The sequence below is a fragment of the Lepeophtheirus salmonis genome, chromosome 2 (genome assembly GCF_016086655.4).
Source record: "Lepeophtheirus salmonis chromosome 2, UVic_Lsal_1.4, whole genome shotgun sequence".
Taxonomy (NCBI): Eukaryota; Metazoa; Arthropoda; class Copepoda; order Siphonostomatoida; family Caligidae; genus Lepeophtheirus; species Lepeophtheirus salmonis.
In genome coordinates, this window is record NC_052132.2 from 6,778,561 (window position 1) to 6,922,739 (window position 144,179).

General features: G+C 30.1%; 1 protein-coding gene across 1 annotated transcript; it reads right to left on the reverse strand.

Annotated features, from left to right (window-relative positions):
• Nucleotides 1-951: 951 nt before the first annotated feature.
• On the reverse strand, nucleotides 952-103,345 carry LOC121132537 (FMRFamide receptor). The gene is made up of 3 exons (XM_040727959.2): nucleotides 103,079-103,345; nucleotides 16,937-17,574; nucleotides 952-2,476 (listed from the first exon to the last, which is right to left on the reverse strand). The coding sequence occupies exons 2-3, from the start codon at nucleotides 17,564-17,566 to the stop codon at nucleotides 1,676-1,678; spliced, it is 1,431 nt and encodes a 476-aa protein (XP_040583893.1). The 5' UTR covers nucleotides 17,567-17,574; nucleotides 103,079-103,345; the 3' UTR covers nucleotides 952-1,675.
• Between the last annotated feature and the right edge of the window lie 40,834 nt (nucleotides 103,346-144,179).

The following is a 144,179-nucleotide window of genomic DNA, read 5'->3' on the forward strand; positions in this document are numbered from 1 at the left end:
AAAAAATAAGGAGTTAATTTAAAAATTATATGATTGAATTAGTTATAAAAAATGAATAATTTTGGAATGATTTATTCCATTTTTATATGTTAAAATCTTGGGTAAGAAGTAAACGCTGTTCTTTTTTTTTTTTGTAAAGTTTTTTAAAATATAAAGCTCTCTTGTTACGAGTTTTTTCACGAGTCTTGTAATCGGAACCTGATGGCATTTAGCACATTAAATTCTTCCGTCAATTTTGCTTAGAATCACTTCCACTTTGAAAGCATTTGGAGAATGACAATTATGGCACTAACTGATTTTTGTGATGTTTTTTTTTTTGTGAGATCTTGTTGGTTGAACTGATAATTTACAACCTCAATCGTTGATTTTTTATCTTTTACTACTATATTTCTCCAAATTAATTTGTTATTTATGTCTTGCAATGCAATGTAAAACATGGGTGGATTTCCTGTCGTTACTTTCCAGTTTTTAATTTATGCATTATGGAACCAACGTTATTTGACATGTCTTATAAAACAAGTTTTTAGTTCTAAAACTGAGGTCGCAATTCAAACTGTTGTGTTTACTCATATGTTTGAGTATTGAAGGGTAGGTTTTCCCAACATTTTTTCATCCTTCCAGTACACTCTAATAGCGTCTTCTTTAAGAATTAGTTCTGAAGGAACTTTAAAAATAGATTCATATAATCTAATTCTGAATTTACCTTGATATTCTGCTTTGATGTTCATTGACCATAAATCCTTATTGTATCTTGTCCTTCTTCACAAACACAGACTTAAGGTTAATCAAAATGGCTCAATATTTGACGAACTATTAATAGTGAAACCTTTAATTTATAAATACACTGTAACTTTGTACTAGGGAATTTTGCGATGAAATTGAAGGATACAAATATAAAAATGTGTAAATAAGTTATTTCTGTGTCATTGGCCTAGTAACGAATTATTCTTATTTTTTGTTGATAAAATTATTTATTGAACATAAAATTTAGAATCAATACATATAATTTTTTTTCGGAATATAATATTCTATTTAAAAGATATAGTTTCTATTTAAAGTTAAATAAATATACATATTTTATCCTGAACAAATAAATATACAATCTGATACACCAACATATACATGCATCTACAAAATGGGTGGCTGGGGAATTAGTGGATGTAGGCCGTAATTTCTGGGACAATCTATCGTCCAAAATAGAGAAAGAACAGATTTAATCATCTTAAGTGGAGAATAACATGGTATTTTTTTTAACTGTAAGATTGAAGCCGCATTGCATCTTTCAAAAAAAAAAATTCTGAAAGGTCTTGAGTTATAATTTTTTTTTGTAAATTTTCTACAATGACAAAATGTTTTATTAGTTTAAATATTACTTTTTTGTGACAACGTCAAGCCTTCTAATTGCTTTTTTTATAAATAGTCTTATTGTTTCATTTAATGACTTTTTTAAATTGAAAAACATATTTTTTAATATTGAAGATGGAAATGTTGTCTAAAATATTTCTTAGTATACCAACAACGGCTCTCAAATATAAAATAACATCACTTTTTTAGGACAGACTTTACATAAATAATAATAAACAACTTTGTAACTGACATCCAACTTTTTCCTAGTCCACAAATCCTCTCCCTCTGTAGCGACAGCCCTTTATGTTTGCCTCTCTAGATTCTTCTCCTACAGCATGGTTTCTAAAACTTTTCTTTTATATTCAGTATTCGCATTCTGTATTTGAGAATCCTCGAAGGAGAGCTCATTAATTTTCAATACAGCAGAACCTATGGAAGAATTAGGCGAAGTGCTTCCATCCAGATTCAAACTCTGATCCTCCTCCTCTTCACAACAATTCATTAGTTCCCCTTTGGATCCTTGATGATTGATATGAAGTTCATCAACCAAAACCTCGATGTGATCATTTTCATCCTTCGGAGTTTGAGATTCCAGATGTGTTGATGAGGAATAACACTTAGGTAAGGATATTCGGTCTAAGCAGCATTTAATGTTAGCAAATAAAATGTCACGAAAGGGCTTGCACATGAAGCAGTAAATGATGAAGTTAGAGCTGGAATTGACGGTCATAAGGAATCTTGATATGGAAGCACATATGAGAGCCCAGTAAGGAAACCCATAGCAATGATTTTTGAGACTCTCTTTAATGATTCTTAGTGTAGAGAGCTCTTGAATGTTGAGGATGATTCTTGGGGTATGACAAACGAGAAAAAGAATAACAATTATAAATAAAACAATGGCTTGTCTCGTTTCTTCTGCTTTTTGTGCTGCTGAGGAAGCTCCTTGTGGTCGGTTTGTTAGTCTGCGACGGCGTTTGATGACAGTATATATTCGGGCATTCAAATATGTTAATGCCGCAAAAGGAATGATTCCTGTAACAATGAGACGAGCTACGTTAGAGTACCAAAGGACGTAGTCATCATTCATACGTATATCAGAAGGGGTTAACTTGATCACTGTGCGATTTACCTACAAATATAAATATTTCTTTATAATCATGAATTCTAGCATTTCATAAAAACAAAAAAGATATATTATCAAAAGTTATGCAATAATAATCAAAGTATTTCTGTAACATAAGCGGTTTTACTTTTTTATGTATTCAAAAATGAAAAGTTTCACACTTTTATGAGCCTTTTTAAAAAAAAAAATATATATATTTCGTTCCCACTTGTGTCATATGGATTATGATTAAATTATTTCATCCGATCAATTTATATAACACGAAATAAAATGTATAATAAGATTTATAATATAGCATATAACCATAGGTGTAACAGAGCAAACGTACAAAATATATGTAGCGGTACTAAAGTTTAAAATTGTAGATAATCTAGGCATTGCAATATGTCAATACAAAAGCAAGATAAGAGATTTTTTATCAAAAATGATTGTGTATACATTTGTACTCTTGGACAAATTATCATATATTTATCTTAAAAAAATATTTTTATATCCCAGATGGGTGTGTTGCTAATTCCACCTAAAGTAGGAAAAATTGATCTTTACAGTAGAAGAATAAGAAATTCATCGAATTATTTTGAAAGATCCCATACCTGGGACAATATAAGTCTAATAAATTAAATTACGGCTCTAAACTAAAACTCAAATTCTTGAATGTCTTAACTCATCCAACAAAATTAAATACAAAGGCTATAATTGACTCAAATATGTATTTGAACTATTGGGGTGTAAGTACATATGAAGTAATATAAAATAAAATGGGGTTTTCTTCACGATTGTTCTTATGTTGACACATAGCATACACAATAAACATCATGTGCATTAAAATGGTAAATGACTCCATCATCAATCTATCTCAGCTACTTAGGAGTTTGTCACATCCAATCTTTACTAAAATGACTTTAATTAAGTCGAATTAACATTAAGAGTGAACTATTATTATCCTGCGTAAAGACACTCTAGGTTATCGTAAGGAAATTGTAAGTTAGGTGAACAGAGATATGTATTTTAAATTAATATTTGCTAGAATAGGCATTGTCAAGGACAAAAAGAAAAGAAAATTCTGAGCTCTTCGTATTTATAAAAAAGAAAAAAAAATACATAAAGTTTTAAAAATTATTCTTTTTGGTATTCATCTTTGCAGACTTTTTTAAAGGTAATTATAAGGCTAAGAGAAGAAAAAAATATTCTAGTTGAATTGTCGTTGAATAGATCTTGCATATTGTTGTCAAAAATCCTTTCTCCTATTCTCTCTTCTTTTTTTCTTTCCGTTACCTTATAATCTTCTTCTTCTTTTTTTTTCATTATGCAAAGATACATACCAAGATGCAGTGGAAAAAAAAATCATAGAACTTTAAGGTTTTCTTTTTATTAAATAGTTGTTTGTTTGTCAAGGCAATCGTTTTTAGAAAAATGCGAATTTAAGGCCACCACTATTTTGAAGGCCAAAAAAACTATAATCCGTTCTTGCTATTATTTTATTTTTTTTTTTAATCCGAGCCAGAATTGAATAAAATAAATAGACAGTTGGCACTGTAGGACTAAAGAACTGATTAGATACAATATTTCTAAATATACATTATAAGTTAATTAAAAGTTATATGAATAAAAAAATACAACACCATCAAACTGGTTTTTTTTTAAATTGCAGTCAAATACTTGAAGTATTCTCTTCAAAGTTTAAATCCCTAACCAAAATTAAATGCACTAGCGATGCATAAATAGATATAAAATTATTTTTTATCAATGGTAGTACAAGGGATGTTCAAAAGTGGGGGAAAGCAAGGCTAATGGACGCTTACTAAAGTTTTTAGTGATGCGATTTATGGAGCAACGTAGCTCTGTGAACAATACTCTAGGAGAAAATTGTTCCTAGGTCAGATGTAGTAATTGTAATACAATAATGTTTATTTATCATAGGTTAAGTAAAAAATTCTGAGTGTCTTTACTTAGATGACTTAGGTGAGCTATCTCTCACGATTAATACATTGAATAAAAAAAACTTGCTGAATACTTAAGAAAATCTCATTTACAGTTTTGTGTTACAGCGTTTCAAAATGGAAGTAAGAAGAGAAAATTCGAAACATTTCTCAGTTTCACTACGGCCAAGGTAAAAAGGTAAAATAAGTGGACCCAAAAAATTGTTCTGTCTATAGACACTTTATAGTATCGAATGTAATCAAAAGCAGCGGTTCAAACTATTCAATTCAGATAATATTTAAAAAAAAATTGTAAAAAAATTTAAAATTGCATTCTAAATTTTTTTTTTTTAAATCTAAACTGTTCTCAAAAATTAAATTTTTTGAAGAAAAATTGCCAAAATCCACAAAAAAAAAAAACTTTGGATTTTGGAAAACAAATTAGAATATCTTCAGCTGTTTTCAAAATGAATAAAGAATTATTGGAAAAAAAATTGAAAAATTATTTAAAAAAAAAAAAATTCTAAAATTAAATATTTTGGAATTTTTTTTCAAAAATCTACAGCTATTCACAAAAAATTCAAAAATACACTGGTGTTTACAAAAAAATAAAAATTTTAGAATAAAATATTAAAAATTAAATACAAAATCTCACATTATTTTATAAATTTTTTTTGCAGATCGATATTAGAGTAATTCCATGCTCAATATGCAGTGGGATTTGTGACAGTTTTCTTCCTCTCATAGCTGTTAGCAGATAATAAAATAAAAACCCATGAGAGTTAAGTTGCTCTTTTCCCAAAACATTTTTTAAATTATCAGTGTGGTAACCGTGTTCATATCCGTTGTGTAATTTTTAGGGTTCTGTATAAGTTTTCTACCAAAAACTTTGCATATACAAACACTCACTGTGTTAATTCAAATTAATATGTTTATGTTCTTTCTTCCTTCTTTCTCTCACCAAAAGTACTCCCATAAAAATCGGATTTAATTCATAATAAAACGAAACTGCATCAATCTAATAGGAATAGTACGCATCCAAATTGAATTAAAATGCCCTTACTTCAAGTGAAGGAAATCCTATTTGAAGCCCAAAAAACTAGGACAAAGATACATTTATGATGTAGTATAAAAATATATGCGTACAAATGTACCCTTAACAAATCTTCTGGTTACATTTTGTACGCCTTTAGCGAGAAGTATAGATTCAGAACCACTCATACGGTTGTGCATCCTTGGTTCTCTTCAAGCAGCTTCAATTTAATTTAAAAAAAATATTTTCATATTTTTCCTTGACTTTGTTATCTACGTAATAAAAAAGGTGTAAAAGTTTACAAAAATGTTATATAAACACACATATGTACGAATTTTTAACAAAAGTTATACAATATATACATTTATACATACAGGGTTGGTACATCAACATAGAAACAATCTTGCGGAAAAATTAAATATTACTTTTTTTTTCATTGGTGAAATTTTTGTCTATTACAATACCAGTTATAGACAAAATAAAATACGAATATTTGCTACCATCTAATATACCCTAATTGTTTTTCGACAAAGGCCCTTAATTTGAAAGTATTCATATTTGTTACGTCATCATAAAAATAAATATAAAAGAAAATACAATTTTTTTTTACTTCATAACCAGAAGATTCGCTCCAAGAATTTTCCCCATAGCAATTTTTTGCACTGGGAAGTTTTGCCTCATTTATATATATTATAGCATTATGTATCTTTGTGCATATTTTTTTTGGGTGTAAAAAGGGCCTTACTTCACTTTAAGTCCTTTGTAATCCATTTTTTCAACTCCTACTATAGTAAAGGGGCATGGCAAACATCAACTATGAAAGTATAAAATTTGTGGGAGATAGTCAAAGTTAAAACTTCATGCTTCTGACTCAGAGATTTATGCGAGATCACGGATCTCGTAAGTGGCTATAATTTTGGATGAAACCACTTCAGCTTTACTCCAAGCACTTCGAGCTTATTGAGTAATATACAATATTGCTGACAAAGATAAATGCACAAGTACCTACCTATTCCTACTGGACGGAGTTCTTATATAATTCCTGTCGAATACACCTAGTTTGTCAATAAAGAAAACTTCTTCTTTTTTGGGCAGAAAGTGAGATTCTCAACTTCATTCATTACAACCATTGTTCTTGCAACTAAAATTACAAATGCTGCCCAATCAATATCAGCCTTTTTTTTTCATAGTTAATCCCCCCACCCATCCTCATTACAAATTGTTAAAGGAATAATTTGGAGCAGTCCTTATTTTTACGAATTTCTTATGTTAGTCGCGATAGTTCTAATCTTTTTTAGGTGAGACTTGTTGAACTGTATGGAAAAAAAATATTTTCGCATAATATATACTGTATGAGTCATAGGTCCTTGAAAACTTTTTAATTTATTGGAAAGAAAGATAAATTTAAGCTTAATATTAAGAATACCAAAAACAATTAAAAAAAGGAAGTGAAGGATATTGTAATTTGTATTATTTTTCAAAAATTCAACCTTTGCCACAATAGAAAGCTCCAAGCGGGATCGAAACTTACGACAAACTTAGTCGAAGGTGTCTGCCGAAATTTTGGGCCATTCCTCCTCCACCTTGGCATTCATGACCTCCAAGTTGCTGTGGTAGTGGGCGTTGTGATTTCTATCTACAGTGCGCTACGCGTAGTTGTCAAGTTGGGTCAGGTTGCAGGATTGGGCAGCCATATCTCGTTGGACCAAAAACCATTCGCACCTATTTGTTTTCAAAAGTTTTGCGTCACTTTGGATGTGTGGCATGGTGCTCTATCCTGTCTCCCTACTCAATTTCCTATGATGTAGGTTACGTTGAGGGCAGGAAACGCAGTCTTGACCATCATAATTTTATATTAATTGGCCTTCAAGGTCTCTTTTTATTCGAACCGGTGGAAACACCCTACCATCTGAACCAATTACACCAAGCATCATTGCATCGTCTGGGTGTTTCGAACCCCCGGCGAGTTTTACCTGGGGAGGGGCGTCTCTACTGGTTTTGGCTATGTACTGAAGGCTGCGGGAGCTGCTCACTGTGAATTTTTTTTCATCTGAAAAATAAGGACTTTTCCATTGGGTTTCTTCAATTTATTAAGAAGAATCTTTGATTCCACCCTTTTTTTGTCTGCGTAAGCCGCCAAATCCTGAACTTTTATGACAGCACTAGACTTGAGGCCCAAATTCTCCTTAATGATCCATTGGACAACCGATTCGTGAACCCTGAGGTACCTGGCCATTTTGCAAATGTTGTCACAAAGGTTCGCGTCTATATTTGCCTTCACACTACTTATGAGGCATTCTGTGCAGACCATTTTGGTCTTCCCGACCTATGTCCATCGACAAAGGATTCGATATTGTTGTAGAGCTTCTTGGCAATTCATACAGTGGTCCTACTAATCCCAAAGTTACGTGAAATCACGGAAGGATTGTCTCCGGCTTTTTTGAGCGCAACGATTTTTTCACAAAAATATTCTATTTGTGTATTTTAGAACACCTAAAAGACCTACAACTGATTTTATTTCTTCAATAAACACCTTAAAAGAAACAGGTTTTTTGAAATTTCTTTCTCTTTATGAAATTTTCGCGAAATTGAAGCTTTATTATCTGGATAAAAAGTGTCCAAGGAATTATGACGCACACGGTATATGATGGTGAAATTTCCTAGGGAAAAAGTTCCTGGCAGAAACATCCTAGAACCATATATAAATACTCCCAATATTTCACAGACATATTTGAGTCAATTATAGGCTAATTATTCATGTTTGTTGGATACGCTATGATATGCAATAATGTTAGCTATAGCTTAGAAACTTTACTTGGATTAAGAAACTTATATTTTCCCCTATATCAACCCTTTCATATAAAGTCAATCGATTTCTTATTATTCAATTGTCACGATCAATTGATGCTACTTTTTTTGCCCTTAGCGACACATCCAAAGGATTAAAAGAATAATTTGTGATAGAAATTACGATAATGTAATCTAAACACAATTTTAAGAAAAATCATGACAGCCTGTTTTTGTGTTGACGAGTCACATATGTATGTTTAGTTATATACAATATACTTATATTTGTAATATATACAACTTTTGCTTTTAGTAAATTTGAATACGTTCTTCTCACTGAATTTCAAAATGTTCATACATAAAAAAAAAAAACAAAAAAAAAAAAAACGACTATTACATAAATACAAAATTGGTGCAAAAGTTGTCAAAATATCCAACTCTTTTGAAATATTTGATATATGAATATTAAGAAATATATATATCAGCTATAAGAAGATTCTTCAACGTAGTTTGAGTTAAAGAATGAGAATGAAATGACGTAAGATACAAAAAAAATAAAACGTGAAGAATACAACAAAAAATTGTTATCGATGGTAATACTTTGTTATATTTACATAGATAGTTTGTCTTTCTCAGGAGCACACATTTTTAATACGGAGTATGTTTTTTTATAGCTCAGCGCGTCATATTAAAAAAAAGAAAAAAAGACGGGTTCAAATCAATGTGAATTGTTCCGTATTGGTTGCAGTGATCCCAGTATTAGAGTTCCTACTTTTGATTAGGCGAGTTAATATTCCCACCTATGGCTTTCTCCCTCCTCTTTTTATTATATAGGATACTTCCTGTTGACTATAAATAATAAACACTACTGATAGAACGAATCAAAATCACTCCTACTAACTGCTTTTTCCCTTCTTTGCATGTTTCAACAATTTCTCACCATTTGTTGCACCTAAAAGCTCTTTTAAAATCGTAATAAAAAAGTTTTTCTGAGGATCACTCATTTATAACAGTGAACCTCTGTATCAATAGCTCAGTACGCCATATTAAAAAAGAAAAGAAAAACAGAATACAGCAGAAAGGGTTGCAAGTCTTAATAATTTTTGAGCGCGGGAATTTTGTTTGTTGTTGTTTACCTCAACCATGTAATTATTCTCATGCTTGAAGGAGACAATCTCCTTATTCAGTCACTACAACTCATCATGGTCATAGAAAACAGTGAGTAACGCTGATGATTTCTGGCGGAGTTATCTTTTATATTAATAAAACATAGTCAGTCTTTTTGTCTTCACATTGTAAGACTGAGCAATGCCAGGTACAAACATTAGTAGATTATAAGACTTATATATTTTTTTAAGAGGAAGTGTTGTATGATGTATTAAAGGATACGACGTTCTTTAGACCAGTCTGTCAAAAAAATTACTTTGAGTAGGATCAAAACTGAAATATGATGAATGCACTCATTTATATCCGTCTCTTTTAGATAATTTTAAGACCATTTGATTATCCAAAATATAGTGTACAGCAAAGACATAATTGGATACTTCTATTTAATATTTTTAATATAAATATAGCAAATTATATCTTGTTAAAACCCTACACTTCCGTTCAGATTATTTAAAAAAATTTATCAATGCCTTACATTTAAATAGATATTTTAAACTATTTTATAGATATTTAGGAGTAAGAAATGAATGAAAAATCAGACAAAATTTAAATGCTGTAATTATTATATTATCATAGTTTAACTGTTTTTTTCTTGTATAAATTAAATATGTTTAGGGTTTCTTATTACCCCAATTCACTAACTACAATCCAAAAAGAAAGTTCATTATAAAAAAAAATACACAAAAAATAATTATCATTCAGAAAAATATGTTGATACCTCAACGATGTATTAAAAAATTGATTTTTCTAATCAAAATAATGTTGTGTTGTTTATTTACGTTCTGAAAATCTATACAAATAGGTGATTATTTCACAAAAGTACTACGACACAACTTCTGGAATTTTTTTAGTAAATGGATGAATCTGAACTGACAATTTTTTGTCTGAGGACACTTTGTCATAAAACCATTTTGTCTCGACTATGGGTTGCCTAAATAAATTAGGTTTAATCGTCGTAATTATTTTTTTTTGTTTAAATCAATGCTTTCTTTGATTTTTTTAAAATTAATATATAAAATGATTATTAGACATGATTAAATGAAAGTGTTAAAAAAATGATGGAATTATGTTCTTGCCTCATATTATGGTTGTTAGACAATCGATTTTCTAACATGAATAATCTATCAGATCTGTTAATAGTAATCAATAACGGAGATGTGATGAGCACTTTTTCCGTTTGAATCGCTGTCTTGTTTCCTTATTTAATTCAATACACATGGGCTGGAAAGTCCCAAGCTTCACACATAGCTGGTGCTATTTTTTTTAATAAACTAGTCTGAACTCACCTCTAAAATACATTTGTCAAAATTTCATGACATCTGATATTTACTTAGTGAGTTATTGTGCTAAGTGGTACGCTCCTTTGGTATTAACAAAACAATGGATCAAAAACAATTTTGGTTTTTAATTCTACACTCCTACTTGATCGGGAAAAATACGCTCAAGCAAGGCAACAGTTTGAAAAAAAGTGTTATGGGGAGTTCACTTCATAAAGGGAATAAAGAAAATAAGATAAACTATTTTTGAAAGAATTTTTTTTTGTTTTTTTTTTCTTAAGGTCGGGACTCTGGTTCGAACTCATTTGGATAGTATGTCTGTATTCAAATTTTAAGGCAAAATATTCTTGAAGCAAAATGGTTTTAAGGATATATGTCCTTTTGGCAAAATAGTTTAAAGCAAAAGTATGTAGACCACTCCATCTATTATCATTAATACTTGTTTAAATGACCTTGACTATTTATTAGAAGTGTAAAGTTTGGTCGTGACATTGTTATTTTTTCCAATAAGTATTTAGCAATGTCGAAAATATGTACTTGTTCTCTTTTATGTTCTTAGTTTTTTATGTATATATTTCCTGTTTACTTTTTCTATCTTATAAAGGAAACTTAATTAGTTTTACCTATTTTTATGTCTATAATTATATAAACTTTCATTCATGTTGTTATATACATTTTCTTAATGGAAAAAAAAAGTGTCCCCATACAGTTCAACAGGCATTTGCCCAGAGTAATTAAATAAGCTATAACCCTTACACTACAATACACATTGGGACTTTCAATCTAGGGTTAGTTTCTATAAAACTTATTTCAGTTGTTGTATATTATTACAAATGAAACAACAATGGCCACTCCGAAAGCGTAAAATCTCAGTCAAAAATCAAAATGAGTTATCTAATTCGATATGTTCAAAAGATATGGTCAAACATTCGAATTTTACGTTTAGTGTTGCCTTGACTTTTCAAAATTTAATGGCTTCTTATCAGTACCATATACTTATACGCATGATAGCATGACAGACTAAATTTTACAAAAACTTTATAGTATCTTATCCAGAATGAAACAATCGTCAATAAGTAGTAGCTCATTGTTCCATTCAAAAGGCAATATTCTGAGGTTTGCAGTGTTTTAAAAGGTAATTTGAAGAAAAAAAATTTACTTTCATTACTTAGCAGTTGCCAGTATTATTTAATTTCTGAGTAGTTAACTCCCCTTCCTGAATGGATTCAATTATATTCGAAACCTAATTGAACATTTGTGTGTGCTTATAAAAAACGTGGAGTAACGTTAAGGATTTGTTGCTAAATTATAATTGTAAGTCCTTGTTGGACTCAGAGTAAAATTGTGGATGGACATTGGAGTAATTATTTCCAATGTCCTTGCTTATTTGTTTGTCTCCCTCATCCCTTGTCATAGCTGATTGATGCTGATATTCTTCAAAGTATTATTCAAATTGTCAGGGTTGCCATGTTACTATTATTTTTTTTTTGCCTGCCCTTATAACCACAATTTTCATAACTATTTAAAAGGAGTTTCTCATCAAGAACTGTGTCAGGTTGGATGCTGTTTCTTTGAGTGAATGTCTTCACTGTCGATACCGTCATGTAAGAGAAAAAAAAAGTGAGTTGATGGGTTACTTTGGGAACATAATTAGAATAGACATTATCTATAAGTTTTCCGGATTTAAAATCCCCACCCTCTATAGAGTATTTACTAAGCAGGTAGTAAAATTGTATTAAATATGCACAAGAACAGATAAATATAAGGAAAACTACATTAACAAATAATAATTGACATATTAATAATAAAATAACTATCGTTATATCTAAAATTGAAGGAAAAAACAAAATTTATTCCCTCAATCGATTCTTTATCCAACTATTTAAAAAAATTGTTAAACAACAACAACACAAAAAAAACTACTATAAACTCTTTTGTTTTTCTTCCTAAGAATATTTCCATTATTTCTATGAAAAATATTTTTACATGAAAGTATTATTGCGGCGGCTTTCCAATTGTTTCTTTTTCTTGTAACTATGTATACATTATATATTTTTTTCTAATATATTTTTTAAAATATAATAGATTAATTTACTAATTGGAACATTTTCCATGCTATAATATACCTTTAATTGCTTAGATGGAGTAGCAATTATTACAAAATAAGTAATTTTATTATTTATATTACTAGATTTGACCTAGGAATTGTCTTAAAAGTCAATCTAACTTATGAAGAAAAAATTATTTTCTTGCAAATTAAAAAAAAAAAAATATTGTCTATAATGTGCATAGCAATTTAGCCTAGATAAAATAGCAATTAAAAAAATTGTCAGTGTCTAAAATTGCCGTTGGAAAATTTCCAATGTCTATGAAATAGATAAAAAACCACATCCACCACTTTATTAAGCATTTAACCCCCTCTATGATAATTTTAAATAAAAATTGAGCTCATGGGTTCAAAAATTCATCGTACAATAACTACACAGTTAACAAAGAAAAACAATTATTTATGTAGTACGGTATTTTTATATGGAACAGTTATGGTAAAACTGGTACGCCGGGTCAATCTACTAAAAATTAATAAAAAGTAACATATGTGTACAAATTACAGAGGCTCAGAATTTACTTATTTATTATTTGAAGGGGGCTTACATACATTGTGAAGTGTTAGTGGGAGTTCTTAACCTGCTTGGTGGCCCTTGTGTTGCCTTAATCAACCTATGTACCGGAGATTTATTTTGGAAGGGGCTTATATACTTTTTGAAGTAGCGGCATTAGTTTTTAATGTACCTGCTGTATTTGCCGTAACCTAAATCAACCCATTGGCCAAGAGTTCCTTTTGAAGTATTTAAAGGAAATTTAATTGCATTGTAAAGTGGCGGCCGGTGTTTTAACCTGTATGGTGTACCTGAAATGGTATTAAACGACCCGTGAACTCGGGCATCTTTTGAATTATTCAGAGGGAGGCCTAAAGGCTTTGTCAAGTCTTGCCAGTGGTTTTTAATCTGCTTGGTAGCCCTGGCATTTATAAAACAAGTTCTGGGCTAAGGTATTTTCATTGCTATTAAAAGACGGAAAATTTTACCAACAGCTAATCTCCATATTAGCAATTTTCCCAAATGCGAACTATCTTAAAAACAATTTTCTCAATGGCAACTATTCTAAAACTGTTTCTAGCAGTAATATGCATGATTTATTATATAACTAGGAAAAAAAAAACTAATTCATTCACTTTCTGTTGAAATTGAACATGACATGTCATTGACATTGAATATGTGCCAATTTGCGAATAATAAAAACATTGTTTCCAAATGACACAAAAATGTACTAGTTAGTAGCTCATGCTGAAACAGTTAAATCCTATTACTTTTTTTTTGTCTAAGCTTTTCTAGAAGTGGAGTATATAGGCAAACTAATTGATTAAGATGCATCTGAGCTTTTTTCTCAATTTCTTGTTAAGAAAACATTGATGCAAGCCACTATGTAGGCTGCTTTTTTTTTAAATGATTGAGTTGATAATACGCTAACACTCCAGTTTAATAACTTATGTTAAACTAGTGATTTCTCCTTATATCCACATTTGTTTGAAATGGAATATACATGTTAGGCTGATCCTTTAATGGTTTATAGTATCGAACCAACGCACATTGAATTTAAGAGAATGATTTCTACAATATACGTTATCCATTTGGCTACGTCATGCCACGCAGAGACAATACGCTTGGGACACTGGAAGATCATATGTTAAAATTTCCTTTCTTTTTCTGTTTAGTTATCCATTGATTATGGATATACCTGTTTTTTCCCCTAGTTATTTTTTTACTATATTACCTAAGATTCTCAAAAGTTTAAATTTTGTATAACTTTTTATTGATTGGAAATGTTTTGTGTGTGTGTGTTGGGCATTCACAGTCAAACCAATGAATAGATTATGCTAAAATTTGTCATATAGCTCCTTATCGACGGTTTTGTTCCAGTTTTTGGCCTTCAAGGCATCATAGCAGTTGTATAAAAACACATTTTCATATAAAACAAAAATGATTAACGTAAATTCCTTGAATTATTTTTACTGCATGTTGATATGAGCCTTTGCATACTTTTTTTTTTAGATGAGACTATAATCTTAGGAGAAGAAAAATAGAAAGAGAGAATAAAATAATGGATTTTTAACTATAAGATGACATTTAACTGTTACATGGTTGGTGGTTGAGTATTTTTTATTCTCTAAGCCTTAAAATCCCCTTTAAAAAAAGTCTGCAAAGATACATTCCAACATGCAACCAAAAAACATTCTTAGAATTTTACGATCTTTATTTTTGTTTATATGACGCAAAATAATTCAAAATTACTTTTGACTTTTTAATGTCCTGGGCCATGACGTATTAAATTGTTATCTTCCGGCCAAAATTAAATTTAAAAAATAATAAATATTTTTGAATTACAGATGAGTATCAATGAAAAAAAGTATTTGCAGTAGCTGGAGAAACTTGTGGTAAATTTGTTGAAGATGTTGTAAAACCCAAAATTGAGGATCTTCTTGCCAAAAAATCAACTTCTAAAGAGGCTTGTAAATAATTTGAAGTCTACTAAATTTACGTATCATTATTTCATTTAATGTTCAATAAAAAATTGATCGATAAATTGTAAGCTAAAAATTTTGTCAAATTACTGAAACTGAAGATTCCTAAACTCATTTATCAAATTTTTCAGGCATATAGTTATATGGATTATTTAATGCAAAACGATATATATATATATATATATATTTTATAATAAGAATTTGTTATTTCTCGATATCTTATATTCATAAAATTATTTTTAGCATTTAAATTAATATTAACTAGATCAAAATTAAATTAAATTACAAATAATCTTTAGATATCAACTATTGATATCTGTTAAACTCTTATTGGTAATAGTGAGTTAAATATCATAGAAATTTTAACTTATAGCATATGGAGTGAACATCTTGGATTAGTGTCCCTGTATTTCTCGTTCAAAATTGTTTTTTTTTTAAATTAGTATTATTTATTTGCTTTATAGAAAGAAGTATCCATACCACTCTTCAAGGAATTACTTAGTTTAAACAGTATTTATTCCAATCAAAGAGAAGTATATAATTAAAACAAGACATTGTTTTTCATTTATAAAAAAATTATATAAATCATTAGTACCAATTACATTTTTTAGACCCTCAGTTTGTTAAAATATGTCACATGTTCCAATTGGATGTGAAAGCAAAAAGTTTAAAGACAACAGATAGTTGATTTGATCATGGCTCAAGGAACAAATTGATAATATCATAAAAGTAAATATCCAGACAGTTAAGCTTTTCAAAACACATTAAATATGAGGATGAAAAGGTTGTCAACCATTTGAAGGGGGCTGCTAAACCGTGTACGTAAGCCATCAAAGAGGATCTTAGTTTGAGCTCCTATATACGGGTCCCAATGGAAGGTTAAAGAAAATATTATGCATAAACGTGCTACACGATGCAAGTCAATCTTTTATAAAAACCTTTTTTTAAATAACACATGGGCTAAAAAGCCCTGTGCTTAAATATATAAATATGTTTTTATTTTCATTAAAAGTTGGCTTGTTTTATTTATTCGCTTTATGGATCAAAGAATCCAAAGACTTATCGAGTCATTCCTTGGCTGCAACGTTTTATTTACCATTCAAGAACGTATGTAGAATTAAAAAGTTAAAAATTAAAGTGTTTTTGATTCATTGTTTTTGAAATAACAAAAGCAGAGTCACACTTTGCAAAATAACTCACAAACTACAGAACAGATTGTCTTGAAACTATGATAGCTATAAAATATTAAGGTTGTTACTAAATGAATATGAAATACATTTTTCAAAAAATAACCATCTTTATATGGAACCTGGGAATTTTCACGCCATATGTTGTATATTTATAATGTCCACTGAGCTACGTGATTTTTTATGTATACAAAAAAATGACCGTAAGTAAACTTTTTTTATAACACGGTTTGCGAACTGAGTAGAGCAAAAAACCAAAAAATTAGAAGTATCTAACTACCTAATAAGCAACTAAATGATTGTAATAATTATGTCTTTTAAAATTTGAAATTTTTTTTAACAACTACATTCATTTTGACATCGAAAAAAAATCCTTGTTTTGAAATAATTTTGGCAACATCAGTTTGGGGTTTCCGCAAAATATAAATTTTAGTTTTTATAGTTAGTATAAACATTAAATTGATCTCTTATTTATGATATTCCAATAGTTGTCATGAACATATATATCGTTACTTACTAAAAAAGTGTGATTGAGTGTAACATTATGGACTTCTACAGTTTCTCTGACTTCACGGAATTCTGGTTCAAGAAATTTGGACAGATTGAATATAACGGAGAAAATGATGACGGGAACTAGGTAGTGCGCCACTCTTCTCCATGGGTTAACTGAATTAATACTATTATGATATTCTATTGGTCGCCAAACGGCTCTATATCTCTCAACTGCTAGTACAACAGTTACATATATTGTGACACATAGTGTCATATTGTGAAATTGATATAAGAAATAGGCGTATATGTAATCGTAATAGATCCTTGTTTGTATGTTATTCCGAATCCCTTCTGAGAGATTACATAAGATGAAGACATTATCGATGACTGCAAGTGAGATGAGGAGTCGATTGAATATGCTTCGCATTTCTTTGGAGTATAAAATTGGAATGGCAATAAGATTTGCAATGAATCCAAAACATCCCACTATGATTTGAATAAATCCCTCCAACCACCATGCCATGGAAACATAGAATGTCATTTCTTCTAAAGTAGGACCCTCACAAATATAAGAAGGGTTTAACTCTTTAGAAGTAATTGAGTCATGTGTGGATGAAACTGTTGATGACTGGTTATAAATATCTCCTTGCATCATGGAGTTATCTAAAAAATAAAGAGGAATATTATAAGTTAATATTATATTTTTGGAGTAAATAAAAAAAAATTGTAAAGAATCAATACGAAACTAAAAAACAATAATTTGTAGAAAAGAATTTGCAAACGACTTCGAACACTATAAGTATTAAATTATATTTGTTGATTATTGTAAACAATGCCAGATTTAGTGTGAGCAGGGTCTGTTGCTGAAAAATAATACCTTTTCCATTGTTACTTTTTTTACAATTTTTATTTTTGAGGACCATTTTATATATAGAAGATCAAAATATTTTTGACCAATATTCCTATTAATAAAATAATTTTATTCTTATTTTCGAATAACTTTATGGTCGTTAATAATAATTTGTGCCTAAATTTTATTTTATGACATTAAATCATTCATTCTATTTTGGAAAGGATCTTTTATTTTTAAAGGGCAATACTTTTTCTAATATAATGGTTTTTCATTCAAAAGTAGTTGTATTTATGTTCATTGTTTATTTGGTCCCCCAAATTAGAGCCCCCTAAAACCATTTATGATTGTGGATTCTTTTATGATAAAAGTTATTTTAAATTAATTTATATTGCAGTTATTGTGTTAAAAAACTTTTTACAAAAGTATCTTTTCATCAATATCACAAAATAAAATACTTTCTTTAACAAATAAATATACATCAAAAAAATATGTGTTTTTTTTATAGAAAAATATTATTCACATATTACATTTTTTTAAACAAAATATTTGGTTCTTTAAATGGAAAATATTATATCCAATTTTGATTTTTTTTAAATGTAAAAATATTACCCTATAAGTAATTTTTATGTCAATATATTTTTTAAAATAATATGTGACCGATATCTTAATTTCAAAGAGTCTCAAATATAGACAACTGATAAAAATTATTATATGATGAACATTTTTATGTTGGTTGGAAAAATGTTCAGTGAGGAAATGATTTATTTATTTATTGTTCTTCATCACAAAAATTAATCTTGAATAAAAATCGAGTAAAGTAAAAAGTCCCCATGTATATTTTCACTGAGTAAGCCAACATTTCTGAGACATATTTGAGTCAGTTACTGATTTTGTATTCAAATTGGTTAAATAATAATTGAGTTCTGAGTGTTTTCTATAAGTTTCAATAAGAAAAATGTGAAATTTAGTTTTAATGTATATTAGCTATCAATTTTAAGTTTGATGAAAAAGAATGCCCATATATATCAGTTACAGATAATTTTTCTAATTTTTAATTAATTTGAGTGGTTTGTGTCAATATAACTATATAAAAAAAGATTTTATTTCCCAAAATATTTTAAAATTGATTATCTAATTTAAGGAGTATTTTTAATCAGCTTGATTTAATAAATTTAGACAAAGATAGACTATTATCAATTTTTTTTCTTATGGTACTTTTATGTTTTAGGTAACTTTTGAATACCAAATGCCCACAAATGTATATCCTAGAAAATATATTTTTACAATTTTGATTCGTTCTGGCCATAAGAGCATCAGGCATCGTCAAGCAGCTCGAGACAACCGTAGCACCATTTACCTCGTTTACAAGCGACAAAAACAAAAAAATTTCAAAAAAATATTTAACTGTTTTCAATCTTTTCTTATTTCATCATACTTCTGTCGAAATTGTAAACATATTGGAAAATATATATATTTTCTATAAAAATATATTTTTAAAGACATGTTTTTGTTATCTTTAAAGAAATATCAACAACAATTTCCTTGAAAATATTGGTATCAAGATAAAACTATTATGTACGTAATAGTGATCACTATTTTTGAAATGAAACAGTATGATTGTACACATTTAAATTAGAAATGTGGTACTGAGAGTATATTGATTGTAAATCTATCCAAAACAAATTTGAAAATACAAAAAAAAAAAAAACAGGGAGAGAACAATACCAATTGATCATTCACACATTACACATATCCAATCAATAACTTTCAAAATGTCTCAAAAAAGAAATATTTTGCGTTGTTCAAATAAAATTGAAAAAGAATAGCAATAAAAAAATTAATTAATTAATAGTTGTTTGGTTTATATATGATAATTTGAAAATGAATAATTGACCTTCTCACATCAACTTCGAACAATATTTTTTGGGGGTATTGGAAATCTGTAAGTTATTACAAAATTATGTTAAAGTTAGCCAATATTTTTTAAATGACACTAGCGAGTTTAACAAAACTATTTTTGAAATCTAGAAAAAAGTTACATATCTATAAATAAGTAAAATTTGTCCGTCTCTCTATAATCCGTACAGACATTATTGAAATGAGAAATAATGAACTATTTATCATATACAGGGTTCAAAAGCAATCTGTGCCACGAAAAGGATTTTGTAGGCGGCACAATTATCGCTTTAACCAATTTTAAGAATAAAAAAATAAACTTATGCAGACTCTGGAAGCTTCATGAATTTTGATTTATTTAACTTCATAGAATCACCTTCACCCTCAAAAACAGTCTCTATTCGAGGTCAAAAGTCCAAAAAAACCTTAAATTTCTTCTAGATCCAACTAATAAGTTCATCTTTGTTGTTGCAAGGACTCGGTTGCTTTGCTGTTCGATCACCCCACACAAAAATAATCTATATAATTTAGTTCCAGTGAGTTTAGAAGCCAAAAGTCTGGCAAAATTAAGTTGTTTAAATTGTCTTTGAGTCATTTAAAACTTTTTTTTAAGTTGTGTTTAAGAGCTGAGTCCTTTAGTGGCCTCAAATTCCCTCCTAACCTTGAAAACGAACGTCTCAAAGGCATTTTGAATGGTCTATAGCCCTCTCCTCGAAATAAATTTTTCTATCGTCATCAAAATGAGGATGGTATGATATTTTTTCTGAATTTTATTTATCACATTTCAACTTAGTCTCATATTAACTCTATATACTTCTCCAAGCGATGCTCCCATCTATGTAGCCCCTACAAGTTGTTCTCTGCGTTTTTCTGAGCAAAATAATGGTTTACAGAATTTGGGGTTGGTCTTAATTTGAAAAAAATCTTTGTAGTTCAATGTTTGGACTTAATTCTTATTTGGGGAGTAAGGTAGTATTTTCACTTTTATATACAGTAATTAATTGGTGCAAAAACTCAACTGCGCCAACAGAGCAATACTCGAGTGTGTCCCTTTTTACAGAAACACTCACATCAACACTCTCAAACGACTTTTACATAACAACTGCGCGTCCAAAATGGCTGAAATTTTGTTGATTATCAACCAACAGATCCTAGATAGATGTGACTACCTTTTTCTTTTTTTTAAATTTTTGCAAGCTTCACATTAGTTCGTATTTGTTTTCAGATAACTATCGTATAGGTAAGTATATTTTTAATTCAAAAAGATAAAAATTGTCAAAATTTATGAGAAAAGTAACTCTCAAATTCTTTTGTCTAAAAAAAATTTATTTGGTCAAAAAACAATTACCTCTGAAAAAGTTTTCAGAACAATATTTTGTATCTTTCAAATAAAATAATCTACAAAAAAAGCACCTGAGTGGTGAAAATAAGTATTTTACTCCTTGCAAACTTTGCAAGTTTGTCCACTGCTATTATATTTAAAGGGTCTATAATTGTAATATAGGTTTTTTGTAGCAATACGATATATTATATGGGAAGAAAGTGTTTGATGGAACAAAATGGTGAGTGTAATCCAGGAGAAGCTAGCTTAGCATCAAAAATTAGGAATAACTTTACAAAATTACCAATTAAAATAGGGGTATTGAAAATGAATACTAGTGGAAGGAGGGTGCCCACGTTTCAGGGAGGAATAGAAAGAAATATTGAGGATAGATGAAAACAGACCAAGAGACGAACCTTTAATGATACAGAGGGTGAATATAAAGAAACAGAGCGAAGGAGAGAAATATAGAAAGGGAGATGTAAAACGGGATTCTATTTCGGTCAAAAACAGGTTCTTAATGTGCTCCGAGGACCAAAAAATTATCATAGGGACTTGCTTAGTTATTTTATAGGTATATTTCCTAAATTTCAGACCAAGAATTTCGTTTAGGATTCAAAAACCTAGTGCAACCCCATGAACGTCATTCTACTATCAGAGATGCAGCTAGAAACTATATGTTTTGGCGATTGAGAAAGGACGAAATTACTGCATCGAAGAGAGGATATACAGGTCCATGTAACCAGAAATATTTGGAAAATTCTTCCTTCCCTCATGACAGGAACATAAAAATGAACCATCTAAAGGGCTTTCCAGCACAACAAAAACTAAAAACCTACAGTTTTGGAAAAAATTAGTTATTTCGTCACTTCAATGCCGTATAAAATCTTTATTAAGGGACAAAATAACGAAATAGTCAAAGGATGAAATACTTATATCTTTCACTGTATATGAAATCACCATAATATTTTTAATGGCCTTTTTATCATTATATGTAGGTACGCTTTAATTATAAGTATTTATATATATGAAAGCCTGGTTATACTTAGATAATAAATATGGTAAAAAGTTTCAAAATCACAATAAAAAAGTGATATAATATAACTTGTTAATAAGATATAACAACATGCATATTTCAATTTTTATATATACTAGGTATGCGGCTATGAAAGCAGACTTAGGTGCCTAGGTGTCACAATTTAGACATTAAAAACCAGTTCAAAAATCTAAATGCTTATTTCGACATATGTCAACAATATTTAATTGATTGTTCGTATAGTTTCATTCAACAACGCACTTTTTTCTCTCGTAAAAATGTCTAACTTTGTTCCTACAAACTAGGGTGTGCGGACATCTTTGATTTTCTCTTACCAATTGAAGAAAAATGCTTCTCAAGCCCATCAAATGCTTGTTGAAGCTTAGAATGGAATCATAATTGGAAGCTTTGAACCATGTTATACTTCAAAACGCCCAAAATATGAAGCCAGACAACATAAGGTAATTTTGTTTGATGACAACACCACAGTATCGCTTTATATCCTCTCACCAGATTGTTGAATCGTTCAACTGGGAACTTCTTGTTCATGCAGCTTACTCATCAGACCCTGCGCCTTCCGATTATTACTTGTTTGCATCGATGGGACACGCACTCCATGATTTACGCTTCCATTCTCACGCTTAACCCAAAAATGGATTGATGGCTGGTTTCCAGCCAAAGACGAAAAATTTTTTTGTGGAAAGGGATTCATAAATTCCCTGAAAGATGGGGAAATGTGTGGCTAACAAAGGTACATACTTTGAGAATTATATTTGTAAACATTTTTTTCACAATAAACGTTTAAAATTTTAAAAAAATGTCTTATTTCATATGCGCATACCTTATACATACATACATATGTATGTATGTATAAGGTATACTTAGTTCTTAGAATATAATCATAAATATGTTATCAATAAGTTTTTAAAAAATTGACAAGGTTTGAGAAAGCCTTCCAAAATCATTAAGTATTCATAACTTGAAAAGTGCAAAACGTTGTAAAAAAAAGTGATATATATACTAAAGAATAAATGTTGTTGACGTTGTCAAAAAAAATAAATTTATCATCTCTTTTTCCTTCTGTATCAATATTTTATTACTATTAATACTACTACCAAGAATAATAATTAAAAGAAAATGAATTAAAAAGGGGAGGAATAAGAGGCATGTTGGTGGACCGGTAAGTTGAATTGCTGTTCTTAAATACCAATAACGTTTTTTGAGTTTTGATGATTCAGTTCTTTCGTCGTTTTTTTTCTTTTTAAAAAAAAATTGTGATAAATAACACAAAAAACACATTTTGGCGCTTACAACAGACAAAAATCATGCATTGTTTAATGTAATATGACAAGGACAAACTCAATCTATTCCGCCATTGTGGAGCTTATACTTCAAAGGCAGACATAACTCTACAAATCCAGGGTCGTTCTGATAAATCAGGACCATGTTGGACTACATCCTGAACTATAAGCAAAAACATTTAACTAAGTTTTTCAATTTTAAAGTGATAGGCTTAAGTTACTTTAGCAACTTTTAATTCAAAGGAAGTACTTACGATATAAGAGACCCCAAGGAACCCCATCATAGAATTTCCTTGGACGGAACATAGTACAGCGTACAAGCAAAATATGATCAGATATCCTAATAGCAAAGTTGACGGCGTCTAAAACCACTGGAAGGAAGAAGGGGAATATAAGGGAAAAGACTACAAGTCACACAGTGATAAAAACGCACTTTTATATTCCTCGTACTCCTAAAACGTTCTTTAAAGTCATCTCCTGGTCTCTGATTAACGCTCTTGCCAAAAAAAGCACCAAGTAAGCCGCACATCCCTCTCTAGGACTATAAACAATGGACCTATATATGAAGTCATACCACCTTTTCAAAAGACATATTCTTACAGAGAAAATCAAAACAATCAAAATAAAAAAATGCAGAACGATTTGAAATCCTACGGTAAGTGAGTCTTCTTTTCTTCAGATGAGAAAAAATTGACTAACGACAAATCCCACATCATCCAGAACTTAATATCTTTGGTCACAGAGAGATTTTATGTTTCTAATCTCTTTAAAACTAAATTTGGCGGACTGCGCCATGCCCCTATGGGTAATAGGGAGCAACGACAGTAGCATGCCTCCAACTTATCTAAGCCAAAGGAAAGAACGGGTGCCGACAAGGACTGTACACTCCAGTCTAACCAGCTGATAACTAGGATTAAAGCTATTTTATCCATGTGTCCATGGGATATTTCTTTTAGGGGAGGGGTGGGGAGTTAAAGAAGAAGGTCTCTGCCAATTAACACAGCAGCATTAACTCCTTAAAGGCCTCCATCATTAAGCACTCGAACAAAGTCTCCCCTGTAGACATGGTTAAGGGTTGCAAATTCTATATGCCTCGTATCAACCGCATGATGGGCGAAGATAGCGGACAAATTGAATAAATAGTTGCTTAATCAAACATTGCTTGTCAAAATTGTCTTCCATAAAACCCCCTCACTTTTATGTTTATTTTTTGAGAGTTGATATTGCCTAGCATTACTAAACTGGGATTAAATTGATGAATCTGTACTTTATAACCTAAATATTTTCATTTCGAATCAATTTATCTCTTGCCATTCAGATTGAGATAACTTGCCAGTGAAAAGTTACTGGTTTTTATTTTTTTAAATATTGTTTCTAATTCATGCATATTTTAAACAAACAACCCCTTAGTGAAAAAAACAACAAATGCTATCAGGGCTATGGAAACATCTAATCATCAACAAAATATATGATCGGAAAATATGTGGGTTTTTTTTCTAATATCATCGTGTTAGAAAATATTTTGATGTCAGCCCATATCCAGTTAGTACATCTAAAAACTCATTTTTTGAATTTACAATAGTGGGACTTTTTTGTTTCCATTGACTTTCTTATAAAACTTAAGTATTATAATGGATTTTTTAACGTCATTGGGAGAACAATTTGTTTTTGATGTAATTGTGCAGTAAGAACCGGTTCAAATATTAATTAAGTATAAGTTGTCATATCACTATAAAATGAGAACTACCCCGGCACAACTACAGTACCGGAGTACCAAACAATAATAATAATGTATTTACAAAGTATCTACTTTGATACATGAAGACAGATTAGGAATCTGTTCCAATGAAAACAACTCAAAATATAAACAATCGTATGTTTTTATTTATAGTAATGCACTTATATGTAAATAATAGCAAATGAAAGAGCGGGCGAATCACATTGACAATGGTTCATGTCATTTTTTATTTTTTTTATTTCCACTGATTAGTTATAAGTAAATATTATAGTATTACATTTACTCCATCTGACCCGGGGAACTTCTTTGAAGTCCAATTACAAGAAGTGCATTTCCTTTTTTAGGAACGACTGGGGCACAAACCTACTCACATAAAGTTCAAAAGAAAAAGTTCTCTCAAGCGCGTAGTCCATTGAGCTACGAACAATAAAATGCAAATACATATAAATGAAAAGAAATATCGAAATGAGAAGTCAATCTTTATTTGATGTCGAAAAATTGTCAAATTCAATTTCCAGTAAAAAATGGAAAATAAATGTGAATATCATTTATTGACATTGTAAAGAGAAATATGAACCTTCTAAGATTTTGTTTGCTGTAAATACAAAAAAGTTATACTTAAGAATGTTGTTGAAAAAATAAACCATCAATAATTGGTTCATTTTTGTAAATATTACAAAAATTATGAATTGAAATCTTCCATCAATTGAAAATACAATATTTAACAGTGGAATTTTAAAATTTTATGTCCTTAGTGCATCGTTTTTTGGTATTTCTTTTTAAAAATTGAAAATTCACTTTAAAAAAAAGAGAAAAAATCGAACAATTATACAGAAAATGACAGATATTTCAAATGCATATGTATAGGGTAAATGGATCTCGAGACAAATTTCTACAAACTTTTTTATTGCAATGGATTCAATATTTCATAAAAATCCACTTTTTGGCACCTGAAAAAAACAAAATTGCAATTTTCAAGGATTTTTGTTTTAGGCCATTATTTCCTGATTTCAAATAAATTAAACTTTTTTTTGTTGCCATGTGAATATTGTTTACTTTTGGAACATCACTCAGTTTTTGATTTGTAACTCAAGCCCTACTTAGTCTCTTTGAGCTCCGAAAAACATTTTTGTGTTTTGGCTATAGAATAAACACCCCTTTTATTATCAACCTCCAGAAAAAAAATCAAAAAAATCTGCACCACATCTTAGCCTAACCAAGTTCAAAATAGATGTCCATGCAAAATTTCAGACTCCTAATTCAAGAGTGTGAGCTCTAATAAAGTCACACACAGAGCCACATTTTTTTACAAAAGTTGTTCAACCATCGATGGAAAAAAGGATTATTTGATGGGTACGCCATTGGCGCCCATGATCTTGTCGAGGCGGGTCCGGAAGTAGGAGCAAGCCGGGAGGAAATTGTTTGGGATTTACGTTGGACTAGTTCTTCACGATCAATTTCTTGAGATTAGCCAAGTCGGGAGCTGAGTCCTACTGGAAGGTGAACCTGTGGCCCTCATCGTTGGCTTTCATCCACGTAATGACTTTGTCCTTCCGCACCTCGCACTTCTTTTCACCGCCGACTATCTCTACTTGGTTGAAGAACATTGCCAGGATCAACGTGCCATTGAACCGGATGACCCTCAACGTCATGAGTGAAACCAGGAACTTGGTTCTGTAGACCATAGGGACCTTTTTATTTAGTCAGGTAGGAAGGAATTGTTTTGGCTGTTGTTTACGGTATGGATCATTCCAGGTCAAATCAAAAGAAAAAAAATAATAATAATGTCATCCGACCCTCTTAGATTTGGATGATTTTTGATACACAAGCTCAAATGCATGAGTTGACTCAGTGAGCCAAATTTTAGCACATAATTCTAAGATATTCATGAGATATGGATACTCGTCCAAGTCCATTTTTGGCCCAAAATTTTGAACGTCGCATTCATGTCTTTTTATTTGGTATTTGACTATTTTAAAGTGTGAGGATTCCAAAAATGAAGTCAAAAACATACTATTTAAATGTCCGATGATCTTAATTTTGATTTTAATAAAAAAAAATGAAAAATTGAAATATACCGGCAAGTATTGATCAAGAATAAAAAAATTGCCCAAGTCTTACGATAATGAATTTTTGGCAATGTGTTTTACATATGTAGGGGTATCATTGTGCTCAAAATCAGAGTGGTGTTATTATGAGAGCTTTCAGGGTCGGATTTAAAAGTTGTGATACTTTTTAAGGAAATTTGGTTAATTTTATGTACGTGTTTATATCTTAAACTTATTTTATAATTTAAATAGACTTACAAATGAAAACCGAACTAGAGTAATTCATAATATTGATTAAAAGTAAGCAACTTAAAAGAAAATTTGAATAGTTTATAGTATTTATTATTACATGTTTCTAAAGCTTGATATAATTTAAAATTATTTTGTTTGTCATTTTTTGAGATTTTTGTAGTGTCGTCCTGTTGCTCGTATTGGTGCTCTTATCGCACATATAACATGGGTATTGGGAACCCAAAACACATCAATTCTAGGAGACTAATGATAAGAAGGAATAAAAGAATGGAGAAACTTGATTTTTACGTCTTTATTTTCATAGTCTTCATCCGTAACCACACCAATCCAAATTCTATTGTCATAAGTGCAAGCAGCAAATTGGGATATTTTGACTGACACAACTGGAGGGGGACAAGTGAAATCAAACTCAATACACTACTCAGATTCTTTTGAAACTCTCTTGTACCTGGAATGGTCTTTGCATTCTTATACCTCTTCTTCATTTTTTCTTGCACTTGATCAACATCCCTCTAATCCAGATAAACAGACGTGATGCCTGTTATCTCCTCTCTGCAGAAGTTGAAGAAACTAATTGGGCCAAGTATTTGATCTTGTAATGGTCGCTTCCGACTAGCTCTTGCTGCCAGTCTTTTCATAGGTCCATCAACTCTATCACAAGGTGACTTACTGTGAATTGTGGCAAAGAATGACCAGGAACATCTAACACCAAAGTCATCAAAATGGTGGCAAAGGTTCAAAAAATGTTTACAGTTCTTATACTGACCTGCACACCCATCAGAATAGTAATGGACATACTGAAGGGTTTTAAGTAGAAAAATACTTTGTAAAATTTACAATCCCTCTCATTACTTTGTGGACCATATCTACATCATGGTCTTTGTCATCAGAAATTATACACATTGAAGCACTTTTGAGTTCTCTTTCTTTCATGTAGTAAACTACAATCGGATGTAAAGTACATTGTGACTTGTTCCAAGCATTCCCTGAATTTCGTCCTGTACAAGGAATGTGTAATTCTCTGCAAAATCACCTAAAACAATGACCTCATCAATGTTAAGGTTTTCTTTCAAATTTCTGAGGTGACCTGCTTCACACCGTGCGACATACAAGTGTATTTCAATAAATTCTTTTACAGTTTCTATTCTGGTAATTAAATCAGCCCTATCAGTTGAGGTCCAAAGTTTGAAATTTATGTTGATCTCCTCCTCTTCATCATGACCAATTAGTTTGGTTTATGAAAAATTTCGCAATGGATCGACACCTGGGTAGTTTTGACATCGATGCATCATACATTCGTGAGACTCTCTACTGCAAACTATCATTTCTGTAAACTCACATACACTTTGCTCTATCTTTGCAGTATTAACTAATAAATTCGTGTTTTGATGGTACGTACACATACAAACAGAATGCGACCCAGATGAACCAACCAAGATGCACCATTTTGGACAGAGACTACAAAATTTGGAGAAATCAATAAATATATCAGGATGCTTAGTGCAGAATTCAGCATAAAGACAAAAAGAGTATACATACTTCTTTTTGTCGCAGAATAAAGTTACAGGACAACGTTTATCCTGTATATATAGATTTCAAATACATTTGTCAAAATCTTTGGATATATTTTCAATTAAACTTTGAAAAATATTATTTGAGAATGCTTTTGACATATTTTATTTTTCATTTATATACAATTTATATCAATTATACATAGATTCTGATAATGGCACTTGGTACATTTATAGAGAAAAGGATAAAAAATGGATATATGTGTATGCTATATCTATGGTATATAACAAAAAAATTCAGTGAAACTAAATTCTGTATGTTTCCATGTTTAACAACAAGAAATTATGCAATGTTTTTAAATTTTAAAATATATAAAACGTCTAAAGTTTGAAACCAAATCACTGTCATTGAGTCAAATACTGAAGATTTCAAGCCTATTACATTTGCAAAGTCAGAATGCAAGTTTGAAATTGTAAATATTTTAGTGAAAAACGATCTAGATATTAGCAATATTGAGGTCTCAAAGATGACAAGGATCCACTGAAGAAGACCCTGATAAAGACCAAAATATCCATGGGAGTTATTACAAGGAAGTAGATGTCCAAACACAGTAAGATATTTGATCTCCTAGATCAATGGACCGATTCCAATGGTTTATTTTGTCTGTAGCTACCTTCACTCGAAGGTCCACAGATGCCATTATACCAGCAAGAAGTCCATATTTGACTCGTTAGCCTTGAAATATGATAATTTAGATTGGGTTTAGTTTCCAGGGCCTGTGCACAGTTCAGGAATTGAATAGCATAAATGTGTCCATATAAATTATGAATGTGGTATGTCTAAGTATTATAAAAATTGTTTTACTTTCACTCAAAGTCTTTCCAGAACTCACTACAGTAATTTTGGGTGATAGGTTTTTTGGTTTTTTTATAAATACCGAATTTGAAACATAACTTTTTAAAAAGATAAAACAACCTTTTTTTTAGAATTAAGATTTTTTCATTCCAATGTAAAAATATTTTCCTACAAATTTATGATAATATAAATTTTTTAAATTTGCTATAACTATAATAATTCTGTTAAAAGGGTGGGGGGCAATGGCTCCCTTGTTCCCTTGGTTTTGGGGCTACAAACGAAAATCTACATATTTTTCCAGGCTCATACTAAAATTAGCCAAAATCGTGCTAATGGTCTTGGTAGTGTTTTGTTGTTCATTAACTGTTCGGTCTAGTCGAGACATAGGATCTGTCCCATAGACGGTTAGTTCTTGGGACTGTTCCTTGTCTGTCCCACGAATGGTCAACTTTACCTTCTTTAAGGAACAACAAATGGACTGAACTTGTATGCAGTTTTTGTTTTCAAATAAGGACTGACTCAATATAAGGCCTTGGTGAGTTTTGGACAAACTGGCCACAAAAACTCACATTCATCATGGGTTTTTCTTTTTAATCCAACAAAAGTTTAATCCTAAATAGGTTTTTAACTGTGATTATAATATATTTTAAACTTTTTAAAGAATTCTATTCTTCATTGTGTAGCCTACATTGTAATGTAATTTTTTTTCAGTTTCATTTACGTTAATTCATTCGATTTGACTTTGTCACTTTTAGGGTTGATTTTTGTTCACTTCCGAACAACTTGACGTTTTTTATCAAAATCTATTTATGTCATAATAATTCCTAGTTTATGTTACTTAAAAAGAAGATGTAAAAAATATTAATATTTCTCGTTACACCTTTTACTACATGAAGGAATTCTCTGGGCCTTTAATAAGGTATTTTTTCTACTTTAGGATTATAAAATTTATTTGCAAATAGAATAAGAGTTTTGATTTCAGTGGTTTTTTTTGGAGGTTATTTTTTCTCAACTAGGTCTTTTTTTATTGACATAAGTGTAGACTCACTAAAAAAAATTAAAATGTGTACACATTTGTAAAATGAATAAAAGAAAATTTGTTTTTAGAATAAAACATAAATAAACATTATAATTTAAAATTAATATTCTCTTTAGACCTCTGAAATCTTACAGATACAACAACTATACAAAAACGTCTCAACAGAAAATAGAAAACATAGTACATAACACAAGCAAATATATAATTATAGTTAAAAGGCCTCATAGTCAGACAAAATATTAAAACAAAAAATCCCAACTTTCAGCCTGTGTTGACCTCACAGAGTCTGTTGTACCCATTGATGATGTTTGTTAAAGTATATCTTATTGAAGAAAATGGGTAATATTTTATATGATCCGAAGCTTAATTCCTAGAAGTACCATGGAACTGGGGAATCTTCAAAGAAAAAGTTGCATATCTAGTAGCAGCATAAACTAAAATGGCTGTCAGATCTATCCCTCCAATCACTTTATCCTCTGTAATAGGTTGAGGTATGAAAGCTTTGCAATTACCAAAAGCAGCACTGATGGCTTTTTCTTCTTCCAAACGAGGGGACTAGTGAGTAGGAATACCAAACAGAAAAGAGCATTTGCAAAATTTGGTTCAAAATCTCTTAGTGAGCTATGGTTTAGTAATATAAAATCCCAAATTCCAGTCAATGTAAGGAAATCAAAAAAGGCATATATACCATAACTATCTTTTCGACCACATAGGCAGTTCCTCATAGCCTATTATATTATAAGTTATACTCTTTGATGGGACTATTAATTATATGGCCTAAAATACCTTCGTTTGACTGTAATAGTACTGTAGATATTATTTGCCAATACTCTGACACGAAACTTTTTTTTAAGAATTTGGGTGATCCAGTAGATTTGGAAAATATTGTAATTCGGGATAACTTTATAACACTCCATGATTTAAATAGTAATTCTGTCTCCTATACAGAAAGATTTATCTTCCCCCTGCATAGATTGTCGATCTTACAGCTTCCTCTGGTGCCATGGTGTCCAAAATTTGACTTTAGAATTAGTAAATCCCTGGTTGCAATACAGACCTTCAGGCGGTATAGTAAAGCTTTGGACCTTACAGTTCGTGGGTGTTTTTATATTGTTACTGATGGTTATATGTATTTTTCAACAGATGGCTCCCACGAAGGGTTATAGGATTGGTCAGCAATGCGTTGAGGTTGCGAGGATTATAAACATTGTAAGTGCTCCAGGAGTCTTATTTTCAAGGTGGTCATGATAAAGGATGATAGAGAAGACCTCTTTGTATGAGCAAAACGTGAAGGGTACCATTTAAAAATGGATTCGGTGTTCCGTTTCGGCTTGGAGAAGAAGATCAAGGAGGAACACCTCGCCAACGACTTCTTTGTGGCTGCTAGGACCAACAATAGGACTGTGAAAGGGAACTTAGGATTCCCCACATAAACATGGTCCCCACACCATCTTCTGACTGATGTCATAAAATAAGGAGGCTCTACAGGTAAGGAGACATGTAGAGGCTGTAATTGATGCTGAAGATGGCCATGTTTAGTGACCAAGTTGGCAAAGGCCATATTTACAAGTTTTAATAACATAAGATTTTATTTATTTTTAATAAAAATTATTGAAACATTTCTAAAAGTAACTTTTCGAGTACACGTTTTAGTTTTTCTGTCTTTGTATTTTCAAAGATGTCTACGGAAGGCTTTCAGCGAGAGGTAGTTTTATCTAGTGTATCCGATTTGTTTTGTTTTTTTCAAAGGTTTTTCTAGTGAAGGTTGAAACGTAGAGTTCAAATTGTGAATAGGCAAATTACCTCTTTTAGGGATTTAAGGTTAAGATCTTAAGAAATCACTTTATAAAATACTATTTTATTAACCCTAGAAAAATAAAAAATATATTACCCTAAAAACATATTACATAAAACACAAAATTAAATATAAGGCTTATAAAGTTTACTTTGTGGACTAAAAAAAGTGTCACAGCTTAGTGTTTATCCAATAAACACAGGTCAGTATGGTATCAAAAACATATTATAATGAGGATATTTACATCGTTAAAACATAAAACCAGCTTTTTATTTAGATTTTTCTAATTAATATAATATACCTAATCCTTTATATCAAGAGCTATCCAAATTCCTGGAAGTTCAAGTTTACGAACAAGGCAATTACATATTTAATTTATTTCTTTATTGTATAATTATTTAAATGCTATGTACAGCTTACATAAATTTTGTTAAGCAGTAATAAATCTTGTAATACCCCAATTTCATTATGAAGAGAAAAAAATGTATTAGTCAATAGGTGATATGGTATCATCGATATATATTTTTGGGAAGATTCATCAAAAACTTTTTACAATTTTTTATTCTTTAAAGTTTATCAATTTGTAAAAATCAACAATTTAAAATAAATAATTAATCTTTCAAAGGTTTTAAGAGAACTTTTCCCTAAACTGTTTTTTTTTTTTTTTTTTTCGTCATATATAAATTTGCATAGCACACCAAATAACATAAATCTGTTAAAAAGTAACTAACATTCCAAAATGTTGTGGACATGTGCACCAACTTGATTGAACATTAATTGGAGAATCAAATAAGAACTGATTTTTTTTTTAAATAAAATTATATCTAGCGCTAAGCCACTCTCAAAAGAGGGACTTGGGGTTTGACTACACACCTTAAACCCCCTCGGAATACACTACAAGTCTTGATTTCTTTTAAAAAAATGTCATACATAAATAATTTTTCAGGTTTCTATTTTCAATGTACGATCATATAGACTCTACAATTCTAGTTCTATTTTTCTGCACTGCCTGATAGGATTGAAGAAAAATAGGAAAACTGAAATGAAGGTAGAGGCAAGGTTAATATAAATAAAAAGTTATCTATCATGTAATCGGGCTTACTGGACTGTTCAATTTGATGTACCGCACCAATTGCGTGGCAAGATGACAGATATGACGTCATAGAGTATAACAGCAGTACTCTAACAGTAATAGTAAAGGAAGGCGGTATATAGCTACTTTTGGTAAAAGTTATACTCTTTAATGGGACTATTAAAAAGCAGGGTGGAAGACAAACATTTGTAGGAAAAGTGTTATGGTACAGCCTTGTATTTCTATTAACTTTGCGTAGAAGGTAAAGTACTTGAATAATTTACGTTTTAGCTACATATCTCCTACTTTAAACTTCAAATATCTTGTATCTTTGAAATTTATTTTAATAAAATCTAACAGCTGAATAGACGTAGTTAGTATCTATGTCACTTTACCTGTTGTAATTACCAGAAAGGATAGAATAGACCCGGGCCTAATACTAACAAAATTATTTATGACTGGACTGATATGATTAAATTGTATTTAGTTTTTTAGACTAATCCAACGCTAGCCATCACTACTGATAATTACATGAATTATTTATGAATTACTTTTGTGTTCCAAAACTAGTCTGTAATTTTTTATTAGAGTACAAACTAGAAAGGATTATCATTGTCTGACCATCTTTTTAATCTATTGAGATATCATACTCCATTATTGTAAATTAGGCGTACATAAATTATGATATCTAAAACCCTTTGTCATATATGCAATGTTTTTAAAAAATGATATCATATTTCCTTAAATTATTATAACCCTAATTTTAAACTATTATTATTATTTTTATTTTTTTAATTTTATCAACTATAAAGTACCAAAGTATAATCGTCTAGACAGCTATTTTTTTATGGATATTTGCATCATTTGTGGTGTCTCAGCTTCAAACAATTTTTAACTCACTTTTTGGAATTATATATCTAAATTAATATTTCCTTCTCTTTTTCTATTACATATACATAAGTAAGTACAATCTAAATAAAGAATTGAGTCAAATTATGAAACATTGATCTGGAAAATCTAAAAATTATTATAAACCAATGGTAGTACCTGAAATTACCCATGAGAATTAGGCGTCGTCTAAAATTTTAATATATATTCAATATTATAGAAGATAACTTTTCAGCAAACCCTCAGTGTCATCTCCACTTTTCATTAGCACACTCACATATAACTACTCAATGAATATTTCAATTCATATGTGTTATATCCTCCAAAAAAGCTTGAGAACAAAAAACAAATATGAAGTGATGACCCATGGAGTACTTTAGTTTTTAGAGCGCTCACTTGCTTTACTTTAAAACCTACGCAAGATTCCTCCTAAAGCTCATTATATTTCATCTTCAGTATTTTTTATGCAAGATCACAGATAAAAATAGTGCACCCAGTATATACATTCGACGCTACATGTAAAACAACTACATTGTTAGTTTTTGGATCGAAAATGTGCATATGATATACATCAGGGAGCCCCATACAAAATGCACTCTGTACACACACTGAATAATACATGCAAAATTCCTGCAATATTTCATGAATAGGACAATTTTTTTATTTTTCAAATAAAAAAGATGAACATTAAGGATCACTATATACAGTGTGTCCTGTATACAAGCTCAATAGTATATGGGAAACAACTGTTATACTCCATGAAAATGACTAAATTGTTTTTTCTTCAATCAAAACTGCCTTATTTTGATTCAAACTGCGTAGAGTAATCTTTGCACTATTAATATACATAGAGGATGTTGTAAACTTTACATCAACATATCAAAAGAAATGTTGGTTATTCTACTCATGTATGGTATATACATATTTAATTTACCACGTAAAATCTTTGAACTATATAAAGAAATGTAATATAATACTTTGTACATTAAATATGATTATAAGTATGGAATTAATCCATTTAATGTGTAAAAAGATGAAATACTTTATATTAAAAAAAACCTCTTAAATAAAAATTACATATCTGGGATTTACGTTTGAAGAATCTTATTTAAAATCTTTCAGGTTTATACGAATAAAATGCATATCTATATTTTCATAGATAGAAAAAATAGGGTTAGTTTCCCTTGATTATATTTCTATAGGCGGATTATTACATCTATCGTGTGTGTTCACTGTTCACGTCTAAGTATATGTATGTATTTATAAATGATTTCGAGGGAAGAGTTGCTCTTACAAAAACTTCATTTAATGATGAATAATAGATTTGGGAAAAAGTAATTTCGTATTTTTTTTCTTTATTTCAATGCTTTATAAGAATTTTTTAAATTATCCGATTTAAGCCAAGTATGGTCAGATCTATTGAATACATTTTTCCAACGAGAATGCAACTTCATAACACCCTTTTTGTAGAAGCCTTTGTCTCTATTGGTAAAAAACTCGGAAAACAAATTTTTATAGGCCTCTATGGAGGCCAATTTTATATACCCAAGCACGTTGGGCATAGACAGAAACAGTTTTTTCACATGGGGGCAGATCTGGACTGTATAGTGTACGCATAATAAATTCACATCCGAGCATCCAGAGCTTATGCTGCGTCATCAAAGATGTGTGCGCCCTGGTACTGTCTTAATGATGTCTTATTGACTCCTATTTACCAATGTTGTCCTCTTCTGTTCGATCACCATCTTCAAACGGTCGAGATATTCACGGGGATATTTCTCGAATAACTGTTGTGCAGCTTGAGCTGAAAGAATATCGGCTCCGTATACATCACAAATTTTCGTGGTCGCATTTGACGCGTTTTTCCCTTTCTGTAGTAAAATTGTAAATTATGGCGAATTTCTTCGTTTGATACCTCCATAATCGACGCACGATAATTCACAACTGAATCAGACATCTATAATCGAGGCACAATACTATTAGAAAGGCGTTTGTAGTATACATTCCCAACACCTTATCGTATGATCCAATGTGATCCATAAAAAATAAGATATACTTAGTTAAAAAAAAGGGAGTTACTTTCTCCTTAACCTAATATATAGATTTTTATGTCGGGAATTTGGTATCCCTGGATATTCCTTATTTTTCCATTTTATTCCACTAAGCAAGAAAATAAGCATTCAACGTTCAAAAATGTTCCTTTGATTTGAAGATCTGTAAAATGTCGAAAAAAATGAAATTTTGATGTTGTTTCACTAAAATAATCGATGTGAATCAAGTTAAAGGATTTTTATTTTAATAAGTTAATATTGTGCAACAATAATTTGACAATCTATCTTTAATTTGTCTCATGGTATGAATATTTTAGTTCTATAAATAAATGTTATGTTTTGGTATTGCGTATTACACGAATTCATTTTGATGATTCTCTTACTTTTTATTACAAAAATCTCATTTTTTGATGACAAATGTCACATATATTATTATTAATTATATTCTTTTCATTCATTCATGGCAAATAAGACAACCTATTTTACCAATTTATAATTTTAGACTACAAAAACTGTCTATTTCTAGTATTAAAATACGAAGATATTTTTCCCTTGTTTAGAAGAATAAAATTCAAAATAAATAAACTTTTGTCATTACAGTCTAATATATTTATATACATATGTTTACACTTCACAATTACACGCATAATAGATGTGGTCATCTATGGAATTCTAATTTTTTATCCACTTGAGTCATATATTCTTTTTGCTAAATATACTCTATTAACTTTCAGTTCTTCGTGCATAACCTATATATATTTTGATACATTTTTTGTAGGTAATTTATTTTGAAAGAAACATATTATTCGATGTTAAAACACCTCTAATCGGAAAACCTTTTTTATTATAAATATATAAAAATATATTTATTCTGTAATAAATTTCAAATAATATACCATCATATATGCATCAGAAAAATAGCCTAGAAGATAAGTCTATTTTTTATTTACTTCAAAAATTCCCTAATTGAAATTCGCGAGAAAAAAAAAAATGCAAAAAACTTGTTTAGACTAATTTTGCAAAAAAAAGTTGTAAATAGCATTTATTGGAATTGTGAAGAGGAACATAAACACCTCTATATTTTTTTTACTTGCAAAAAAAAGTTACAAAGAATAATGTTGTCCAAAAAATAACCCTCATTAATTTGTTCATTTTTGCAAATATCCCAAAAATAATGACATGAAATGTTCGGGAGATTATTAATACAGTATTGTTAAATTTTATGTCCAAAATGTATAGTTTTATGGCATTTCTTTTTAAAAAAAAAAAAAATCAAAATTGACATTTTTTAAAAATTTACTAGCTCTGGTTTGTGTTGACCAGGCCCTATGCTAGGAATTTAAAATATTTTTTTTTTCTTTTTCGTCTATAATTATGAAGTGACTTTTAACCAAAATACGATATGGACGATAATGACGATTTTTTTTAAGGAGTTATATTTCTATCTATTTCTAAAAAGTTATTATTATAGAAAAATATAATTAGTTACTTTTTTCAAATCACTGCATACTAATTCCGATTTTCCGAATGACATTACATTTAAAAAAAAAAAGTTGCTGTAAACATTAATTTATTTTAGTTGCCAATCTAACGACCGAAATCTGTAATGTTTACAATGGTTGGCTTACCCTTTTCAAATTACAATGGATTCAAGGCACAACTTTGTAATCAATATGCCCGGAACAATCATGAAGGTCAAAGAAATCAACTCCATAATGGATGAGTTGTATAGGGATGAGTGTGTCTCTATAAGCCAGATGAGGAGGATCATGGCCAAGGCCAGGGCAGGAACGGGCAATAAATTTAACTGTGGTAGATCCATTAATTGAAATAATAATTTACTTGTTAAATGTTGTATAAACAACGTCAGGTTGTTAACAAAAAGGCAGTTTGCTTTGAACTTTAACTAGTCCATTGAGACCGTTAAACAAGAGTCCTATCAAGGGCTAAATTTCTCAAAGAAATGGTATCGTTGTGTACTTTTTCTGAGAAAAGTGTGCGACATTGTTCATGGCAGAGTTGAAAACATGAGTCCCTCACGTAACAAAACAAAAAAGAACCACTCACAAGACTTGGATATTCTTTATAACATAAGTGACCGAAGAACAGTTTACTAATAGGTCAATAAGGGCCCCAAGACACCCAAAAATTATCTGTTCCCAAGATTAGATTGCAGTTATCCCCTTGGTTGACTCCAAGAGCCTGGTCAACATAATTCAATAGCACAATTGTTAAGACTAGCAATTAAATTCGAGTCTGGGTAAAGTTTTTATGGGCTGCAGGCCCGTCAAATAAAGCGATGAGTAGGTCCTCCATTTGGATAATATAGGACTCCACACCATACTCAACATCCAGCACCTATACTTGCCTTAGCTAGCTATTATGGACCAAGCTATTTTTCGACTTCCAATTAATTAATATAATCTCCCGTCATTTGATATGGCTTATAAATATATTCATTATTTTAAGATTTGATTGAATCATTCTGATGAATATATATAAGTTGTACTGATATACCTACATTAAAAATCCAATCAATATAATCTATTGATACTTTGACTATATAGTCTAATTAACAAGACAATCTTCTTAACCAGTTTCAATTTATTCTGGTGCTCAAATAAATTATCCAAAAAGAATAAAACGACACACAAAAAAAAAATATAGTTAATTAAAATTTTTAAAATAATTCCTTGCAATTTTAAAAATATATGGATCCATTTCCATTTTATTTGCATTGATTGCATACTCAAAGTACTGTTACTTACGATTACTACATGCAAGTTAACCTCACTTTTTTATATTAGTACAAAAAAATCATTTCGAGTTCTTCTGCCAATGTATCTATCATATATTGGCTGCAGTGTTTTACATTCATATAGAATGAATGTGAGAGTGTTGTGCCTTGTTTTTCCCTACATAAGCAGTCATTCTTCAAAACAGCTGACATTTCCAGGGTTTCAAATAAAATTAATTTTTTTACTTGGGGCCCAATATTTCATAGACCTATTAGAGTCAATTATAGACTTCTTATTCAAATTTAAGGGATGATTTAGTATAATTGAAATTTTTAGCTATACAGGCTACGCAAGGTTTTTCATGCCGCCAGAAGGATTTTTTCCAAACGCAATTTTCTCTCCAAACAGTTATCAAATTAAAAAAAAGAAAACAAGATTCTTAAAGCTTGATAGTTTCAGACTAACTGAATTTAATAAAATCACATCCAGCCTCCATTAGTGTCTCTATACGAGGCCATAAGCGCATACAGGCATTTGCTACTTTGTCTTTTAACTAATTCTCGAGGTCCTTCTTGATCCCAACGATAAGATTGTATTTGGTGTTGTAAGAGTTTTCGGATGTTTTATCATTCTATTGCATCCCACACAAACCATCGAATTTAGATCTGGCGTGTTTGGAGGCCGAAAAAGCGACGAGATAAAGTTGTCAAAATGTATTGGAGCACATTTGAGAATAAAATTAATCAGTTGCTTTGCTGCTGCCTAAAAATCACATTAAGAGGCATATATTCCCTCCTAATCGTGGAAACGAACGTCTTACTGAGTCCTAGAGTTCGAGTAATTATTACTCCCGGTTGCGATTCCAAGGAAGTCTCCGTACCTTTTCCAAATATTTGGGACAACGTATGCGTCAATTCATTCCATTTTTTCCAACTGGTACAAGTTTGTACAAGCTATCTATATGAAAAAAATCAGATGTCTAAAGGGCCTGTGATTGGCCAAGAGAGTGTGCTAAAGTGGAGGAATAGATAGCTTGTACGCCCAGTAGTGTAGAATTTTTCTTTGATTTAAAATACTTACATTGGCCCTGATACGGCCCCTTTCAAATCAAATTAATTTCCTCCTTTGTTTTATTGGAAAGATAAATGTTAACTATTTTAAGTGTAAATAGCGTTGCTTTTAAAAGAATAATATGAATAATTTGCTCACAGAAATAGATTATATTCGTCAAGAAATGCAAATGTAATTCACACTCAATTTTGAAGAAAAAATAATTCTAAATTACTTTTGTTTTGTTGTTGTTGTTGGAGGTGGTGTCTAGTGTAATATGCAATAGGTAGAAAGTACAAAGAAAATAATAAGTTGATTTTCTGTGTTCTTTTGAAATTTACTTATAAAATTATGTGTTTGTAATTTAATTTCCAAAAAGAATCTATATCTTCATATCAAAGTATTTAGTCTCATTATTTGTCAAAATAAAAGATGGACCACCGATCATAACAATTTTTTTCATTTTTCATGTTTTGATTTGTTGTTTGAAGATAACCACACTTTTTTTTTTTAAATTGATAAATACACTTTATGTAATAAACAGGGCTATATTAAAATTCTCTAACACTTGCCCGACCAATAACAGTTAGTCCTTTGATTGTTACCTTCTACTTAAATGTTTGGTCTTCAAAAATTAAATAATAATGATCACAGCGTTGAAAAATTAAAAGATATGTTTAGACTACCAGATAAGAAAAGCCGTTCAGATTTGTCAAAAAGCCAAGCACCCACTCTCTCCTAAAAGGAAAATCCTAAAAAGAAACGCCCCTGTCTATACATTCACAACACGGGGAAAAACTACAAAATAATAAAAAAATTAATATATTTTAAAAGATAAAGATGAAACTAAATATTTTAATTCTTACTATCCCAAAAAATAATAATCTTACGTTTCAAAAAAAATTCTTAAAGTTTTAATGTAATGAAATGAAATTTAATCAAGCATAAAAATACTTATTCGTTTTAGAAATATTCTTATATTATTTTATAGTGCTTTTTTTGTAAATGTATTTTTTAGAAGATAGTCACAAGATATATAGAATAAATTTAATTAATTTAAATTTAAATATTTGTAAATTGTATACATTGGAATTTTTTTGAACGCAACAACAATTTTCTTTTTGTACATTTGAAAAAATCTTGTTGTTTAAGAGCTCTCAAATCATTATTGACTATTTGAATTAGACGACCCAAATTTTGACATCCGGTATCTAAATAGTATGTTTGTTCATATGTGAAGCTTTTTAAGGGATTGAGCATTTGCTTGTGCTCGTTAAAGAGGGAGAATTGACCTGAGGATTTGTAGTAGAAGTATATGTAAATCTTTAGCTAAGCTGCTCTTTTTCAAAATATTTGGGCACATTGTATAAGTTTGCTCTCCCGTCAAACTTTTTTTTTCTTTCTCGAAATTTGAGACAGTGATAGCGGAAAATTGAAATTTAGTTGTCCAAACCTTTTAAAAATGAGAAATCGATTATTTGAGTAAAAATAATGGCAATTCAACTTTTTCAAAATATTGGGACAATGATCATTTTAAAAGAATCATAAATATAAATGGAATGTGTCATTATGTGGAAAACATTGTGTGTTTTTCTCAGATGAAGTACAGTCATTTTTAAAGTTTAAGACCACCTGGGATGGTTTCTTACTTTTAGCCAAAAAGAAATGTATTTCAGATATAAAACATAATAATATCAACGTTTAGCAAAACAACATGAAATAGTACTTACACTTACTCTTCCCCTTTGACTCACTAATATACCAGTATTCTTGGATTGAATAAAATTAATAACTTCAATTATTTTTTAGCAAAAATACATATTGCTATTTTTAATTAATATACTAATATTTTTGTTTTAGAATTATATTTATAGCCTTTCTCATTACACTCCTTAGCCAATTTGAAGTCAAATCATAAGATATGTCTTTATTTTGAGACAGATTTGTTGGAGTTGATTTTTTAGTCACCATCTCGAATGCTAGAAATTCAAAATTGGATTAATTACTTGGAAAAGACTACCAATCAGCCAATACAAAACTTTTATAATAATAATATATCAGATAATTTACGCAGAACAGCACAAATTTAAATCAAAATAACTACCAAAGGAGATTCAATCCTAGAATAAGCTTTTTACTTACAATTATAACGTTAACAAGTTTAAAAGAATATTTAATTTTTTTGTGTGTGTCTCTTTAAGGCTTTTGGCCCTAAAAACACGTATATTTGTGTGCAAGTCCAAAAATTCAAGATTATGACACTATGTAGGTAGCACAAAATTAAAGGACAACTTGTAAAGTAATATAAGTCTAACAGTAAGTGTATGTACATATTTAAACATTGGTTAAAATTACTTTTATTATTTATTGAGAAGGAATTTTTATCCTCAACAAAGATTTTATAAATCTCCTAATAAAATATTAATTGATTTCAGAAGACACCGTTTTTGGATTTGAAATTGTATACAAAAATGGTATAAATATTTTTGTTAAAAAACTTTCATACTCAAAAAATGCAAATAATATTTTTAATTTTTTTAACCGTTTAAATGTTAAAGAGACTCTTGCAATGCCCTATATTAACGCAGACTATAATTTACAATGTTTAAAACTTTTGTCTCACGAATCCAACAAAGTAACTACAAAAGTCGTAAAAATAAAGCATTCAATTTCAAAGGATGAATAATTTCGAATAAATTGAGGGGTGTGATTAACATAACAAGGGTATGAGATACAATGTTAAATAATGGAAATTGGATCATTAAAAAATATTCAATCCAGTTTTAGTACCGTTCCTATCGGTCTTTATGACTGTCAATCCTCGGAACCAGTCTTTTTTAATGGTCATATCCCTAAAAATATCAATGGTTTATTAAGCTAAATATGATATATGATATAGTTATAAAGATTATTTATACTATATATTGATATTTTCAATATAATGTAATATATAATATTTTTATTTAATTATTTAAGGGTACTATTTTTTTTATTTAAAAGAAAAAAAAACACATTAATTACCCAACAAGAAATCAATTTTCCCTTACTTAAGGACTTCCAATTAGGACTGGACTGAATGGGAATGAACTGAAATGAACAGTGGTCCTTTGTTCTAAATTAGGACCTACACAACAGTACATGTACCCAGATTATATAAAGAAGTATACTTAATATTTTTGAAAGCAAAATTTAAGGTTTAATAAGATATATATATATATCTTCAAAATGAAACCATCAAATTCGGGAAATCTTAGAAGATGCCTCGACTCAACCAACTTGCCTTAGAATCATTGAGCTTGAATTCTTTGGAAAGCTAAAAATCAAGTTTGCAGGTTTAATAAAATATAAATTTATTTTGCATAAATTATTCAGCATATTGTTAACAGATAAAATAATGAAGGTGTTACATTTTTTGGATTATGTGACAATATAGTCAGTTTATTGGGAGATACTACATGCTGCATAATTTATGCAAAATAAATATATATATTTTATTAAACCTGCAAACTTGATTTTTAGCTTTCTAAAGAATTCAAGCTCAATTATTCTAAGACAAGTTGGTTGAGTCGAGGCATCTTCTAAGATTTCCCGAATTTGATGGCTTCATTTACAAGATGATGATCTTGTTACAGGAAGTTGAGATAAGCTCTGGAAGATCAGAAAAAAACAGTTGAAAACGCTGAATATCAATTAAAGAATTGATATTTGAAACCATCTTGCAATCCGATTTTTTCTCTTCAAATCTTCGTATATACTTGTCCTATCACGAACAAGAAAGAACAACTAAAAAGAGTCACATCATAAGCTAGGATTGCACCTGTAAATCTCAGTATTCCCTAAGCTGAATAATTTTTTTGGAAAATGGACTATGTGGTCGACTTTGATGATTTATAGTAATAGTTACTACTGTAATACTTCCGTTTATATTCCAGTATAGAAAAATAGCTAATTGTATACAATTTAATTGCTTGGAAGGTTCCCACCAAAGCTTCCTTGAAATAATATTCACTTTTTCAATTCAAATTGATATGACATTCTTTCACATGAAATAATTAAATTACTTTTTACAATAGGTAAAATAGTTGATCATTTTTAAATTTGAATAAAAGGCTTAGAAGAACTAAGTTTCTCTAAGGAAAATTTTAAAGTTCATTTTCGGGTTTTTTCGCTTTAATAAGATTAATAAATGTGGATTTTAGCCGGCTGTCGTTCCAAGACCTGAATTTTGTTACATTGTGTTATAATATATTAAATATGTGTGTGTATCCGGGAATCACAGCCAAACCAATAAATGGATTTTGCTGAAATTTTGCAAGTAGTTTTTTAAGGCTTCAAAAACGGGTTTGATAACATTTTTTTGATCTTTAAGGACATAATGGTATAAAATAGAGTCATTTTAAAAATATTTTGCTTAACAAACAAAATACTACTTCATGTAAAGAAAAAAGAAAGGCCATGCCATCCTAGGAATTATCATTATCACTGCATGTTGGTATGTATCTTTCTACACTTTTTTAAAAGGAGAATAAATTATATGATTTTTGACCATAATATGAAAGTTGAGCAAAAGACAGATTTTCATGAATATTTTTTCCCAATATTTTTCTTCATAAAATAATAAGAAATAGACAGATTTATAATGAGTAAAATTAAGTTCCATTAATCAAAAAAAAAAAAGTTTTAACCTATTTGATATCAACATACACTCATCCCAACAATTTGCCTAAAAAACGTATAATTGACTCAAAAAAGTGTATAAAATATTAGGGTGTATATTTAAAATATAACTAAAATAATAATATGGGACTCTCTCCTTTTCTTGACTTTTTTCATGATTGTACATAAATCTATAAAATGATATTTATGTTTCATTGGTGCTAAGGACAGCAAATCAAGTTCCAATTAGCTTCTCTCTACTCCAAATTATGTTTCAACACAGGTTTCTAAAATATAAAATGAACGCTCTACATACATTTCATCTTCTCAACTAAAGGCAATTTAATAATTTATTTATTTTAGTTCATAATTTAAATAATTGTTAGCATTTTCACTACAACATATTATTGATAAAGCTATCATTTGTTATCTTAGTAATAAATCAAAGATTATGGTATGTTAGAAAAACATTCACTGGATGGACTGTATAAAGTCCTCACTGATGTATATCATAAACATATTTTGATCTAAAAAATAATAATATAATTGTATTAATGAACTATTGAAAGGGTGTGCATATGAGATTGGACGTGTATACATGGAGCACTGTATATAGTACTCAATTATGTATATCATATGCATATTTTTGATATAAGAAATAACAATGTAGTCGTATTAATGAAATACCGGAGGCGTGTGCATGTAGCATCAAATAAATAGCACGGTTTCTGTTTCTTTTTGTTATTAATATTCAATATATTTGTATATTATTATTCCTATGCATTCTAAGATTTGAAAATAATATAAACGCTTATAATGTAAGAATAAATTAACACTTGAAGGCGTTTTGAATTTAGCATACACTTGTATGTTTGTTTTTCTTAGTGAGCGCTCGTGGTTCGGGAGATTAAAGTACTCATATGTCAACCCATCTATTTTTTTCCCCTCGTCATTCTTGTGGACGGAACACATCTGAATTAATATAAATTTTAAGCATGTGCTCATAAAAAACAAAAAGTAAAATTGAGGATTTTTCGGAAGTTATTTTCTATATAATTATGAAAAATTTGTATTTTAACCAATGCTTAATTACTCCGTGCAAAGCTGGTTACTACCGCTAGTTGTACAGTTATTGTTAATATTCTATGAGGCTCATAATTTGTGCAGTCAAAGAAATTGAAAAAAAAAACTAATAATGTGAAGAAGATATAACACTTGATAAAGAAATGAAATACGCTATATCTAAAACATTTTTTACTACAATTTGACTTTAGGGGGAAGGAAATTATTATTAGGGTATCATTAGGAAATTCAACTTTAGTCTTAACTGTAGGATTCAAGACCATAATTTAATCACTGAAGAAAAATAATTTTTTATGTCCGACAAAAAAAAAATAAAAAAAACTAACCTCGAAAATGACTTTTTCTTATAAATACACATTGTGTAAAACATTGAAGAACTCATTTATGTTTTTTAGACATATTTATACTGTCGATGATAAATGTTAATTATTCCATGAATCAAGAAGTAATAAGTACTACAGGGTTATTTTCAATTTATATAGTAAATTAAATATTTCTAGAAATAACTGATTGTAATATAAATTATATATTGATTTTATACATTGACGGAAAAAACCGTTTTCTTGACAACACTCATGAGCCATTCAACACAATAATATTTTTGCTCACAAGTCTTTCCAATCTAAATCGTTCTTAGTGTCAATACAAAAAAAAAATGATTTTCTTTTTCTTAGTTTGGGAAAAGCAAAAAATGCCGTCCTTATTCTATGTATCCAGAATTCCATGGTACACTATTAATAAAAATTGTTTAATAAAAGACGTTTTTACAAATATAAAGTAGGATATGTCCTGGGAAAAAGGGAAATCCCTCCAACATCTTATTATGAAATAAGATTATTGGATATAAAATTCATAACCAAACTTTTTCATTAGACAGGTAAAGTGTTTTTGAAGATTTTTAACCAACTTTTTATATACCAAGCATAATCATAAGCTTTTTTATAATTCAAGATAAAACCATCACCCATACAAAAAATTGTAAATTTGTATTATAACGTAAAAGATTTAATACACAATATTAAATTTCTTTAATAATTGCAGAAATTTGTATTTTGAAAAATAAGAAATATGAAGGATAATATATTACACCTTTATTTTACTTTTTTGTTTTTTGTAATCATTAAATATTAGTTGTTTCATATGGAAAAAGCAAAATCCTGTCTTAATTCTAGATATCTAGAGTTCTGCTTTGTATATCAAAACCACTAAACTTTGCATTCAAGAAATTTTTGAATGCTTCAATATGTATATATACATTTTTTTATACGAATAGAGGAACATATTTCATGTTTTTCCTGAAAAACTATAGTAATTACTATTAAACGACACTGTAACTATACATTAAGATGATGAAGCTGTAGTTTTCCTATTTAATATAAATTCTAAAATAGGGCGCATGTTTTGCAGGCTAAATAAAGGAGCAGAAACAAAGAATGAAGGTAGATGAAAAGAGACAGATGTAGAAAGAGACTGAGGGAGATGAGAAGAAGATATATCAATAGAGAGATATACATAGAAGGAGAGAAGGGAAACAAGGCTTTATTTAGGTCAAACACAACCATTTAATTACTTTGGAGGCATAAATAATATCATAGGAACATGCTTTGTTATTTGATACGTCTTCTTCCTAAATTCCGGACAGACTTGTTCTATCGTTTTATATTCTATGTGTGATAACATAAAAAAAAGAATTATAAATATTTATAAAATGTACAAGAATAAACATATTTAAACTAGTAATGGGCAGTTTTCCTTGTCGAGTAAATTTAGGTCAGAATATTAAACTTAACAAAGGACATAAATTAATAGCAATAAATTTAAGTATTTTACTTGAAAGGATTAGTGATGGATTGTTGAAGTGCAAGTTCAATAAATTTAATTGCTCTATCAATGATAGTTGATGATATTTATAAAAATTTCCTTCATCCTAAACTCAAATTTTAATTAAAAACATGTTATAATTGAAAGGTTGGCTGACTGGGAAATATCTATATATTTCCAGGCTTAATTGTTCACTAATTGAGATGAAGTTGTTGGTTGATTCTATCGTCATATTTGGATGTTGTTAATAGTAGGAAAAATTATGATAAAAAAGGTCCAACAGTACGTATCACTATTAAATAAATTTAGAGGAAATCAACTTTCTCATATAACAGTCCAAGCAAAACTTTTTTTTTCATGTCAATATATTGAGTAAATTGGTCAAATATAATTTACGAGATATGGTCAAACTCTCATACCAAATTTACTTCAAATTTATAGGAATTAATTTTATTGATGTACTATAGTTCAAATCAGAACTGAAATATTTGGGATAGAATAAATAATGCTCCTCTGCTCCAAAAATCTTTTGAATGAATTTTTTGAGTTCTTAGGAACTCTTTTTTCACAATTTTGGCCACCACATCCCTAATACCAACTAATATGATACAGCATTTGGGTGCATATATAGGGGAAGACATGCAGTCTCCGTCATCTAAATCACAGAGGCCTTCAAAGTCACTGTAAGCTGTGGATACCAGGATAGAGGACTATATCTGCAGCGGCTGCCAGGCCTTTCGCTTCCGCCTGGAAGCCAATTTTGCCGTGGTAGACAAGTAGCTTTTTATTCCGAGTGGAATAATTTGTTCCTATGCTTTGCCGCATAGAGCATCTCCTGGACCTCTACCCAAGCCACTTTTGATAAAAATCTCTGAACAGGGGTTTCAAAATCACTAATGGGTCTACGTTTTTCATATCTTTTCCAGGTCCAGTCTTTTATTCTTCTCTGCACTAGAGTGGAAGAGTGTTCCACAGTATGGCCGCTGGAAAAGGCTTATCTTATTAATTTACAAGATACACTATCTAGGGCAATATATAACAAATTTGGAGGGTCTGAACACATCTTATATTTTTCTTAGCTTTTAAAATACTCACCACGACTTCTCAGACGAGTGTGAAAATTCATGGGCTCATAGGGCCCAAAAAGTGCCAGCACGATGTCTATAATTGTCTAATCTCCATGGTAAAAACATCTCTTTCCAGTACTTTCCACATCTATTCACGGCTCTAAAAACTTCTAGTGGACTTTGAAAGATCTGATATATTTTATTATTATTGAATACCTTCTATTTGCCTGGATAGTTGTTTGTTGAATAAATATAATTCTACATTTTTTAGTCATGCTTCAATTTCAACAAACGTAAGTAAATTAAATATCTCAAAGATCATATTCTCGGATTTGGATAAAAGTTTTATCAGAACAAGATAAAATTAATAAATCACTTTAGAGAAAAGATTAGAGTGGTAGTTGAATGGGCTTGGGTGATATGAGAGGATTAATTAGTGCAGATATGATAGTTACTACATATTTTAAAGATTAAGTGGTTTACTAATTCTAAGATATCCATGCACACTTTGTTTTATTATAATAAATATAAATATACTTGTTGTATTTAATCATAAAAGGTATATACTCAATTACCGTTTTCCTATGCTTAATATTACCTTGAACTAAAAAATAATGTTGCTAGAATGTTTTTTTTTATATTCAGTCTATCAATATATGTTATCTTAATAAGAATCCTTAATCATATCTAAAGACTCGAATACATATTTTACTTTGGCAAAAAGTTATTTTATCGTTTTATACATTAATAATATTAAACATATATGGGATGGAAATTGCTCATGATTAATCCGTTTACAAACTCAAAGGGGAAGTGGAGGATGTATCGTCTTCCCACATCTACAGTATTAACAAATTATTCTGAACCAAATGAAAGCGATAGGCTTTGCAGAATTTGTAAGAAGTAGTACGAAGAACCCTCCTTTATTTCTATTACTACTCTGAAATCTGTGAGAAAGTAAGTTTAAAAAAATGAACACGGATTGATACTTTATAAAGAAAAATTGCTGGTTTTTAAGCTCACACATACAAGACGTCTCCAGACGATGGCCAACCAATTGTGCCTTTCCAGAAATCTTAATACATCGATATTTTCAAAAATAAAAATATTTTTCTCAGGATAGTCTACTGAGAATCTTGCATAAGTCGTGCGAGTGTCTTGCGACACCACCATCATCATCATACGACGTGTCACAGACTAGCAAAAATATATCCTGCGATAGTTACACAACTGTCGCGGGACATCCTGCAACACAATATGAAATTGGCGCTAATATGAAATTGTCTCAGGACAGTTGTGCGACAATTGTGCAAAACTCGTGGGAGAACATGCCAGGCACCTATAAGATTATTGAAAAAAAAAAATGCTGCGATCCGCTAAAAGTTTCGTAAAATTACTTTTCGACGCCTTAGCGATGCTGTTGCGACACCGTAACGACAACAAAATGTCGTGAGACGGGTCGAAGTTTTTTGAACAGTTTGAAACAATCATAAGGCCTTGAGACCTCCAAAAATCGTGTTTAAAGTACAACCTTTCCGGCAACCACCGATTTTTCCATTTTTTTGTGTCGCAATGCCCACTTAAGGCAAAATTGGCTATGTGTGATCGTCTCTCCTATTTAAAAGCAAACTCTATATTTACAAAATTATATGTCAAATTTACTCTCAGGATATCCATTCTGGATGATTTAATAGAAATTTTAAAACATTTCTAACAGTGAATACTTTTTTAATAATTGTTTCAACTATTAAGGATCAAGAGTCCCGCTTATACTTAAATAGGCTTTTTTTCTGTTAAAGTTATGAACTTCGTATTTTTTTGTTGATATTCTTTCTTTATCAATCTACTTCAAACTTTGAATGACTGTTTTGTGTATTTATTTTATTTTACGCTGAAATGATTTACAATATGAAGGAAGAAAAAAAAGAATGGTATTTTATTTGTTGAAGCTGTTATAATATTTAAGAATATTGTTGTATTTCCTCAGACTGTTATTAACACATATTGAATGTGATTTTTAATTAACTTTATTGTAAATTAAATAAAGTTATGTATAAGTCAAAACTTTTTTTTAATTTAGTTGAAAAATTAGTAAATAGTTAATAGAACTTGTAAAAATTGTGTATTTACATAAAAATACTTATAATTTTATTTAAAAAATATTTGTGTGGGTACATGAATTGTAGTCGAAATTTTGGATTTTTCAAATGACCAATATGAATTGATATTGTTAATGATGGATGGAAAATCACACATTTTGATGAGGAAACAATTAAAGATAATCAAAGTAAAAAAAAGGTTTTTTCTGGAAAAGCCTAAAATGCAATTGGACCTTAAAATACGACTTATAATCGGCTTTATCCAACGTCACGTTAATTCCAGTTATTTTTTGTCTTTGTTGTCAGTACAATATTACAATAAAGTATCTTTGTTGACTATTTGAGTTAGTTAAGTAAAATTTTATGTGTCTTAAAAAAATATGAATATTTCTCGATTATTATTAACCTTGCATTTGCAAACATCTTTTTTATAACACAGTTTGTGAGCTGGATAAAAAAAAGATCCAGAATAGAGCTTATTGAATTCATGATAAATAATTAAACTATTTCAATAATTACGTCATAAAATTTGTATCATTTTTTTATCTTTTCCATCTATTTTGCACTCGTCAATATCAATTAACATACTTAAAATATGTGTATGAAAATAATTTTGGGAATTTTTTTTTCGTAATTTTAAAATAATCTGAACAATATGTGTCTGGGATTTTAACAAGATTTAAACATTTGTTATTCTCATATAAAAAAGAAAAAAAAATTGTTTATATTAATTTGGGAATCACATTCATACATAACAGTTCTTGATGAGATGGCATTTAGAACATAGAATAAAAGCTACAATATTACATTTGGGCACATCAAAAAAAAAAAAAAAGAATGCAAAAATCAATGAAAAAACAACGGAACAATTTTTAAGTAAAGCAGTCAACTTAATTTGCTAAACATCCAAAAATAATGACTGAATACACAAATAAATCCAATATAATGCATTATCAAGATTGTTAAAGAATTTGATTAAAAATTTTATTTTATTTTATTTTTCAGATTCACACTCCTGAAAATTAACTATAATAAAATGAAGATTTCAGATTTCAAGGAATTGAAAGGCATTTTCATGAATTTCGGGATGTGTAATACGGCGGTTCACTAATAGAGAGTTAATCTATGCTGAATTAAGATTAAAATGTATGACTGTTCTATGGAACGGATTTGGCGTCCAAATCGGTTTTCTTTTTAAAATACAGAATGGGACTTCAAAATGTTTGAACCAATATAGAATAAGGTTGAGATTAGTTTTTAAATTTGAGAAATGTTAAGTTGCGAGGGTTGCAAATTTTTCCTTTTAGACTTAAGACCTCGTATAAAAGTTTTGAACAGTAAAATAAATATTTAGTTTTATAAGTTTTAAATTGATAGTATTTTATAATTGATTTGATGAAGATTGTTTCTATGTGGTAAAAAGGAGCAAAGATTCACATAACTTGTTGTTGTTTTTTTTGCTATATGTCTATTTGTTGGCTCGTAAAAGAAATATTATACATATTTGAATTTTATATTTCCAAAATCATTAGCCATAGTCAATTTAATACTTGACGGAGACAGAGCAAGTTAAATTACAATAAATTAAAACTTTTTCTGACCTTTGACTGACTTTTTTTCATTAAAAAAACCTTTATAAGATTACTTCATCTTATATTGACAAAGTCTTTGTTTTAGTAGTAGTTAAAAACTGTTATGGGGTAGTTTTAGTAGAAAATTATCATTTTAAGCAAAAATTATATTATCATAGGACAAGCTTAAGAAATATCACAACTGAAATAATATATATTTTTTTTGACTGATAAAACTTTAACATATTTTCCTAATTAATCGTCAACCTAAATTTTGGATATAATGTAAAAAAGTTCTAGTAATTTCTATTGCACATATGTTTACAGATTAAAATTTAAAAAGAGTATTTTACTTGAATTTAGGATATATGCCCTTCAATGATCATCAATCACTTGGAGAAAGAATTGGAGCTGCGATTCATCAAATGTTAATAGACCACTTATTCTGTAATGATACCCATCCCACGCTCAATAGGATGATTAACAAGTTTTAAATGAATGATAGTACCAAGAGATTGTTGGTAGTCATCTCAAACATTCCATAAGTCAGTATTGTCTCAAGAAATTTATAATTAATTCCATACTATGATGCCTACATTTGAAAGATAAAAGGTTTTTTACTAGTTTCTATCTGATGAAGAACACGACCTCTAAAAGTCTTACCTGTATTTGAATTTGTTTTGTTAAAGCACATGTCTTGAATTTGATCACATAATTTCCGTCATGAAAAGTTTGATCTAAATAGCATTGCTCAGAAACGTTATCTCAGTTTAAAGTAAAATAAAGTTTAATTACTGTATTTATTGATCCCTTTAGAGTCCAACGTTCCCATTTTGAGAACATGATTTTCTAAGGCTATAACTTTTTTTCCATTTGGTTAAAAAAATAATTCTTTGATCAAATCGGGTTATTAATACTTAGAAAATACATCAATATTAATAAGTAATTTAAAAATATATATTGTAGTGCTGCTATGTTTACAAGAACATGACAGTAAATTCAAAATTTTATGTCTATTTTTCATTTATTTTGTTGAGTAGTAAAAAGTTATAAAAATCAAATTTACTTTTCCATTTTTTAAATAAGTATATACAATAGCATTTCCCAAATATTTAATAATTTATAAATTTGGAACTTGTTAAAAATAACGCTTGAATATGTTGTTTCCAAAATGGGAACGTTGGACATTTATAGTACTGAAAGGTAAATAATAAATTAGAACAAAGGAAATTTTCTGTTTCAACACGTCTTCATTTTCGTTACTTTCATTGGCTTGCAGAAATTAGAGTTGTTAGTGTAGTAAATGACCCCATAGAGACAACATCTGTCAGTAATGGAGACCAAATCTTTTTATGGAAAATCGAGATTACGATTTTTAGCAACAGCAAGAGATTTAATTGAAGAGAATGCTGGTCCTGATTTGCATAGAGTTGTGCTTCCCCCTGAGCTAGCGGACCAAGGTAAGGGTATTTTTTACATAAATACTTTGAAATTGTTATCTTATCTTATAATTACATTACCACAGTAAATAGTAATGTGTATACTAACATTCAGGTAACGACAGTGATGAAGAGTGTTATGATGATATTCTAGATAACGATTACATGCCTGATGAAATTGCTCGTGAGGTTGAGATACATAGAGAAGATTCAGAAGAGGAAAATAATGCAGAACATGGAGATGATGATGTTACGAATACAATTAGTAAAAAGATGGAGAAAAAATGAAAAACATTTTTTGGTGAACTTGACGCAATTCTAAAAAGTGATGTTATCAGTAAACATGCAGAAGAAAGTATGCATGACATATTTTCATTATTTTTCACAGATGATATGATATCACTAATTGTGGAATAAACACATCTTTATGGACAAAGAGACAAGAATGTAACGATATTTTCTCAGTAAATGCTAGCCAAATGAGAAAGTTCTTAGGTGGCTATTACTGTCTTCTGTCAGAAAAAGACTATTGAACTACTGAAGATGACATGGAAGCACCTATTTTCTCGAAAGTAATGAGCAGAGATCGTTTCCGTATTATAAAAAAGTATCTACATATTTCTGACAATGAGAATCTGGCCCATTCGAAAGTAGCAAAAATTCTCCCTCTATTTGAAATATTAAGAAATAATTGTCAACAATTTGGAGTATTTAATGAACAATTGTGCATTGATGAATCTATAGTTCCGTAGCGCGGTCTTCACAGTGCAAAATAATTTATAAAAAGTAAACCTGTCAGGTTTGGATACAAACTGTGGATGCTTTGTAGCTCTGATGGCTTTCCTTACAGCTTTGATATTTACTGTGGCAAAGATTCTAGCCGAAAAACTCCTTTAGGATTGCATGTTGTAAAAAAATATGTTGACACCGGTATAAAACAAAAATCAACATGTTGTCTTCTTTGACAATTTCTTTACGAGTCACAAGCTTCTTACTAATATTGCTGAAGAAAATATTAGAACATTTGGTACTGTAAGAGATAATAGAACTGTTCACTGTCCACGACTATCAAAGAAATAATGCAAAAGGAAACCAAGGGGAACATAAGATTTTCGGTCAGATGGAACCGTTGTTTGCGTCAAATGAAATGATAACTGTCCAGTTACTGTTGCAAGCGACTATTATGTAGTATTTCCCATACAGAAAGTTGAAAGAAGAGTTAAACATGAGCACAAGAAAACAGTTGATCAACCGTATCAGATCAAAATGTATAATCAAGGAACGGGAGACGTAGACATCTGTGATAGTCATCTTACTTCATATCGACCACGGCTTCGATCAAAAAAATGGTGTTGGAATTTGTTTGCACATGTAATAAACCTATCCATTGTTGCTGCTTACAGATTCTATAAACATGTGAAAAAAACAAACACACTAAATTGCAATTTAGAAGATAAATTGCAAGAGCATTAGTGAAGTCGGAAAATATCAGAAAGCGCCAAGGACGACCAATTGCTCCACCTAGCGTGGTCGTAAGATATGATGGAGTCAACCATTTCCTAGTGGAATGTAAACAAGGTAGATGCGTGATGTGTCAAAAAACACAAATCTGAATTGCACAAAATGTGTAAAAAAAACTTCACAAAGGACGCAGTCCTAAATATCATGACCAGAAGTAAAGATAGTAGAAATTGATGTTTCTCCCCAAATAATGTAATTATTGTAAATGAAAAAATATATATTTATATATATTTTTTTTTTGTTAACTAGTATACATATAATATGTGTAAACAGTTATCTATATATGTCAGTTGTATTGTTTGCTTATCAGGAGTTAACATAAAGTTATGTTTGAATTTGACTATTTTTTATAACTGAACATCCCAACGTTCCCATTGCGGAAACATACCACAAAACCATGACCATATTATTTAAAACAAAAAAAATTGAAGGCAGGGATGTCATGACCATATTAAATGAATATACACAATTCTTAGTGGGGTCAACACCTATGTAATACCTAAAATTCAAGCTACTAGATCAATTATTTCTATGTGCTGTCCTTTAAAAGTTTATATTAAACTATTAAGAGTTTTTGGATCAAGTAAAAGTAAAAAAAAAGCTAAGCATCTTTGCAATAAATATTTATTTGTAATTATTTAATGAATTCAGCTTATGAAGTCTTTTTATTTGAAAAAAGGTGAGTAAAGGTCGAAAAAGGTCAAATTTATCCTAACATAGACAGATTTTTCTATTTCGAGTAATAAATTAACAATTGCTAATAATTTGGAACACATAAATTGTTAATATGGATATCATTTCTTTTTTAACGAGCATCAGATGGACATATATATATAAATGTAACTTATGGTAGTATCTACTCTTTTTAACCACTATCAATAAACCTTATTTAAGAATTAAAACATATTTTCGACAGAAAATTAATTCAGGTAAATAAATTTCTTGTATTATAAGGTTTGTTGTAAAACGACAGCTGACATAATATTTAAGTGAACGGATCAGTCGAGAAAATCTTATTTTCATGGGGTCCTGCTCATCGTGTTTTATGGTATGGAACGACATCGTATGAGTCGAACACTACCATAGATATAATTCATCTTAACATTTTTTTAACAATACAGAGGATCCGAGCTGCCTAGAAAGTATGACTATAAGTAAATTTATTTTGACTGTTTATGACCTTCCAAAATACCCTGATTCGGTATTTGTGAAGGGTAAATTTTATTTTCCGCTTTTTAAGACTTCTAAGAACCACATTCGTCCAACACCATGGCATTTGAAAATGTTATATTCGAGAGATTTTAAGAGTAATGTTACTGTGATAAATGAAAATTTTATAAATTTTAAATCTCCCGAAATCTTGGGATAAAAAAATAGAAAGATCTTTAGTATATATTTATGACGACAAAAAATTTACTGCACAGTTTCAAATCTCGCCTGGCCTTATTTTATATAATGCTCCATGTAACAACTGTGGAAAAACTTTTAATTCCTCTATTCACACTTTTGTAGATTTTCCGAGTGTTCAAATTCTAAATGTACTTATTTCCTTAAATGTAAAGGGACTAGATGACCAAGAATCAAAATTTACAACGTTATTGTGACTGCTCATGCTTTCATTAAAATTTTCTTCATAGTTATACTTGTATTAATTGGAGGTTTTGGGAACTGGTTAGTTCCTTTTATGCTAGGTGCACCTGATATGGTTTTTTTGTGCATTCAAAACGAAAGGCATCTGCGGGAAAGACGAATGTGTTGGAATTAGCGTTATTAAATTCCCAAGCTCTTATTGCCAGGAAAATTACAAATTATGAATCCTTAGTTACTGAAGAGATAAGAGCTGTTATTATCTAAGTTATTGCTGAGTTTGCTGCCTTCTCTTTGATGGTTCCTGACACCTCTGGATTTGGATGGAAATATGGAGGTGATGTTATTAGATGTAACCCCTCGATGTCCGCAAATATTGAAACTCTTTAAAGAGGATTGTGAGATCTTACAAACCTTTTCAAAAGAAGTAGTCTTACTTTGGATAATGTTTGTACTTTTAATGGGGGATTGCTTTGTATATTATTCTTATTTGCTCCAACGTTGGTTATAGTTATATTAGTTTAGTTATTATGTGTATTCTAAATTCTCTACTTTCTTCCTTCCTTTATTTCTTGTGTAATTTGTGCATTTAAAATGAAAACCCCAATAAAAAAAAATATATAATTGAGTCTATAATTTTTTTGAATCATATTATTGTTTTTGTTTAGGGTGTGTATGGAATTTAGAGCTACAAACTCGTTATTCCATTTTGTTATTTTTTTTTTTTTTTGTTGTTGGCTTTTTTTTCCCAACCATAGTGTCTTGTATGTCTTTCCTGATTAATTAGAAGCTTAATTAGAAGCACAAGTCTTTTAATTTGCAAAATTTCACTTCCTATATATTTTATTGTGGGAAGGTCTATCCGACTCGCTTGTGTTGGTACTTTTAGACCCCTTCTTATGGACTCTCCAATATTCTTTATGAATATTTCTGGAACTATTCATTTTTTTAATATTGAAATTGGCCTTCTTCTCGGTAGTACCAGCTTACAATCTTTCCTCAAATACCTTAGTAGAACATACATCTACCCTTCTACCACACTATAGGCGTGGTTGATGGACAGGGTAGAGTAGCAAAATGTGGACAGTTAATTAATGTTTATTTTATCATAACTATGAACAGGTTTAGTGATTATTTTTTGATATTCTGTTTCTGTCGTCCTTTTTACATAAACAAGCTATACTCATCATGAACGAGCAACAAGCAAAAATACAGCACATCTCAGATCTCCTAGATGCTGGAGTTGATTAATGAAGATTCAAGTGATTTTTAAGTGCTCTAGGAGCCTAGTTTTTAAGTCGACCAAAATGACAAAAAATGGAAAAGACCTCTCCATAATGTCGGGAGGTGGAGGAGATCATTTCAAGAGAGAAACAAAGTTCTTATTAAGTTTGGAGAAGAATATGAAGGAAGATCCCGCTAAATCGATGAATTACCTCACCAACGACTTCTCTGTGGCTCTTAAGGCCATCAGGAGGGATATAAAGCACATTATTGGATTACAAGGATTCCATGCTACCTTATGACAGAGGGCATCAAAGCCAGGAGGCTCAAGAAGTGCAAGAAAATCTTCATATAGATTAAAGCAAACGGGTCAATTGTGAAAATTTTCTTGTACAAGAAGATAGTCACAGATAATGAATTTCACAACCATCAGAACTACCAGTGGCTTGCAAAAACATAAGAAGAGGTCCAAGGGATTTAACACACCAAATATCCGGCAGAAACAATGGTCCTCGGCGTGGCCTCTGATGGAAAGAATATACCTTTGTTCTTTTTCAAAGCTGGATAGACGATCGGCCAGGAGGCATACCATAAGTGCTTAGGTACACCATCTTGCCATGGCTGGAGTCCAGCTATCCGGAGGGTAACTATGTGTTGACACAGGAGGGTGCCCCCTCTCACAAGTCCACCAAGTACCAAAAGTTTTGCGCAGATCATATTATTCGATTCTTGTCCAAAGAGATATGGTCCTTCTTCTATAGATTTGAACCTACTGCACTTTTCTATAAGGGGCACTTTGGAGAAGAAACCCTACAGGACATCACACCCAAATAAGGACTCACTCAAGTTCTCTATAGTGGCTGCATGGGACAACTTGTCAGATGATTTTGTCATAAACTCATGTATGGCCTTCAGGTGACGTGTAAAGACTGTGATTGATAATGAATGTGGCCATATTGAATGAAAAAAGTTTTGCAAAAACCTCGTCTGCATGTCTTGTAAATATATTTTGTTTCCGTATTGTTGTAAAGATAAAATTATTGATGTACTTTTTAAGTCATCTCGCGAGTGCACGTTTTGCTGGCCTATCCTATGCTATATGGTTATAAAATATTTTAGTGTAGATACATAAAATATATTGAGGCATCTATGATCTAAGTATTGTATATTTAAAATATGTCCATCAGGACTTGTTCATGTTGGAGCTTTTTGCCACACTGGTATCCCTGTGAGTGTGAAGGGAGTTTTTTTGGCCAATGTATCAACTGGTGTATTATAGTTTTCTTCAACATAATATATTTTTTTGTGCTGATGATATTTAAATATATTAAATTGAGGTAAATATAGTTGATGGAAAACAAAGACAGTATTATATTTTTTTGAAATAAATAGTGGTCGTACTACAGAGTAAATATGTACTTTTCTTGATGAAGTAAACAGGGAAAAGAAAAAGTATATTTATAATTTGGTAAATGATTCAGATACGGAAATTATTGTTGATGAAGGGATCTCAATCACAAAAAATGTTGATTGCAGTTCCCCTAGATCCCCTGTTGTAAAACTCAAGTTATTCCGAAAAATATAAATTAACTAATTACAAAGACAGAAAATACGATTTGAGGTTTACTAAAAATGCTCAAATGAAGCAAAAATAGACAAACTTACTTGACCCAACTATTCTATTTGATATAAAAGAAAATAAAACGCTTATTTAATTCATAAAAATAGTTATATGACTGAGTAAATTGATTGACGTAAAGATGGATCAAAATAACAATTATGTCCTAAACATTGGCCGAAACTTTAAAATTTGTTTATTGTGCATGAGAAGATACATAAAAATGAACTTCTTTTTATAGAAAATACCCATAAGGGCATTTTCAAAGAAGATCAGATAAAATATTGAAGATAATTCAAATAAATGGAGGAGAAAAAATCACAAACATATTTTTGCAGAGAATGCCACATTTATGATGGAAGAAATAAATTTTGATATGGAAATTGATAATCTAATGAATACTTTGGAGGAATTTAAAAATATTAGGAGCCTACAAACAAATTTGAACAAAAACACATTCTGAACAAACATACCAAACAAGAAAGTATTATCCAAATTAGCGATGCAAGAATAAGAAAAAAACAGAGTCACAATATGAAAAGTGGAAAATTACAATGATGATATCCAAAAACAATGGAATGGATACTTAAAAAAATATTTAATGTCACATAAATACGCAATCTAAATTTTATTCAATACATGTACCACAGGCTAAAACTTACAAAATCTGACCACATATCAGGACAAAATTTATCAAATATATGTGATGAGTATTTTAGACGTCCTAAAAATATAAAGAATGATAGAATATATACAATAACAAGTAAAAGAGGGCTAGGGCTGATAAAAAAGGATATAGGATAAGTTACGCATCGTCCGCCACACGAAAAGGTGTTTATGTGTATATATTTTATCTTAGACATAATGCGTTATGTTTGAGATTTTTCTAAATAAAAACATTGTAAAATATGTTAGTGAGAAGTTTTGTATCAAAAGATTTTCATTAAAAGATCGAACAAAGATGTTATTAAAGATTTAAAACACTCTCAAAAAATGCCCAAAATCTATGAATTAAGACAAGTTTCAAATCAAAAAAATTAAGTTCGGACGTTATTCGAATCATGTTTCTTAATTTCAGACACTATGGAATAACAAAAATATACGTAAAAGTTGCTGTTTGAATATTTATCTCTTGGCTGAATAAAATTCAAAATACAACGTGCCTACTCTTTTACAAAGGTTATTTGATTATTTGGTAATCCTTGAGATTAAGGGTCTCATAATATTTTATGGGAACGAATAGAAGGAGAAACAGACATATGGTATATAAATTAGAAAAAGGAGAATCATCCCTCCTACTTTTATCGTATTAACATAATTTATAAGAAATATTGATGTGTTTCCAACTCCGTCTCGGGAAGGAATATAATGGACCTAGTTGTGCAATATGATGCCATTTATTCCATGGATACCTACAATATCCGATTCACTGTTAAATCTCTACTCAGATTCTACCCCTAGCCAAGTATGTATGGAGTCTTTCGGAGTCTGAGTCGTTTCACTTAAACTCATGGAACCTCGGGAAATAATCACTTTGCAAAGATGTACTATCATTCTCGTGTCTTGTTTGTTCCTATCCTTAACTCCAGAAAGCTAAATATCATTTCCAATACGATGTTATAATTCATTGCGAATCTTCCATGTCAAAATGTATATTATCCTTATATGATGGTGGATTAATTTATTAAGAGGAATTGTCTCAAACTCTAAATCCTTCATTTACTTCAAGAATCAAGAGTTATCATTTGTATTTCGATATTTGATGTTGATGTTGTAGCCTTTCACTGTCTTTGGTTTCATTTATCAATATTAAGTTTTAATTACTACACCACTGCCTCCTCTGGACACCTTTGCATTACCTTTCTATAAAATCCAAGTTATCATTTTTTTTTTTAAGAATGGCTTTTTTCATCAACTTGGCTTGACTCATTAATAAGCAAGGAAGTCAATTGACTTCCTCACGCCTCAATAACCCTTAATGTTTTTAAGAATGCAACATGGCGCTGAGCTCTTACAAGATTAAGGAACTAAGAAATTACAATTTGCTAACCTGTTATTGCTAAATTCAATTTCTAATTGACTCAATGAACAAAGATTGTTTTCATATTGTCTAATTTATTATTATAATATAAAATCTATTAATGGATTAATTTGAGTTCTTAATTGATTATTTAGTTCCAAAATATCACTTTGATTGGGTAATCAACCGTTGGGAAAGGTGCAACATAATATGGGGTAAATAATCTTCTACCGTCTTCTGATTTCACAACCTCAAAAAAGATTTTCATTAAAATAGTTTCAAGATTTAACTCCCCACATTGATGATGCTTCGAATGTAATCATTACATTGATCTTGATAAACTTAATGTTAGTATGATAACCTATTAGGGGATCCATAACAATTATTTTAACTTGAAAACGAAATGTTGATAATTTTACCAAACTTCTGTCGGTACTTGGATAGTTCTAATTCGGAGAGAGATTTAATCGTCAATCAAATATGTATTAGAGGTATCCATGGAATAAATGACATAATCTTGCCGAAGGGGATTCGTTATATTCCCTCCCGAGACAGAATTGGATGCACAGATATAAATGTGCATCCCTTTTAGTAATTATAAATATGATTGAACCGAGGCGTGAGGGAGTTAAATGTACTTATGTCTATTCCTCCTTTTCTTCCTCCTGATCAACAACTGTTTGAATGATTTTCTCTTCGGTATCTAGCCATTTTTTTGGTTATTGAGGGAGCTATTTGTTATTTTGTTCAATTTAATAGGCTGTCCGATAATATGAATTTGTCATTTATTTTGTTCATACAGCAATTATTTCGAAAATAATATGACGAAAATGCAGCAAAAAAATAAAATACTAATGTCAAAACTCCTTTTGAACTCAAACATGGTAATTTTGTTCTAATATTACCTAAGGGAGACAAAATATCTTCACATTATCACACATCATAAAATATGGAAGTTTTGAATTTTAACTAGAAATAATTAAAACCTCGAACTTTAAACTTTTGAGCTTATGAAGTTCAAAGTAGCAACGAAATGAAGGGAATCTGTGAACAGAGGCATAGGATGGATTTAAGCGTTTGAGGTGTGTGTGGCAAACGAATAAAGTCACATTATGGGATGCTGTACAACAATCAATAAAAACTTTGAATATTTAATGATGAGCCTAGAAAAATATATCAACAAAGGCCTATCTAAAAAGAAATTAGATATGTTACTACTAAAAAAATGATAAATAAATTTATAATTAAATTTCAAAAGATGATGATTCAGACAGAGGCAAACAAAACTAGGATTAAAATTGGTTTTTTTTTAAAACTAGCACTGAGGAAATACAATTGGAAATGTAACCTAAAATCTTTTGAGTATCTTCGAGTGAAGGAACCCGATAGTATACAAATCCAATGATAACAGTAGTATTTCTTTTGTATATATTTAATATTTAGATTATGGTTTTTTTTTTTTCTTGTCTATATAATCATCTAGTACTGAGCACATTGATTGAAGTAGTAAGCCTGATTTTAATCCAATATCAGTTACTATCAATTTAACTTAAGCAATATTCGTATTATTTTTCTACGTGTTATATTCTCTCTCCCCCCCCAACCCCCGGTAAAAGAGGATGCATTCCATAAAGTAAAACTTCTACCTAAAGTTATATTTATAATTTCAGTAATTATAGCATGCTTGATCTTATATACAATGTTGTGTCGACAAGTGAATGAAATAAACTCTTGTGATGATGAATTAAAAAAAAATGTGTTGTTGTTTTTATGGTGTGTGATGTACTTTTAATTAAACATATAAATTAATTTAAAAAATATTAATTCTCAATAAATTTTCAATAATTTATCATAGGAAGTAGCAAACATATTTAGTTATGTATATGAAATGACTACTTTATCATCCACAATTTATTTATCAAATAGACTATAAAATAAAAGTAATCGAATTTATTAGTTTGAAGAGATGTAATTTCATATTTCCCACTCCCTTTTTTGAATGAAGGATATTTTGTTCATGATTGGTTGCATTAGATGATACGACACTTAATTGTAAATGTGTGCGTGTATACTACTAAAGCTTTTTTGAAAGTATTACATTTGACCAATTCATTCGAGAATTACCGTGCGTTAAGTATGAAGGTATCAATATTTTAGATTTTACTACATGAAAGGGAAAAATGTGTCGAAAGCAACCAAGAAAATTTGCGAATTACACGGGGCTAATATTCATTTGGTTCGTACTGAAGAAGTGTGGTTGCCAGTGGTTTTTTAACTCTGCTCGATTCTACTATCTACTATGAACAACTTGCCCGTTTGAAAGTGTCGATTGAACAGAAGCGGCGACAACAATTCAATAGCAAGACAAAGCCTGGGCGCATACATCTTTGATGACGTTTAGAAGCTCCGGAAACTCGGTTTGAAATTTTTATGCATCCCCCATATATTCCAGAGATGGCAACATGTGTTACTCACCTATTCTTGTCGATAATCAGCACGCTTGATGTGCACATTTGGCCTCAATAGAGCCTGTGAAAATTGTTTTCCTGAGTTTTTTGTCAATTTAGTAAATAATTCTACGAAAAGGGCATGATAATGTTGGATTTTTGTTCAGAATAAGCTATCAAAAGCAACAGGGCATACTTGGCTTAATTGGATGATAGTTACACTCCTTCTAAAGCATTTAAATAACTTTAAAAAGTACGAAATTACTTTTTCCCAACCTATTATAACAATTATAAAAACTAATATTAAAATATATATTTTATAATTGGATGAGCTGGAATTACTTAATTAATTTGAATGATATTATATGATCCTAGGGATCTAAAAAAATCAACATTCAACAAATACATTACTATAATAAGCCTTATGGGGTTAAAAGGTAAGATACAGGAAGTATATGATAAATAATAAATTTACATATTAAGTTAAGTAAAAATATAAATTTTCAGTCTTTTGTGTAAAACACCCCAGAGAAGTAACGGAAATGTTAACAATTTATATATTTGTATAACATATGATATCCTTTTTACATTATTTAATCCTAAATTAAAAGATTTATTACCTTTTCCTTTGATGTACAATAAACAATTTGGCATGCTTACTTTTATTTTATTCCAGAATTGGTGCTGTGTATTTTATACAAATTCCTGATTGAATTTCAATCAATTCATTTATATTGGTTTGGCTCACTTTTGAACGTAAAAAAGTTAGTATTTAAATAAAGTGTAATTTTTCTTTACAAAGATTAATAAAAAACCTGTTGATTAAGGGAAGTTAAACAAAAAAGGAAAAAAAACATTGAAAAAGTTTTTGTTCTTAGAAATAAAAATATAAAATCGTACTATTTATTAAAAGATACGCTCTTTTTTTTTTGACTGATTAATGTATTTACCTATTTGCTTACATTATAAAAGATAGACACATTGATTGTAACGTTCTAAAAGCGCCTTCGTCTAAAATGCAAAACTTTTGAAATTCCACGCCATTGTCTTATTTGTTATATTTTGATGTATAACCCAAATAATTTATTGTCAGCATATGCTTAGTAAAACAGTAAACAAAAAATAAGCAAATTCTACCCAGGAACAAGAGCGTCATAAACAAAAACACGGATGAACGCAGAGCTAAAATTCTGTAGCTACCTGTAAGTGAAAAATCACCTTCAGAGATATCTAAAATGCTAGGTTGTAACTACTCTACTGTATACCGGGTGACTGCAAAAAGTACATTAAAGCTTTCCATAAGGTCCAGATTAAGGCTAAAATAATTAGTTGATGTGGTTAAAGGCACCACTAAAGTTGATAAGGTGCCCTACGATGATGACATGACTTGTGAATTTGACAGCATCCAGATCATCTTGCACCCCCCTTTGGTGAAGCAAGACTTAAATTTGAATGCCTAACAGATGACTTTTCGTTGGGATTTCAAGCCATTGAATCGAGTAAATGTACTATAAGGGTATTTTTCAATTGGAACATGTGTTACATCATTTGAAAGCTGATATTTTTTTTAATACATTTTATGATGAAATATTTTTATTATTATGAATAAAAATAGTTTTTCCGTGCTTATGCAGTTATTTTGATAAGTGTATCTATGTACAATGTACATTAAAAATGTATTTGTTTCAGAGGAAACCTATCAAGGTATGTGTAAGTAATAAAAACGTGATTCTATGTATACAAATAATAAACTTGTGTATGTATTAGTGATTCAAATAATAATTAAAAATGATTAGTACGTAAAATAAAAAAAATAGAGCTACACATAGTATTCATAATATAGTAAACTGTACCCAGTACAAAGATATTATTCATAACACTTGTGATACATATATCAAATAAATAAAATGTAGTGTAATTAAGTAGTTATATGTAATGTAGCGGCCTGTTTCGTTAGTTGTCTCAGTTGGGGTCCACAATAGATTTTGACAAATATACTAAATATTCCAAACCCTACCCAAGGAATTCAATAGCTATTCGAATACAAAACAAGATGTTAATATAGCCAAACATTGTCTGAGTGCCATGATAAGAAAAGGAAGGATAGACAAACCCTTGTAACCAAGAAAGGCCGAGGAAAGAAGAAAAACATTAGCTAAATTCCCAAACTGGTGATTTCAATATCTTTGATCAAAAAGAGATAATCCACAAGTAAACTTGCAGCAAGATTGACTTCAAAGGGCTATCCAATTAATCTATCCACAACTACCTGAGGCAATCTTTGAATGCTTTGCCATACAAACCTCGTCTGCACCCAAAACTTACAGAAAACCAAAGGAAGGCCTCACCTCAATTCAGTCGCGAGCGGAAACACTAGACTGCAGATGACGGAAAATGTATACTCTTCAATGATGAAAGTCCATTTGAGCTAATTCATGACCAAAATCCCCAAACAGATCAGGGTTGGGAAAGAGATAAGGGAGATGTGGAACCCACTCCAACTATGAAATTTCCTCTAAAAATTTAGGTTTGGGCCGTTATCAGCCACCAGGCAGTGTCAGATCTTTATCTGATTCCACGAAGCCAAACTGTGACGGCCGAGTACTACATAACAGAGATCCTCAGGAAGTCTCTGATGTCAGCTTTGTTTTGCACTGAAGAAACTGGACCTCCTTTGAAGAGGAAAATGTTATCTGACACATCAAGAGCCATTTTTCAGCAGTATGGTACCCCTGCTCACCACTCCTAAAAGGCACAAAAGTGTTGTTCAGACAATTTGGATTCCTGCCAACAGTCCTGATTTGTCTCCCATTAAAAATTTGTGAGCCTTAGTCCAGAGTGAACTCAATGAAAATGCGCCAGCAACTTCAGAGGATGAATTGGAAAAAAAAAAATGACAAAAGGTGAAAAAAAAAATCTCCAAATACTTTGACTATTACGTAAGAAAGGATGCCAAAACGTATAAAAAAATATATATATTAAGCTTAAGGGTCGACATATTGTGAAAGAAATAATGCTTTTCGCCAAAAAAAATCACGTGTTTAGGTTGTTTCATGATTAAAAAAAAACCATCATCAATTTTTGGACATGCTGTATTTGTATATTCATCTGTAGTTGTAGTATCAAAAGTCCCGGTAAGAATGGAGTGGGATTGGGTAAATGACTTATAATTGGTTTTGGGTGGTTGTTCATAAATATATATTTATATTTCCATGGACCACCCTTATTCGGGCCTATCCAAAATCTTCGAACAAGGGAAAGCTTTGGATAGACTCAAAGGATTTGGTGATGGATCTGGGGAAGTAATCAAAAACTTGAAGTCTTCTTGTGATGGGAAATGCCCCTGAAAAATTGTATAAGCTATAATTTCAACAGAGATTTTACATTGGAAATAGCTGCAGGCGTAAAAGAGTGAAACTTTCTTGTATATGAGATGGTTTTTTCCTTCTATAGGTCAATCTTAGGACATTTTTTACTAGTACATCGACCAATACCAATACTGAAAACAGTTCTGTTATGTGTCTTCCAGCACAAAAATGACCAAAAACATACAACTATAGAAACAAAAGAGTGCTTCAAAAATATGACCCATTGAACTTAGTAATCTTTGGGGGAAATCTCCTTTCCTTAAGATACACAAAAAATCTTCTGGGATGAAATATCCATAAACACACAGCCAAAGTAACAAGAAGAAACCTACTGAGGTCATGAAGGAGCCTAGACAGTCTCTACACCTCAATCTGTAGGTTTATTTTCATTAGTAAGAGACATTACAAGAACAAAAAAAGAGTTTTTTAAGGTACAATAATAACCGCCCCTGAATGCACAGGTGACAGCCTTAGGTTAGAGCACTGACAATGGGTCGTGAAATTGGTCTTCCAGTAGGAACATGTCCCAAAACATATGATCATAGCAACAAGCAGAAGTATATATAGGTAATGGCGTAGCCTAGCCAATCTCCAGCCCTCTATCTCATATAAAAATTTTATCACTGGGTCAAATTACAAAATTGCAGGGGGGTAAAATAAAAACTTCCTCTGCTGTAAAAATAAAATATAAATCAAATGAAATGAGTTTGTTTACAACTTAGTGTTTTTTTATAAATAGTGGAAATGCCTGTTGGGGGTTATTACGTTCAACAGCTTTTTAGTTCCTACTAGCCAAAAAATGAATATAAATTATTTTGAGTTACAAGTGGTTTGTTCTTCTTAATGGTATATAAATAAATAATAATGAAATTATCCAAAAATATTTATGTGTTTATTTCTACATTACCTTTTTACAATAAAAATATTTACTACATTACACCAAAACTTGATAAGAACAACACTTTTAACTCGTGTTATTTAGTAATAAAAGGTGAGTCTATCCAAAAAAACGTGACGAAACAGAGAACAATCATAGTAAGAGACGGATCAAAAAATGAAAATGGATAAAAATGATGGATTCAAGGATAAAAAGCTACAAATTGAGGAATTTGTAATATGCCTATGGTCTATGAACTCTGAATGTTGTTACACTAGACATTGTCATTAAAATTAGACCATTTTATAACGCTTATTCTTTTATTTTCAAACAAACAACAATAATTCAAGGTTCTCTTTTTTTAACAAGTTAAAATTACAATGCATATCAGGCATACAAACTTTGTTCTATTAAAATGTAGGATAAGTCCATTAGAAATCCTCAGTCCCAATTTTTTCTTACCGTTTTTTATGAGCACACTCAAACACAATTAATAAATATTTAGAAGCACTTTTCACAAGTATGGAAAAATAGTGAAAAAATAACAAACAAACAAAAATCGAACGCTAAAAAATGCTAATACTTTACTTTACTAAGTATAGGGACTCCCCTTATTTTTTTATTTTTTTGATATGAGGCTTGTTGCAAAGCCTCATTTAAAATATTGATACACAAATTGTTAGTTGAAAATGTATAAATGTTTATTTATGTAAAACTTATACTTTTTTTAATTGGAAATGTGTCATGAACGTGCCAAATACTCAAAGATCTAAGATTTAATGTTTTATCATTAATAAAAAAACTTGAATATGGAGTCTTAATTCGTAAAAAATTGATGTTCTTTTGTGAATATTTACAAGTTAAGTATATCTCAATTGGGGCGGCAGTGTCGGTCCAATAAATCTGAGTTTTTTTGAATAATAACAGTAGATGAAACATGGATGCACTATTATACGTCCAAAACAAAATACATTCCAATTAGTGGACTGTGAAGATTTTTGTCAAATCAAGTGGCAATCATCTTTGTGAACAATTATTTTGCTGAGAAAAGCCCAGAGTACTATTTGAACAAGTTATAGAGATTGGAAGCATTGCTGGGAGAAGTGAGTAAAGTTACAAGGATACTACAACTTCATTAACAATAAGAGAAAAAATATTAAAAATACTAATATTTAAATATTATTTTATAATTAAGCAGGAAAAAGGTTGTTTGAAAAGGTTCAAAATTAAATAAAAATAATTTGCAACTTTTTTTCAAAGGAAATCTTTTAAAGTTTAAAAACATAAAAAGTTTTTTTCTTTAGTTATTTTTGCTATTATATAAAGGTATTGAAAATATGTACAAAATATTAGCTTACATATATGATCCTTGATTTTACTTCATTTTTGTATGACTAGACACATTTTGTATGAACTGTATTCAAGATAACTTAATAAATTATGTTTTTTTTAATTATTTTACGTTGGGTAAATTTCCATCTACATGGAACTAAGATAAAATCGGCACGTTTGCAATGCCGATTTTGTTATGATGTAGCTTCTAATGGCTTCTTTCTTTTGCCGGAAGAAACATTTTTATATCAACAAATCTTTGTTAAGGTATATATGAAAAATATAAAGAATATACAAGAAAATTAAATTTACAAAAGATAACCGCGTTAAGCCGTGACAATAATTTCTGTCCACAGTAACTATGGAGATTTCGAGCACTGCGATGACGTCATTCGTCTGGATCTTAATCTGATGGATTATTTTGTCTGAAGCCACGTAGAAGCTAAAAAAATCAAACATGTGATGGTGTCAATGACTCTCTGATTGCTTCAAGGAAACAATGACCAACACGCCTAAGAACTACCTTGTTCAATCATGCTCCTCCTTCCAGGCCTGCATCCAGGTCGGGATTAACACTGGAGGTGGATACATCAAATGATATCCTTTTCAAAATTCATATGTATAAATCTAGACATTTTTTTTAGTAAATCCACCACGTCCTATCTAAATATTTTACAGTGATTTTATCGACATTTTCGACGACAGACATGCCAGTGGTTGTTGTATCTTTCACCTACACTATACTTGAACGAAATCGCTCAAACCATTGTTGTGCAAAACGAACTTAAAGAATATCAGACCTTATAAAAAACGTTGCCTCAGTATCAATTTCTGGAGATTTTTGAAAATACTTCGATTTGATCATTTATATGTATGTAATTGATTCACTTTCCAAATGTGGCTCTCGATCGAATTTAATAAATAAAACAGGACTAACAAACAAATTGCAGTTAATTGATTTAATAGTAATTTTCCAACTGGTATGTACAAATTAAATGAACATGATAACTTGAACATTTGAAGAATGTTTTAGAGGAAAACAACTTAGCTTTAATGACGTTTTATTCGATCACCTGAACGTTGAGATGAATAAAACAAACACAAATAACACTTCTTATATAGCAAGGACAAGAAGGATGGAATAACTCCAATGACAATCATCAACTCGTTTAAGTCCAAGAAGGCATAACACTTACAAATCCTGAGCATCTCCGTCTTTCAAATGCACACACATTTTGTTATTAGATGTTTTCTTCTCAGTAATGAAGTAATAATGATAATGTACATCAAAAATATAAAAAAACTACAAAAAAAAATCGCTCCCGCTTTGTAGGAAATATTTCATACACCTCTACAAACAATTATATATTTTTTTTTTTTTGTGGCAACAAATATCGAACCTACGCAGATTGCCTTCATGACATTAATTTCTTCCCAACGTAATTCAATATTTATGTAAATTTATTTAGGTAGCTTGTCTTTATATAAAGATGCTTCAATATTGATCGTATACACGCTCAATTCTACATGTAAAACACTCTGAAATTTTATTTTCAGATTTTGTAATACATTTTTTTGATAATTTTGAATAAATAAATGACGAACCCAAAATTTCAATGATCACATTTTACATTGTCTTTGAAGAAGGACAAAAAAATTTATACTTATGATTTAGAAACATATTTTAATTTTAACATAATTTTTGGAAACCTATTTGTAACACTATTAAATGTAGAATTATTCCTCTACACGTTCCCTTCAATAGGCTCAAACTGGTATATTAAGGAACTGCGACAAATTGTTTTGTGAATATCTTCAGTTAGCCTCAAGCTGTCGCCGTGAAAGCAGATGTGTTGAATTTCTCTGTATTTTTTTTACTAATATTCCGCAATATAAAGCCTGATACATAATAGGTTCACACCAAGCCAAAAAAAAAAGTACTGTGACCCACATGTGATGCACATCCCAGACTAATAAAACAATGTGTGACCAAGATGGGAGTCACATTGCAGAGAGCGTGTTAAATCAAGATTTCTCGCAAAGGGTCATTAGCTAAAACAGATATATAATGCTATACAATAAATCATATAAAAATTGAAACAAATAAACTTTGGTATTATTCCTCAAAAACATAAATAGTGTTGCAAAAAAATCTTGCCGCTACGCTAAAAAAAGAAACTAAAAATGTCAAGGTAAACCTGAAAATTCAATTTCTTTATGAAAAAAGCAGCTTAGCTGTCTTGATCTTTAGTTAGATTGCACAGCTGTGGTCACTTTGACAATTTGAAGAATGTTTGGGAGGAGTACAGCTTAGCTGTCATGATGAGTCATTAAATTAGCTGCAAACAGCTCTGAGGGAAGAAAATGAATAAAAAATCCATTCTATACCTAGCAATGCTATAATCAGAAATTACAATGATGTTGATCCTCAATTCTACATCGAGTCCAACAAGGAATTATACTTTTAGCTCCACAACCAATCCTCAGTGTTATTTTGCGCTTTTCACGAACCAGTCATACTTTATATTAATTTATTCTCGCTTTTACAGAATAAGAATAATCATACTTTGATGTTCTTTCCTCAAGAACTAGAAATGGTTTAGATTGCAATTACAAAAAGTATTACAATCATTTAAGGCCACATTTCTTTAAAATCTTCGTATATATATATATATTTATCATCTCAGTGCTTTACTCGTAAAATATTATTTTACTTTTCTATCTGATTACTTTAACAAATTTCCGAAGGGGCCATGAAATGTTACATTTTATCAAATAAAAAGCTTCTTATAAAATAGGAAAAAATGACATATATTTTTTTTTTTTTTACAAAAAAATAAGAACAGAATAAAATATATTTAATTGAAATATATGTTATATAAATCCTTTAGGCTAAAACTCTTTATATATTCTTTTATACCATGATTACATAAATACATACGACTCAGCATATTATATAAACATATATCATCATTTTATGTATTTTATTTATTGTGATATATCTACATACATATATTAATATATCGACGATAACAGAATATATGACACCCAGGTGATTATATAAACTTCTCTTTTGCGATATATAGATAGGTAGTAGAACTGGGACGGTACGTTAAGCCCACGGTTTGGTGGTACAAACCGTGGTAAACCTTTTACGATACGTGGTTCGGAACGGTATATTGTAATATGTTTTTTTTTTAAATAAAATTGATGTAGTTTTTGAATTTTTTTTCGATATTTTATTCTTTAATATTTTATTTTATGTATAAATAAACTTAACTTCTCTAAAAAACAATGCTTGTTATAAAATATATACGGGTTATATAATACTATGATTCGTGAAACTATTTCGCTTGATACTGATGTACCTGTAGTTGCAAGGTATCGAAAGGATAACATTAAAAAAATTCATTTAATTATCCCTCCACCATACCAATAAATTTCGTCAAACGGGATGTATATAATTAATTTTGAGTTCACTATTTCTTTGGTATAAGCAAATACATAAATTATTTATTATATAATAGGATGCTTGTGGGCTAAGCTTTCTAAATATATTAATTAAAAAAATCATAATAATCATAATTTTATAACATCAAAATATTTAATATGGAATTATTTATGTATATTAGGGTAAACTGTAATGACAAAATTTCGGAATTCGGCATCGTCAGATATTTTTTATTTTGCATGTGATTCCTTTAAACAAGAAAATAACCATCAAACGTGCAAAAACATGGTCCTTTAAGGTCACAAATTGATTTGAAAATTTGTAAAATGTCGAAAAAAAAGAAATTTTGATGTTATGCTTAAAAATTATTTATTTGAATCAAGTTAGAGGATTTTTATTTTAATAAGTATTATAGATAATATATATATATATATTGCAACAATATTCTTACAATCTTTCTTTAACTTGCCTCATGGTATGAGTATTTTAGTTCCAAGCATGATACCAAAAAATAAATATTATCTTGTAATACTGCGTATTATTCTCCTGTGACACCTAATCTATACGTTTGCAAGCCAAGAAATAAAGTAAACCCCACCGTAACTTTATTTCTTTACCGATTTTATTCAAATTTTTTCAAAAATTCACATCTAACATAAATGTAACATTCTATCCATAAAATCGCTGTTAGCTTGAACCACACGTTTACGACGTCCCCGGAAACATCCTACTGGGTAAACTCCAGGATGCCCTTTATATCACTGCTGTTATGGGTCTTAACGTGCGTTGGGGACCTTAAAAAGAAGCCACTCAATATTGCTCCAGAACAAATTTTTCAAAAGGGCTCAATTTCGCCGGATTAGGAGTCCAAAAACTCAGTTGCGAGTTTCATCACATTCACATAATCAAGAAAAACCGAGTGTTTTATTTCCTGGTGTGACAGGATGCAGAGTCTTGCTAAAAGATCCAAGGTTGGTCTTTCATGATGCTACACATTCTGAGGAAGACTTTAATGGGCAAGAAAGTAAACCTTACTGTTGACTTTCAGGCCCAGGATAATACCTTACATAAGGGATTATTTTTATCAAAAAATCAAAATGTTACGATTTCATGCATGCAAAAATAATTGATTACCGCTAGTATATATAGATTAGCTATCTTATTATTTTTATGAAAAAATTGTGCATCATGTAGAGCTTCACTTTTATGAAAATATTATTAAGCAATATTGTAATATAGTATTAAATAATATACTATGTAAGGGATTAATATAATGAAATATATTTATTTCATTCATTCTATAAATTGTTGATAAATAATATAACAAGGTCAGATTTAAAGTACTTAAGAAATAAATAGATATTTGTATGATTGCTTATTTGGTTAACTACCAACTGATTTCAAGTCTTTTTTAGATTTCTTTTTGGTGGAAAGACTGCGTAATACAATAAACGTGACAACGTGATAAATTAAGTAAAGTATCGTTTTAAATGTGACATTATCCGGTACAACTATAGCAACGGAGGTACAGAACAACATTGGAGTAGTATGGTAAGATGCCAGCATACGTCCTACGCAGACGATACATCTATCATAAACAATGGAGGAGACACTGTATTGACAATATCATCATTCATAGAACTCAATAGAGTATAATCATCCTTAGGCACAACGAGATGCCTACTAATTATTGAAAAGAAGTCAAACATAATTACAAATAATCCATACATCGTAAATGTATATCAACCAATATTCAATTCCAGGATCAGGGTACTTGTTGCCTCTATTAGAAAATATATCTTGAGATACAACAAGAGCGCAATTCCATCCAAAATATCTCAGCGTATCACTTTCATAAATAACCTTGGATTATATAGATGGAATCGAATTGATCTATGGAACTCCTCCGTGAAATCTAAATGCCTACATATCGAATATCGAGTAGTGACAGAAAGACTGGAGGTATCTGGATACTTTTATTTCTGCAGTTTGCAAATAAAGACTGCTACACACCTTCTGGGAGAATTCCCAGTTTTACAACATGTTTACCTCGCTTTTGGTAGCAGATAAAGGAACGCTTCGGAGACTCAGTTAGCAGAATCGACAGAAATGACGCAGTGATCGTGAAAATTCAATTCTGCACATACGCCATGAAGGAATCCACCTTCAATCTTGACGGGGGCGTGATAAATATTTTAAAAAATATGATGGCATTTTAAAACAACTAAGGTTAGGTTTAGAATATGTTATAAATATTTGTGTGTGTTTTATTACCCAATCATTCTGTAACATGTTACCAGTATTTCAAAATATTTGTAATAAATTAAAAGATTAAAAGAAAAGTATAGTGTTGTTTAAAATGTGTCAGTACCCGCTACCACTGTTGTAGAATGGTAACATTTTAATCAAATTAAATGCCCATTTTGTCTTTTTTAAGAATATATATAGTCTATTAGTTTGGAGGAAGACTGGTTTTTTTATATACTATCAAATGAACAAAGTAAGAGATAATATGTTCTATAGCAAAATTGTAAATATAAAAACTTTATATGTGTACCACAACATATTAGTTCTTACATTTCAACATTATTTTATTTATATACATGTTTCATAGAGTATTTACCAGTTTTTTAGTTGTATTAACTTCTTAACAACTTTGTCCATGAAGTAGATAATTGTTGAAGGCAATCAATCTCTTATGAGAGTTAAATTAAATAGATTTATTTGTTAGATCTTCATTATCCTTTAAAATCCGTAGAAGCTTTACTCCTTCAAAGCATGTAAGACTTGACAAACTTACTAAAAAAGAAGTTTTGAACAGTTTGTGTTAGTTATTTATTAACTATGAGAGTCTAATTAATGTGTTACATAAGTGGAGGTGTATAAAATTTGACCTCTTGGTATGTATAAATAAGAGAAAGCTAAATTGTATCTGGTAATCCTGGTCATGGGAAGAGTGTGTTGGAGGAGAGCAATGTATTTGTTTGTTATTAGAATGAATGGAACCAATTCTTAAGGACTTGTTCTGTGTCTTTCCAACTTCCTTTCACGACATTTCGTTTGTAATACACCCTATGGCGTCTTCTTAGATCGGGAATTTTTTGATATTTCCGAGATAGAGTAACCAAACACGTACTACTTACAGTTTTAACCCTTTTTCTCATAACGTGGCCCAGGGGCAACACTTCCGAAAAACGTTTCTATTATCAAAGAATGCCAACAAAGGGTGATTGCAAGAATTACCGTGTCAATATTAAATGTATTTCAGCATCGGAAATACCGGAGTTTACTCATTTCACAATTGTTTCAATCCTTCTAGTTTTTTAAAAACATTTATATATTTATGTGTTAGTAATTGTAAGCGGAATAGTTATTATTTGAATAATACTAAAAAAATTATGTTGAATGAAATGAAATTCCCTCTTCAATAAATATTATAATGATTATAGAAAATGAAAAAAAATATATATATATTTTTGTAGCTACTATTAACTTTAATTTTATAATATTGCTAAAGGGGAACATTTCCTAAGATTACTTTTTTTTTTCTTGTCTTATGTTTATTATTCTCTTCCTTTATTATTGCAAAAAATAAACATAATTTGTTTAATTTTTTTTTAATTCATGAGAGAATGGGTTAACTAGAATTAACTTACCTAATTCTTTAGAACTCGTTATATTTAACTCCATTAGTTACACTATTCTAACAAAAAAGAAATGTATTTGGATATTGGTTTTTATTAAAAGTAGTTTTATCAGACTCTCACGAAAAAAAGTATGTTGTAGCACAAATTATATACTTAGAGCAACAATAATCAAGCAATAGATCCTTTAAGGAATCCAGGGAGTTATTTTCCTCTATTCAAAGCTACTTCTTTGAAAATCATGAATATATTAATCATAAATTAATTTGTCTTTAATAACCATAACAAACAAATTACTCATCTCTAACACAATGATAAGGGGTATCAATTTTATTTAGATGACAGAACGTTTAATGTAAATATAATTCATATTAGAGGAAAGAGTTTGAATTGAGTTACTCAGTAGTTCTAGTTTATCCCTGATGTTAATGGATTTTTTCTTTAGGTAATTAAAAAATAGGTATCTGGATACACTCATTGTTCTAATGAATTCCTTACTTTTCAATTGGATAATCTAAACACTCGATTCCTTCCTTAAATTTAATATACCGGGGTTGGAGGAAGTTATCATGTCTCAATCTTTGGATATAATCTTCTTTAATGGAAGCATGATTCATATTTTATGAAGACAGAAATTAACATCAAGGATCGTGATAGAAACTTCTAACCTGTCTCAAGAATGAATACATCCGTCACTCCAGAGCTAGTTGTATTTCCAATATAGGAACTATCTCCTACCTCTGCTATTTTTAATAATTAAAATTATTATATGACAACTATATCTAAGGTCGGTTTGTAAACACTCTTCATTCTTTTATATTTTCTATCTCTTCTAGTTTAAATTATAAATGTACTTTAAATATATTTTAAAATAATTTTATATTTCTTTATTTTGTGTTTCAAATTTATTTATTTTGTTTCTGAAATGTCTTTATCATGTTTATATAAAAAAAATTTATGTATGTATATATTATATTGTTTAAATCAAATTAACACAATAATAAATAAAAGTATACCTCTGAATTCTTTAAATCAATATATTAATGAATTTACTTTTTAATTTACATTAGTGTTTTAAATATTACTACTTGATGACTTGTGGAAGTAGACCACAAGGTAGAAAGAAATAATTTTACAACCTCATTATGAGGTTATCTTCCATTCACTTAGAATTTCGTGGTATTTAACAATATAATTTAAATATTGGGCCATAAAAGTATTATAGTTTCTGCTTATATGTATACTTGCAGGCGTAATTTAAAAATTTGAGCAATTTGTTTTCTGCGTCAACAATAAACAAACACATTTTTGACGTACTCTATGCGTAAGGAAATGTAGGAATTTTTTGTGGGAGCCCTGACAACCAACCTTGCTCTTAAGGGTTGAAGTTTGCCCTTTAACTATTTGATATTTCATTAACTAGGGATTCATTAATCATTTTTATAAGTTAAATATGAATTATTGTTTCTTTATGTATGCCATTATTGTTGGATAATTATGTTAATTATTGCTTTTAATTTGTAATATTTATTTTTTCAATAAAGTAAATTTTTCATTTTGGCCTCTTCCCCAATATCGAACAATCTTCAAGAAACATTTTAGTGTAAACCCTGTCAAGTATTTGTAGAATCATATATTGATAGTAATGGTAGTTACAATAATAAATAATTGATATTATTTATTTTATAATAAGAATATGGTAGAATTGAAATACACTTTTCAATCAAACCAATCATTATTGAGTAATCAAAAGTTAATTTACTTCTACATTTATTTTGGACTCGGCACTAATATTTATTTATTAAATTACCCCAATTATACTTTGTATGTTTGACAGATTCAAAAATGAAATAAAATATATACTAGAAAAAACAATAAAAATACTTTTAACTTTCTTTCCATTTATTATATATTTTGATTCAAAATATGTCTAGATTTTAAACTTTCACCCTTTATTTAGTAAGTAAAAATTATTTGTGTCCAGTTTGTTATTCATTACTTCTGTTTTTAAGGAATGGTCCATTAAGATCTAAACACTTTGTATTTTAAGCTTCCACCAAATATAAATGAGCAATTAACGATAAAATTTAGACTATATTAATACCAAAAATAGACGTGTGTTTGAGCTCTTTTAACCCTTAATATTACTGCCCTTAGCGACAATAATAGCTTCCAGGAGACGGTAAGATTATGGCACCCACTATAGATGTAGTCCTCCGTCATGGCGTTCCAGTGCTGACTGGCATTGGCTTTGAGGGCCTCAGTGTTTGGATGGCAGGCTCTGCAGGATTTCCCCTCGAGATGCAACCTTTACATATAGTCGAAAAAAGACTTCAACAGAAATCAAAAGACTAATTCAAAAGGGTTCTGCAACAAAAAGATATTTTTTTTATTGTTGGTGTCATAAGTGGCCTCTCATACCTCACAAGGCTCTTTTGAACCAGTTTTTCCAAAGCTCTCTGAACAGTCCGGTGTGACACTCTGAGATATCTTGCATGTACTCTCATGGACTTGCAGGGATGGGATTGAGCAAGTTTCTTTAACTACTCAGTGTCCAGTTTGGCCTTTTAGACGGAGACTTTCTTCCTCTCAAACGTTTTGGACTTGCTGACAGCATAGATGGTGGTCTTGAAGACACCCAACTGCTTGGAGAGTGCGAATGGAAATTCGTCCATCACGTGCAAATGGATTTTTCTTGATTTTTAGGTAAGCTAAAGAGCTGAAGTTTGTTTTTGTTATGTAACTAACTGTTTATGCTTTAATATATAGCGGAATATGAATTAATTACAATCAATCAACCTTCATTAATTACTAAATTAGTAAGTGGTCAAATTTCAATGAACTACCCGGTATACATATGAAAAACAACATCAACGATGAATAACTGATTATCTCTTTCACATTCAAACTTTTACGCAGTTTGTCATTTTTTAAATGTGATCAAAAGAGTACACTTAACAGACATTTATGCAAATATGCTGATTATTATCCCTCAAAAAAATATTTTTAAAGATGGAATGAATTTCTGCTTAATTATATCTCTTAATTTATATTCTTAGAGATGAATCACCAATAACATCAAGTAGATATGAAATAAAATGTTAGTAGTACTTTTTGGTGTACCTGCATTCGATAGCAAGATAATACTTCTTTTAAGACAGTAAACAAAGTAGAGCCTTAGATTACAGCATTTTTGCCCACAGGCTGAAACCCACATTTATTAATGTTATTGAAGCTGTAGAACACGAATATTACCATTAAAACTTTCAATCCATGAAGGTTTGGCCTTTAAAGCCGTTTTTTTAAATCAAGTTTTTAGGGTATAAGTAAGATTCAGTGTCATATTTTGACGTGAAATAAATATGAAAATCAAAGTAAATTTTAAAAAAAGGCTGTAAAGGCCAAACCTTCATGGAATGAAAGTTATAATGGCCATATTAGTGTTCTACGGCTTAAATAACATTAAAAATGTGGACTTTATTCTGCGGTTGTTCCAAGATCTTTATTTTATTGCATATTGTAATCAAACATAAAAAATCTCAAGGATCGATATGATGCCATGACAATGGCACATCCCCTAAGGCAATAAAAAAGTAATAATACGGTGACCATACTTTGGCCCCATTGTGGCACAAATAGATGTACATCCGTTTAAGTCTTGATCTGAACCTTTTCAACTATTATTGGTGGAACTTGGTCAAAAAAGTTTTAGGACACTTTACAAACGGTCACTTTTTGAAAAAAAAATAATGCATATATTTTATGAAAATTAAATGCTGTTTCTCTAATTTTCATTCATGTTACTACAGTTTTAATAAATAAAATGCTGAATTACTTCCTAGGAACTTCACTAATTAAGTGTTCTTTCAAAAACAATTATTGTCTTTGACTCAATAATTATCGAAATGGATTTATCATTGTACAAGAAAATAGACTACAGAAGTCCTTTTGAAAAGTAATACATACAAAAAAAAGTTCAAACATTGTTAGTGGTCAACAATATACACTGTCAATTTTTTTGTTTGTAAAATAAGCTCATTATTTTTGTTAGAACAAACAGTTTTAATAATAGATATTAATTAAAAAACACTTAATTATTGGTATTTGTGCCTAATAATTAATTAGCCTTTTATATTTTTTAATTAAATAATAGAATGGAAAAACCATAATTACGTAGTTTTGCACCATGAGTCATCATAAAATATGTTTTATAGAAAGTATGACCTGCCGTTATATATAAAAAAGAAACGGAAAAGCATTGGCTGTTGGTAAAAGATTTTTGTCAAAGTCTCCGTGCACGGGTTCAAGAAAGGTCAAATGTGACTCATCACACTAATTTAGAGCCCCTCAAAGTTCTCAACAGATATAAGTAGCCCAATATTCCAAAAAAAGAGTTTTTTTGACATGCCAGGGTTTATTTTTTGGCTCAAAGACATTATAGAAGTTAAAGTAAAATACTTTGAATATATTCAATGTATATATGTCAAAAATGAATGAAACAGTGCTTTTGCTTACTGGAAATAAAGCAAAAAGGCATTTGATTTGCCATTATTTCCCTTACTGAGCTGCTCTTCTCCAAAACATTCTCAAAATTATTAGGATGGCCACTATCATTTTCGTTTTTCTTTTATAAATAAGAACTCTAATAATGGATTTTTGATGGTTTAGCTCTTTTTTTTTGGAGGATATTTTGAGGAAATATTTTACTATTCAGTTCAGTATTGTTTTGGAAGGAAAAGTCCTATATATATATATAGGAATGTTGGGAAACCCCAATAAACTTTTTAAGTCAGAATTTGAATAAATTTCCTATAATACATGAAACAAAATATAAGTATAAAATACCAATAAAATATTATATGTACAATGTAGATTTGATAACCAAAATACAGTGAATGTGAGGTAAAGCTAAATTTAATTTAGATGTGTTGCTGATAGAGAGTCAAAAAGAAAGATTTAGTCAAGAAAAAGGAACAATATAATGTAGAGTTGATCCAAGGAATACAACACTTTGGGTAACGAGACTATATCTAACAAAAAATATAACATCTAAATTGTGTTGTTGCTTTTTTTCAGTGTCCCACCCAAAGAAATTTAAAATGGTACAAATAGTTGGTAGGGAACAAGAATATGAGTTATTAAATATATTTTTATGTAACAATGGATTATTATAGGCATTTTAACACCAGAGAAACTTCCCCATTCTTCCCTCTCTTTTTTTATTTAGTTATTTTTGTGTCTCTTTGTAATATTTGTCTCTGATGAAGCTATGAATGTATATATTTGAATACAGTAGACTCTGATTGGAGTCTTCTTAGTTAATTTTCACAGAAAAGTTGATGAAAATAGGCCGTAAGCATTTATTATTCGTATCTTAACCACTCTACGAAAATTATTCTAGTCCTGAACACACATTTCGTTCAGTCAGTGGCTAAGAGTGTCCATTAAGCTGTGTACTGTTCGATTAACTTTAATCCATTTATCATCAATATGAAAATCTACATCGTTTCTGACCTTTTATGTTTTGTACTCCAGCTCCTGTATTTTATTTGTACAGGAGCTTGTGGACTAGTCTAGTTTGGGTTTGTCATCCGATAGTGTCACTTCCAGCCCAGTGCACTAAATCGGAGGTAGAACTTAACTTGAAGGTCCTTGTATTTACAAGTTTTATTGGGACCTTATCCTTACCAGCTCAATATCTTATTCTTGTAATTGCAGGAAAAGCTATATAGTTCATCATCTAATCGCACGAAAAAACAAACCTTTTTCCTCACTCACGCCCTAATCTCACCAAAAGTCAAGTTATGACAGCCTCCTGAGTCCCATCAATCAATGAGAAACTTTTATGTCTAAGTGAGCTGTTATTCCCATTTCAATGTAGGTATAAAATACTAAAGTTAAATAACTGAAGATAATCCCAACTCATTGAAACTACCACAATATGAGACTATCGACACTTATTTCAAGTGATTTCTTGATATATTTTTGGCCTTCTACAGTAAGGTTCTAACAAATCATTTAAAAAAGACTCACATATCTGAAATATAAGCTCAGTAAAAAAATTATCCACTGTTTAGTAGTCTATTTAAAAGGAATGAAGAAACAAGCTTTCACTAAAAATGCCCTAAACACGCACTACCTTTCATACTGTATTACTATATAATTTTATAATAAGTATCACAAATACATACTATAAAATAATTTAGTAGCTTGCTCATTTGATAGCCTCTTTCTACTATGAACACAACTTTCATATAATTTGACTATGATATTCTAGCTCATAAGTCATAATATTGAAAAAAAACTTGTGCAATTTTGATGAGGAGTGAAGCTCATTTGTAAGTTCCGTGTTCATAATTGTTTCAACAAATATTGCTGAGCTCTCGGCCATTCTTTCAATAAAAGTTGCAACAAGTGGTGCTGATGGATTAGGTGAGCTCATTAGATGGGCATTTTCTTCCTCACGATCCGGCATAAACTCAAATAAAGATACATAGGTGTGTAAAAGATGATGGTGTTGATATCTCCCCCTCCTGCTTTTTAATGATTTCGATGATTCTTCCCATTTCATTTTTTCTTGGTCTGATTCTACCTCAAACCTGATTTTAGTGAGATTTAAATCAACTTGATCAAGAACAACATGTATCGGGATAATAGTATCAGGAGTATTTTTAATTATAATAATACTTTATAATATCATCAATTATTTCTCAAAATTTTCACCTTCTACGGCCAGCATGGAGTTGAAGGTATTGCGCACATTGATGACGTAGAAAGTGACAATATCAACCCCTTTTTCACAGCAGAGGCAATCAGAAAATCAACATTACAGTGTGGGACATTTCAGACTTTATTCTTCACAAAGCCAAATATTTAGTAGTCAAGTAGAAAACAGGCTGGGGATGAGGTGACCACAAGTTGAGGGGCGAAAGTTATTGAAATTTTCTTCCCAACAACCTTGAATTTTTATTACCTTATGGCCAGATACTGTGTCTTGTTTGCAACAGTAGTACCCTTTGGGGTAGTTGGTATCCAACCAGGTCATCACCACCTATTTTATCACCTCTTGGTACTCCTTGTCTTGAAATTCAAAGGTCAAATCACTCAAGAAGCCTTTTGTGACAATCTTGAGTGTCCTCCACTTCCTGTATTCCTGGGAAGGCTATCACCGCTGTTAATGAGCCTTCTGACGTTACAAACATGATCAATTCAATCCAATTTCAATTCAGAATGTTTACAACCTCTTTTACAGAGTTATGAGCACGTAGAAGATATGTGATCAATTGCCTTTTTGCTTACGTATTAGTTTATGTATAACTGCCACTAAAACGGTGTTTGAAAATAATAGATTTTGGAATAGTTTATTGTATGTAATACTGGTTATATGTGTATATATATATATATATCAATTTGGCAACAATATATAGCGTCTTTGAAATGAAAGGTCACATTTGCAGCTATCAAAATAGATATTTTTACACTTTTTCGAGTAATATTTCTTGGAGCCATGAACTTCTGAAAAAAAACTTAACTTATTTTCAACTTTAGACAGAGGTAACTTAAATTCTAAACTTGATAAAGATATATTAAAAACGGTTTTGGAATCTTTCAAAATTAGGCTTAGAAAAACTTTTGATGTTAAATTGTATTTCAACTTTTTTAATTGTATTTGAAAGGTATGAGCTTGTTCATTTTATATTTTACATTCTGTAATCCAAAATAAGTTATCAACTTTAAATTTTTAAAAGTTTACTCTAGAGCTATGTACAATTTACCTCTGCAATACTATTCCAATTGATGTTATAAGTGATAAAATACTTAAAAGAGAAATTATTTATTTTTATATTGGATAAAAAAAAATAAAAAGATAAAGTTTATCAAAAACTATTTACGTAAGAATATTTCATTTTGAGTAAAATACAGTGATGCACAAAACAATTTGAAGTGACATCGTAAACAAATACTACTTTATTTGGATGAAAAACAATGGATTGTCAAGAATTCCACAACATCCAGAACAACTGAGGGTTTTTTTTTGTTTGTTTTTTTGATATAATGACTTTATTCGTTTGGAGAAGTTACATATATAACAAGTCATATATATAAACATTTTAGTTTATAATTAAATCCCTAAACAAAAGTCAATAAAATAAATAATTAGAACATAAAGTCAAAAAATAATTAAAATACTCTGTAGGAGTTTATCACATTTAATCAAAATCTTCCATAAAATTAATAAAGTGGTCTGGTAGAAATCAAGTGAATAATAATTATCAAAATTATACGATTAAAACGAGTAGTAGGGAGACAAAAATCAAAACATTTAAGTATTTGATGCACACAACTTTTTAACTGTCTGTGTATGTGTATTAGACAGCAAAGAAACGTCATATTATCTTTGAACCATATGAGTAGTAGGGTATCAAATCTCTTGTGTACTTCCACGTTAGATTAAAATAAGAATAGCTTTAAATTCATTATTTCGGATAGGTCACCTTTTGTCAGATTCTCTGCTATCCTACTTCTACAACTCAAGAGAGCTAACCCAATAGGGTGTAGTAGCACTCAAAATATTACAAGTGAGCCAGAAGAAAAGAATAGCAATCACAAATTTGTCCACAGTCCTTGCAAGGATCATTGAAGTATATACATCCCAAAAATATTTGAAATTGTGAAGTAAATCGATTTCCATCTTTTACTTTAGCAATTTCACCTATGATTATCTTCTTCTACGATATGGGCAGGAACAATATTTTAAGAATTTGTCGCAGCTTTTGTTAGCTTCCTTCTTATAATTTAATTCAAAATATATTCTCAAATGCCATGGAATGGGTATTATGTGATTTTCTACATCTATTTTTTGTGGATAAAATTTTTTCCCACAGTTGAACAAGGAGTTGCTGCTCAAATCATGAATGGAGATAATACCCCTTGATATGACCAACCATTCTAATTGTTTTGGTTCCTAGAGGTTTTTAAAATAAAACTTATTTTTACAACTCTGTCACACCACATCAATGGTAGAAGTGGATAAAAATGACAGTGTTTCTTTCCAAATAATCATATATGCTGCTGCTAAAGATGGAGATCATTCCACCAAGTGATCATTTATAAAATCTGTTCCCAGTATAATACATGTGAACACTGGATGTGAGCAAAATTGTAGCTCGCCACTCAATCTCTGGATGTCTTGTAAGGTCAATTAGCACATTTTCATAGACTTTGGGCAATATTCTTGAGAGCAGAGATAATCTTCCTCCCACAAGAGATCTAGGTCGTTTGATCGACGATAAATAATTCCTATGAAATAACTTAATAAGCTGGACTCTTCTTCTTTAATTACCCTCTCAGCGAGTCAGGGAATATCTGTTGCCTTATATAGTACATTATGAATAATATGGAAATGATAAAGATCAACAATCTTTTGAAGATTGAAACTTCCCCATTGGTAAATAGAAGAACACACATACTTTTTTAGGAATGCCCAGTTTGAATAAGAGGTACCTTTTTTATCCCATATAATTCCAATATTCCCACCGTGTCCTTAATTGAACACTTGGCAATTTGAATATCCTGGTTGGGCTCCATTTACCAATAGGAAAAGCAATGGTTTTTTATAGTTTATTTTCAAACCAAACCACATTTTATACTTCTTGAAGTAATTTAAAAACACTTCAATTCCTCTAGTTAATTGAACCTCAGACTTAGATTCTTACATGAATGTGACATAGTTGGCATACATATCAAATTGGGTTGCTTTCTCCCTCCCCCATTGAGATAATTGACGTACCACTGAAAAGAAGAGCTCAAATAGGATTAAAGCATTATTTTGGAAGAAGTATTTTTACTGTTTCAAAATATATCTTTGTAGGAAAGAACCAAATGCATTGCTGAAGTTCACAGTTATAATTGCACATAAAAGTTTCCTTTTCACGTACAATTTCAATAGCAATTTTTAAATTTCTTGAAATGTCTTAAATCTTCCTTAGGAAGCCTTTTTGTTCTTTGTCAAGTTTTAAGTTCAAAATTGGTTCTATTTTACTGGCAAGAACACCGGCAAGAACGTGATAGCTCTCATTAAACACAATGATTTGTCTCCAATTGTTGATATCGGTAGCCAGACACTTTCTAGGGACCATAACTATCCGAGGTCTAGTTAAGAATTGTGAAAGCTTCCCACAAATTTTCATAGACTTCCTCAGTTCAACTAAATAGGGAACAACGTCAACTACATATTGGCTGAAAATTTTCCAACTAATACCATCTTGGCCATAAGCTTTTCCATTCTTAAAACTTTATTTATTTATATTTTGAAAAAACATTTTTCGTGAAGATTGAATATTTTCTTAACTTACAACAGGGAAAATTAGGTTTTCACCCTAAACAAGCTTTTGGAAGCGCCTATGAATGAGCTTCAAAATTCCCAGAGGGTCCGTGATAGTTTTGCCCTTGTCTATGTTTTCCTTGATTAAGGTAGTTGATTGGTCTTTAGGAACAAATTTTTTAATATTTTCGATGCGTTTGTTTCTAAGTCAATTTTTCCTTAAACTATGTTATTCAAAATATCTTCAAGATCCTTTAAATGATACTAATCTCTTCCTTTTCTTTCTAATAAATTGTGAATTTAACTGTAGATTCAACAAATTAGCCATTTTCATTAGATTGAAAGCAGAGTTAAAAAAATTAGCCATTTTCATTAGATTAAGAGTCGAGTTAAAACCATGAGTCAAATTTGACTTCAGCTTTTTGATAAAAATTTTATCCATCACTTTACACCTTGGAGCATTAAAAACGTTTCTTTGAATGATATTCAATTTTAATCATTTAAGTTAGTATCCAACATGAGGGCGATAGAGTGTACCAGTTGTTTGGACCAGATAGAAGAAGAAGCAAGTGCTCAATCAAACTGTGAAAAATTATTTCCACTTCATCAATCCACAATAATCTTTCGGTTAAGAAATCTAATGATATCACATAAATCAAGTTCCATTAGAAGTTTGGTCAATTTTTGAAGATAAGAGTAACAAAAAATTGATTTATATGTAGAGTTCGGAATCAAAACGTGAACTGCCTATTCCGAATCTCCTGTCCTTTCTACATAAGTAAACACTTAGAAACATTTCTCAAGCCTTTCATCATGAGTGAGCAAGAAGCAAAAAGGCAGAGGATCTCAGACATTCTGGATGCCAAAATTGAGGTGGTAGGGATTATGGACATTGTGAAGTGCTTCAGGAGCCTCATTTTCAAGGTGGCCAAGATGAAAAAGGATGGAAAATACCTCTCAAGGAAAGAAGGAAGTGAGGGACACAGCTTGAACAGGGATTCTGAGTTTCTGGGGAATCTGCAGAATAATATCAAGGAGGACCCCACAAAATCCTCTCTAAGGAGTTTGACTTAGACGAGGGAACAATCAGGAGGGTAGTGAAGGAGGACTTGGGGTTGTCTTCTCAAAGAATGACCACGGACCACCTATTGACGGACTCTCTGAAGGAAAGGAGACTGCAGAGGTGCAAGGAATTTTATGCGTGGATCAAGGCAAATGGATACATTTTAACCATAACCAATATTTAAACCATATTTCTGATTTGCTCCTGCAATTTGTCATCTTTGAAACTAAAGAGCATAGCCATATCATAAACATCAATGTGTTTTAATCCTTCTTAACGAAAGGATTTATCTGCATCATCTTTAAGTAGAACAAAAAAATCCCATTTTTAACTTCTTCCTCAGTAAATAGTCTTTTCTTCATTTGCCTCAAATTATTTCCTTTCCTCACAGCTCTTGAATAAAGTATGAGAGGATCATATTCTTTGCTTGATTCTATTGAATATATATAAATAAAAATAACTTGTTCACTCACCTTTTTGAAGACTTATGATGTGATACAATAGGTCATAATTACCTTTTTATCTTAATAATAAGATAATAGGATGCAACCCTCAAGATCCTATAAAGATGAAATGAGTCTTTATGAACACACTATCACACAAAAAATCAAATAAAAGCACTTAGCCCAATTTTTTTATAAATACTTCAAATAATACGGAAGATTGATGAACGGACGCAGCAAAAATATAGATATCTCAAAAACGATAGATGGTTGGCCTCAGAGAAAGCTAACGTCCCCACGTCTTTAAAATCAAATTTTAGGTCAGCTTCGTGACCCTTTGGGTCATTGGAGCAACAGCAGTGTTCTACACACCATCTTCTTTGAGCCAAAAGAAGTGTGGTTGCCAACACCACTTAGAACTCTGTCTGACCAAGTGATTCCTTAGATGAAAGCAGAGACCCATGGTCTCGAGTTTTGGTTCCAACAAGACTCTGTCCCCTCTCACAAGGCTCACAAGACCTAAAACGTATGGCAAGAAGAGAAAGTGTCTTATTGGGACCCCAAACCGGTACCTCTAACTCCCCGATATGAATCATATGAAATACTTGTTTAAGGGAGTCAGAAAGGACAGTCTCTGCCAAATCACACAACAGCATCGAATCCCTGAAGGCCTCAATGATCAAGAAATGTTACAAGGTATACCCTTCATATGTGATCAATGCTTGCCAATCCTTTGGGCTTCGTATTGAGCAAATGATTGGCCAAGATGGGGAACATATTGAGAATTGGCCTCATTTGCGGGGTGTACCACTGTACCAACTTTCAGAAGTCCAAATTTCATAACATTTTATTTAGTTTGTGAGACAATTAATATCGCGAGATATAAGATACATTAATTTCTTGGCAAAATAGTAAGACTTGTAGAAAGAGACATTCACAGATTGATAGATTTGAGGGATTTAAGGACTCATATTAGTTACGCAAGTCAGTCAATAAGATGCTCAAACTAATATGAAACAGGTCACTTTGCAAAAAATGATATTATTCAATTCGTGAAATAAGGAAATGAATAGTCAGTTTGGAAGTTTTATCCAAACAATACAATGGATAATAATAAAAACACGCGAATACAATGATAATCGTTCCATCACTGTTGATAAGACTGAAAGTAACACGCATAATTTGAAGTAAATCTGTTGATGGAAGCATTCCAACAAGTGACAGAGTAAACACCTGTATTGTTTAAAAAGATGTTACGATATAGCTCATAAAGAGACAGATTTAAAATATAAATTATTCTAGTATGGAATATTTGCAAAGGAATTAGTTCAATAACAATATTAGTGGTTGTAAGGACCCAAGTGAATAGAGATAGGAAAAGAAACCTTCAATGCCTCATATTATTAAAGAAAAAATGTTATCCTAGTGTTTCCTAATGAATTTTTCCAATATAGAGTAGAAAGCATTGCAAATGATAGACCAAAGAGCCTCGGGATTAATAAAATGAAGTTCTTAAAAATAATGCCAGGAAAAAATAGGATGTCACGCCAAGCCTCGATAAAGTTTTTATTATCTTGCAGACATGACTTAATATGTATACAGGTTATGAAATCCAAAGTTTCCTTGTCTTGTGGCATAGTATTCTCCTTATGTGTGCCTAAATCATTCCAGGGTTTCTTTACGGGGATGACTCGACAAGAGAATACTGACACTTGTGTAGAAGAAAGTAGAAGTTTGCTTATTTACAAATTCTTACTATGGCTCTAGTCAATGGCATGAGATTCTAATTTCGACTTCTGGGATAAAAAAATTCAATAATAAACATGCACATTGTCCAAACAAAAAACATTAGTGTCCTTCCAAACAATAAAAAATATTCAAAGAAAAACGCTATTTCACTCTTATTAATCGGGGATACAAATGCGGATTTTGATACCAAAAGAAAATGCACAAATAAGTCAACTTTTCATAAATTGATTTTGGAACTATATTTACTGGACACAGGTGGTATTTTGAATCGAAGGGATTGTATATCATGGAGAAGAGGAAAACCATTTACATAGACTAGACTTTTGTAGTGCATTTGATACAGTAAATGATGGCCACATTTTTCATACTACGAAAAATTAATTCCAATGCGTTTTTCGATCTTTACATTTGATATATACGTAGATGGAGAAAAAAGTTATCCTATAATTATTAATAGAAGCTGTTTTCAAGGATGTTGACATTTTCTCTATTCTTTGTTATGGCAATAGCAGAATCATCCATAAAAATTAAGCACAAATATAGTGAATGTAGTATTTTATAGTACATCTATCAAACTTGGGTAGTTGCACAAATAATTATATGGCACGGGATCATATCTTTGAGTCTACAGCAACAGTCGTGATATATTGAGACAAAATGAATACAAAATATATATTTTCTATGATATTGAAAATCCTAGGTACTTAGAAATCGAAATAATAAATGATAATTTTATTTCTCCTCATGACCCCAATTCCACCACGAACTCCCTGTTAAATATTTGAAAATATCGGCTTCCCCTTACAAAATCCGCAAGAATCATTTTCATCCAGGGCCCTGACATTTCAAGATGAGGGTGTACTGATGTTGCAGACAGAATATGTCAAAATTTCGTAAGAAAATTGAAACTACTGGAATCTTTGGCTAACACAAGGGGGATTTCTTTGTGTAGAGTTGTCGAAGCAAAAAAGTATACATCTTAAATCCAGATTTTTACAAACTGTTGTTTTCTATAATCCCTGTAAAAATTATTGAAAGTATTTAAGAATATTTTCCATGTTTTTGTCGAGTGCCCTTTGGTGTACTTATTACTTGAATTTGTTTCTCTAAATGTGGAGGGGAAAAAGCCATTCCCTTAAAAAAAAAATCTTTGGGCTTGCATATAAAGCAAATACGAAAAAATTTGAAAATTAGACAATAGATTTCTCTCTTTTTAGCGCCAAAACTCTTATAGCCAATAAATGGAAATGTGGTGAACCAATTCTTATAGAAAGTTTAAGAGCCATATTTTTTCCTTTTACAGCTATATATTCTACTTTTTCTTTGAAAACACCACGGTAGGTGGTGATTCATAGGATCATGCTAATGACATTGTCAAATACAAATTGCCAGTTTCCTCTACATTTATGACTAGTATAAAAATAATAGTTTGTAGGTGTGAATGATTTCATGCAGGGAGAAAAATTGATTTATTATTATGATTTTGAATTATTTAGTGTGTGATTCTCTTATCTAGGAGGTCTAATTTGAAGCCAAAATGTATACTTATATAAATAAAATGCTATTCCTCCTAGCAATTTCATATTATATTACTTGATGTTTTGTGTATATCTACATGTATGATATGAATAAAGATTTTTAAAAAAATCGATATTTGTATCCGATAGGTTATATGTTGTAATCAGGAGAAAGGAGGGAGTGGATCAATAATGATTTTATGAGCAACGTACTTCTTAAAAATAGTGGGGCACACAGTTTGCCTCTCTGCTCATTAAATCATTTAAAAAATTCAAAATAGATTGAATTTATTATCAAGCCTTGTTAAATTTTTCTTCATTAAAAATCGATTTTTTATTTTCACCGGTCATCCTATAAATATTACTAAGAAAATCATAAATTATTCATATTTTTTTAATTATAATAAGTTTGTCTCTCACGAGTCAACTAAATATTTTGTGTCACAGATAACTTCAAGTAAATAATTACTTTACATTTTTTTCATATTATGTCAAATTCATTACTGTATGTGGGCAATACAAAACATATTCAGAGTATGGGTATATTGAAAATATTTTTTGAATGATATTGGAAAGGATAATATTTTGATACTAACCCAAGTCAAATTAGCGAATCTAAAACGAAGTTGTGACTCATTATTTTTTGGAATTGATAACCTCAAAATAATTTTTTTCGTTTAATTTTCTAAAATTCAAGTATTATTTTTCTTTAAATTCCTTGGTTTCATGAATATATACTTATTAATGAGCAGGTTGATAGTTCAATTATATTAGGAAATTTGTGAAGTATTTGGTGATATATTTGTGTTTGAATTTAAGAATTAATTAGAAGAGGGAGTTGGAACAACAAGGAACAAAAATTGATGTTGGTGTTGCTTATAAATATGTGGTTTGAGGATGCAACATCAATATTTTTGTGTGCTCCGAAAACAATTTTATATTTTTAAATATCATCTTAATAATTTGTTAATTTGTTGCTGATAAAAATTCCTATGAAATTTTAATTATTTTATAAGAAATTATGAAATTAAATTTTTAACTCATCATTTTTTGGATGACATTGCGTGTACTATATCAGGTGTACATTGTTCGGTATCAAATTATAATTGTGTAACTACCAATAAAAGCCTCAATCCTCTCATATTAAAAAAAAGAATCCCAAAAAACCGAAAGAACAAAATTAAGAAGCTACTTTTAAAGAAAATATTTATTTAAATGTACTAAACATCGATCAAGTATGGGTAAATACAGGAATACATCCTAAAAAAAGTTATTATCAAGGTAGATAAATAATTGAATATAATCCATATAATTAACATTGGTAGGATAATCATGGAAATACATTAAGAGGGGATATCCCCAACCCCTACATATATATATATAAACATTTGATGATCTTATGCTCAATTGGGATAAAATAAAGAAATTAAGTGTAAATGAAAGTATATATTTTTATTCCAAGAAAAAGTTTGGTTAACATATTTATTCAATTTAAACACATTTTGGGCTTTACTAAAATAAACGAAGGAGTTGGTTATACAATTAGAAGCTTAAAGATATATACAGTAATTCAAAGCCCTATAAAATTATTGCAAATAATGGCTCAGAAACAAATGTGGGGATTCTTACAGAGATGATTATAGCAGATTTGGAAATTTAATTTGAGAAATAGAAAGTTTCGACCATGGAAGGGAGTCTGAGGATTAAAAAAAAAGGATAATCTCGGAAATTAGATTAAATGAAAAACTCCTTAAGTTGACTTATCTGCAAAAATACAAAATGTACAGTTCTTCGAATTTTTAAAATATGAACAAATTAAAGTTACATATGTATATGTTACAGTAAAAGGTAGCGTAGAAACGAAGGATGCCAACAAAAATGTAGAGAGGGAAGGTGAAATGAACGAAAAAGATAAAGAAGGATCATAAGAGCTAGTGGTCATAATCTGGACGAAGAATCTACCATAAAAGCTTAATAAGAATAATAAATTTATGGAAGAACGTAGAATACGCACTCATTATGAAGACAAGTGAACAAAAATCAAGGGGGAATTCTTGACAAAGATAACTCTAATGCCGAAGGACCACCCTCAGAGAAGAGTGAAAGATGGTATTGAGAAATAGATCGGATCTTCCATTGAAAACCCAGTTCCAATGGAAAACTAAAAGACTGGGCCTTATAGACACTCAGTTGTGGTAACCCAGTTTTTAAACAAAGAATTAAATGGTCGAGAATTACGTACTGTTCCTTTACAAACATGCTTTTTTCCCCCTTATTTATCTCATCTAAACAGGGAGATATAAATAGATGAAATATCATTTATGAAGACTGAAGAACATAAAAGAATTTATGGGCTTAAATAACTTTAAAAAAAAAATTCATAATGTCGAAAAGATCATTTGAAATGGATGAATGTAATTTGAAGGTGGAAATTGAATGTATAAAAAATGGAATATAATCTTGATGAATGTTTGAGGAGCAGACTGAAAAGTATTGGCTATAAATCGTAATTTCAAAGAAATAACAAGTGTTTGTATAAATTTTTGCTTACAAATAAAATTATCTTTCAAAAAGTTGTATTATTTTGCCAGGAGAGGACGCCACTCTTGTTTGTTTTGTAAACAATGATCATACCCTTATATATTTTTTAGATCAATCTAAATCACCACAAAAATTTCAGTAATTACATCAATTTTTCGAATTAAAATTCCAACCAGATAAGTAGGATAATAAATTAATATTCCCTTTTTTAAATGAAAAGAAACAATCATTTAAAAATAACACGCATTTTCAATTAGGGTAGATACCTGAATTTCAAACAGAGCTTTATTTTCAACACTACCTCAGAATCAATTATTTCTAGTATTTATCTATTTATTAGCAAAGTATTCGATGAAACTTCATAAAATAGATATATATGTATATATAAATAAATTATGAGTTATATGTAAATACAAAACCACTGTAATATGTTATGTAAATATAAGAATATCCGCTAGAGTGATGAATGAAATTTATAAATCAAAGGGCAAAGAAATTACAGTGAATATTTAAAGTACTACTCTTATTGCCAATAGTCCATACCAAATTTATAGTTTTAAATCACTTGTATATTTATAAATCAAAGTTTTGATTTCAGTCTATTTGTTTGATTGTCTGAGGATAGCTCAATTTAGGAACAAATGTGAGTATCCATAGCTCATTATGCAATTTCAAAATAAAAGAAATGTGTAGTACGTATGTAAAATAATAAGTGTGATTCTAGATGAGGTATGCAAGAAGCTTGTGTCAGGTGAAAAAATAAATGGAATATTATACTTATAAAGGATATTTAGGATTAAACATCCTATGCATTTATTATCGTGTTAGTAAGTCATTTGAAGAAAAAAAAAGGATTCTTTTTTAAAAGTTGTTATCATTATTCTTTTATTTTTGAGGAGAGTACATCAAAGTATTGAGTTAACTAACGCTCAAAATTTCTTTGGGAGTTATTTTCTATTTTAATCAAACAAAACTATATGATTAGATCAAGCTTTGTCTGTTGATCGCCAACTAATACTCAGAGTAGAGCTGGTTACAGCTACTAGTGACTAATAAAGAAGGAAATAAAGAATTTGGTACTATTTAAGTGTTGAATCTCATTGTAGTTTTCTTTCACTCACTTTAACTTAATTAACTTCACTGGAGGGGTTTATCAACCCTAGAGTCTAAAATATTGTGTTTATTATATTTTTACTCCATCATCAAGAAAATATACACAAATAACTCTCCGTATCCAGCAAGGATATAGGAAGGAATTACTCCACGTTCACGACCACATTTATCTTTATTGATGTAATTAAAGTAAAAATTTCAAAGTGTTGTTCTCTGAAAGAGTTCACAGAAAAAATGATGACAATAAATGAAAAAATAAAAATAAAGTGTATATTTAAGAGTGCTCAACTCTAGTGCAGACGGGTTATTTTTTACATACTTTATCATGTCATGTTCAAAACAAAGACAGTAACAAAATGTACCTATTAGATAAAAGAGATTTCAGCTCTATGTGAAATATTTTGTCTCACTTAAGATGGCACTTTTTATGATCCCAAAAGCGACATCCCTATATAATTTTCATTCATTTTCCCTCACGTCGCCTGCTACTTTTTTTTCCTTGACTGAATTCACCTGGTTAAGGTTGTTAATAATAATACTCTGAGAGTCAAAGGCTAAAGATATTGAGCTGTATAACTCAGCAGTTTCACATAGCCAACGATCCAATTAGTACTACTTTGCCCCATCCATCAACCGTATTCTCAACCACACTACCCATTGTATACACAACACTTCCTGTTCTTCACGTTTAAACGTGATTTTCTCGACTTTTATTTAAGCTATAGAGCTCATAATTGTTGATACACAAATGAAAGAGGCAAAGTCCCCTGATCACAGGTCCCTAAAGTCTCTAACCCTTTTTATGGTGATGACCATGTGGAAATTCAGTTTTAACTCTCTACGAATCTTTATTTTACAAAAGGCAACAAAGTTGAGAGAGGCCATTAGACGACAGCTATCAACTCAAAATTGTACAGCATCCAACAAAAATCGTTGGAACTGTTTGTCATTGTCTTCTAATTTGATCAAATTGAAAATAATAAATGGATAATTTATATATTATGTGCCTTGTATTTTAAATATGTAGGTACAATCGCGTCAAACATAATAAATTGGCTATTTTTTTACGCAAATTAAAAATTCAAAGTAAGCCATCTTTGGGCAACGATAGTCATCCATATAACATTCCAAAACTCTAAAAGTAGACAATTTGGAGATAAATTGTCGGACAAACAATTTTGCTCACGTATTGATTTATATTTATAGAGAAAAAAGATAACATCGTTAAGGGAAATCGAAATCTGCAAATACCCATATTTTGAAAAAAAATATCTAGAAACATTTATCCTCTCTATATTAATATTTGGTTATTGATTCTAAATGAGGGAATATTGATTATCGCCACAGTGTGTATTGTAAAAATGAACAAAAATGTATAATAATTAAGCCCCCTAACATTATTTGTATTTCTGGAAACTTTGAATAATAATCAATATTCATATGAATTTCGATTAATTAGTATCAAAAGTATCCAACATTAAAATTACTTTTTTGGTGAAAATATTAAATTATAATTTTATATTTTCCACATTCTTACTATAGACTGATAACATATTTCTTTTCATCAAAAAAAAAAAAAAAATAGCAATCTGATAAATAAAGTAAAAATGAATTTATTGTTGAAGAACGTGTGGATTAAAGCAGCACATTATAAGGTTTTTAGCTCGTCCTTTTTATTTTAGTTGGCTAAATAAGGAGTGTTTATTTTTCTTTTGCTAATATGTTATCATTATTATGTAACTCCTTAGGGGTGAACTTCCGTTTCTACTACAAACAATTATATACAAAATAGTATTTAACAACCGTGTAGGCTCGTAAAAGACGTAGGGTAACCTTAATTAAGACAATTGTGAGAAATGGGGTCCTAGAGGATTTTGTATCTGGACAGACTATCAAGCAGTAATTGGAGCACTGCGGTTGATAGAGGACAAATAGTTCCCTTGTCCGAGATACGACAACTCTTTTGAGGATGTTAGCTAGTGAGGTCCTTCTCTCCCTCTGCTGAGTAAGAGGTCAAAGTAATTTCACTGGAAATAAGACACCCGAATTGTTGGACTCCCTCGGTCATCTCTTAGGGAGAAGGTCTTTGCCTATTACATTGACAAATAGCAAATACTTTGGTCGAGCCTTGACTATTGCCATCAGAGAGGTGGAATTCTCCAAAGAGTTTCGACTTGGGAGGTGGAAGCATCTCTTGTATTTTTCGACGGAAAACTGAACTCCTTGGTTCAGTTTAGCACTGGGCTTTGTCTCCTACACCAACAGTATCACCTCATGCACCATGAAGTTAGCACATTATGTTGTGTGTGTAGTTTAAGAAATGAAGAACCACTTCATCTGGTTTATTGAATGTCTTCAATTTATGATTGAGAGGACACAGCTTTTAGACAATATTCAACCTTATCAAGAATATTCTGTCTAATGTAACGTTATGACAGTTCAGTCTAAAATATTCTGACATTGAGAGTTTTTTTAACTACTGCTAGTATGTAAAAATAAAAACAACAAAAAATTAACATTATTAAAAATTATCCTTACATTTTAAGAATGTTTGGAAGGAGAGCATCTTAGCTGTCATGACATTTTATAAAATAACCTATAAGCATACGTGAGAAGAAAAAAATAAAGACAAATTCCACTTCCTAGATACCAAGGATACAAGGACATTTAGCCTGGAATTACTTCGATATCGATCCTTAATTCTACTCCGAGTCCAAGAAGGACTTAGACTTATAGTTCCATCACCAATCCTCTATTGTTACTTTCAGTCTTTCATAAGAACATATATATATATGTCCTTATGAAAGTATATATATACTTTCAGGTGCATGTTTTATACACCGGCCTGTATACTTTAAGTGTACAAATCAATCAAATATATTTAAACCCTGCAAATATTTAGAATCTTTTAAAGAAAGATAAATTGGTTAAAATGCAAGACTAAGAAACAAGTATGATTAAATTAGAATTGTATTTTTTTTAGGATAATATATGTAATAAAAACATTTTTATCTATTTATGCACTTTTAAGTTCAACAACAAAGTCAATGCAAAGGATGTATTTTTTAAATATATAATGTAACTGCATACTTGATCAAGAAAATAAACAAAAAAAGTAAAATAGGAATATTCATTGAGGTCTAAAGACTTCCTCGTTGAGATGATCTTCTTCTTTTGAGCTTTTTATGGAAGGTATTAATAGCAAATTAAAAAGCTTTTTAATATTATTGTAATCATTAAAAGGCAAAGTTCTTCGTTAAAGTAGATTATTGACAACAGGTAAAACAAAAGACGACTCTTCAGTACATAAATCTATGTAAGGCCTTTATTCGTACATCAATTTTACAGACCATAATAATCTAAATACATATTCCTATAGCCGGCATTCTCCCTTCTTTGGCGGGTCCAAAAACAACAATCCAAGATTTTTAATGCTTATTTGAACTCTTTAAAATATTTGTCCCAAGCCTTCTTAAATCAATTGTTATCCCACAATCCGTATAAATATGAAACTGTGTCTCCAGTTTTCCACATTTAAAGGAACATAACTTTTCTTCCGGCGATTTTCCGGTAAAATAATTGCACGGTAAAGATTTGGTGTTCGTACGTTTCTTCACGCACCATCCTCAACCCTTTTTAAAGATGTCCAAATGTTAAAAATATATTCATATCCATCCTTCTCACCCAACCAGGGATTTAAAAAAAGGACCCAGCTCTGTTCTCCATTTATAAAAACTTAATTTAATGTTGATTTGAAATGCATTTCTTTATATTGGTTGAGGTAGGCTTGGATTAAAAGTTGTTTGTCTATGTCTGTTAATAGGAATTTTCAGTGTAGTAAGTAATTTAGCTACTTATGTATGTAATGTATTTATTAGGACCCTCATCTTTTAGTCCAGCCAGCAGGTGATGATGGCTTCGGGTGTTGCTCAAAATATGCATATACAATATTGGATTCTTTTGAAACGAATAAATCAAAAAAATTTCATTGAAGTATTAGATAATTATCTAATTTAAAATTATTAATACACTGCTTCAGAAAATAAAATAAAAAATATTTATATTGCAACTATTAAAAAAATGGCACTCCTCTAGGATCATATTTTATGCAACTCAATACCTCTAAGCCAGAGTGGATATTCTATTTGGTTTTATTCTGAACTAAAATTCGTATTAATCAAATTTTATATATTAAAGTATTATACAATTTGAAATACTAAGTAAATTTATATTAATAATTAACTAGTAGTCAATGAATAATGGAAAGTTTTTTTGTTTTTTTTCAAATAAAAAATATTGAGAAAAGCTTGGGAAAAATATAAAACAGTGTGGTTTGGAACTGCAAAAAGTATTGTACTCGTCATAAGTCATATTTTTTACACCTCAATATGTAACACTGAACATTATATTAGGTTTTATTTCTAATTGTATTTCAAATTAGTCAAGTTTTTTATGTAGGACCATTTTTCAATTTACAGGTAATATAAATTCGATATTCAACTTTTACGTGATAATTTAATAATTGAACGTTTTTTTAGATAATTTAATAAGATTAATAACAGCTTTGGAAAATAAAAAACAACTACAAAAGAATCAAACTCGTTCACGGTCATATTTCTAAAAATCCATCTGAATCTTAAAGTTATATTTGGTTTTATTCTCACCTCAGCAGCATTTATTTAACAAAAAATATGATATTTCAAATCAAATCACTTCATCACACATTTTCTTCCCTTAAATGTGGAATTAAATAATTTTCCAAATTTGATTTATACATTTTAAGAAAATAACAATTATTTTTTGGTATATTCAATTTCTTCCATAACTTTTTAATTTTCGGATCTCTTTGTATCTAAATTTAAATTCAATAAACTTAAAAATTGAAAAATATATTTACAATTTAATATTTTTATATTGACCAAGCATAGAGCTAAATGTTTTTTTACTATATATTAATATTTAATTGCTTACTTTTCTTTAATCTTTCAATTTAATTTAAGTGAATTACCTATAAACAGATTATATCTGTACAAAAAATTAATCCTATCAATATGGTTTATTTTAAATGTAATTTCCGAAATATAATAATAATTAAAATGAACTTGAAAATTAAACAACCTTTCGTTAGTAAGCATCCTATTTATATAATAAAAAATAAAAATAAATGGAATGGAGGTAGCTCATGAAAACACAGTCGAGATAAATTATTCTCTGGAACTCAATGTCTGTATTTTCGCTCCCAGGTGATTTCTTCAGAAAGAATTATACTTTATGTATATGGACTTCTGACAAGATTCCTAGGTTAGTTGAAGTGATTTTAAAAATATAATGTAACCCTACACTTCATCAGTGCAACTCCATCTAACCAATTAAAGGAACATGAAACAAAATACATGATTAACAATTGAACACTAATAATAATACGTTATTTGGATTTTGTGTCATTTTCTGAACTCGTAAATATCAATTCAAATAATAAGGATTTATTTGAAAGATTGTATCTGGGGTAAATCAAAACCCCAGGAAAATAAAAAAGTATTTAAACGTATTTTTTGTACTATACTATAAGAAGTGTTGAACACTACTCCTGTTATCAAAGTAACACATTGATCAAAAAAAAGTTTCGTAGATATTGAGTTCGTAATAAGTTTTTTTTTTTTTGTATTTACTTTTCTTAATCAATATTACTTTTAGGGTAATGTAACAAAAAGTGAAGAAGTAAATTATTATTAACATTATTTTCAAGATAAAATTAGATTTACTTTTGACTTATAATAGTTCATTTTTTTCCTTTTTAATATAAAAAACATATTTATTATAAACTATTCAACTTGGGAATCCTTGGTGAATATATTTTTGACACCAATTGATAATTATTTATAAGACTTTAGCTATTGGCGTGAAGGTCATACAAGTCCCTTAATGTACATAATTATATGTATATATATATTTTTTTTGATGAAAAAATAATATAAATTTAGAAATTCGGGCATATAAATATATTTTAAGAATAGATTTGAGTATTAATATTTCAAATATTATTTGAAAAACTAGAATAATCAAAGACTCAAAACAATTGGATATATATTAATCTCATTGAAAAGTTATAATCAGTTGTCATACGACGTAGATGTTAATCACTATATAGTATTATAAATATGATATATTTAATTTATAGTTACTGTTTTTTTTGCCTTCTTGGCTTTAATCCCTTACTCCGCTATTCCTTTTGTAAATACTTTATCTATTCAGGCAGAATAGTACTTTTTGTTTTTTATGACATCTTACGATTTATCCCTAATACACTAGAAGGTGTAATGCTTGAGTTCTTTCATAACCAAATTTATTTGTTCTCTGTGTTTTAATTTCTAATTAATAAGAAGTAAAACTCTCCACATTTCACCACCTGAAAGCCTAAAAAGGGAGACTATATTATACTAAGTCATAACTTTACTTTTGTTTTCTTTTTCTCAGGCTAATATTACCTTACTCGGATGAGCTCTGAAAGAAATTGTGATTCTTTTATAGTTTGAATAAAACCAGTATATCGTAAATACTTAATACCTTAGGCTCAAAAAGTGTATTTAGGCTAATCTCTTAATTGTTTAGAAATCAAAATTATACGTGCTATTACATCTTAATATATACTTTCAATATTTAAGCTCTTTTTATTCTGAAATTATAACGTGATTAAACCCTAAAGTATAGTTAGCCAATTTTGACTAACTCTAATTGCAAATTCGAATTTTATTAGTAAATATATAGATACCACTTATTGAAATAATTATGCGAATGACCTTTTTATCAAACAACCTACATTACTTGAATTTTTTTAAATGTTCATGTACTTGGTCATACTGATTAAGTACAAGTAAATACTATAGTTTTACAATAACTCGACCTAACTCAGGAATTGTCTTTGAAGTCCATATACATTAAGTACATTTCTTTATCTATGAGGGACTAAGTATCGAACCTACACCCATCGTTTTCAAGAGAATAATTTATTCCAATTGTCCATTGAGCTATCTTGCTCTATACATTATTATATTATTAATTGAATGCTGTATTACTAGTTCTTATGACTCTAATCAAACACAATAAAATTATTATTTAAAGCAATAAAATCAGTGTAGATTTGACTTACCTTGGACTAAGTAATAATATATTCGCTAATTATTACTACTTTTTGCGGGTATAAGTTGAACAAGATCACTCTAATATATGTAGGTCGTATTAACTTTTAAATCATTATAAATACAAATGTAATATGTTTGTCAGTATAATAGTAAGTTCCAAAGGGTTGCGACTCCAGAAAACGAATGATAATTGCTTAGAATCTCACAAAATATATATTTTTTTTTTTTTAAAGATGGATTTTGCTCCCTTCTTCAATGTTGACTCTTTTTACTGAAAAGAGAAAAAATTATCCGTCTTTCTCCACATGCTTTTTGTATATACCTATATATCCCTCTATTTGAGTGCGTTTTTTTTATTACAGGGCTTACTTTCTTTGGAGTAACATGTAGTACATATTCTTAAAAATAGTTTATCTCAAGTACTGAAAAGTCGAGATACGGTAACAAAACAAACTTAGAAAAATTTCATTGAACTACGAAGTAATTAATAGCTGTCAAAGAGACAAAATTCTATAACTTCTGTAGTAATTATAGAAAAACATTTTTAGATTTTATATAAATAATTTTGATATACATTTTTTAACCTTTAAAAGTGTATAACATTTTTTTTTTCTAAAATTATCATAAGGAATAGAAAAGTAGAAAAAAAAATAAGGAAAATTTGATGATTTGCAGAAAGCATGCATCATTTTTTTACATTGAAGACAAGATAGATTAAATTTTTTTTATATTATTCTCTCTTTTTTTCTCCATAGAGTAGCCTTAAACAAAGAATTATTAATATTAGTTTGAAAAATATCTATCGCAATTAATAAACGCAAAAAGAATGATAAACGCTGTATTATAATCTTCATTAACGATATAAATAACTATTGTCTCTTTTCAAACTTTAAGCTACATGTACTACCTAAAGATGGTAGTGCAGGCAATAAAATCTTGCATTGGTTATTTTGTTACTACATAAGAACTTTTCCAAACTAAAAAGAAATCAGGCTAATTGAACAGATGTGTAAAATAGTGTCCAATCAAAAACAATATCTTTTAAATCAAATGAAAGAAAAAAAAATTAATTAAAGATAACATAATAGTTATTGAGCAAAAAATATATTGCACTTTACTTAATATTGTGACCTTCTTTTAAAATCATGTCCCCGACGGCCTGACAAACCAGTTATTTCGTGTACATTTTTACGCATTAATTAATCATGGAAGGCTTCAGAGCTTGAATAGACTGAAGTGTAGGACTTGAATGTACTCTTTGTTCAAGATGTGTAGTCCATGAAGGGCTGTCATTATGTCCTTTTGAGCTTTGCCCACTTGATTCTAAGACCTTATTGTCAAAAACCATTTTACCGAATAGACACATAGCCGTACGGAGACTTTGACAAATGACCCCTTTGCCAAATTAATAAATTCTCGAATAGACAGATTGTAGAAGAACCACTTTGCTGAATTAAAGAATTAATATATTTGATGACAATTCAGGGTGTAATACTTTGTAATTATGATTCCGTACATATTATTCAATAATTAAAAGTTAAAATGTTTAATTATTTTTCATACATTGTAATAATTAAGTGTTTATAACTTAATAACTCATTGGTTCATTTAATTATGGGATGGTTGTTACTAGTTTACTGAAATTATAAGTAAATATATTTAAAAAAAAAACGCTTTTTAAACAATAATATTCTATATCTAAATGCACAAATCTAAACTTATTGAAAAAGTATAATACAAGTTCCTAATAAGCTACAACTTTTGGAAATCACAAATCAGTTGGTTTTTAACCATATATAATTCCACGAGCTACACCTTCCCGCATTAAAGTTAATTATATAGTATCGGAGCATTAATAATCATCAAATATATTTATTATTTCATTCGGCAAAGTGGTCCTTCGTCAAACTGTCTATTCGTCAAACTGTCTATTCGGCAAAGTGACTGTTCAGCAAAGTTTCCATTCGGTAGAGTGCCCATTCGGCAAAGGTTTCGGCAATATGTCCGCTTACGAAAGACGTATTGCATTGTATTCATAATGACTTTAGGATAGTATTACTTGAAAGTCAGTAAAGAAATGTGTTTATACCAAGTTGATTTAGAACCATGGCAAGCACATTGAATTATATATTCGTCAATATAAGACAATATTGAACTTGTAAAAAAAGTATAAATACACATAATTTTGAAACAACACCAATTGTGAACCGCCTTGTACATATATATAGATATTTAGTTATTTACCCCATACTAAACCATCAATTATCTTAATTATTTCTTGATTTATTTGACTGGAAAAATATGAACATCTTCAAAATGAAAAATCCTCGGGGATTTATTGAATTCCCCTGCTTTCAACCTTTTCGTATTGAGTTCAAAGGATGTTTTCATAAATTATTATACTTTTTGTAATGATTCTATAATTTTTACCTTATTTATTCTCGTAACTTCCACAGAAATCTACTGAAGCCCCAACACTAAGTAGAAGAGCTGAGCAAATGATCTCTAATTCGTCAAAAGAGACCCTCAACTTATAATGACAATTTAAAAGAATTTGTGTCTTTTTAAGATTTTTTGAGAGACCCGATTAATCATTATACAGTAACGACTTTAACAGACAGTTTTCCATTTACAAACCTCTAATTTCATTCTTTAATATTATGTAATTCCACAAACCGTTAATATATAGGCGTAGAGATAACAAAATTATTAGTTAAAAATATTAATTACTTTAAACAATTAGTCAAATAATCAATTTAATTGTATCTAATTTCGAAACATTTTTTGCAAATTCACATTGCGTTTTTATTAATATTTTATAAAAAAAAATTAACTTAAAAAATCCACCAAAATTGAACTTTTTTTTAAAATAAGGCCTTTGAAGTTGTAATATTAGGTTTATTCTTAAGTTTTTACCTATAATATGGAGGAGTAGAAAAATATATTAGCTTTATATATGATTCATCATTTTACTGGATTTTTGTATGATTAGACAAATTTAGCAGGAACTGTATTCGAGATAATTTAATAAATATTTTATATTTTGATTGCTAATATATTTTTATCCATTGTTATTAATTTTAATTTTCATTTAAATATTTTTCTTTACTATTAACGCATTAAGGGTACTTAGATAGGATAGCTGCTACCCCCTACTGCCATGGAAACCCCAATTAAATGCGGCAACTCGTGTAACATATAATCCTAAGACTGGGATATATTTTCATATACTAAAATCACATATTTTACAATAAAAATTTATGAAACCAAAACAAGGCCCTAAAACAGTCTATAAAATAGCAACAACGATTTAAAGAACATCATTGAAATAGCCAGTCTTCGTAACGGCTTCATTGTATAGTAAAATGTCTTTTTTATTAGCCCGAGTCTTCAATATTTCCCTCCTTATACTCACCAGTGCATCACACTCTACCCCTAAATGAATTGGACTTTCAGTTGTATCTCAACAAAATCTGCATGATGCATCTTCCACCATTTTCCTTATCTTTAGATGCTTCCTTAAGGGAATATGCCCTGTAATAAACCAACTTTAATGTTTATAGATGCTCTCCTGTTTTAAAAAAAGTTTCCATTTAAAGTAGGCCCCTCCAAAAAGAATTTTGGTTGTCGGCACGTTGTGTCTTCTATCCATTCCCGTTCCTTATGTACTTATTTATCTCGGGCAAAACTGCACTTTTGGGAACCTCCACTTCCGATTCTTCTCAAACAGTTCTGCCATTCTTGGCAAGTGCATCTGCATATTCATTTCCTGTATAATCCCAATGACCTTTTATCCTAGTTATTGTCACATTCCTTTTCAAAAACTTTATTTCTTTATCACCCTAACTTGTTTACCCGTAAAGAGGCCTTCATTTTTAGCTATTGAACTAATAGCAGCTGAACTGTCCAGTAAATTTTTGATAAGTCTTTCAACAAACTTTTCTATACTATTGAGAGTACGTAATGCCTTTAAAATACCCTCCAGTTCTGCTTTAAAAACAGTATTGTACTATTTTAAGTTGCCATAGCATTCAATGACACAGGTATCTTCATAATTTATACATCAGCCATATCCAACTTTCTCATAGATTTTTGAACTATCTGTATAAATACTAATCTATTTATTCTTCTCAACCTCTCAATGTGGAACTCCTTCGTTATGATACGCAGTCCCCATATTCCTGCTCCGCAATTCAAAATCAATTCGACGCAGGCCTTATGTATCCATTTAGCATATAGTTGGTTCAAACCCCACTGCTTCCCAATCATTTTAAGGGCAGAGTATAAAGCCCTTTTAGCCTTTTTGATAATGTGATCCAAATGCGCTTTCCAATTCAATCTTCTATCGAAAACTAAACCAAGATACTTGTACTGGCTTACCCATTCTATAATTGTTCCGTTCATATGTAATATCAGTGTATTCACTTTGTGAGACCAGTACATAACATTACTTTCGTTTATTTTCACTAAACTTAAGACCAATTTCTTCCACATATCTGATCATTTCATTCGCCCGTTTTTGTATATTAGAACCTATAGTTGACATATCTATTCCAGTCATTATCACAGCTATATCATCTGAAAATCCAACTGTCAATATTAGTCCAGCCTTGTGTAAAATTATATGCTGAATATCACAGTTCCACACAAATGGGGATAAAATTCCTCCTTGCGGAGATCCTTCTGTTGGAGTAAATGAGACTTTAGATCCTTGTTGAGAACATTCAACGCTTCTATTTTTTTTTAAACTTGTAGCATTTGTTTGTAAAATCATCAATACCTACCTTAACAAAAGCTTCTTCATAGCATTGAATGGAAGATTATCAAAAGCTCCTTCTATGTCAGAAAACAATATTAAATGGCTTCTTTTTTTTTGTACGAAGTACCACATTTTCAGCCTTATCAGCCACTTTTCCTATCACGTGCACCTTCGCATGTATCTTGTTTTCCTATCCAGTTTTAGCAACTTTTTCAGTGGACGCAGCTTCTATTATATTGTTGCCATTTGATTGACCTTATATTCTTGTATTATATGGGTTCTGTTTCAATTTCAAGTTTAAACATTAAATATGTCTATAATTGAGGAACTTTTTCCTCCTAAAAATGTAAACAAATGTGAAGATGATTGTGTGTCTATTAGCCTTTCCGTGGAGCCTATTTTTGATTCACTGCGAATACACCTTTGGTCCCTTAGTCCATGGCTTGCATTTGGTTCTGCCATGTCTAAATTCAAACGATTTAGAACATTGCAAACTTTAGTTGATAAATAGCTCCATTTATAGGTAGAAAAAAAGGCACATTTTTGGGGGTTCCTCCTGACAGAATGTTTAAGGAAGAACTTGGCTGCATTAAAAGATGGGGAAATTGCAGAAATAACCAGAATTTTTCATGCCCTGGGTATTCATGGGTTTCGGTTGCGCTACTTTAAGGCCTTCTACTTTTATGAATTGGGATAGATGTTCAGCCACCTCATCATATTCACTGACCACCAGACATTTTTTAGTCGTATATTGAATGTTCTATCTCTACGCAAACTGTCCAAGAATTCCCGACATTCAACTTGTACTTTAGAATAATTATTTTTCTTGTTCTTCAGATCAATATACAAAGGAAATTTGATTCTTTCCCCCTACTGAATTCAGCTGTTGAGGCTTCATCAAAACTATTTCAGGCCTATGCAGTGTCTGGCATGTGACAAATCTTACCTCCATTAAATTAAGGCCTAATGCATCCATAGCTATGCAGGCAACATTATCTAGACTCATTTTTTGGGATGAGGCCCTTCTACTATTATTAACTTCACAGACGAATAATGAAAACTTCAACCAATTATTTTCTGTGTTTCGCATGTCCTTTCCATCATATTTAAATAAATGAATAATTTTTTTGTCATTTCTATTTTGTCCATCCACCTCTGAGAATAATGATATCGTCTCAACCTCTTTTTCTTTACTTTCATTCATAACGGAGTGATTTCTGTTATTTCATTTCGAAACTCATTGAATGAGGCATGGCAATCCTCTTGACAGATTTTTCCCAGGTTGATTTTGTTTTTATTTTATTTTAAATTGTAACAAAGATAAATAAATAAAAAAACGGGAGCGAACTTGGTTCCTTTTTACATTATATGTCAAAAAGAACCAATACGCATCGTTTTCACAACATATTTTGCCATAATAGTAAAAATATTAATTCAAAGAAAATTAAAGAAAAAAAAAACGAAGAAGAAAATCCTCCCTGAGTTCGATGAGTAAAGAGAAATGAAGAGTAGTTGCATTAAAAAATGGTGACGATCTTTACTCGACAATATTTCAAAAGGGATTCCCGACAGTATAAATCCTATGGGAGGAATAAAAACCTCGTTTAAAAGGCCTCAAATCCCATTATACAATACTTGTGAGCACTAATTGAATCGCTTTCAACTTCGGGATTCCAAATATTTACTTTTCAATTATAAAAACAACTCTAACTCTCACTTTTTAGATTTAATTATGCACCATACAAGACGGGCACGTCGTCACTCTACAAAAATACATCGAGCTAATAGTGTGTGTTCCCATCTTTTACTGACCTACCTTGGCTAAAAATGTGAATAAACTACCGACCGATCAGGATAAGTTCCAAGTTCTCACTTGGAACTTATTATTGGTAAGGTGAACCTCAGCGATTATGTGTTGTAAAAGAAGATGAGGATAACAAGGAAACGTCCTCTATAATTGTCAGACACCGATTTGGCAGAGATGCCATTTTCAAACTTGGGATACCCTGATCCAACATAAGCCACTTCAGCTCAGAGATGGGTCCTCGTAAAGCCATAGTTGTAGTGAAAGCTCCAATTAAGATGTATGAACAATTTTATATCCTCACTTTTCCAATTAATTATAAGCAACAGCATCCGACAATTCTGGATTGATATTCCTGGTTTGAGAAATACTCTGAACAGTAACACTTCAACAATTTTCAGAATACAAACATTAAATTTTCTAGGGAAAGCAATAGAGACTTAATTCGTTGAGTCATTTATGGTTGTTACAGATAAAACTAATACGGTTTGATATATCCGCTCAAAAAGGAATAAAGACAAGCTCAATCTATTTTTAAGCGAATGAATCAAAAAATAGGTTAAAACATAGTTAAAATTGCTAAAGAACATATAATTATTTATGGTTATAGTCGAATAAAACTTGTTTGAAAAATTTAAAAACTTTAAAAAAAAAAAAGTAATCAGAACAAAAAAAAAAGGTGATTGTAAATGGCAAAAAAGTTATTTAAAGAGGTCAAAATGTTAGAAGGGGCCATCATTCTTAGACGTTAATTTTAATAAAATTAGATTATTAGACATTTGAAAATATGATATTTAAGATCATACTTGAAATATTTTATGAATGAGGAAAATAAAAGTACTTATATGGGCATTATCTAATTAAGAAAGCAAAGTTCATCGGTATTTTTGTATGAAAAACAGTATCAGGGTGCACTGTATAGTACTCCCTGATATATATACATCAGAATCATATGTTTATCTAAGAAATAATAGTGTTATGTATTAAGGAAATATTACAGACGTATGCGATATGCAAACTATTGTTTTTGTTATTGCTCTCTGATTTATATCATAATTTATATGCATTTACAGTATATGTTAATATTTGAAAAAAAAATATATAAATGCCAGTATGTACAAATGGATTATATCTCGCCAGTGTTTTGTATTTAGCATATGGGGGAGACACTGGTTTATTTGTTTTTGTTAATGAGTATTCTAGAGACTAAAGTACTTATTAATCATCGCAGCATATTTATTATTCCTTCATTCTTGAGGAGCAAACAGGTCCTATGAATTGTAATAAGTATTGAGTTGTTACCTTTTATGTTTACTCATAAAAAACGGAGAAAAATAGTAGGGATTTCTTAGGAAGTTTTCATTTTTAATATTATCTCATTAGAGGCGATAGGTAAATTAATATACCCCTAAAATAATTCTGATTTTTTTCAATTTTAATGCAACATTCATTCATATATTTGAGTTTATCTGTCGTCCTGAGGATTTAACTTTATATAACATATATTTAAAAAAATGAAAATTATTATTTTTTTTTTTTTAAATTATGAAATTTATTTTCATTAACAACACCAATTCATACAAAAGTAGATAATAACTATTACTAACAACTACATAGAACCTGATAGAGTGAAATTTAAATACATCATACAAGCTATCTTTAAAAAAATATTGTAATAACTTTTGGATTTTTTTGAGGCGTTAAAATATGATTAACACTCCAGTACTAGGTACTTAATGATGAATAATTATACAACTCATATATATTTTTTCTTCTTCTCTCCTTCTCCTCCTCATTTCTTCCTATGAAACCCTTTTCTCCCCCCTCCTACATCAAGCAGATCATTTAATTATGATAAAACAAAAAAAAAACAGAAGAGAAGATGAACACTGAATAATAATAAAAAGAATTGTTAATATTTGTGAGTCTATCTAATATTACAAGATTAATCTATCAGACCAAGTGGATTCATTTCTTCCTCAATCCATTCCGATATTATTGAACTGTTTAACTTGACTCCGTGGCATTTATTTTTGTAAACATTAAAAAGAAACCACGTAATAAGTAGCTCTATCTTATTAGTTCTTAGTATTTCCCTTCGATGGAAAGGGAGCCGAGAATTAAAATCACTTGAAAGACATATCATAAAACCAAGAATGGAGTTCATGGTTCTTGTACTTCACAGCTTGCACTTTGAAGATTATCCAATCAATTTTGCACATTTCCTTATACCGTGAGGACGTTGCAATGAGTCAATCTGAGGGCTTAAACATCCAAGAAAGTTTTTCCAGACTTCTTCCTTCACCATCCTAAGGATTGGGGCCATTTTTATTCATTGGTAGAATAAATAAAAATAGGTTTCCAATTCTTTATGGAAAAAATAACCATTATCTCCTTATAATCTTCCCAGGACTTATTTGTAAAAATACAGGATGTCCCCAGTCTTTAACTCTGCCATTTATGACGTGTGTCAGTGAATGGGTTCTTCAAAATGACGTTTTTATCTGCATGTTCTATGCTATTGTTAATACCAAGCCGTTCGAACCTTGCCATTGTGATTGATAAGGGCTCTTCTATTCAGGACCAATATTGAGAGTCGAAACTTGCCTTATCATTATATTTCATGGACTTCTAATGCAATGAATGCAGGGGTTGGAGGACCGAAATAATTAAAAATTATTTACTGGGGCACTGCATTACTCAAGAGTACAGAACAACTAAAGAATGTTGTGCTATCCCAAAATCATAGTATCTAAGTTAAGGCAAATATTTTTTTAATTATATAAGGACTACAAATTAAATTTCAATTATACATTTTTTTTTGTATATTTAAGTTATTTTCATTGTAAATATCTTACTTCCAACGAAATTTTAAAGATATATTTAAAAAATATTATAAATATTTTTTAAGGCAAGAGGTAGGATAGAGTTTCAAGACAAGTATCTGAGCCTGACATTTAATAGAAGCGTTTTTTTAATATTTACTGGCATAGGAGTTGTTGATCTCTTGCAAGCAATATGAGTTGTCCATGGATGCATTTTAAAATGAAGGCAAGGGTGGTGGCCTATATTTAACCGGTCAGTAGTGCTTCTACTGTTCAAGCCTGGCGACTCATGAAAGTTTGAAAAATGTATATTTGACTTGTTTATAATTTATTTGTCATATTGACAAAGTTTCTTTCTATTTTTGAGAGCCTCTAGCAATAGCTAGAGAGGCGACAATAACCATCCCCTTATTAGGTTTACTCCACTTTTAAGACATTCTAAACTCCAATGTGTAAAGGAACGGCGAAATATGGATGTTTCAGATACAATAGTAGACAAAGTCCACACTGTTTATAAAATAATAACAAATAAAATCGATTATATTGAAAGCTATATAATTTTTCTTGAAATTGGGTTATTGTAAATTCATAACTAACCTCTGAAATGATGTTTACATCATTTTTCAAGATTGAATCCAACAATTTCATTACAAATATGATATTAAATCATATGTATTTATATATTTACACCTCAATGCTATTGATACTGGTAATGTTTTAATAAATTAACCGGCTCCTATTGGGGTCCCAAGGAACTTTGAGATTTTTATTATTTCTAATTTTTTTATTTGAGTCATAAATAGTTTCCCGAGTTATTTCAAAACTGTCCTAAATAATTATCGCCTCTAATGGGTTAAACCAAGATTTATCTTTTAGCCGATGCCAAATAACTACAAGCAATGCCAAGTACTACCGTGGGTTACCCACAAAGCTCATCAATGTATCACTAGAACGCCTTCGTTATTTCAATCCTATTTTTAGATCGCGGGTTTAAAGAAACTTACTTCGAGTCGTTATTCATTTAAATTAAATTATCTTATAGCTTGGGTTATTTATCCAAATCACAATGGTATTATTTTGATTGGGTAAATAATGTTTGGTAATTTATAACCGACTTCCGCTCATGTTGTATATATCGTTCCATATAAATTTTTATGAGGTAATTTGTATGTACATATAAAAGGCCTTGTTAGGTTATATTTTATAAATACTAAATAAAACCAATAAATTTCAAATATAAAAAGTGATTAGTCTCAGGTGTTCCCAAATTTCAAGTATCATAATGTAAGTAAAGCATTTCCCAGTAAATCATGAATGAGACTTTAGAAAGGTTTTAAGGACATACCAGTAGTTTACAGATTTTTTTACGCAATTTCCTATATAGTCCCATGTTCTAAGAGTCTCATTATTAATATTAAAAAGATAAAGGACGGCAACAAACCTTGAGAGGAAGCCTGGAAGTAGTGGAAAACACCAGAAAAGGACAGTAGACTTCTGTAACATTTGTTTTTCCAAAGGGGCTCAAGATTAAACATGGAGATCATGGATACAGCGGTATTTCTGGTTAAAGACTAACATCCATAAGGCCCATTATGTTTTCCTTAAGACTCTGCCCCAGCCAAAAGGCAAAAAATATGTATAATCTTAGGCTTCATCAAAAAGAAAGTATGTGTCACTTTACATGTAAATGGCCTAAAGGCTGTTTTGAAGAAGGTGTGGGCTTGCATTTCGGAGCAATACAAGAAAAAAAGCGCAAGGCCTAGAATTTAGCCTTTGGTGTCGACCGAGGGTGGTCACTTTGAGATTTAATTTTTTAGATAATGTCTCATTGTCGTACTACTGGATCTTTTTTTGAGAGTTTTGATCAAGTGATAGCAGTTAATACTCTGTGGAAAATATACACCATTTTTCTTACTTTATGAGAAATGAAGTTAGAGCTTCTATACTGTGCCTGTCATATCTAATCATGTAACAGAGCAGACATGATTAAATGTCTTAATTATTTAGCACTGACAAGCTTCAACTTCGTATATGTAAAAGCAACATAACAAACATAGCAAATTACAGTTAGTATATTTTTGCTTCCGAAAAATAATTTACTTTTGGTAAATAAAGTTGCAGAATCTAAATCTCCATCCATGGTTACCCCAAAAAAATTATAAGGCTCGTTAACATAACTCAAATTAGTGTAATTTGCTAATAATTTTTAGGGGAAATGACTTTAGGCAGAGGTGTCGTACTCTGTTGAGTCCCCACTCTACTTAATACTATGATCCCAGGACCAGTTTTAGAATGAACGGCGTCTGGGTGAAAGATAAATGAGCGGATCTTTTTTTTCTTTTTCAAAAATAAAAAATCATTTTTTCATTTTTATTCTCATTATTAAAAAATGTTTTATTCGGAATAAATTAATAAATTATATCCAGCGTGGAGTCCGAGGCAAGTGACTACCCCTCTTAACCAAGCCCTAGATGATCCTGATAACTGTAGGTATCAAAACAATAGTAAATTGAACATTTTTGCACTTCACAAGATATTTTTCAGAATAACATATGGGTTGAAAAGTTAGATGGCCTTACTTATCTTTTTTTTATTCACTACATTTTCAGTTAGTACTATACTAATCTTCAAAATTTGATGACAATTTATTCTTTAGTTTGTGTGGTATTCTGCTATGTTTGACGCTACTATTGTGATTGTCAAAACGATGGATCAAAAAAAAATTCGTGTTTAAAATTTACACAGCTTCTTGATAGGAAAAAAATATCCTTCAATCTCAGCAATGGCTTGAAAAGTTTTATGGCACTCTGCTCCATAAAGTGAATAAAGAAAAATAAAATAATAATATTTTAAAAAAAAAACTTTGGATGTAAAAAAAAAAATGTTGTCTTTGTTTAAGCATACGTATTAACATAAGAACATTACAAGGGTCTCACAATATTTTGATATGAATTTCCTAATATTGAATGTAATGACATTTTATTCTCATTAAGATATTATTATTCTACGATAGAAAACTCAGATAAGCACTATTCAGCAGATTTCAAAGTTGAATGAGCAATTTACGAAAAAAAAATACTTATTTGTCAGTCGGACTTCATTTATCAGAAATATTCACTTATCTTTGATTTTTAGAATTCTTATATTTTCCTTCACCTAGATACTTGTTATATATATATATATATTTTTTTTTTTTTCAATCAAGAACTAATATATTATATAAAAATCCTTGTGAGTATATAATCAAAGTATAAGATGAAAGCCGCAAAAATCTTTATAATACTGACAAATCTTGACATTTTAAATCTACGTATGACATACAAGAAAAAAAAAGATTAATCATTAGGTAATCCTAAGGCTGCGTATCATCAGGGTCATTTCAATATAAATATTAACATATTTATTAGTACTGTGTTTGGGTCTGCAGCTCCTAAACCGGTCTGAGACCTTTTTAATTTTTTTCATTCGGACACTTCTATTTTTTTTTTTTCATTGTTGTGAACAAAAAGATTAAATTGAATTATTAGCTCATTCAAGGTCATAATAAACAAAATATATGAGACATCTGATATCTCATATCTCAAACTCTTCAAATAAATATATCAAGTGGTCCATTAAAATCTGAAAACTTTTAATTTCAAACTTCAACAAGATATAATTTATTAATTGAAATATAATTTAAACAAAATTAATTATTTAAATAGATGTGTCTGAGCTCTTTGTATCGTTGATATAGCCGCCCTTAGCGGCAATGATGGCTTCCGGACGGTGTAGAAGGCTCAGTACCCACCGTGGATAGTGAATGAGTCATAGTGTTCCAGTGCTGGCTGATAGTAGATTTATGGGCCTTGGTGTTTGGATGCCGGACACTACAGGCATTCTCTTCGATATGTACCCAAATCGAGAAGTTGGCATAAGGGCTAAGGGTGGCCAAAAGTATTCAAAAGAGCTCAAAAGACTCATCCAAAAGATTATGCAACGGAGGAAATTGATTTTTTTTGTTACAAGTGTCAAAAATGTCGTCTCTACTCTAACATGGCTCATTCAACCCACATTTTTTTATATAGCTCTCTGGACAATCTGGTATGAATCCCCGAAATCTCTCGCATAGGCCCTCATGGAATTGATGGGATTGGCCTGGGCTAATTTCTTTAACTCCTCTGGGTCTAGTTTTGCCTTTTTGATGCAGGCCTTCTTCCTTTATAATGTTTTGACCTTTCTGACGTTGTAGACGGTGGTTCTGAAGACGCCCAACTGCTTGGAGTGTGCGAATTGAAATTTTTTGATCATGTTGATCAAGTGACATTTTCTTGACTTCTACTTAAGCTAGAGAGATCAGATTTGTTTTGTTTCGTAATTAATTGTTTATGCTTTAATATATTGAAATATGAATTAATTTCAATCATCGAATGTTAATTAATTGTTGAATTAATAAGGAATCATACTTTAATGGAGCACCCGCTAATATTTACCAAATATAGCAATTTTGTGCAAATATGGAATGTTTTTTTTTTTTTTGGGGGTTACTAGTTTTCATTCGTATAATACTTGCCCGTCATTGGTTTGCTTTATGATACACCACAAATAAAAAATTCATCTAAATGATAATTTCTTCATCTTTAACACCCTCAGATCATACAGTTTTTCTGTACAGAAGTAAAAAAAAAATACTTTAATATACTAGAATAATTATTTTTAAATGTAATAAAAAAATTAAACAAACTAAAATTAATAAATAATAAAAAATTTCAAAAAGTCACCAGTGTATAATTTTTTTTTTATATTTTAATATGTCTCGTGGTAGGAAAGGTTTCATGCATTTAAATTTATAAATAATAAGAAAGCTGAAATAGTTATTTTTCCAACATAGGAGCAAATGTTAAAAAAGGCGAAATTGACTTGGTTTTAAAATCAATTTGAATTTTTGGTATAATATATTTTTTTATATATATTTACACACAACATTTAAAATAAATGATTTGTTGCTTCCTTTGAGGTTTTACAAAAATAAATCAAGTCTTACTTCTGTGGTACTCTTATCAACCCTTTCAATAATGAGAATGTTTAATGTAACCAATATGTTGAAAATTCGAAAAAGTTGTTATACAGAGTCTTATAAATTTTTCTTAATAAGAGCCATCTAATAATATATAAAAGACTGATAAGGATCCATCCTATAACTGGCAAATTGTAGTACATAATTTATAAATAATAGACTGCATTTTTGTATCAACTTTTTCAGTAGTCGGAGTAGAGGGGAAGTTTTGTTTGCCCAGTTGTTGATTGAATAAGTTACTAACCATTTAAATAACGTCCCCATAAGCTTTAGATAAACATTTGAAAACTCCCACAAAATGTGATCTGTTGGTTCTTTTATACATTGACAGAAGAAACAAATTGCATGTTCTTCATTTAGGTACTTAGTAGTAACCTCGATAGTTCCATATAATGTTCTGTATTTAAATCATCTTTCACTTGACGTAAAAAACTTATTTCTAATTGCTATATGGCTTTCTTGAGTACTTTTTTTAATACTGTGTCGTTCCAAATTTTTGTAGAAAGGTGTTAAAGTGGCTGTATATATACATTTTCTCAAGTAGGAAGTACTTGTACAATATGTTTTATATTATGAAAGGTACTAAAGAACACTCTACTAAACTTTTTGTTATAAAAATATATGAATATAAAGAAATAGGTAATTTTATTCAAGAGACAATCTATCAAGTTAACATCTGAAGCAATTTTTGAGTTTAAAGTACAAATAATATTTTTTTTGTCAACATATAGTTTCATTGCCTAGAATAGTTATAGTTCAATCTTTCTTATTATTTCAGTAGCGTCAACACAATTTTTTTTATGCGTTTGGAGATTACTCATAATAATATAATTTCCAATTTTGTTGTATACCTCTAACTTGCTTATCAAATTTAAATTAAGAGATTTTCATAGATAAATCCTAATTCAAGCAATTCATTCAGTGACAAAATATTAAAGATTTTAAGATATAAAAATTAGGTGCCTGTCATTTCAGTCTCAGTCAATAATAACCACAATAATGTTTTGGGTCTCCTTTCCCTTTGTCAAATATAGAATAATAGAAGAAGAAGCATTGACTATTATATCACCTGACTATAAATTTATACAAGAAAGCTTGACCATTAACTCTGCTTGATAAAACTGGGAATCATTATTTGGTGAATAGTTATGTTTTGAAGCAGCCTATTTAGGAGTAGAGGACATTGTTGTGGAAGACTGTGACGATACTGCATTGGAACGGTTATTTATTTTGCTGGTTCTGATGGTTGATTAATTTTATACATTTTCGGCAATGATTTCTTACCGACTGCAGAAGATGGATTAATGATAGAAACGAATGACAAAGAGACAACTTTTGAGAGTTTTTTTTTACAAATTTATTATCGTAATTATTGTAATTTTGAAGACATAATATATAACTATAAAGTAATCATTAGTTTGCTAAAGATGAAAGGTAACACTGAGGATGTGGACTTGGAGTAGAATTGAGGTCTGAAAAATTGGTTCCTATACGATTTTTAGATACTGAGTGGGATTTGAGTTTATGTCCATCATCTTATAGATCATTGCAGCTAATCCAATGAAACGTCATGAAAGCTATGTTGCTCTCCAAACCTTCTTCAAATTGTCACGGAGGTTACGTTAGTTTTGGTTTATTTTCTTTTGGGATACCGGCAGATCATTTCAATTTTCAACTATGCTCATTGATGACTTCACATGTTGACACACTGAATTAAGGGATCGGACCAGTGGCATCTTTAGGTACTGAATTCGTGGAAGGTTCTGTATATGATATGACGTGAAGAAGTATTCGAAGATCATCTTCAAGTTTCTGTTTCCTATAAGACAAACAAAGTCCAAAAGTGTTCCTTGCGGTCAAAATGAAGCAAGACTTAATATCAAATAAGTGCTTCCATGCGTCGGCAATTTTCTTATGATGTGACTGTATTATGGTGCTTCTTCTTTTTAGCCAGCAGAAACATAATCTTGGGGATCATGGCAACAACTGCTCCATATATAAAGAAATTTGATTTCTTACTTCTTTTCTTTCACATTTAAAAGTATGTGATTGGATCAGGGCAATGAATATTTATATTATTCCAAAAGTAATGGGCATCTCCTGTGTTACCCCCTTAAAACAGTATCACTAGGGAAATATCATTTCTAAAAAATTCCTACTTGAAATTATTAATATAAAACATTAAAGAGGCCATAATGAGAGAAGAGTTGATGTAAATATTACGTATTAAAATGCAATTTATAGTCTATAAATTTCGGACAGAAAAAACAAACTACCTCGATGTAATTTTACAAATGGCTAATCTTTATACGAATATATTATTGTAAATTTAAACTCTTTTTTTTAGTTCATCGTCCAATTAATGTTATTTCTAAATATTTATTTTAAATATTCTTGATTGTACTTCTATTTTATAATAGTCCTTTTCATTTTTGTTTGTCTACATACTTTAACGAATTATTTTCCCAGTACATTGAGTTATATTATTATAATGTTGTAAGTTTTTAAATACATGTCAATAAAGGCCAATAAAAAAATTATGAAATTGACATAGGTGGAACGGAATTGCTCAGTGACGATCATTTTTGTCTAAAACATGATTTTTTTTAATGGGGAGGTCCAACAAATCTCTGAATATCGACCTTGGGTCTGGCAACAAGACTCAGCACGATATAGCGTCTCAAACAAGTTGCTCGAATGGGTGAGTGTACAGTTTTATAACTTCATTCGAAAGGAAATAGAGTCCTCCAATAGTCAGGATCTTAATCCAATTGATTAGTTTTTTTGGGGCTACGTTGAATTTAAAATAAATCGATCATACCATACTATCAAGGATTTTCTTATTACCTCTATCAAGAAGACAGTGGCCAACATACAACATCTCTACTACTTCTACAATCTAAACGTAACGAATTTTATAAAAGGAAGTTATAATGAATGATTCACCCTATATTCGAAGGGTTTTTAAAGGCTTAATTTTGTCCTATAGTTAACGAGTATCTCATTAAATGTGCATGCTCTTGTTTAAAATACTTGGTGGATACTAACTTGCAGCTAGTACACAAAGAGTCTTCCTAAATACCTTGCCCAAACAGCTTCTATTTCTACCGTCAAGGAGTCCTTGCTGAGTCTATAAGCTACATTAGTCACCATTATTGCAAAGTTAAAGGAGGTGCAGAGAGAGCCCAAAATGTTATCTCCCTTTATTGCTCAAAATTGTCTTTGAATCATTTTTGCTCTTTTAGTATAGTGTGGGCAGTGGCCTTATGAAGTTGTTGCAATATATCAGACTTTGGTAACGATAGCTCTACACAAAATAATTTGGATTTAATTATATTAGAATTAATGGGACACTTATTCTGATGTACTGTATGTGTCATAATGGCTTGTGAGTGAATTCAAAAGTGTCTTTCCAATGTTATGAAAAATGAAAGTGTTATTTATTATTTATAAATAATTAAAAGTGCCGAGTCTTTCTATCATCAAGTGTGGGAGACAGATTTGTTGACATAGCTAAGATCTCTTGAGTTTATGTGAACACTGTGAAGAGCCAGGAAATATATTTACATACAAAAATCCTATCATCCAAATTGTTATTCTACGACTTGAGACAACCTATATTGTAGATAACATTCTTTGAATACGTGATGTTGCTCCTCCAAATACTAGAAACACAGTTCATGGGTACTTGAGGAAGAAACTAAAGTCATTTGGATTTTGTTCACAAAAAATTTGCCCACCATCAAGCCCGAATATGAATTCCCCGAACTTTAGTATATGGCAGCATGTATAGGCTAGTATTCGACACACTTGTCGTCAAAATGTCCACAGCCTCTAGTCATTCATTGTAAAAGAATGGAAAAACATGTCGGATGAGTATATCCGAAAAATATAAGCTAGTACTTTAGGTCTAGATTAGACGCTTTTATGAGGATGACTTTTGATAAATAACTGTAGATGTTCAACGTCTATCAAAAATTTAAACAAGTATTGGCATAATTCGTCAAATCTTTTTGCAAAAACCTTGAATTTAAATTACATTTATCACTTACATATATGACGTTATGATTCATATAATATATTATGACTTACGAACTACAACCGCCATTACTTAATAAATGTAATGATCTTCAAAATAAATGTTAGGCACACAAAAATAATTTATAACTAGTCACGCAATTTTTGTAATTAAGTATTATGTCGATATGTAAAATATACTTTACCATGTATGTATTTGTATACGTATTAGTAATTATCAACTTCTAATTAGATGTGGAGAGAGAAAAAAGTAACATTTCAAAAATAAGATGTCAACTAAAAATACTAATATTTGTGTGTGTGGCGATAATATAAAAAGATACATAAAAGAAAGCAGGGATATTCTTACTCAATATTGCAACAGCATGATAAACGTATTTGTTGAAATGAATACTATAATTTATATTAATTCAAAAAAGTGATAAAGTCCTAAGGAGCCGCAATTTTTAAGGTTAACTGAATCTGATAAAAATCGTTTATTTTTGTAATACTGATCATAAAGGATACAGAAACGTCCTGACGTAAATTTTTTTTTTTTTTAAAAAGAGTTTATCAGTATTCATTTTGCAAGAATAACAAAAGAACAAAAGGATTATTAGCTGGTTATGAAAAAGCTTCGCCAACTGAAATTAAAAATATTAATCATATCAAAATTCGATTTAAAGTTCAAATACCGCACGATCAAATTTACAAAACTTGTATATAATATGTTCATCTAAAAACTTTAACATATATCAACCATATTAATCACTTGTTGGACAGTTTTTCAGTGGTTTAATATTGTATTTGACTCTTTAAAATATTCTCCTCTGTTTTTCATTGAAGTAAAAAACTTATAATGCATTTTTCTCTGTTTCATAAAAAAACCCAGCTTACTTTTATGTTATCGCCGCATATGTATGGTCTATCATGCTTGGATAGTCCACTCAGATATGTGTTAATTTTAGGCCACTTCTATACCCACAAATATACTTATATAACCCCACCCTCTACTGTTTTTAATGAAATCATATATAAATTTATAAGTCTGTTTTTGGCTTATCAGCCATGGAATCCAAAATGGTAGTACAAAGCACTCTGAAATTTAGCAAGTAGACGTATAATATAGCCAAGCATGTTCCTATGATATTGTTTCGGGCTCTGATGTCATTAAGCGCCTTTTTCTTTAGAAATTGCTTCAGAAGAGGTGTTACAGCCTTGTATCCTTCTCTCATTGACCCCTCCTCCCCTAACCTGAACACCCTGGACTGCTTTGTTTGGTCATAGGTCGAGAATATCATCAATACAACACCAAAGTCAGTCTGAATGCTGCCATCCGCAGAGTATTTACCCATCACCAACCGGCGCTTGTAGAAAAGGAATTATTCCACCTCCAGTATCGTATAAAGGCTTTGATTGAGGCTGAAGGCGGCTACATTAAATAAGTATCAGTTCTATTACAGCATCAAGCTACCCGTGTTGATTCTTTCTATAAAAGTTAAAAACTAAAGTTGTAGTGTTGTTTTCTTTAAGGCAATAATTATATCGTTCCACCCCGTATAATAAACCTATTTATTTAAGTAATTATATGACGATGTTGATAATTTTTGGCTTAACTTCCCATGTCCACCCCACAACCAAATAATGAAAGCTAGTAACGCTTTGGGCTATATGAAGTTAATCATAAATTTCTGAACATAATATATTCACTCGTAACCTAGGAACGACATACGTATAATCTCTCACTGCAATGTTACACTTTACAATGATGACATTGATTATTCACAAGCATAAGTGATGAACTGACATGGCTAGTGGCTACGCTCTATGCAACAAAATAATTTAGAAACGTTTCTTTATTTTAGAGGATATCATAGATCCCTTAATAACTTCAAGGAAAAATCTAATCATCTTGAATATATACAAGATTCAAAAACTCCGATGGTAGAAGATATTCTCCATTAATTATCAGAATGTCCCTGCTATGGGAAAAAACAACTTTGACTTTATATCAACAAATAATTTTGTCTGGCTTAATTGTTTTGACTAAAGAAAAACACATCAAAAGGCTCACCAGCATTTTATCAATGCAAGCAGGAATAGATAACTCAACATCTGATTATTTGAGTTTTAAAATAGCTTCGCTCGATGCTAAGGACAGAAATATCTATATATTATCATACACAAGTTTTATTCTGCTCAAAGAGTTGAACTCTCTTGGGTGGAAAGTTCTACGGATATGAAGATAATGGATCGATCAAAACAATCTTGTGTTTTATGTTTAAAAGTGTTATAAACAGGTATAACGACATATTTACAATGGTTCATCCATTGAGGATTAATCAAAAGTTATAAAAAAATGGTTCTTCAAAGTTCTTAAACTTGTTACTGATATCGGGGTTAGACCAGTCGCCATTCGATCAACCATGAATGGTATAAGAACGAATAAGGAAATGGTTCTCTCCCACTCCATATTGAAAATCCGTTCTCCATCTTAAAAGTAAAGATATTCTTACTATTTTATTCAATCCATATTTTCAAAAATTTCTACAATAACCTAATAAATAGGAAACATTAAATTTTTCCATCTTTTGAAAACTATGATGAACACTTGAAAAATAATTCTCATCATACTCTCGAAATTTGTCAAAAAGAAATGGGCCTATGAATCAAATATACACATCAAACTTCGCATCAAGTCTTATTTCCTCAACCTATTGAAAAAAATCAAAGTCAATATATCAATATAATATTGAAGTTCTCTTATGATTCTACAAAATATATAAATTTTGAAACATTATGGAAATAGCAAGGGCTCCTGGAAAACCTATTTAGGAGTAAATAAATGTTGTAGGGATATGCTGAGCTGATCTAAATATTTTTATCGTTGAAAATGGTAGCCATCAAATGTCTTATTCTTTTTTTAATGAACCAAATACTTGTTAGTTAGACTTGTTAGTACGAGTGTTTTTATGTTTCTGACTGTATTTCATATTTATGATTTATTGAAGTTTGTATTTCTTTGTAATATAATAAAAAATTGTGTTTTTTTCTAATAAAGATCCTAAAAATGTGTTTACATCTTGTCTAAAAGAAATGCTGATATGTTCAAGATAATGTGAGATGGATTGTATACAGCAAGGTTGCTGATGGCTATGAATTGTTAACTTATTTGAATTATGTCCCATCTAAATTTTTTGATTTATTTTCAAACAATTATATTATAGATATGAATAATCAGGTTCATTTGAAAAAATGAAGACAGCCAAAAAATAAAGAATAAAGGGGAAAAAATAAAAAAGTAAGTACATTATTGTAACTGTTGTATTTTCATGAGTTTTAATGTAATAAATATAAAGTTATAATTACAAAGATATATTGTGTTTTTATTTATATTCATTCAGGTGTTGGGGTATCAGAACGAATTGAATCATTCTTAGAATTCGATAACAATTAATATCGTAAATCTTAACTTTTACTATGTTAATACAACAGAAATTCTTCAAATTATTCCAATGGTATATAAAAAAAATATAAAATAATTTTATTTAAAGACATTGTGGAACATTGAAATGTCTACCCTTGAATAAAAAAACATGTAGAAAAGAATGCGCTCTCCATCCTTATAGTACTCCCTGATCGATTAGAAAAGTGGTGTGAATCATTTCTAACGATAATTCAGAGTGTTTTAAAGAGGAGAAACATGCAATCAATCGAAAGGCAAAGTATGTAATAGTTTTTAGTATCTATTTTTAACTCCTCCAGAAAAATGTTATTCTGAGTTAGTGATTAATGGTACTTTGGAAGTGTCACCTCTTATAAATAATAATACAATTTGCTACTTTTACAAGGTAGAAAAGGAAACACATGTGCACTTGCTATATTAATGTTAAATACTACAGGCAGTATATGATACACCGGCAACAAAAAATTTGAATAATTTTTGTAAAGACATTAAAAAAAGTAGGACTTTTTTCTCCTTACATCAAAAAGTAAACAAACCGCCATGATAATTGCAATAAGTGCTTCCATTTTAAACACAGCATAGAAATTATTTGAAAATTTTGATAACTTCTGGGAGGATTTATCTGATTAATACATTCTTATGTCATTTTTTTTTACTTTTACAGTTGATTTGTAGTTACTTTTTTAATGCCCTAATAATTTATTACTGGTTTAAAAAAAAAATAAGAGTTGATTAATTACAAATAAATTGTTTTTTTTATAAAATTTCCTTAATGTGACCCTTTTACTGAAATTTTTCTCCATTTCTGATTAAGAATAAAAATAAACGTTTCTATAGGTATACTTTAAAATATAGACTCTTAACGATTAAACAAAAAACAATAAACATTTGAGTGAGATTCCTATATCTTCTGAATAGAAATTAAAACGTAAATTTGTTCGTCAAACTGCACATGAAATAATAGGTTTTAATTATAACGCACCCTATAAATATTTTGGACATCAACAAAATTATAAATATATGAAGGAACTATTCTTTAATAGAAATCAGAAGCACAGACATGATTTTAAATTTAGAGTGGATGTTAATGTCATATTTTTAAAAATTTATCAGTTTTTGTTAACCGAAATTATGAATAGTTACCGTCTAGTCCATTGAAATCTGAACACTTACTAATTAATAATTAATTAACGTTGAGTGATTGAAATTAATTAATATTTCGTTAAATTAAAGCATAAGCAATTATTTACATAACAAGTTAAACTTGAGTTCTCTATTTTAAAATTCAAAGTGTTCAGATTTTAATTGCCCACTTAGTATAATAGGCTTTCTTATTCGGCCTATCTGGTCGTTTAAAATATATTTGATAATAATATATCAGACTTTTGGTATTAAAAAAATGACTTTTCATTTGTAAAAATATACAAAAACATCCAAATATCTACGTGCCATACACGGGACAAAAAGTATATATTTATTTAGTTGCAACATCTTTAAGACTCATAACGTAAGGAAAATTAGAGCAACATTGTATTAATAATGTTTAAAGATATATGTAGTTATAATTTGGAGCATTAAAATTACAAAAATCATGTATCCAAATTCATTTTGATAGTTTTAAAGGAACAACATGAAAAAATTATTTTACTTGATATATTACATATTTTTAAATCAAAACGTGTCCATAAAAGACCTTTTTTTCACAAAACCTTTCACGACTGAACAAACAACTTCATCGGGTGAAAAAGGAAGAAAAAAAATGATTTAGAACTGTTGTGTCTTGACGAGAGAGAGGAGACACAAACTATGTATAGGTGGAGAGATCCAGGACGACCGAAAGAAGTGAGGAGAAGGAAAGGCGTGGAATAATAAGACAACGTTTATTTATAAGAACATCTTTATTCTTATTAATACAAACACCTACTCTAATAAATTTATAAAATACATGACTATTTATACTAGGTAAAACACTGTTCTTTAAATACATATATATATATACAAGAAAATAAGAGACGAGAAGAAGAAGAACAAGGGGGAAGGAAATACGAATACATTACAAGAACTTTTTTGTGGAAACAGTTCTTGTGATAAACTTTAAAAACTTTTTTAAAAGCCATGAATAGTTGTATTATAATTGATAAAAAAAGTGAGAACTGTTTTAAAAGTTCCTTCCGCGTACCCCTGCCCACTTATAATTTTAAAAATATTGTAGTACAAAAGATTAATACATGCACATCTTCATTTTCTGAGTCAAAAAATAAAAACTCTTCACCACTAGACAATTTTGTGATATTGTTGAGAAATACGATGTCTCGTCGATGTTGTGGGAGTGCCGGACAAAGACTACTTCTTTGTCTTATGGTGTGCATCGTCCTCTTGATATTTTTTATGGAAGTTAATTTAGCTGGAGCAGCTTGACTGCATCCTTCAAAAGAAGTTGAAAGTATTATGTTGAGAGTTTCTACAGTTTCAACAGCCTTTGATCTGATGTTTTGGTAGATAGTTTCAACTTCTACCTTTGCTGCATCTCCAAGATGATTATGTTCTCCAACTACTTTGACAATTTCCTCTTTAGCTAAGTGAATCCGGGATCGACATTTTGTTTTTTGATACATTTTACATTTCCAGAAGACTATTTTGCATGTTTCTTATCTTTAAAGTATAATAGTCCCTTGAAACACAGTTTATTTCGACCCTTTCCACTCTTTATATATGTATATTCCATGGTTACTCCTCAGTCTTCACAAGCTGAAACAAAATTACAAACAATAATTTTCTATTGTCATCATCATTTAAGTAATGTCCGTCTAGCAAGTAAATCCAACATATTAGTGAAATGGCATGTGGCAATTGACTGAACGTAATCCTTGTATAGACAATTTACCGAAGATGATTAGGGATCTGAAAATTAACTAAATTCTTGAGTCTATATCAAAAAGAAAAATATATGTTAGCAAGTTTGATAGACGACATATCTGATGTATCACTATAAAACTATAGTGCTTCTTCCTCGCTAATACGTATGAATTTTCTAAAGAGGGACATTCATAATTAATAAGAGCACTAATATGTTACTTATACTTTTTTTTTTTTCTATGTATGCTGACTTGGATTTCGACAATTTTCATATCTTTTTTGGGGAAAAACTGATGAATTACGCAAATGGGGTTAAAACATAAAAGCGATCTTGAACAAAAGTCAAGAAAATGAGAAAATCCCAATTGATTTAATCACAATATAAAATATACATACAACCCAATATTCTTTAGACTCATTTGACTCCATTATAGGCTCTGTATTCAAATTAGTGGGATGAGTTAAGATATGAAAGAGTTACAGCTACAGTTAAGAAAATTAATTTGACTTAAGGACTTATGTTTGCCTAATATGGCCTTTCAAATCAAATGGGTCAATTATTCATTCTTTTATTGTGACGATCAATTCTGGCTACTTCAACAGTAATTTGCAACGTACTTAAAAAGTTAATAAGAATATTTTTTTGATAGAAATTGAAGATAATTCGTGTCGGAGAATACAAAAGTAATCTATACTCAATTATGAAAAAAAAAAAGTTCTAGCTTGCTTTTGTGTTGACGGGCCCCAAATAAAATAACAACCTGAGAGAAGAAAAGGAGGACATTCAGCGTATAAAAATTAACTCATCCTCTGAACTTGTACTTGCAAATTGTATAAGGACTATTTAACGTCCGGCACGACTAATCAATAGCCAATAATAATTAATAAATAGGAGTAAAAATGAGTTAATGAAAATTTTACTTATTTCACATGCATAATTATTAGTTTAATTGCATTAAATTTTATATACTCACGCCTAAAAAATGATGAAAATACCCAAACAGCTTTTGAAGAACAATTGGAAAGATAATTTGTAGACAAAAGCTTGATAAACATATATTTTATATTGAAGAATACATACATTGAATCGCAGAGGTTTTCTAGTAATGCCTCCATTTGAAAAAGGAGGTCGTCAGTTTATATCACAAGAAAATGATGTTTGTTAATAAATAGCTTCTCTGAATCTGGAGAAAGCTATTTTAAGATTGATTTTTAAAAATATAAAAATACCTAAAGAACTCAGATCGACAAAGTTGATAAAAATACTATAAGGGTTGTACATGTTCTAAATTACACAGGGGAACAATTATAGGGTCAAAACTTCTACCAATGTAAGGAAACCAAATAAATAATTTATCTCTGTACGCAAAATCCAAAATAAATCTCAGTTTTTATCTGGGTTTTCAGGTTTCAGAAATAACTGAGATTATAGTCATTCGGACTGTTATCGTTCAAAGTCATTTTTCATCATTAAGAAGAACACCAAATTCAAGTACGATGAATAAAACTGATGGAAAAGGGTTTTTTATGATTATAAATTTTTTTTTATTAATTCTGTATCTTGTTCTGAGCTTGACATATTACCATTTTAGGCTGAAAAAAGATGAAAAACGACACTCTCCTTTGCAACCTAACAACTCATTCATCATTCATAATGATAAGGAATATCAGGCTTATATTATAGAAAAATATATATTATGTATTATTAAAAAAAAGACGTATTCAAAAAATATACATATCCAAGGATTTTGGTTCGATTCTATATTTTTTGAGTGATCTCATTTTGAATGGGGGTGTCCTGGAAAAAATATAACTTTATCTTAATAGTGTTTATCATATCAATCAATGTAACGATAATGACGTCATAAAAATATAAATAAATAATTCATATCACAATGCCGTATCGAGTATAATAATTAATACTACGCTTTGTACAAATTTAAATATATTAATGGCTAATTATATCTAAAATATTGAAGTTCTTACTCATTGTGAATGGATATGTTCATTGTTGCAGTCCTGGTGTCTTTTTCCCAAGGAAAAAGTCACTTTGCTCCCTTATGAAGTCCAGCAGTTGGATGAATTTTCATCCCATTGTCGCGTGTGGAATACGGAGTTCCGATTAAGTGCATAATTTGAAATGAATAATCAAGTTAAAAGTATCATCCTTTGATTTCCCTTATCTAACTTTCGCCCTATCTCTTAGAGAACATAGAAGTATACTTCTTCCTGTGTTAGTAAATGATCTTAGGCCTTAACAATTTTTAAATTTAAAATACCTTTCAATTTCAAATTGCTATATATTTTAGTTATGTGATTATAACTTCATATTGTTGCAGTACCTAATTAGAATATCGTTATTTTATATTAGACATGTAGAACATTTTATCTGAATCTGAATGTAAATTGATCCCGTCATAGTTTCAACCCTTGAATATATTCCTTGTAATATATGGATAGTTAGATTTCTACACAAGGAAGGTGACGAACCTATTCTCATATGAGGCTTAGCTTGGTATGGTTCTCTTCTATAGATAATGTTCATTTGGTCATCATCCCTGTGCATATCGAAATTATAGCCTCTCTTATTGAGGATAAAGTATCTCAGATCTCTTCTTCTGTCCTAATTCTTAGAGAACATAGACGTCGTTCCGTCTATAATTAATGAAGATCAATCTAAATAAATGAAAAACACTTTAAAAATAAAAATATGTTTCTCCATTTACTCAAACGTTTATGTATGCTATTTTTAATATAATCAAATTTATTATTATAGGTTATGTATCATATAAATGTTGTGTTTAACCATAATATTTTACTTTATTGTATTAATAAATTATTTTTTCTTTGCAATTTCTTGATTAATGACTAATACAACATGTCTTTTTTTTATCATTTAATCATAAATATAATATTTCACTTCGATTTGTAAATACACAAGTATATATACAATATGTATATATACCTCACTCGTGAAATAGGAAATTAATACGGGGAATATTGTTTAATATCTTCTACTTTTCACTCTGTGAATCTTCTTGAGCATCTATATTAAAGATTAATAAGTTATAAAAATCTATCAAATGAACATGATGCTATATCAGACACACTAATAATTATACAAAATATAATTATGAAAAGAGAACCGATATTGTAATATACATAAATATTTTTATTAAATAGTTTATGTTAAAAATTGTCTTTTATTACATTGTTTTGTCTGTTCAACTTCAATACAATTTTTTTTTTATGCTCCAACAATAGTCTATCATCATATGCACATCCCATCCTCCTCCACATTGTATTTCAATTACTATTAAATCTTGATGAAATCTTTCTTCCTGTTCATCAGTTACATTACTAAGATTATTAGGAAAGCTTGGAAGATGGCTATGAAGAAAATAAAGTTTGATACTCATTTAACATGTAATTGATCTGTAGTCTTCATCTGTAGATGCACTAACTTTTTGTAGTTTGTTACTTTGTAATTACTCATTAAGTTATCTAAATATTTGGAAGAAAAAAAAGATGCATTCCTTTCCAGATTTATTATTTGATTGATCAACTCTTCATCTCAGATAAGTTTTCATATTTTCACCCCATCAAAAATACTCCTTCCCAGGAAATCAATTTCTATCTTTCAAAAGTATGAGACATTAACTTCGATAGAAGCAATCTTTTCTGATTCAAGTTTGAAGCTAGGAGCTAATGTTTTTTTTTCCTAATCCCAAATCACGTATCAAATCATTTAATTCTAAGAGATCAAATTCCTTAAGGTGACAAGATATATCTTCTGAAATTTTAAAGTCTTAGGTTTTTTGCTTATTTTCGAACTTCTTGAAAATTAAAAAGATGATTAGCTGCAATGAATCCATCGTGCTAGTGCTAATTCTTATACTTCAAGAAGTCCCTGCAACACACTCATTTTACATACTCTAATAATCATAAATTAAATATTACCTAAATAGCGTGTTAGTTTCTCGATATAATCTTGTCTAGGGATAAATTTTCCTCGGCTTGAACTTGTTTCGGTATGAACTTACTTCGGGATTAACTTTCATAGGGATGAAAAGATGGCGGTGAACTTTCCTGTAACCAACAAAACTAAATATAAGAGAGATTACTTTAGTATTCATTGACACTAAATAATAATAGAACGTATTCTTTTACAATTGTAAAGCATATTAATATAACATTAACAATTAAAATTATTTTCTTATTTATCAATTGTAAATAATGGTTTACTTCAAATATGTATTTATTTATGTGCTTCATTGTTTAAATTATATATATTTATTCATTCTTTAACCTTATGACATAATTGATTAATTTACTACGATTTACACTAATTTAAATTATATACTTCTAAATATGTAGGTATGTAGTAAAAACGTAAGATTTTTATTGACTAGAGTCCTTAATTTTATTTTATTTTATTGTATGTATGTATAATGTGTCTTTACTTCTTCTTGTTCCGGAAACATGAGCATATTTAGAGCAATAAAGTGTATATAAAAATCCAAATGTATCCTTCGATAACTTGATTTGGTAAGCCCTACCTCAAAGAGAAGAGGATTTATCGATCCTAAAATTGGTCCTTCTAGTTAATCAGAATTTCAAGATAAAGAATTTATCAGTAATAGTGTTTGATAAACATTGTGAGTTCTTTTACGAATGTGTGTAGTTGTGTGAGGGAGTTCTAGAAGAAGATAATAGTGTTTTAGAAGAGTCTCAGATCTAATTAAGAGATTTGAAAAAGAAATTTGTGCGTCTAGAGAATTATCATTGTGGTTTAAAACGCATTGTAGAAGTGGATGTATGGTTGAAAATTGTTGAAAGGGCTTATGACGCATCAAAGAACTGTAGCAGTATCGGGAAACTATTTGGAAAAATTGATAGAAGAATGGAAAGAAGAAAGTGAATTAGAGATTGATCATCTTATGAAAATGAAAGTGTTGAAGTTGTCTGTGGAAAATGAAGTAGTTCGAGATATTATTTAATTTTGTAAAGTTGAAGAAGATAATATAGGATGAAGATAAGTACATTCTTTGGGCAAAAAAAAGAAAAGAGTTAATGAATATTTTCTATCCACTGTAAAAAAGTTTAACTACAAAAGAATAGAAGCGTCATTACCAATAATTAATAAAGCAAAATGATTTACCCTTAGAAAGAAGCAGAGAGCAAGGTTTACGTAGATTTAACTATACTGACGAAAGTTTAGAAAATATCCCATTTTTGCAGAAGAGTACAAAAATGATTTATCGAAGAATTATGAGCTCAGATTTATTGAAAAAGTACCTGCTGAAGAAAATAACGAATCATCATTTTATCAACCACATCATGGAGTCATCTACAACAACCAAACTACGTATTGTTTTTTATTGTCGTAGTGCAATGGAATTATGAGTGTAATTCAAGATTATTATCTTGCACCAAAAGTTATGTTATAGGACATGAATAAAGATTATCTTCTTTCAGGCGCTGAATCAATAGAAAATCTAAAGTGACTTGTAGATTCTATAATAAAAGTTAGTCGCAAAGGACGTTTTGAGTTCAGGAAATGGAAAAGTAATAGTGAACATGTGATTTCACATTTGGTTGATTCTTTAATTTGTGACGCTACTTGAGTAAAACCTCTAAAGTATATTGTTAGCCAAGAATGCCCTGTATTGGCTTCTAGAATGATTTTGCAGTTTTTGGATACTACGCCTATTGGCATAGACAATGTGTACCCTTGGAGAGACTTAATAGTCGTGCAGTATTTGATTAACTTTAACTCAAGTAAATGGAAGATTTTCGTTGAAAATTGTATTGAATTTAAACAAGAAATAATAAGACAATCATCTTGGAGATATTTTACAATGTAGATAATCCAGCAAACCCTGCAAGTAGGGGCATTAATATGAAAGACTTTAGTTCCTCCAAATTATGGGTTCATGGGCCTGATCGGCTTTAATTTTGGCCAAAGAATTATTCTTCAATTGAAGAAGATGAATAGTTATACATATTTCAGTTGAAGGGAGGGAGGTTGCATTGACAACAAGTGTTGAGGTTGAAGATGATATTATTGATGAGTTGACACAAAGATTTTCGTGTTGGTCTAAATTGAGGAGAATAATGAGTTGGATGTTGTAAAATTTGTTTAGTGGTGTAGAATGGGGAAAATCAATTCAATAAATCGAGATTTGACTCTAATAAACTTTAAAAACGTAGAAAAGTTTTTAATACGACATCCAAAATGAAAGTTAAAAACTTTGTTGAAAAGAGCTAGAGATCGTTGGAAGAAAGAATATCTTGTGGATCTTCAGATGAGAAGCCAGTGCAGGACAGAAAAGAAAAATCTCGCCGTTGATGATATTTCCAAATACCTAATGGTACTTGTTATGTACGCCCTGTTATGAATGTTGCAAAAATAGTAAGATGAAAACCTAATGTTTTGTTGTGGTGGGCAATGTTTAGAATTGGGGATTTGATGCTATATTGTTTCATTCTAAATATATTGCATGATTTTTGTAGTTTATGTTCCGTTAGTTGGTTATGTTTACTATAAGGAAGAGCAATGACGTCATTTACTACTACTTCCTTATGAATTCCTTTCCTACTCACTATTAAAAAGTTATGTTGGCTTTATTTCTAATCCATAAATCCTTCATATCCGTGTCTAATACATCACAAGTCATTTCCAGTGCCAACTGCCCAAGCTTCTGAGGATGAGTTTTAGAGGGAATAAATTTACTGGGAATGAAAAACAGGGAATGAATTACTTTGAATGAAATTACCGGTCACAGTTTTTATTATCTTTTCAGAAATTCCTACACATATGCTCCATTTTAAGATAAGTGAATGATTGTTTACTTCTCGCAGTTATATATTTAATGACGCATATTAATTCTAAAAACATATTATTTATTTTTTTAATTTGCCAAACAATCCTCATAAAATGAAGACGAGAGAAGAACTGAAAGTGAACGTACGTATTTTTTGACCAGATTTTTTTGAGATTTTGATCACTCCCCGGTAAGTGTACATAAAAAGTTATATTAAAACAAGAAGTGTTCTAATTAGTGAATCATGTGTTTAGTATACAACTAAAATTGTGCTTTGTTCTAGAGAGAGGACTATAAGTTTCATCTTAGGGGAGAGGGAGTTGGAGGTTACAAATAATCGAAGGAAGACATAATCTTCTATGGACTCCCAAAATATTATTCTAGAAAATATCCCATAAGACTGAACCGAAAAAAAAAAATTAGTCTCAGACCGAGTCACAACACCAATTTTTATATTAACAAAAAAAATTATATCATATTATATATTGAGTTTTTTGGTCCAATAATTCTTTATATAATCTTAAAATAAAAATTACCATAAGTAATCATTTCAAGGTCAAAAAGAAAAGGCCCAGAAAAAATGTTATTCAATTTAATAATGTTGCTATTATTGTTAATTTTCTTTTTAGATTAGATTGTTCCATTTTTATAAAACTAGAGGAACCGAGAACAGTTACAAAAAATAATTACATGACAATTGTATAAGATTATGTTAAAATTGAGTTAAAGATAACTAAATAATTGTTATTTTATTTAAATCTTCTTTAACTGAAACGCCCATAAAGTATCCACCCTAAACTCTCTTAACAATATAGTAATAAGAAAGGGTGGATATCAGAAATGTATTTTATTATATTCGGACAATCGAATGCCCTATAATAAATACTGGTCCACGGGCTATCCAGATGAGCTGAATTAAAACTGTCTTGAAGCCCAGCAGTTTATTTGGACAACCCGTGGGTCGGGGTGTATTGTAGGGCATTCAATGGGATCCTTAATGCTCAAGGAAGCAAGGGCAGTTGAATTTAAAGTGTCTTGAATCCCAGAAGTTCACATTCCTCATTCAAGTATTTTATTGTCCGAATATAATATCAATGATCAAATTGCACACGATAATATTGTCCTGCAGTAATATTACTCATAATTATCTTGTTCACGATGATTTTCCTTCACATTCATATTACCTACATTTTTTGTCTCAAAATCAAAATGTACACGATGATATAAACACGCAATCATATTACCACAACTATTTTTTCTGCTACCTTTTTACTGCAATCATTTTATGGTGAACCCTTAAAATTCAATATTTTAAACAATATTTTTCTATATCAAGTGGAACGTTTACTCTGCGGGAGAATTGAGACAGTAATTGAGGCCCTTGGAGTTCATATTGAAAATTAATATACGATTAAATAAAATCAAAATTTCGTCACAATGAATCTCAGGATTCTTGAGCTTGTTGTCCTGTTTAGTCACGTTGACAAGCGTTCTGTTCTTGGTATTAGACGTAACTGAGTGGCTTGTAGTCACCTTATAAGATTTGCATCGCAGATTGTAATATAATCATCGGCTAATGTTCATCTCTTAATGCTGTGCATCTATTGTGCCATCCTTTCAAAAGACCATCATGGATTTGCATCAATCATCACCTGCACCTTGCTGACGAATTCCTGTGTCCGGACAATCCTTGTGTAATGATCAGGCTCCTTCTTCCTTGTGATCACTTCCTGGCATCTTTGGTTTCCAGCAGGACCTTCCTCAACTCTCACACTCTTCTACTGTCAATCCATGTCTTTTTTGAAACATCAACACTGATAACTATCCAGATTGTTGTTCACCAAATTTATCATAAGTGCATCTACATTCTGCCTCTGGAAATGTAATAGGCTTGAAATCTTTTGTTTTTAACACTATGCCGGCGTTTTGCCTACTAAGTTAAAAGTTAATATGTATATTTTACCACAAAATGATGCATTGTTTAATTTCATTGTTACACACTGTAATAGGTATAATTGAAAAAGTACTTGTCCTCCATCATTATTTCCGTTAGTTCCTTCACAATTAATGTTCACGCTTCGTTTACGTAATTGGTTATGAATATTTTATATGTGAATATGTATTGTAGCGAAGAGCAATAGTTAATTGAGGTATATAAATATACTTACATCTCATTATTTTTACTTGATTGCCTTAAAAAGTACCCGTGCATATGATATTTTCTTCCTATTACTCTCCTTGGATCTTCATACTCGAATAATGCCACTATGAACAAACAAGAAGAACTGTCATTAACTAGTATGACCAATTCCAACAAAATCAAAATAAAACATCTATAAAATCTTGACCCTTTGTAAAAAAAAAAAAAAAATATTTCGAGTAATACGGGCTATATAATGTTACATTGTTTTTGCAACTATTAGTACTGTAATTCACAGTATAAATATTTTTTTTTTTTTCGGAACAACATAAAATGTTTCTAGGAGTAAATTAAGTCATTTTTAAAAAGTTAAAGGACATAAAAAGCTGTATCATCAAATGTGTTCATGTTAATTGAGGAGAAAATGAATTTTTATCTTAAATAAATCACGGGAATTTTCACCAAGTGACTATCACCTGTTCCTGTCAATGGCCAACGTACTTGGTGCTACAAATTTGGCCTCAATAAAACCCTGTGAAAATTGGATTTTGGAGCTTTTGCCAGTCGGGAAAAGAGCTTGTAGGAAAAGGTGTTATGAAATTGAATTCTTGTTAGCAACAAGTTATCAAACTGACCGAAGCATATTTGCCTTAAATCAAGTGATTGTAATACTTCTTATAAAGAATTGAAATAACTTTTAAAAATACGAAATTACTTTTTCCTAACCTATTATAATACTGTTTATCATCAATAAATAAGTATGGCATTTCCATTTACCGACACTGTTTGTCAATTTATGTCAACTAATTATTTGTTTCAACCCATTGGAGGCACTGCAAATTGCACTTAAAATAGCCATAATTGATCTTTACAATAAAATAAATATGATTTCATGGATTTTATTTGAAAGGCCATAATAGTAAAAATATAAAATCTTTAATCAAATAAAGGTTATATACCTAAAGTTCTACAGTATCTTAAATCATCCCACAAATTTGAATAAAAAGCTTTTAATCGACCCAAATTTGTCTATGAATTAGAAGCCTATATGCATTAGTGTATAATTTTTGAATTTGGCATTTTTGAGTAAAAAATCTTATATTTATTAAGGACTGAAGACTGCAGTGCCATCCAGTTCGGTCCAGCATATCAGTCCTAAGATTTAAAACGTTCAGCCCTTGGTGACATCACCTGGGTTGTTGCTAGCTCTTATAATTATGGGAGGGGGGGTATCCTAAAAATTATCAGCACCGTTATCTAATGAGGTTTATCTTATATGTATATACTGGCATAGGAAACCCACGTTGCAGAGTGATTAGAAGGGAATAGAAACAAAGAATGAAGATAGAAGATCAGAGACTGATAGGGTATGTCCAAAAAGAAGAAAAGGAGAGAGTTATAGAAAAAGGGAAGGGAAAGGAAAGGAGCCTCTGAATGACTTTAGAGGTCCAAAAAAAAATTCATAGGCACATGATTGGTTATTTTTTATGTCTACTTGTTAAATTTCAGGCAGATTTGATTTACCATGTTGGATTCCATGTATGATAGCACCGAAGACAGACTAATAAATAAGATACGTAAACAAATTGGGGGAATTTTTTTCTTAATATTATTTTTTCATTCTTGAGAACAGAACATATATGAATTGATATAGATATTAATTAATTACTTGTGAGAGTGCTCACTAATACGGAGAGGACCATTAGGGAGTAATTTTTAATATACACCAAAAAAAACAAAAAAACCAGCGCAACTATATTTTAATTTGGATCAGAGGTAGATAAATTAGGGATCGTAGGACGTATGTGATCTGGTAAAAATATTATTTATATATAAAGAGTTATAGAAAATTTCCATTTACCAACAAGGTTCCTCATTTTTTTTAATAAATATATTATTTTATTTAAAATAAATATACAGTTGGTAATAACAATTTTAAATTTTAATTAAAAGAATTTAATGTACAAATACATTTCCTTATAGTGTGATATCAATAGTTACAATTGAAAGACTCATATGTGAAAATATTAAAAGAAAATCAATCAGAACAAGAAAATATCAGCCGGTAATGCATAACCAAGCTAGCACGTCTGTGTAAAATGAATAACATACCATTAGTCACTCCCCCTTCCCCCTGTTTCTCTTTCCCAAATCATAAAATATATTTTCCAAAAGTACCCATTAACATACATTTACAACTTATTACAAAATGTTTATATGTATAGAGTTGTATAAAATATGACCTGCCAGTATGAAAAATTAAAACTAAAAAATCTTATAATGTTATATAAAAATAACTAAGAAAATACGAAATTACAATTTACCCAATCTATTATAATATTCTTTATCATCAATTTATAAATATGACCTGTCAATGCATTTACATTTACCCAATAGGTTCATCAATTTATGTCAACTAATTATTCGTATTGGAAGCCCTACAAATTGCACTTAAAGTGGCAATAACAGATCATCACAATAAAAGATGGATAATTTGATGAATTTTATTTGAGGGGACATAACGGAACCAATATAAATTTGTAACCAATGTTTTATTTTATTTTCAAAATCTGTGATCATTATTTTTTCATTCTTAAAGACATAAAGTAACCATGAATGTATACTCGGGAGTCAAAAGTGTAAGTACTTCAAGTACTCGAAATAGAATTGAGGATCCACATCAGAGAAGCTTCATCTATATGCCCTAGCTATATACGGAATTGGATTTTTTTTGTATTCATTTCCTATTACAGATGTTTGCTGTCATAAAAACCGTTCTCCCCCCTCCAAATAAATATTCTAATGAATAGAGCTAACATGCAATTTTTAGGTTTCTTTTATTTTTACATAGCGATACGTCATATATTATGAAACTCTATCTTTAGATATGTAGCAAACATGTTGGAGGGGTGTGAATATTTGTTATACAATTTTCAAAACAATTAGGAATAGGGCACCGTTACATCCCCCCTCCTGCCTCCCAACTAGGCACTATTGTAATTTATCGAAGAAGAGTTATATACTAGGACTAAATTACACTAATGAAATCTTCGGACCTTAAATATATTTTTTCAATGTAATCTTAATTTGATCGAATCTGATCATTTTTGACTGTTTATTTTATCATATTTATTTGCAATATTACTTTTCAATCGTCGATATTTTGACAATTTATACTCTCAACTGATAATAAAGCTGTTTATCGTCTATCATCCAATGGCTAAACAATAGCTTGACTGTCCCCTTCTTGGCTTGTCAATCATATATTTATAGCCTATCGAATGTTTTATTTTACATAACAATTATTATTAATTTAAATTCTGTAAATTTTTGTAGGCGCTTAGGTCGAGGTTCGCCAGTTACTGTCCACTGAGATAATGATCGTTTTGATTCCAGAGTGAAGTGATGGATCCATGTTTCATCCATTACCACATACCGATACAAGAATACTGGTTTTCACGTTTAAACATGGCCAAATACTGCTTAGAATCATCAGCAAGTTTTTGTTCAACAGTGAACAAACGTGGCAACCACTTTGAACAACACTTTCTCAAAGACAAATTCCAATGCAATATAAAGGTAAGATGTTCGTTTAAAACCTATACAATGTCAGCTAACGTAACACAACTTCACTTTTCGATCGCACAAAACGGTTTTGAGAAATGTTTTTATATTTTCTGTTGTTACCCCCTCATTTAGACGTCCATTTCTTTTTCATCATTGATGTCTCCACAAACACGTTTGCAGTCGGCAAACCAACGTTTTATTGTCATTTTTGATGGAAAAAAGTACTCAAAACAGTTTTCAAGACATTGTTTAGCTTGAACGGTATTTTCCACATCAAGAAGCAGTGTAAAATTAAAATATTGGAAATAACAAAAGTAACATCCCACTTAGCACAATAACTCACAAACTAATAAACAAATTGTCATAAAATATTGACTGCTGTCTTTTAAAGGTAGGTATAAACGAAAAAAGGGGCTGAATTTAAACAAAAGATGAGGCCTCATGCTGTGAATACCGGGACTTCTTTGGACGCGTGCTTATTTGTACCAGAACTGGTATACTTGGATAGTGAAATAACGACTTTTTGCTATTTTACTGAAAAACTTCCTACGGTTAATTTAGGTAATAACTCTTACTAAAAGTGATCTCAAACAACGAATTTTGGTATATGTAGTATACACATATATTGTAGATAGAAGCTATGAAAATAGTAAAGATATTTTTTTAGAGTTAGATTAATATGAGCATGTGTTCTTTATTACATTTTTATTTGTATCACATAGAAGTCCAAAGGGAGTAAATGTTAATAAGTAATGTCCTCATAAAATAAATTAGGTAATAATGTATTAAGAACATTGGTTGAAGGTATTCCTTATTTTGTACTTTAAAAGAAATTGTTACTCCAATTTGTCAGATAATGCTTATGTTTTAGCATGCTACTTACTTCAAGATATTCAGAAGCGTATAATAAATTATAGTATACTCCCAATAATATAGTTACAAACAGCATTAGAGCTAAATTTTTAGGATTTCCATCTATGATGAGTTAAAGGAAAGTCTAAATCTCTAGAACTTATAGTTTTTCAAAATTTCAGCCCTGCACACCAATGACCAAGAAAACTTCCAAACGATACAGGTTTGGCCTTTAAACATTAAAAAAAAAATCAAGTTTTCAGGATATAACTACAATGTAGTGCCATATTTTGACATGAAAGAACTATATTGAGGAAAATCGAAGTAAATAGCAAGTTAATACAAACATTTAAGCTTTTGAAAAAATTAAGTTTTAATATTTATGTAGATATTTAAATATTACAAGGTTACGTGAATATAGATTACAATGATATTCCAGGGAAAAATATTAAACGCTTATGTCTTTTAAACTATTAAAGAATCAAGTATTTGGAGTATGAAGCATCTATAAACTTGTTTTAATCCCCTTCCATCCAAATTTATAATTATTTTGGTATAAATTATTATAGGACATTTAGGTTTCTTCCCCGGAATATGATTATAATATATATTCACGTAACCTAACCAGCTCATAATATTTAAATTTCTTAGTAAATATTAGAAAACCAAATTGACCAAAAATGAATCAAAATCTAACTTTTTTAAATGATTTTTTTTTAAATTGAAATTTAACATATATTCTATAGTTTCAGCAAGGATATAAAAAACATAAATAAAAAACAAAAAAATATAAACTTCTAAGTAATCTTCATTTTATTCTATATTTTGGTGGTTATATACAATTTTTATCAATTGTAATCAAGATAAAGTAATAAATAATTTATTTTTCAAATGCTGAAACGTTTGTATAGATTAATTATTTTCTTGGATTTTCATCTATACAGTTTTTACATGTAAAAATAAAGCACTGAATCTCTAGTTATAGCTTAAAAATTTTATTTTCAAAATAAGTATTTGTAGGCCAAATCTATACTAGTTGAAGCTTTAAATGTTCGTATTCCATGGCTAAAATAACAATAATAAATTTTTGTTCCAGCCTGCAGCCGCTCCAAAACCTTAATTTTGTTCTATATTTGTTCCATTTTGTATCCATGTTAGAGTATTTAATGTGTCATAAGTAACTGAGCTCACTTCTAAAAGTATCGCACCAAAAAGTTCGAACTAGATGTTTACAAAAAAATGTCTATAAAACTTCTTAAATTTTTATTATAATAACTTTTAAATACTTTTCGAACACCCTTTTTAACTGAGGAAACTACACACACAAAAGTACTATTTCTTAAAAAATGTTAAAGGAAAGCAAATAAAACAACAAGTGTCAAATATTTTATTTATACATATATATTTTTTTTTGTTACACTGCAATTTTGTCAAATGAGCTTATTCTGTGAGGAAAAACTTGTCGATATAGTGCGTGATATATGTATGTCCTAATTTTCTAATATCTATTTTCATATAGGAAGAATGCATTTGTGGGATATCTAGCAGTAAAATTCTTGGAACTACAGAGTGAGGACCCTAAACTTGCAGTAGCATATATAACAATTTTATTCCCTTTATTTTTAATTTATTGGTTTAATTAGACAATCAAGAAGAAGCTAAAACATAAATGATTTTTTTTTTTGTAAGTTTAAAAATGTCAGAGCAAGAACAAAGAAGGCAATACCGAGGAATCTGCAAAGACCCTTGGTATCTTGATAAATATGGTAACATGCCCCTCAAAATATATTAGTGACATATATATTTATCAACCAAAATAATTGTAAAAATAGTATACGTCTGTCTTTGGGTTTTGCATTAGAGTTTAATTTAATATATTTATGATTTTTTATGTAAATTATCCCACTAATAATGATTTTGTAGGAGTGTATACTAGGCGTTATAGGAAGTTATGACTCCTTCTCTATCCCATCACTTAGTTTGTGTTTTGAATAATCACGTGATCTCCAACACTGAACTTCGAAGATTTGGATCTATGTATCGTCGGTAAAGTATCTCTCGTGTGTCTTCCGAACATTAGCTCCGAAGGTGAAGCATTATTTTCTTTCGGTACATTTCGCCATGCATTTAATTCGGTTCGAATACCCAACATTCATGACACTTGTCGAGTAAATATTTCACATTTTTAACTGCAGCCTCGCCATGACCGTTGAACAAAAACAAACCTGGAAAATCTATCAGCCTTATATAGTAATTCTTTCCTCCGTTATTAAAAAGGTCCATAGGTAGATACACATTCTATATGTGTATTTTTCTTTATTCGAGGCTGATTTTGAAGGTCAAAATTGTTGACATTCATTACATTTTTCCACCATCATTCGTATCTCAATAGACACGCCTAGCCAAAAGTACAATTGATTGGCAAGTTTTCTTGTGCGACTAACACTATGTCCAGCAGGTAATTTTTGAATTATTGATTTTCTATATTTCTTGGGGATAAATATTCTGTTATCGTATTCGGGTAGACCATTGAAATAAGATATATTTTCCCAAATTAATAATAGATGTCGAGCACGATGTTCTTCAGGTAATTGATGAACGATTATCCCTTTTTAAAATATATCAATAATCAATACATTTGTAATCATCATCGTGTTTAGCAGGATCTACAAGAGGTTGAAGTAAAAGATCTTCAACTATAATATATAATAAGATAATTTCTTCTTCTTCCGGTGGAGAAAAAAATTGGTGAGTGAGATAAAGTATCTGCTATGATATAGGTTTTTCCTTTAGACCACTCTAACTTGAATTTGTAGTCAGAGATTTTTCCTTTGAATCTGCGTAAACTTTGATTAGGTAAATCAAATTCATCAAAAATTCCCGGAAGTGGTAAATGATCAGTACAAACCGTAAATTCACAACCATGTAAAAAAAATCGGC

Coding starts and splice junctions, on each gene's coding strand:
- LOC121132537 (XM_040727959.2), bottom strand. CDS start 17,566: ATGATGCAAGGAGATATTTATAACCAGTCATCAACAGTTTCATCCACA. Junction 2,477..16,936: donor CACTCAATCACACTTTTTTA/GTAAGTAACGAT, acceptor TTATATTTGTAG/GTAAATCGCACAGTGATCAA.